General features: G+C 33.9%; 5 protein-coding genes and 2 long non-coding RNA genes across 9 annotated transcripts; 2 read left to right on the top strand and 5 right to left on the bottom strand.

The window, feature by feature from the left end:
• Positions 1–4,783: 4,783 nt before the first annotated feature.
• WCRKC2 (WCRKC thioredoxin 2) lies at positions 4,784–7,871 on the bottom strand. Its single transcript, XM_016321617.3, has 5 exons — positions 7,373–7,871; positions 6,655–6,729; positions 6,456–6,522; positions 5,252–5,269; positions 4,784–5,165 (listed from the first exon to the last, which is right to left on the bottom strand). Exons 1-5 carry the CDS (start codon positions 7,747–7,749, stop codon positions 5,061–5,063), a joined length of 642 nt encoding a protein of 213 aa, XP_016177103.1. The 5' UTR covers positions 7,750–7,871; the 3' UTR covers positions 4,784–5,060.
• A 14,884-nt stretch (positions 7,872–22,755) lies between these two features.
• On the bottom strand, positions 22,756–23,211 carry LOC148546690 (uncharacterized). The gene has a single exon (XM_088499306.1). It carries the CDS (start codon positions 23,209–23,211, stop codon positions 22,756–22,758), a length of 456 nt encoding a protein of 151 aa, XP_088355432.1.
• A 19,106-nt stretch (positions 23,212–42,317) lies between these two features.
• Positions 42,318–47,743, bottom strand: LOC107618392 (amino acid transporter AVT1B). 2 transcript variants are annotated; one of them, XM_016320446.3, is made up of 13 exons: positions 47,602–47,743; positions 46,922–47,163; positions 46,163–46,473; positions 45,018–45,232; positions 44,747–44,770; positions 44,480–44,660; positions 44,138–44,354; positions 43,732–43,867; positions 43,596–43,615; positions 43,313–43,458; positions 43,003–43,046; positions 42,854–42,916; positions 42,318–42,642 (listed from the first exon to the last, which is right to left on the bottom strand). In XM_016320446.3, exons 2-13 carry the CDS (start codon positions 47,116–47,118, stop codon positions 42,544–42,546), a joined length of 1,653 nt encoding a protein of 550 aa, XP_016175932.1. In that variant the 5' UTR covers positions 47,119–47,163; positions 47,602–47,743; the 3' UTR covers positions 42,318–42,543. The 2 variants fall into 2 exon arrangements, with proteins under 2 accessions (XP_016175932.1, XP_016175931.1); XM_016320445.3 differs by having other exon boundaries at positions 46,922–47,158; positions 47,602–47,742.
• Positions 47,744–66,391: 18,648 nt separating this feature from the next.
• Positions 66,392–69,583, bottom strand: LOC107619540 (DHHC-type zinc finger family protein). Its single transcript, XM_016321829.3, has 7 exons — positions 69,108–69,583; positions 68,563–68,655; positions 68,349–68,450; positions 68,212–68,271; positions 67,223–67,321; positions 67,041–67,136; positions 66,392–66,942 (listed from the first exon to the last, which is right to left on the bottom strand). Exons 1-7 carry the CDS (start codon positions 69,363–69,365, stop codon positions 66,847–66,849), a joined length of 804 nt encoding a protein of 267 aa, XP_016177315.1. The 5' UTR covers positions 69,366–69,583; the 3' UTR covers positions 66,392–66,846.
• A 49,438-nt stretch (positions 69,584–119,021) lies between these two features.
• Positions 119,022–120,687, bottom strand: LOC107618542 (uncharacterized). Its single transcript, XR_001615291.3, has 2 exons — positions 120,413–120,687; positions 119,022–119,393 (listed from the first exon to the last, which is right to left on the bottom strand). It is a non-coding gene; the product is annotated as an uncharacterized LOC107618542 (long non-coding RNA).
• Positions 120,688–122,414: 1,727 nt separating this feature from the next.
• LOC148546689 (uncharacterized) lies at positions 122,415–124,930 on the top strand. Of its 2 annotated transcripts, none has more exons than XR_015900036.1 (3): positions 122,415–122,770; positions 124,069–124,159; positions 124,659–124,930. It is a non-coding gene; the product is annotated as an uncharacterized LOC148546689 (long non-coding RNA). The 2 variants fall into 2 exon arrangements; XR_015900037.1 differs by having other exon boundaries at positions 124,066–124,159.
• Positions 124,931–126,453: 1,523 nt separating this feature from the next.
• On the top strand, positions 126,454–128,163 carry LOC148546688 (uncharacterized). The gene is made up of 2 exons (XM_088499305.1): positions 126,454–127,354; positions 127,442–128,163. The coding sequence occupies exons 1-2, from the start codon at positions 126,454–126,456 to the stop codon at positions 128,161–128,163; spliced, it is 1,623 nt and encodes a 540-aa protein (XP_088355431.1).
• Positions 128,164–144,179: the final 16,016 nt, after the last annotated feature.

The following is a 144,179-nucleotide window of genomic DNA, read 5'->3' as shown; positions in this document are numbered from 1 at the left end:
GCATTGATGTTTTCTATTATTAATAGTGTTGTTTGAGTTGTTTTCCATTGATAATTGTTAGTGGGTACTTGTAGTTTCCAATTAATTTGCAATTTGAATATGTCTTCTATTAATGCATACCATGTGTTTGATGAAATGTTTTCTTTGATTATGGAGTAGTTTTCTTTACTCTTGGCCTAGGCTAAGGGAATTGGGTAAACTTGAGTCATTGAGTCTAATTGATTTGGTGATTTGAGAGTCCTAGTGGTCAAGTTGATACCCATTGACACCAATCTACTACTAAGCCAATTAATAGTTGGATTGGGACTTATGAGTTGAGATTGATCAAGCCATTTGATGTACTTCAAGCTTGGAAGTAGACATTATACGTACTTCAAGTATAGAGGTAGACTTAATGAGCTTGGTTCCTCATAATTGTCAAGATATGGTTATTAGACAAGGATAGTGACCCCAATTTCTATGCCTAGCCAAGAGTTCTTTTCATTATTCATATTTGAAACCCAAAAATTCCAATTGCTTGATTCTTGTTATAGTTAGTTAGTTGTTTACTTAGCTCTAGAATAGAAGTAGATTTTTATATTCCCTTATTAGATTAAAAATTGCTCATACTTGGCTTTAGTTGCTTCGATTTAGTTTCTTTCACTTTAAGATTTCTTGCATGTTAAGTTTAGTAGTTTAAATTCTTATTTATGACTCCCAACCTTGGAATTTTAACCAATATTAATGCACATGTTTGCCCATTCTCTTGAGGATGACCCGAGACCAATACTCTCGGTTACTTTATATTGGGGTTGACTTTGTGACAACCAAATTCTAAATTTGAACGATAGGGTTATAAGTTGGTCTAGGACTATACTATGACGTGATCTTTGTTGATAAAATTTAGACCGACCATAATCTTATCCATCACCCATACCTGAGGAAGGCTGGGTTTGGCGACGAATTGCCACTCAGAAATTTTGTGTTCGACAACTCCCTGATCACGAAATTTGTGGGGTGAGTGCACGATCACCCTATGGGACGTCGCATACCACCTCGGGCTGCGTGCTAATGGGGAGCCCGTGGTTGTTACTCTCGTGATTTCCATACATAGTCCAGGACCGAGGCCTGAGAGTTGGTTGAGCGGCTACTCGGTGCCAAGCCTCCAGTAGACTTGAAACGAGACATAAAGTTTGTTGTCTTGTGTCGGACACAGTAGGCATGAAATGCTCTAGGAGGATGCCAGCCACTATCCTCATCTCTCAATGCAGTCTTGATCACTTGAGATCTATCAAAAATAATCAGCAGACCTTTCTGTGTGGTGACGTGTCGCCTTAGATTGGTAAGGAAGAAAGATAATGATTCCGTCGTCTCAGACTCAACAATTACAAAGGCTATAGGAAGGATATTGTTGTTAGGATGTTACCATCTTGTGTCACTACAATAAGCAAAACACCACCATATTTGCCATATAGATGCGTGCCATCGACAGAGACGAACCACTTGCAATGCTTGAAAGCCTCCACGTAGGCAGGAAAAGCCCAAAATACCTTGTCAAATATGCTGCAATCACGCACCATGAGATGTCCATCATAGTACAGTACAACACTAATCTCACACATCATTATGGGACAAGAACTCTGCAGGGCTTATAGCAACCTCGGTACCTTATTGTAACTCCTCCCAATCACTGTATATCTGCACAATCGCATTTTGCTTCGCCATCTAGACCTTTTTATACGAGAGTTTGAATTGATAGTTTTTCCTAGCTGCATCTTGTAGGACAGATATGCTGACGGACGGGTTGGATTGTATCAACGGGAGGATGACACGACAGATGAAACTGTTGTCCAACTGTCGGTGGTCCCGCGACATGGTGGGTGCTAAACACGTGTGCGCTCCTCCCACCCTATACACCTCCCTAACAAAATAGAACAACCATTGACAGGTACAACAACCATAACAATGACAATTGAAAATATAGAACACAATGAAACTTCAACTTACCAATATCCGAGATTATGTCGGAGAGAAACACGGAGACTCCAAGGGCAGTCTGCTTCATCTTGTCGGCAACGCACATAGTACTTTAATCGATTCGACTCCACTACTCGATATTCAACACTTATACGAATGCTGTAATTCTTCATACCCTGCATTACTGTATCTTTGCTTTTGATTCTGTGGCCAACCCAAAACTCCACACCTCCATCTAAGTTGTAATCGTCTTCACCCGTGTTGGAAAATGGATTCTTCTCTTGCATCGCATCTAGATCCAACGTAGCGTAATGACTAGGTACAGATGACAAGGCCGAAATTGGGTGTGGGGCAGGCAGAAGATATCGACGTGATGCCTCAACCGGAGTCTCTAGTACAAACTTCTCCTCATCATCATCCTCAGAGGAACCACTCTCGTTGCTATCCACAATATACTCCTTGTCGGAGTCCTCACCGTCAACGTCCAAGTCTTCCACTGGACTAGCAACGTGCAGCGATTTAGGTGTGAGAGATGGGTCATCCTGGACGAAGTCTAACGAGCCAGATCCACCGCCACCAACATCATCAACCTCCGTAAAAATCTCTATCACTTGTTTCGCCGTGATTCTCCTATGGATGTCAAATATCAAGCGCACATGCTCGTCACCATGGAGCCAAAATAGATGAAACCAAAAAACTCCATTTGCCATTAGTGCAAACAACTTATACCCCACCCATCTGGTCTCTTTTATCCCGCTACTACCGACGCTACTCACTATCAGACTCTTTAACTCAGACAAAAAAGCTTACTCGCCGGATATGCAACAGAATGGGATTCTTACACTCAAATATCACCCATTATCACTATTTTTCATACAGCAATTCGGGTATACACCTACAACCAAATATCCACTATTATTAAACATTTTGGCTTATTTTCAAAAGAAATCGGTAGAGAAGAAGTATTGAAATATTTGTGAAGAATACAAAGGATTGTACATCCTTTTATAGCTACTGAAAATTTATCTCTATGTATCTTGTTTATAGTGTAGAAGATTATACGTATCACGTTTATACTGTAAATAATATATATATTTCATTTCTGTGACTTTATCTCATTTACAGTGTAAACAAAATATTTATTTTATTTATTTAAAAAAATCCTAAATGCATTGGTTAATAGTTAGTTTTTCTTGTTGCGGCTACTAATAAATCGCATTAGCTCTATCTGATTGCATAAATTTGTATTTAAATCATATGGCTATTTGATATTTAGTATAACATCTATAAATTGTGTATTTTATGGTTTAGCTAAAAAGAATAAAAATTTATTTTATTTAATTTTTATTAATTGTTGCTATAATTAATAAATACTAAATAAAATAAGTTTGAGCTGTTTTTTATCTTTTTAGCAATACCCTGCTAAAAAATACAATATTCCACTGCGATTTACTAATAAGAAAAACAAGATATATAGGTGTTCCAAATGGTATCTGAAACGTTGATTTGGGTTTGAACGTGAGGTCTAGGTCCCTTCTGATGGCAGCGTCCGACTTCTTTGGTGTCGAGGGGCTGCTTGTCCGAGTTCCTCGTAAGAAGGTAGGGGGTGGTACCTGCAAGAGACTCCGATACTTAAGTTAGCAAAGGATTTAAACAAGTTTTTAGTAGATTAGAACGTGTCTTATACTTGGAGGTTATAATATATTTATAGTAGAGCTGCTAACCACCTTTGTTGGAGTAGTTCTATCTTTTTTGATTGATAACTATTCCTTTTATCTTGGGAATTTGTTAAGATCTTCCTTCTAGACGTAACGGAGAAATATTCGGAGGCATTTACTCATTTAAACCAAGTAGAGCTGGATCTCTTTGTTGATGTCTGACCTCTTTAAAGAGATTGGATACGCTTGCAGAGACCACCTTTCTAGGTGGACTTTCATGTTTATTGGGCTCGGCTTTCGTTTGCTTGGGTCAGGGTATGAATAATAGGTAAATAACATAAAAAAAAATTTTTAATTCGTTTTGTTTTAAATAAGTAAAAAAATCCTATTAAGAAACAAAATGAACAAAAAAAATTATCTAGGTTGGATTTTGACCTTTTTTTTTTGAAAGATAATGGTGAGAAAGTAAATGATTAAATGAATCATTCATGAGTAAAGGTATTGCTTACTATTTGCTTTCTGTCCCTTCGGGGACATCCGATACTATTTGCTTTCTACTTTTTTTTCTTCTTTTTTTTATATGTTCTGTTTTCCTTCCTACAATTCCAAAAAATCAATCAACATAGTAAATTCAGGCATATGATATTATTCTTTAATTTCTTAATTTCTTTTTGTTTAATAGTTTTGTTTGTTCAACAACAAAGTACTTTTGGAAGCATAAAAACTCTGATTTTGGAGTGTGATAATAAGTAGTGTCAATAGTTGTGTTATTTCTAATATTTAAAAATAAGTATTTATTTAACCATCAATTTAATTTAATTATAACCAAAAAATCGAATATCATAGTAAATTTAAGAATAATGAGTGCAGGAAACATAGATGTTCAAGGATTTGCCTCAATAGTAGCTAACGATAGTTGTCAAATGTTTGAAGTTGGTGGGTCCTCATTTTGATGGGTACAAATGTTGTTGTGTTGAAGCTTTCTTATATTTCATCACTATTTTCAATGCAACCAGGATTTTCTGAGCAGCAATGATTCATGGAAACTAAGAAAACCAGTGTACGGAATTCCTCTGCCTGCAACATGGCACCATTCTTCTAATATTTTATTTTTATATGTGACATTCTGAATAAAATATTTCAGAGGATCAATCATATCATATATGTATAGAGACAAATTAACTTATAATTGAGGCAATCATAGACTGTACAGAAAGAAAATCAATGTTGGTCACATAAAGTTTGTAGAAAATTAAAAACTCCAATACTTCTAGAGAAAGAACAGAACAGCAATATCAAAAATCCCCTTTTGGTATTTTTGAAGGGAAGAAAATAATTTCCTCAAAACCATTCAAGTTAGACTAAGATATTGGTGGGAAAAATGAAAATAAAAGAAAGAAGAGAAAAGAAAAAGAAAATTGTCTGGTGCATGTTATGATCTTCATGTCAAGTGTTACACTCATTTTCAATCATTTCCTGAACATCACCTATTACCCAATATGCATTATGGCCACCTATTACTTCAGCTTGTTTCTTCCCATCTTTCCATAGCTGCACAAATTATATAACATGTTGTCAAACCATTACTTGCTGCAGAAGAAAGAAAATTTCATATAATCATATACAATGACACTTACTTGTATTGTTGGCATTTTCTGTGTTGAGGCCACAGCATAAAGGTACATAAAAAGAAAGCAAATTAGATAAATAACAAGTATCAAGACAAAAAGTCAAAGTGGCAATTGGTTAAGCAAACACAACAATATAAATGATTAGAAAGATCATAAAAATGGAAAAAAAAAAAAACCCTTAAATACAAAAAGCAATTAAGCACACACAATAAACCTTAAATCCTTGGTGTATGATTCAATTGTGATGTGTTAACAGATTATATTTGTTGAGCTGTTTATGATAGGCTCAGCAAGTAGGAAGCCTTGCGGTTATTTAGGATTTAATTTATATGCATAGTTAGTTTACACGAATATCTAATCCTATATTGCCACACTAACAAAAGTGTTTGACTCAACTATATCTCAAAATCATACAAACACAAGTATTCGATTAAATAATAGTGTACAACCATTTCACGCTGTTCATGCATGGCAATTAAACTTTAACTATATAGCCTCGTCCTGAATTTAAACAATCCAAGAATATAGCAAAACGACCCAGCAAGAGCAGAATCATAACCACAGAATACCGGCTACCGATGCATCGTTTGAAACAGAAAAGGATGCATATTTCAATGTGTAGTCCTCTTTAAACTAAGTTTTCAATCATGCATGTCGGAGATACAGATACATTACCGCAGTCTAAGTTAGAAATTTGTGAGAAATATTCATGAATTTGCTCTACATGCTCAATTCAAAAAATTCTGTTCCCTCAGGATATATAACTAGTAGCAATGCTCTGACTATTTGTACCACAATCATCAGAAATTCATACAGTGATTTTCTACAACAGTTGGAGATAAAATGTCAAGCACTCATTATAAGATACTAGAGCATCTTTAACAAATACAAGCCACAAAAGATTAAAAAATGAAACATATATCATATAAACTATAACACAGAATATCAATACAGGTTTCTAACTTATTCCTTCATTTACAACTTGTTCACACAAAGTTTTGAAATTTGAATTATCTTTTCTGTCCTCAAATCATTATTTATGACAAATATGTGGCGAGATTCCTTCAGGCAAAGGAAAGTGCCTTGCACAGATAAAGTTAGGAGAACATGGACATAGCATACATTCTAAAGTTTTAAGACAGCACAAACAAAGATAGCAAATTGAACAGAATGGATATAATTCTATAAGTGGATTACAGAAAGAACTTACAGTGACACCAGCCCGAGCAACAAGTTTATGCGAAACTGTATTGACATCGACAGTGTAGAAACATAATCTACACAAAATCACAGTAAGTATATCCTTGATTAAAGAGTTGACCAGCAAATATATTAGACCAAATAAGAATCCAAATATCATCAAAAGTTCAAAACCATCACAAAATTTCAAGTATCAAAAGGAATCTCACCTTGGATAATATTCTGCTGCCAACTTTTCCAATTTTGGTTTTAAGTATATGCATTTTCTACACCAATTTGCCACCCTACAAACCACATTTATAACCCTATCTCAAAACCCAGAATGTGCTAAAAGGAGTTATTCAGTAATCAGAAACATTAAAGGAAATGTAATGCCCATTATAAAGTGTAGGAACATAATGCTTAAGCAAACCACAAAACTTGTACAGATTATAAAACCTAAGTAGAAAGTATAACTAATATTCATAAATTACCATAAAACAGAAACCAGAACAGTTGATCTGATCATGTCATATCAGGTGGACCATTCCATAGGGCTAATTATAAGGTTACTCTGTGATGATACCAATGACAAGAGAATCAAAACCAATAATTCTTTGTCACTAATGATAAGTTTGACAATCTAAGCTAAATAAAATTAAACTCCTAAGAAAGCATAATACGCAAATGAAGCCAATTGATTATACTATGAAATAACAGATTCCACTTAAAACAAACATAAGTCATCAATGGCCAACATAATTGATAATAGAAAATTTTAATTTTGGTTGAGTTCGTCCCTGAAACCGATAAAGACAAGAAATTTGAAAAGAAGGGACTTTGTTAAGTCAACCTAGCTAGCTTTATGAATTAATATCCCAAATCAGAATCCGAAATCATGAAGATAAAAAATCAAAACTTTGTAATATAAGAAAAGAGAAAACTAACCAAACAATGATGAGAGGATGTTGATTGTGGTGAAGGAGGTGATCAAATTGGTCATCGGTAGATATTGGCGTGAGCTGAATGGAAAGGGGCGAGTCACCGAGTTGGTGGTGGTGTTGGCGTTGGGGTAAGGCGTTTAGGGGAGAAGGAAGAAGATGAAGAAGAAGAAAAAGCGGTCTTTGTGGTTTGAAGGAGATGGAAATGGGAGAGGAATGAGAAGCAGTAGTTGAAGCTGAAGCGAAGAGAGAAGAGAAGAAGAAGGAATAAGGAGGATTGTAGTGAAGAATAGGAAGAGGGTGTGACATGATTGATTCTGATGATTGTTGAGTGCAGAAATTAATCAAGTATAGAAGAAGATGATTGTTCCCTTTTTGGAGCATCTATCGTCTACCTACCATTTCCATTTCCAATGCCCATTTTTGTACAACTCAAACTGCTGTGAATAGTAGCAGTACCAGAATTAATTTGGTCGAACAGTCAACTTGTTTGTTTTTTACATATGGATTGTGAGGTTAATTTTTTTGTATATTAAAAAAAGGTCGCACTAGTGTACAAATATTGTTTTGTACAGATATACAGATGTACAATTTTATTATTTTAGGATTTGACACGTGTTGCTCCTATGATGCAGGATGCAGCTGGCTCTGAAGACGTTGAGGGTGCTGATAGGATGGGCAACTGAGCCGGTTTCATTGGGTGAGATCGAATGGGGTTGTGAAAATCCCACGTTCCGTTGGTTGCTCACAACCTAGGCCATGTTGGGGGGTGCCGGAAAAAAAAAATGCACGAAAGGTAGCACTTGGATCTTCGCTTCACTAGCCTGATATCATTAAAGGAAACCCTAAGTCTTGGCTGGACCACCGGCGTCACAGGACTTGCAGGTGCCTCTGGAGGTTGCAAGTAGGGGTGGCAAGCGGGGAAGCCCGCCCCGCCCCGCCTAGTGAGGCGGTCTCAAAATCCCAACCCGCCCCGCCTAACGGCGGGCTGGCGGGCCGGCGGGCTAAACCCGCTAAATATCCTCTTTTTTTTTTTTACTTTTAACTATTAAATAATATATATAAAGATATAAAAAAATCTCTTCTATTTTTTACTTTTAACTATTATAATTTCTAAAGGCATAAAAAATTATATTTTTTATATGTATAAATAATAAAATCTTTATAATTATAAATATCTAATAAACATAATTATAAACCAAGTTTTCATCCAAAACATAAGTATAAATATTCTCTCCAAAGCAAAATAAACATAATTTAAAACATAATTATAAATATTGTCTTCAAAGTAACATAAACATAATCCAAACCACTCAATTTTTATCTTCATACTCTTGTAAGTTAGGTTGGGGGAAGTTAGGTTTTGGCCAAAAATTTGTAAAAATACCCCCTCACTAAAAAAATACCAAGCCCGGCGGGGAAGCCCGCCCCGCCCCGCCAAAGCCCGCAGTTTAAGCGGTGCGGGTTAGGCGGGTTTTTGCTATTTGGCGGTCCCAATTTTTCAGCCCGGCCCGCCTTTTTTGGCGGGTTACGCGGGAACGGCCCGGCGGATTTAGGCCCGTTTGCCACCCCTAGGTGCAAGTGGGATCCGCTTGTTGCGGTGGTGGTCTCACGTGGTGAAGCTGCTGGCCGACTACCTTAATCCCCCATTTGTCGTGGCTGGGTGGGAGTGGGGTGTCTTTCTTTCTCATCCTGGTAAGCACCGATCTACCCGGAGCCTCTTGTCATTGATGTCTGATATGTGTCCTTTAATGATGGGTTCAGGCTATTGCATAAATTCCAAACGAAATATGGTTCGATCTCTCCTTCATAACATGTATAGGATTATGCAGTACGTGATATGTGTCCTTTAATGAGTATTTTTTACAAAAAAAGAATATCTAAAATACATGACGCGAATACCGAAATATGACTACGTAACTCATTATTAATATAATAACATAAATGTTAAATATGTTACTATAAAAAAAATAAATGATTTTTTTTGAATAAATATAGATATTATTATATAAAACCTAATTTAAAAGGTATAAAGCCTTTAAGAGTATGATATTACATTCGTTAAGTCAAATATATTAGTGAATAAAACAATTAAGACGTAAATTCATCATAAAATAAAAAATAATACATATAAAACTACTAAATTACATACTAAATTTTAATTCTTTTAAGCACATATCTCATATATAAATGTAGTTTCTCTAAATTCTGGGAGGAGGACCGAGGCCACTGCTCGTCCCCATCTAGATCCGTCCCTGCTTATATATATATATATATATATATTTTCTTATTCAGCTAAATTCCTTGCGAATTATTTTTTTACCCCCCTCTAATAAATAAACACAATAGTAACGGTCACTTCAATAAGAGTATACCAATACCCTATATCCTATATGCATTTAACTTCAATCACATTTTCTGAAGGTGTCTAGACCTCAGCTTAATACGGATATCATGTAACAATGTTCATTTCCGCCAACTGAAATGAAAAAAACAAGAAGGGGCTTGAAATTATATAAACTTGACCGACCGCTCTATCTTTGTTATACCAGTTTAGAGGTAAAAACTAATCGATTTATGAAAGATTTTGGTGCTGATATAGTAGTTTCCGACGTTTGCATTTAACCACATAGTCCGTAAAATTATTTTAAAATTTGACAAATGTATCCCTAACCTCATTGCACCAAAATTCCGACGACGACAATGCTAACATGGCCACTGAAAAGTTGAAGATGGAATTTTTATTTACTTATTCAACCCGTCCAACCTAGAACCCTAATCCTCTGCATTCCCCATCTGAACCCTAAACCGCCAACTCGTCCGACGCACACTCACTCATGAGTTGCTCTAACCCAGTAAATCCTCCTGAACCCTGATCCGGCAAAAGATCATCTCTTCCCATCACACTCTCACTTTATTGTTCCGGATTGTGATATTACTTTACAAGACACTACATATTATTAACAACAATGCCCACAAACTTACAAATAGATTCACATACAATAATCACGACACAATAAATTAAAATAAAACACCACCCCACAACAACAAGAGACAGACGAGATACGACACGGCAGAACCCACAAAGAACACTGATAGAGGGTGTAGGGCAGCGACTGGCAACGGGCAGCGAGCAGCTACGAGCGACAACTGGTGGTGGGACCGCGATTGGATGGGACAAAAACGATAAGCGAGCTACCGCTTTTATGTGTGCCTATCCTCATGCTTCACCAATCGGAGGGAAGGGAGAAACCGCGAAACACGTACCTACAGCGTGACATTCCGAAGACAACAGTGAAGGTGCAGAGAAGACAGAAAGTGGCGGTTAGGGACGGCAAAATTGTTTTGGGCGCATGGACGATGCGGACCCGTCGGAAAAGACAGACGATACAGGATTTGGTAGACGCAATAGAACTTATATTACGACATGGCGACCATGCGGTATCGGTGGCATCAGCCGTGTCAGACTGAGGAGCTTTAGCTCTACTGTTCTTTTGGGGAGAGTGTGTTCAGATGGTGACAGAGTGCATTGGGGAAGGGGGATTAGCTATCAAAGGGGGAACGGAGTGGGATTCGTGGGATTTGAGGCTTACATTCTAGATAATGAATTAATTACAAATTTCATTAACATTTTTGGGTGGGCACGTCAGCATCCTTCTCATCGGAAACGTGCTGTGGCAAGTCTAGGCCTATGCTTTTCAAGTTTTACAGTCATGTAAGGACTACTTTGTCAATTAAAACAGTCTGGTGTTATTTTATCTGTTGTAAAATCTTTCCGGTGCCGATTCAGTATTTACCTAAACCGACTTATATATACTTAAAAAGAGGTTTCATTATTTTGTTGGTTTCTATCTTTTCGCAAAATTCTAAATTTGGTCCTTATACTTTTTTTTCTTTTAATTGAGTTCTTGCACCAATTTCTTTTTTACTTCGGGTGCCTATACTTTGTTCTCCTTCTCATTGGGTCCGGTACCAATTTCTTTTGTTTTAATTAGATGCCTATACATTTAAGTCAACTACTGTTAACAGAGACTTTATTGATAAAATAAATGGATGCAGGGAGCCAGGGACCCGATTAAAAGAAAAAAAAAGTATACGGTCCTAATTGAAAATTTTTTCAAACTACATGGCTCAACAGAGTAATTAAACCCTAAAATATTCAGAACGTACATTGCCATGTCTTATTCTCTATTTTCATATTTTGATTGCATTCTTTAATAAAAGGTTTAATTTCTCTGTTGATCCCATAGTTTTGTAAAATTTATAATTAACTCCCTGTACTTTTTCTTTAAATTGAGTCTTTGCACCAATTTTTTTTGAAACTGGATCCCTACATTTTTGTCCTTTTATTTGGGACCTTGTCCCAATTTTTTTTTGTTTGGTCTCTAAAATATTAAGACACTTACTGCTAAGAAGGACCTATTTAAAAAAAAAATTTGTTGCAGGTCCCAATTAAAAGAAAAAAAGTATACGGATCTAATTAAAAATTTTGCAATACTATACATACCAACAGAATCATTAAACCTTAATAGAATGCAGAATCATTAAACCTTAATAGAATGCTTACATATTGCTAACATTTTCACTACCATAAAAAAAATGGCCACGTTGACATGGAAGTGTTGAATTTATCCTCCCATTTTCTCTTTTTTTTTTTTTTTTTTTTGGTTTGGGTCCCCTAGTACCAAATTCTCCTAGACAGTCAGCCTAACCCACGACCCACTCACAGTATTTCAAGATACAGGGCCCAAAAAATGCAAGTCCATTCATCATATCCGTTCAACAGAATTTTTCTGCTAACCCGGAATCACCATCCCCCCATCAGCTTAGCTATAATGTGGACCAATTTAAACCGGCCCTGTGGCCTCTGCAAGCCGTTCAGTTACGTCAGCGAGACCCCAACCACCGGCAGATATCCACGCGTCACCTTTGCAATGAACCAAAGAGCATATCTTTATCTTTAAATCTGTACGCTATAATTATCCATTGAAAAAATTTTAGTGTAATACTCAATCATTGGATTTTATGGTGTTTTTTAAAATTGTGGGAACAGGACAATACGTCCCCTTGTATTGACAATACGCCTCCCTTGTATCGTATATTTAAGGGACGTATTGTCCTATTCCCACAATTTTAAAAAATACCATAAAATCCAATGATTGAGTATTAAACTAAAATTATACCAATATCTAAAAAAATAAACAAGATTGTGAATACAACAATTTATTGTTATTGATTAGTAACAGGCTCTTAAATAAAGCTCAAATCATCAATTAAATAGTCATTGACTTACAAAAATAAAAGATATGGCAGAATACCCTAAAAAAGTAAAAATATAGTAGTACAAGATTAGGAATTATTCTTTTGGTTTTGGCTAATAAATAAATATTTATAAATTAAAAAAATTAATTATTATATTAATTATTATATATTTATTATTTATTTTATTTTTAATATATATTTTATATAAATAATTAATTTTACAGGTAATTATTAGTATACATTGAATGATAGAAAATAGAATCAAATTATGAGTTCTTGGATGAATGGTACTATGGTAGCATGATTTTAAATAAAGTAGATGTTTTGTGGAAAGTAATAACTTCACAATAATAAATTTATGGTATTGCGTATTGGTATGTAATAAATTTGTACTGTTGATGAAAAAGAATGAAAATGTTGTTTTCTTTAAAATATGAATAAAATATTATTTTTGTTTTTAACATTAATATTTGGGGTAAGTCTTATTTATGGTTCTAATTTTTAAATCATCATATTTGTATCTCTAACATTTGTAAGAGTGATTTAATGTTATCCTGCCATCAATTACACATCATAAATTTTAATTGAAGTTTTGAAAATCTCTTTTTAAAGTTAGAATACAAATATTTGGGACATAATCGATGATTCACTCTGAAAAATAGCTCAAAGTTAAAACTAATTCCTGCAACATTTACATAATTCACTTTTCTAGAGACATAATTGAACCTAAACACAAATAGTGAATTTTTTTATTGAAATCGAATACATTCAAGTGAGACATAATTAAAAATGAATACATCTAAGTGAGAATAATTAAAAAATACAATATGATCTGTTAGTATAATTGATGGCAGGATAACATTGAGTCACTTTTACAAACGTTAGAAATACAAATAAGATTATTTAAACGTTAGGGACACAAATAAAACTTACTCCAAATATTGGGACAAAAACGATACTTTACTTTTAAAATATTAATATTTGTATTATAAAATATATCATGTTATTGTATTTTTACGGATTTTGTTCATGTGTATTCAATTCTCAAAAGTTGAGACCATTGTTAAAGATATAAAACAAGAAACTTTTAGCATTTAAATAACACTATTTTTTCCAACTAAAAAAAATATTTTTAGCAAATCTTAGTTAGGGGTGTCCTTGGTGACAAGTGGTATTTGAACATAGCTATTACAAGCCTTATTTATTATTTAATGCAGTGTTAGATATTTTTTATATGATATGTTTTCATGTGTCTATTCATCATTCGTGTGAACATTTCAATTTAGAAATGATAGAGATCTGTTCAATAGATCAGTTAGAGTAAACATCCAATTTGGTCTCTGTCCATTTTAAAATAGGACAAAGCGACTCATATCAATAAATTACACCTGATTTAGCCATTGTTCCTGACAAAAGTGAGCCAAGGCAGCTCCTCCGTTATAACTCCTCACCAAAATTGACGGAAAAGTCTTATGTGGCATTCGTCGACGCTGATGTGGAGGGTTACTCAGAGTTAAGTGCCACGTTGACTTAGAAAAAATAGACATGGTCGATTTGTCCTCCTCCATTCTCCAAAAATGACGCCGTTTCTGGTTCTTTATTGAAACAAAACGTTATAAGGTCACATAAAAGTAAAACCCCGAGCCCTAACCTTATTTACAAAAATATCAAACCCTTGTCCTCTTCTTCGCCCAAAACAAGAAACATTCGACGGAACACTTGGCAGTTGTACTGAGTGCATTGCTGACAAGGCCGCTGACAGGGTCCTAAACGACAACTGTAACTACACAATTGATAGTGTTATTGATGGCGTTGAGTGGAGGCAGCTGTTGTCACCATCCAGGTTGGTGTAAGGTTTTATGGTTTCAAAGTTTAGTAGTATTCACTCTTCTTTCCCAATTGCATGTTGATGTTGGAGTGTTCACTGAATGTGCTTTTTTTCCTTTTTTTTTTTTTTTTGCGTGAATGGTGTTCTAAAGCTGACTAATTAATTTGTTACCTAAATAGCAGCCCAAGCTCAAAGTGAAGAAATTTCATTGTTACAATCTGCACTCCAGATTGAGGAGGTAGTATATTCATTATTTTGGTTATTAAAGAATGAATACTCTATGCAAATCAATTAGGTTGACACATTGTCTTGTCAATTTTCACCACTTGTAACAGGTTGCAATACATAACTCCAACAACCATCCTACAACATTTAGAGAAAAGCAACAAATTGTTTGACCTATAGCTCCTTGTTATGTACCCCCACTTATACCATCTCCAAGACCAATTTTATGGTTCAAATCTTAGCCCTCACAAGCTTAACAACATATGCCTCACAACTCACAGAATCAATGCACTGGGCCAGTAGTTGGTACAACTTGGGCTGTTCATGGGCAGGGTGAAACCGGATTTGTCTTGACACATACCCGACCCTAAATATACGCTGGGTCTATTTTTTAGACCATAACCCGACCGTAGACCCGATAAAACCTAAATATTTTTGGGTCACAACTATATCGGATCAAAACTGGGTGAAAACCAGATTTTTAAAGATTTAACAATAATTTATAAAGAAAAAACTTGTTACCGAAAAGTTGATATCCATATTTGAACTTGAATTTGTCCATAAATTCTAATTTGATGCTTCTTTAATCTATTTTCTAATTTAACAAGTGTAATTAAAAATAAAATAATAAGCTTATAATTAATATAACATAATATTAAAATTAATTTAAAACACATATACCTTTTTTAGTTCCCTTAGGGTGCACATGGGCCGGATGAAGCGAGTTTGTCTTGACCCGGACCCGGTCTGAAATAATGACATGATCTATTTTTGAGACCCTTATCCGACCCTAGACCCGGTGAAATCACACCAAATTAGCCCCTAAAATGTTTGGGGTCGGGTCGGGTCTTCAGGTCGGACCGGGCCATGCACACCCCTAGGTGCAACAACTCTAAGAACCACAGGGAGCACAATATCTGCCGAGATGATGGTTGCTGCAAGTTCAACAATTGCAACAAGGCTTTTGAAATTTGTGCCAGCAACAGGCTTTAGGCCTCCAGGACTCAGACCTCCGAAAAAGCTGTGATAATGATATAGGAATTAAAGAAGTGTGTTTTGTTCTTTTGGTATTTTGGATACTTATTTTAGTTTTTTGGCGGCTTATTTAGCTTCTTTAAGACTACATTTAAGTCTTTTGATTTAGGAACAAATGTTTAAGTCTTTTAGTTTAGGGACAAATGTTTTAGTCTTTTGATTTAGGGTCATGTTGCTACTTATGTAATGCTGTCTAAACTATAAACCTATGGATTGCTTGTGCAATATTAGCATGAGTATAATAAATGAACTTCTGTGCTTTATTTGATATTGGTGAACCTTTGGATTGCTGCACAACCAACAGATTGTATTTACAAATATTTCATGCATAATTTTTTTTGCACATTTAACTCATGGAATAAACTATTAAAAAAATATCACAAAAATTCATTTTCATTTATCTCAATAGTGTTCAAATACATGGTTACAAACAACTCCAGTAACTAAAGTTAGGACATTAATTTTCCTACAAAGTTAACCTGAACAAACAGGCAATCACAACCTCACCAAGAAATGCAAAAAAACTACATCCAAAACCCAAACATGTACTTCCACCTATTTTTAATCTACACTTCTCCAATTTGTTCTCTAATCCAATCAACCTATCCTCTAACTCTTTCACTTTGTTATCCACTGCATCACTCTGTCCTTCAAACAGATTATGCTTTTTGTAATAATACCTCCTTTGACATTGTTTTCCCAACATACTCATTAAATGAAGCAACATAATCATCTAGCCACGTAAAGAATGAGCAATGAACTTTTGCAATCTACAATATGAATTAAGTTTGTGAAACTAACAGTGAGTACACAATTAAACGTGGATATTATTAACCCTATCTGGAATCAACACATTATTAAACCTAACATACCTTGAAATAAGGACAACGAAAGAATAATCTATCTGGATTATTTTCAGTCTCAAACATGAATAGAATAGCATGAGACCCGCAATAGCACTTTGGGAAGAACCATCTCTTCTTCCTCCAAACCCTAACGCTCTCACTTGAGTTCATGTTAATTGCAACTCGAATTATCACCTCCAATTCGCAAGTTCATCTTATCCTAGGGTTTGTCTCCAATTTTACAGACCAGAGAGTAGGGAGAGGCATAGGGTGTAATCACCCACCAAAACTAGGTTTTGTTTTTGGGCAAATCCAGAAACGATATCATTTTTGGAGAATGGAGGGGGACAAATCGACCCCTGTCCATTCTTCCTAAGACAACGTGACACTTAATTCTGAGTAATCCTCCACATTAGCACCGGTGAATGCTACGTAAGACTTTTTCGTTAACTTTAGTGAGGCGTTATAACGGAGGGGCCGATTTGGCTCATTTTTGTCAGAGACAAGGGCTAGTCAAATGTAATTTATTGACAGGGATCGTCTTGTCCGATTTTAAAATGGAAAAAGACCGTGTAATACCCTACCACACAGAGCCTTACACCTAGGATGTAAAACAGAGGTGGCGAGGCGCTACGACCTCGAAAATAAAAATTTAATATATCTAATATAGTGAAAAATGTTTATAACTAGGAGCCTTTAAAGAAAGGGACAAAATAGAAGTCGTTAAGTCGAAAAGCGTAACACTCCGTGTACGGTAACGTAAGCAGGATAGAGCAAGCTAACGAATTTATATACTAAGAGTTCCAAAACACATGTAACAAAACTCAAGACTCGGCTCGCGAAGATAAACCGGTCCGAGTACATGGTTATACATATATAGATATATATAGGAAAACCCAAAAATACAGAGTTATAAAACCTGTGTCTCCAAAATCACCTCTAAGAGGAATTAATACAGCATATATATATAATAGGTGGAGACAAATAAGTATCTAAATAAATACAAATAACCAAATTAAGCCCAAGAGATGAAGATCTTCTCATCATGGTAACAGTGCCCACATATCTAACATGTAATGTCCTAGGAAAGCCAAAGGCAATCCTAGAACTTCCAGATTATAATCAAAGCGTATAAACAAGTCTAGACCATAAGAATCAAACACAGGTAACTAACTAAGGGTCTCCATTCTAACTACAAATCCCCATTCCAAGTTCTGCAAACCTCCCAAACGCCAACAGTAATTGAGATGCAAACACAAGTATATCAAATAAAGAAATGCACAAGTAGGAAACAGATAAGACAATTAGGCAATTAGAAAATAATGATGCAGTTAATTTAGGCAATCCAGACAAAAAAATGTATAATGCATATGATGCATGCCTGTCTTAGTGGCTGATGAGTCTCATCTGTCGGTTATCAAGCCAACCCGACGCGTCCGATAGCTAATCCGGACGCCGTCTCTCTGTTTCGAGTTAATACCGTTAGAGGGATTACGTGCCCTGTCACTGTTAGAGGGTTTCTATGCCCTGTCACCAATTTACCATTAGAGGGTATCTGCGCCCTATCGCCATTAGAGGGTATCTGTGTCCTGTCGCCATTAAAGGGTATATGTGCCCTGTCGCCCATTTACCATTAGAGGGTATCTGCGCCCTTACAACCAGAGAGAAGCATTTCAAATGTACTCACACCCAACCTTTCCATTCATTTTTCATCTATTATATCCCATCATGAATTTACATATACATTTATCCGCAGCCATAACTCAACATTCATCTCAGCCATCCGGCTTAAATTCATAATTCATTCATATTCATAAACCGTCATCACACACAGGCATTCGACTCACATCATACTCAGCCTTTCAGCTCATACCACACTCAGCCATTCGGCGCACATCATATACAGCACTCCACCATCCTCCCCAACAACTCATATCATCATAATCCATCATACTCAACATAACATCCCCTTTCTTCCTCCACAAGTTACCCTCTTCCCTAGTCCACTCTCATTCACTAGGCACTTTACATCAATTTAAGATTTAGAAGATGGAATTGGGGGTTTATAAGTGTGAAACAACATCTCGGAAGGTTACAAGCTTGTTGCGAATGTGAATAGCTTGAAAACAAAAGCTTTAGAAGAGAACTGGGTCGCGTGCGTACGCACAGGAGTGTGCGTGCGCACGCCCAGAAGTATTTTTAAACGTGTGCGTATGCACCAGTCTGTGCGTACACACAGAAAGCAAAATTTCCATGGTGGAGCGCGCGCACAACGTGTGCTAGCGCCACCACCAGTGCGCCATTCCCAACATGTGCGTACGCACAAGGCTATGCATACGCACAGCTCGCAAAACTCCCTTAGCCATGTGCGTGCACAGAGCGTGCTGGCGCTCCCAGCAGCAGCCCCATTTCCACTTGTGCGGACGCACGGGGCTGTGCATGCGCACAAGCCTCAAGATTCCACGGGTTGTGCACGCGCACAGGGATGTGCATGCACACACAACCCAAAACTCACAAATTCTGCAGAATTTGCATAATTCAAAAACTTGACCCGACTTCCAATGATCATATCTCCTTCCACAAAATTCAAATTTTCACCAAATTTGAACCATTTTAAAGCTTATGAAATCATCTTTTTTTCTGATATAAAAGTCATCAAATTCCGAAAAATAATAGCTCAATATATAATCCGTTGAAGTTCGTCAAAATTTCATTTTTACCAAAACTCATAAACTCCCAATTTTCAAACCATATACTTCCAGTCCCATTCAAAATCAACCAAAAACTCAGTTATCCAACATCAAATACTTCTATCCACCCATTCAAACACCAACCCACCAAATCTCCCTTATTTAGCCCAATCTCACATCAACATCAACATTTCATATCTCAATCTCCAAACAAATATTCAATTTATCCATCACCATATACATATACACATATATATTCACAAATCAAATTCATATTCATATACCAAATCATGTTCATTAACAAGAGTCTCAACTCTATCATCCATCCAACACATTAATCCATATCACATGCAACATTACATGATTTAACAACCAACACAACCTCTCACAAACATTTCACCATCATTCATACATATTTAACTCAATCCAATTTATCCAACAACCACATCAACATTCCAAAGCCTTATCCTAGGGTCACTAGCCTACGTTTTCACAAAACATTACATTTTAGATACAGGAAACCGAAACCATATCTTGGCCGATTCCCCGCTCAACCCAGAACACTTTTAATTTCACTTTCTTCAAGCCCATGGGGCTCCAACACCACCAAGCTCAGATTTCCAGCCTCACAACCCCACTTCCAAGCTTCCAAAATCACCAACAAGCTTCAACAAGCATCAACATCACATACACACTACCTAAACCACAATTACCACATCCAAACACAACAACTCAATACCCAAATGCCTAAATTTAGAAATTCCATTAGGGTTTGAGATCTCTTACCTTTACCCACTGATCCTTGAGTAATACCCACAAGGAATCAAGTCTAGTGGACCCCTAAAACATGAAAATCATCAAGGAATTGAGTTCCTCAAACCTTAAACCCAAAATTCATATACCAGCAGAAATGGAGCTAGGAAAACGCGATTTACTTACTATATTATTTGAATAGAATTTAAGAGCTTAACGAGCCCGATGTGTGACTGCAAACAGCTCGTCAATCGGAACTCCGGATCAAAAGTTATCAAGGTTTGAAGATGGAATGAGGGTTTGCTTCTTCTTCTCTTCCATGGCTGCCCAGCAGCGTGTTTTGCTTTTGTGGGGAGAAGGAGAGGGCTGAGCCCTCTTGTTTAATGAGGCTTGGTTGGGCCTTGGGCCCAACATGGGTCTGGTCGGCCCAGTTTGGCCCGTTCGGCCCGTTCGGCCCAATTTTGGGCCGATTTCTTTAAATTTGGTGCCAAAATTCTCGTTTTAAATTTATCTATCACGTTAAACCATAAAAATCTCATTTCTCATTTTCTAGAACATATTTTAATTTACGGGTTAATTAGTCATTAATTAATCGGGTTTTACATTCTACCCACCTAAATAGAAATTTTGCCCACAAAATTCGAATTCAGTTTCCTGTAAATAGGTGAGGGTAGTCTGTCCCCATTTCTAATTCTAGTTCTCCGGTGTGTTCCTCCATTCTAACTTGAATTCCAAGTCACTCTCTAATAAGACTTCTTTTCCACAGAGTTCCTTAATGTTTACATTATCAATTCTAATTGGGGCCACTTGAAATTTCATATCCTCTTTTAATTGAACTAGTTCAAATTGTTCTAACACCTCAAACGGCCCATCGTGCCTTGAAATAGTCTCCTTTAGGTCGATCACTCTTTTGTTACTGTCGTCAAACTAGTCTCCAAGAATACACAGCTTTCTCCTTTAAACTCCCTAGGTTCACTCTGTTAGTCTGCATAACTCTTATGCCGGCTTGCGCCGTTAGAACCTTAACTCGATTTTTCACTTAATCTTTCATCATTGTTTTCGGCTATTAGTTCAGAACCTAAGACGCTTGATTCCCTTGCTTAGATCGCTTTAACATTCTTAGTAGCTCTTCATTCTCTTACTGCACATCTCAAACTCTTGACCTTACAACTCCTTTAAAAATTTGCAACCGATTCAGTCTGGTACCTCTAGCTACTGCCTCGACATTCAGCTTTAGACTACAACCTTACCTAACGTTTCCTTCTCCTTAATCATCCTCCAACTACTCTCAGGGTCTTCTTACTGTGGGCGCTTGTCACCATCTTACGATGTTGCCTCCACGTGCATCCGAAACCTCTTCGATGTTGCATGGCAGCAGTTTCAAATGGTTTATTAGGTTCAAAAGTCGTGAGTACTGGTATCGAGATTAGCCTTTCTCTCAAGGTTTGAAAGCCTTCGTCGTATCTAGGTGTCCAACAAAAGGTACATCCTAAGGTATTAACTTAACCGCAGGTAATATGGTTGTCAAGAATTCAGGATCCAAAATTCTGCGTAGTGCCACGGTGTTCCAAAGTCTTGCTCTAGGGAATTAACATTTTAATGGTTTCATCTATGAGTTGTGCGCGACGGAAATTTCAGTACGAGATAATTTTTAATAAAAATATTACGTTCTGATCGACGAACGAGCAACACGAAGGATATTCACAAGAAACCAAAAGGTTTTATATACGACCAAACAGAGTTATACCGAAATAATGAAATGCACAAGAAGAAGAATCAAGGCGCATCTCAAGAAAAGAGCTCAAATCAAGAACCTTTGGTAGAAAGAGTAGAGCGTATAGAGTCAAAGAAGTCTCAGCTGATTTTGAAAAATAGGATTTGCAAAATGAGAGAAACTATACTCACATCAAGTTCCTAAAATTCAAGGATTACGTAGTTATACCAAGACAAGCTCAAGCTTATCTTCGAAGAAACAAGATTTATGTGCGTAAATAGTAAAACCAGAAAGATGCTCAAGTCATTTAAGAAAGAGTCCAAGTAGATTTCCAATGCAGGTCTTAAAAGAAGATTAGATCGGTTCGCGCAGATTCCGTTGGCACACTTCCCCTCGCATAAAGCATCCTGCTGTTCTCTTCCTTCTTCACTGGCATAACTGGCGCTCCTCACAGGAAAACACTTAGTTGGGCATTTTCTCTTCTAATACTCCTTTCAACTCGATCCTAGGTTCTACCAATTATAATGGTGTCCTCGGTTGCGGTACAATCAAAACTGATCCGGATTCCTGCACTAAGCCTATCGCAAAGCTCGCTTTCTCTCCGAGATGGGGGTTCTCGTATACTTTCAGGATTGTCTCGGAAACTCTCTCGCAATAGCAATTTGGTCTCATCCTCACTCGCCTCTCACAGGATCAACAACTAAAGGTTGAATCCATTCCATTCCTCTTCCTCGTAGTTCACCGTCACTGAGTTTTAAACAATAACCCCGCACAGTTCTCATTACTTCCGATCCCTTATATATATTCCAACCGCTCCCGCTACGTCACTCTAATTTGTTTGTCTTCAAGAATTCGGCATTTAGTGTCACTACCTCACGCAGCACCCTCACGTTGGTTCTAAGTTAATTACCTTGGATCCTAATTTGTCTCTTCTATCTTAAGTACAATTAAACACAATGTCACAATATTCCATAGCATAATTGAAATTACATTAGCAGTTTCGCGATTACTTCCACCTCGTGGTGACCGACCGGCACCCTACGATCTCCCTAGTGGACAGTTCCAGGACATATGCCCAGGACGACCGCACTTATAGCATAAGCCCGAACCAAAACGACACGGCCTATTCGGGTGATAGCTTCTGCATTTTTGACAACTTGAATCATCTGAAGCAGCCGCTGACTGTTTTCCTTTTCTCTTAAATTCTTGGCCCCTTGGTGCAAAATTCTGATTATGTTCCCTTCGGTGAAATTTCCAGCCCTCATTTCTTTCCAAAGCAGTCTTCCTTAAACACTCTTCTGCAACCCTACTCTTGTTTACCAAGTCTGAGAAAACTCTGATCTCCGTCGAACCCACTGAACTCAGTATATCACTCCAGAGTTCCCCTTCATATTTGATGCATTTCCATTCCTCAAAGCCTTCCGGAGCACCCTGACAAATCTTGGAAAATCGACATAATTCCTCAAACTTGTTTGTGCATTCGGCTACCGACATTTGACCCTGCTTCAGTTGCAATAATTCAAGCTCCTTAGCTATCCTGGCCGAGTTGGGGAAGTACTTTTTGTAGAACTCCAATTGAAAGGCATTCCAAGGTATTGCAACATCGTCTTGCTGCAGTAGGCATCGCGTACCCTACCACCAATGCTGGGCTTCACCTGTTAACTGATAAGTTGCAAATTCCACACGTTGATTTTCAGGAACTTGTTGTGCTTGTAAAGCCCGTTCCATCGCCTGAAACCAGTTATCTGCTTCTGTGGGGTCCGTTGTCTCTCTAAAGATGGGCGGGTTTACCTTCAGGAAGGTTGCTAAGGTCATTGGCCCCTTCTCTCCTTCACCGCCATTCCCATTACCAGCTTGATTCCCCAATGCCGCAGCCGTAGCCTTTATAGCAGCAGCCATGTTCTCTAGCGTAGTCATAAGGTTCGCGGGATTATTCTCAGGTTCCGTATTACTAGCCCTGTCTCTCCCTCGACTGTGATCGCGTCCACGAGTTGCCATTTGGTTCCTGTTCACACCAAACAAGTGATATCAAGGTGATCAGTCTCAATATCGCAAGTCTAGTGCTTTAAGGTTCTAAATGCATGCTCATGAACTTTATGCTATGTATATCAGGCAGATATCCTAAATAGCACATAGACACGACTCAGAGTATGCTCAGAAGCATAGTCAGCCCGTCCCTCAGGCTCTACAAGAATGAACGGCTCTGATACCATAATGTAACACCCTACCACACAGAGCCTTACACCTAGGATGTAAAACAGAGGTGGCGAGGCGCTACGACCTCGTAAATAAAAATTTAATATATCTAATATAGTGAAAAAGGTTTATAACTAGGAGCCTTTAAAGAAAGGGACAAAATAGAAGTCGTTAAGTCAAAAAGCGTAACACTTCGTGTACGGTAACATAAGCAGGATAGAGCAAGCTAACGAATTTATATACTAAGAGTTCCAAAACACATGTAACAAAACTCAAGACTCGGCTCGCGAAGCTAAACCGGTCTGAGTACATAGTTATACATATATAGATATATATAAGAAAACCCAAAAATATAGAGTTATAAAACCTGAGTCTCCAAAATCACCTCTAAGAGGAATTAATACAGCATATATATATAATAGGTGGAGACAAATAAGTATCTAAATAAATACAAATATCCAAATTAAGCCCAAGAGATGAAGATCTTTGCAATATCAGAAGTTTCCAGCATGCCTCAGCGAGGTGCCGCCTGACCTGCATCTGAAAAACCACAAAACCCGCATGGGTGAGAACCGGAGGTTCTCAGCATGGTAACAGTGCCCACATATCTAACATGTAATGTCCTGGGAAAAAGTCGAAGGCAATCCTAGAACTTCCAGATTATAATCAAAGCGTATAAACAAGTCTAGACCATAAGAATCAAACACAGGTAACTAACTAAGGGTCTCCATTCTAACTACAAATTCCCATTCCAAGTTCTGCAAACCTCCCAACCGCCAACAGTAATTAAGATGCAAACACAAGTATATCAAACAAAGAAATGCACAAGTAGAAAGCAGATAAGACAATTAGGCAATTAGCAAATAATGATGCAGTTAATTTGGGCAATCCAGACAAATCACGCATAATGCATATGATGCAAGCCTGTCCTAGTGGCTGATGAGTCTCATCTGTCGGTTATCAAGCCAACCCAACGCGTTCGGTAGCTAACCCGGACACCGTCTCTCTGTTGCGCGTTAATAACATTAGAGGGATTACGTGCCCTGTCACCGTTAGAGGGTATCTGTACCCTGTCACCAATTTACCATTAGAGGGTATCTGCGCCTCGTCGCCATTAGAGGGTATCTGCGCCCTGTCGCCCATTTACCATTAGAGGATATCGGTGCCCTGTCACCCTTACAACCAGAGCGAAGCATTTCAAACGTACTCACACCCAACCTTTCCATTCATTTTTCATCTATTATATCCCATCATGAATTTACATATACATTTATCCTCAGCCATAACTCAACATTCATCTCAGCAATCCGGCTTAAATTCATAATTCATTCATATTCATAAACCGTCATCACACACAGCCGTTCGGCTCACATCATACTCAGCCTTTCAGCTCATATCACACTCAGTCATTCGGCCCACATCATATACAGCACTCCACCATCCTTCCCAACAACTCATATCATCATAATCCATCATACTCAACATAACATCCCCTTTCTTCCTCCACAACTTACCCTCTTCCCTAGCTCACTCTCATTCACTAGGTATTTTACATCAATTTAAGATTTATGAGATAGAATTGGGGGTTTATAAGTGTGAAACAACATCTCGGAAGGTTACACACTTGTTGGGAAGGTGAATAGCTTGAAAACAAAAGCTTTAGAAGAGAACTGGGTCGCGTGCGTACGCACAGGGGTGTGCGTGCGCACGCCTAGAAGTATTTTTAAACGTGTGCGTACGCACCGGTCTGTGCGTACGCACCGGTCTGTGCGTACGCACAGAAAGCGAAATCTCCATGGTAGAGCGCACGCACAATGTGTGCTAGCGCCACCACCAGAGCGCCATTCCCAACATGTGCGTATGCACAAGGCTGTGCGTACGCACAACTTGCAAAACTCCCTTAGCCATGTGCGCGGACAGAGCTTGCTGGCGCTCCCAGCAGCAGCCCCATTTCCACTTGTGCAGATGCACGGGGCTGTGCATGCGCACAGGCCTCAAGATTACACGGGTTGTGCGCGCGAACAGGGCTGTGCGTGCGCACACAACCCAAAACTCATAAATTCTGCAGAATTTACAGAATTCAGAATCTTGTATCGAACTTCCAATGATCATATCTCCTTCCATAAAATTCAGATTTTCATCAAATTTTAACCATTTTAAAGCTTATGAAATCATCTTTCTTTTGATATAAAAATCATCAAATTCCGAAAATAATAGCTCAAGATATGATCCATTGAAGTTCGTCAAAATTTCATTTTTACCAAAACACATAAACTCCCAATTTTCAAAACATATACTTCCAGTCCCATTCAAAATCAACCAAAAACTCTGTTATCCAACATCAAACACTTTTATCTACCCATTCAAACACCAACCCACCAAATCTCCCTTATTTAGCCCAATCTCACATCAACATCAACATTTCATATCTCAACCTCCAAACAAATATTCAATTTATCCATCACCATATATATATACACATATATATTCACAAATCAAATTCATATTCATATACCAAATCATGTTCATCAACAAGAGTCTCAACTCTATCATCCATCCAACACATTAATCCATATCACATGCAACATTACATGATTTAACAACCAACACAACCTCTCACAAACATTTCACCATCATTCATACATATTTAACTCAATCCAATTTATCCAACAACCACATCAACATTCCAAAGCCTTATCCTAGGGTCACTAGCCTACGTTTTCACACAACATTACATTTTAGATACAGGAAACCGAAACCATACCTTGGCCGATTCCCTGCTCAACCCAGAACACTTTTAATTTCACTTTTCTTCAAGCCCTTGGGGCTCCAACACCACCAAGCTCAGATTTCCATCCTCACAACTCCACTTCCAAGCTTCCAAAATCACCAACAAGCTTCAACAAGCATCAACATTCACATACACACTACCTAAACCACAATTACCACATCCAAACATAACAACTTAATACCCAAATGCCTAAATTCAGAAATTCCATTAGGTTTTGAGATCTCTTACCTTTACCCACTGATCCTAGAGAAATACTGGTGCGGAATTTATGACCACAAACTAATCGGCAAGTACACCGGGTCGTACCAAGTAGTACCTCAGGTGAATAAGGGTCGATCTCACGAGGATTGATGGATCAAGCAACAATGATTGAGTGATTTGCTTAGTCAGACAAACAGAAAGTAGTGTTTGGGTCTCAATTGCATTAAACAGTAATTCAAAAATTCAGAAAAACAAGCAATAAACAAGTTGTGAATAATATATGGAGAAACAGTTAAGGCTTCAGAGTTATCTATTTTTCGAATTGACTTTTCTTACTAACTATTTTAATCATGCAAGATTTAATTCATGGCAAACTATATGTGACTAAACCCTAATTCTTTAGACCTTTTTAGTCTCCTCTAACCTTCATCAACCGCCAATTCCTTGGTCACTTAATTCCAATTAGAGGGTGAAGTTCAATTCTAGTTCTATGCCACAGAAATCCTAATTACCCAAATATAAGAGGATTATATGTCACGTATCCCGTTAAGTCCAGATAACTAGAAATTTAGGAGAATATGTTTTCAAACTGTTGTTCAAGTAAAGAGCTTTTCCAAGTTATACAAGAACTCAATTAGAACAAGGGTCATACTTTCGTTCCACCCAAATTCATAAGATAAAGAACAAAAACAATTCTTGAATTATAAAGCAGTACATGAATTAAAATAGAATAGTAATATTATCAATCCATACAATAGACAAAGCTCTTAACCTTAACAGTAGAGATTTAGTTTGTCATGGCCCGAACCAAGCCATGACTGGCGCTTAAGGGACAAGTCCCTCAGCAAGCCAAACGACCAAATTTTCAGAAAAACGGACAGAACCTCCTCTGTTTCTAGGACCTTAACAATATAAATATTAACTCCCTGTATCAATAATAAACATCCATTTCCAAAGATATTACAAATATAATAGGGTGAGTTTTGCAACTCAGTGAGCAAACATTACATCTATAACCCAGACGAGACAATACAAATTTTACCATGAAAATTATATTTCCTTCCAAAGATGAGGAATTCATATAAATTAATTATGCAAATAAATAGATAAATAATTAAGCAGAATGAACTGAAATGGGAGTTCTCATTCCAGAAGTCAAATCAAATCGAATATTACACACTTAGGGCGGCTCCACCTCTAAGGGTAGCCCTTTCCTCTAGTGTGTCCGTACGGTATAACAGATCCAACGTGTGGTCTACACATTAGGCTAGCAACGCCCCTGCTAGCTGAGGTCTGAGCCAGATGCATCTAGGTTAACGTCATAACCGCCGTTAACTACGGTTTTCTAGCCAGAGTCTCCCAAACCAATCCAAACTAACTTGCTTATAAAAATCTCTAATGCTTTAACATATTACTAAATTCCATAGTAAATCAAATATATATAAGAATGCATACTAAAATTTAATTAAAATTCAATAAAGTCAAATAAGAAAACAGATATGCTTTACAATATATATAAATATCATCTCTTGTGTATTTTTATAAAATTATAGGTTTCACAAATCAATACTTATTTCAAAAATTTAAAAATCACAATAATCGAATATTTCCAAGGTCCAAAAATAATGATCCAATTTAAATATTGATAATAATACACTTAAAAATAATTATAGACATAATATCCACTCACAACTTGATTTCAAAGAACCGGAAGCAACTCTGAGCGCGTCAACGAGCTACCAAATGATGTCCAATAACTCTACAACTCTAAAAATATGACAATAATAATATTTGTGAGCTAATAATGTTGTCAATTAAAAAAATCTTACTCAATATGATAGAAGCCCCAAATTTCCTAACCCTAATAACTCTAATTCGGATTTATACCTACCCATAAATATAGGGATGACAAAAATTGGAGATATGGCTAATTATTGAGTCAAAGAGTTACCTTGAAACCTCAATAATAATCAGAACTCAAAAGTTGAATACTTCCTTCACTCATTAAGTTGAAATCACATGATTTGGAGGTTTTGAGAAAATGAGATTTTGAATAAATAGAGGTAGAGTAGAGAAGAAAAGAAAGCAAGATGATAAAGGTGAGTTTGATGATACTGGGTGGTTGGTTGCAAGGAGAAGAGATGAAGAAATCTAGTTGGTAAGAGAAGAGAAATGAGGGTTTTACATTTTGATTTTTGAAAGGAAAAGAAAGAGAAAGAAGAACTGAAGGGGATGGGGGAGTGTCGAAGAAGAGGAGAAGAGAGAAATAAAATTTTAAGTGGGGGCATGTGCCCCCCACGTGTTCTCCCATCTCTCTTTTTTTTTCTCACACTCTCTCGGTTATTACATTCTCTCCCCTTTAAGAAATTCGGTCCCCGAATTTCAAACTCATAAACTGTGATAAGTGTGATAGTTACCTTCAGACTCAAACAAATACGGATATTTGTCGCGCATAGCGTCTTCCACTTCCCAAGTTGCTTCTTCTACCGAATGATTCTTCCAAACAAATTTCACCAATGCTATCTCTTTAGAATGTAGTTTCTTTACTTGGCGATCAACTATAGCCACTGGTTCCTCTTCAAATGATAAATCCTCCTTTAGCTCTATGGCTTGTGGTGCAAGCACATGAGATGGGTCGGAAAGGTATTTGTGCAACATTGATACGTGAAAACTGGATGAATCATAGACAACTCAGACGGTAGTGCCAAGCGATAAGCGACTGCACCTATTCTATCTAATATCTCAAATGGACCAATATAACGAGGACTAAGCATCCCTCTTTTTCCAAACCTCATCACTCCCTTCATAGGCAACACCTTAAGAAACACTTGATCACCAACTGAAAACTCTAAGTTATGCCTTCTGTTATCAACATAAGCCTTTTGCCTACTCTGAGCTGCTAATAAACGTTCTCTTATTATGCGAACCTTCTCAACTGCATCTTGTACCAAATTTGGCCCCAAAAGCTTAACCTCACCAATCTCAAACCACCCAATAGGTAACCTACATCTTCTCCCATAAAGAGCCTCAAATGGTGCCATTTGAATGCTGGCTTGATAACTATTATTATAAGAGAACTCGATCAAAGGTAGATAGCTATCCCAATTCCCACCAAAATCTAGAACACAACACCTTAACATGTCTTCCAAAGTTTGGATCGTTCTCTCCGATTGCACATCGGTTTGAGGGTGAAAAGTTGTGCTGAGATCCAGACGAGTTCCTAATGCTTTTTGAAAAGATTTCCAAAAATGAGAGGTAAACTGAGGTCCGCGATCTAAAATAATGGACACTGGAATTCCATGTAGTTTAACTATCTCATCAACATAGAGTTGAGCATACCGAGCTGCACTGAAAGTTGTTTTCACCGGAAGAAAGTAAGCTGACTTCATCACTCTATCCATAATTACCCAAATTGAATCAAAACCTTTAAAACTACGAGGTAAACCTGTTACAAAATCCATCGTAACCCTTTCCCATTTCCATTCAGGCATCTCAATCTGTTGCAATAACCCAGCAGGTCTTTGATGTTCAGCTTTAACCTGTTGGCAAGTTAAGCAATGAGAAACAAAAACTCCTATGTCTTTCTTCATGCCTTCCCACCAAAATAATTGTTTCAAATCTTGATACATCTTATTGGAACCCGGATGAACTGTGTACTTAGAATTGTGAGCCTCCTCCAAAATAGCTTTCTTCAAGTCAGGGTTATCTGGCACACATAAGCATTGACCGCAACGCAATACATCTTGATCAAGAGAAAAGTCTGAGTTCCTCCTATTGTGAACATCTTCCATAAGCTTTCTTAGTTTCGGATCATCACTTTGTGTAACCTTGATTTGTTCTATCAGGGAAGATTGGGCTCGAACATGTGCTAAGAAAACTCCTGATTTTCCAAGATCAAATTGAATCCCACTGGCCTCCAATTGATGGACTTCTTCAATAATTGGTCTCCTTCCAAGAGTGATATGGGCCAAGCTATCCATAGATTTTCTACTGAGGGCATCTGCTACAACGTTTGCCTTTCCAGGATGATACAAAATGGTACAATCATAATCTTTTAGCAACTCCATCCATCTCCGTTGCCTTAAGTTTAAATCCTTTTGTTGGAATATATACTTCAAACTCTTGTGATTTGTATAGATCTCACAGGTCTCACCATAAAGGTAGTGTCTCCAAATCTTTAAAGCAAAGATGACCGCTGCCATTTCCAGGTCATGAGTTGGATAATTCTGCTCATGCTTCTTGAGTTGTTGCGAGGCATAGGCAATAACGCGGCCATGCTGCATTAATACACAACCAAGTCCTATCCGAGATGCATCGCAAAAGACTGAGAATCCTCCAGATCCAGAAGGTAAAACAAGAACTGGTACTGAGGTTAGACGAGCCTTAAGTGTCTGAAAACTTTCCTCACAAGCTTCTGACCATTGAAACATCACATTCTTCTGAGTTAACTTGGTTAATGGTGCCGAAATTCTCGAGAAGTTCTTGATGAATCGCCGATAGTAGCCGGCCAACCCTAGAAAGCTACGAATTTCTGTCACTGAAGTAGGCCTTGGCCACTTCTGAACGGCTTCAACCTTCTTTGGATCCACCATGATTCCATCTTTTGATACCACATGCCCCAAGAATGCCACTTGATCAAGCCAAAACTCACATTTAGAAAACTTAGCATAAAGCTTGTGATCCCTTAAGGTTTGTAACACAATCCTCAAATGATACTCATACTCCGTAGCACTTTTCGAATACACAAGATATCATCGATGAAGACGATAACAAAGCGATCTAAGAAAGGTTTGAAGATTCGATTCATTAAGTCCATGAAAGCTGCAGGCGCATTCGTCAGACCAAAGGACATTACTAAGAACTCATAGTGCCCATAGCGAGTACGAAAAGCAGTTTTTGGAATGTCTTCCTCTTTTATCTTCAATTGATGGTACCCTGAACGCAGGTCGATTTTTGAGAAACAGGTAGCTCCTTGAAGTTGATCAAACAAATCATCAATCCTTGGCAATGGATACTTATTACGAACAGTTATCTTATTGAGTTGACGATAATCCACACATAGTCGCATCGTTCCATCTTTCTTCTTTACGAATAGAACAGGAGCTCTCCATGGAGAAGTGCTAGGACAAATGAAGCCTTTCTCTAGCATATCTTCCAATTGAACTTTTAATTCTCGTAACTCAGTTGGAGCTATACGATAGGGAGGAATGGACACAGGTTGGACTCCCGGAGCCAATTCTATGGAAAACTCAACTTCACGATCAGGCGGCATCCCCGGTAGCTCATCAGGGAACACGTCAGGGAATTCTCTAACAATAGGAACCTGATCAAGACTAGGCACTTCGGCATCAACATCTCTAACAACTGCCAGAAGTCCTTGGTTTTCCTTATTCATCAATTGCATAGCACTCATAGATGAGATGATGCTAGCTAAAGTGGGACAGTCATCACCCTTAAAAACAAAAGGTGAGGTACCCGGTATGTCAAACTTCACAGTTTTGGAGTAACAGCCCACATCAGCATGACAAGCTGCTAACCAATCCATGCCTAAGATGACATCAATATCTTCCATTGGTTCTAAAAGGATCAAATCAGCTAAGGTTTCAATCGCATTAATTCTAACAACACAAGACCGAAACACGACTTGAACCTCCGTGGAGACTCCAAGTGGAGTGCCAACATAAAATGAGTGGGATAACAGTTCAGGTTATTTATCGAAACGAGATGCAAGATGTGGAGATACATATGAATAATGAGAACCCGTATCAAATAACACTCGCACATCTAAAGAACAAACTTGTAAAGTACCTGCCACCACAGCATTAGAAGCTTGAGCATCTTGACGTGTTAAAGCATACACACGTGCCTGACCTCTTCCTCTTTGGCTCCCTCCTCTGTTATAAGTCTGACCCCTGCCACCTGCTCCTCTGCCACTAGGACCAGAAAAATTTCCAATAGACATAGCTGAAGATGATGGCATTGGTGTTGTAGGACGTGCAACACCTGGAGCAAAGCCTCCTCTTGGATTTGGACAATCCCTCCTAAGATGACCAGATTGACCACAACCAAAACATGCACCAGTAGCCTTGAAACATATACCAGAATGGTAACTCCCACACTGAAGACAATAGGGCTAAGCTGGCCTTGTTTGATTTGAACCATGTGCACTAGATTGAGAGGTGCTCTTAACAAAAGGTCTGGAATTCGAAACACTCATGGGAGCAGATCCAGAAGAAGCGACCCCACCAAAAGATGCTTGAGGACGAGCTCGATATCCCGAATAACCTTGCTGATTAGTCTGACCATGATGAGACTGAAATCCTCCTGAACTAGCTCCACCAGAAAATGGTCCCTTCATCTTAGGCTTCTTACCAACATCCTTAAAAGCATTTCTCTCCACTATCCCAGCTTCAATTCCATAAGCAGAGTTTAGGACATCCTTAAAAGACATGCGTCCGACTTCAGGCATAAGAGTAGTGAACATAGGTTCTGCCAACCCACGAACGAACCGACGTACTTTCATCTCTTCTGAATTTACCAAGTATGGAGCACTCTTAGAAAGTCTAGTAAACTCCTTAGCATACTCAGTCACTGTCATATTCTCTTGCCTTAATCTTTCAAAGGCAATTGCATCTTCTGCTTGCTTGTTAGCTGGATAAAATCGAGCGAGGAACTCTTCAGTGAAATCTTCCCAAGAAGGAGGAGGAAGTCCAGCTGCTTCTTTGTTCTCAAGAAGAGACTCATACCAATATCTTACTGAACCACGCAAGTTGTAGGATACTAACTCAACAGCCCATTCTTTGGTGCACTTGAGAGCTCGAATAGCTTTTTTTGCATCCTCTAGATATTGTTGTGGATCTTCATCCAATGAATCTCCATTGAAAAGTGGATGAATTCAATTTCAAATACTTTTCAATTGGCGGCTCTTGATCCCCAAACAATTGATGAACTCTATGAGGCTGAGGATTTGGTATATTAGGAATTCCTGCCCCACCTCTATTTTGATTTGTTAGGACCTGTAATACCACATTAAGGGTTTGATTCATTCCCCTCAACTCAGCTGTCAAGTCTGCTTGAGCCACTCCTACTGCGGGATTTTCTTGAACTCCCTCACGGGGTATCCTTTCTCCGTGCCTATCAGCTATTCTTTGGCTCCTTGGTCTTTGTCGAAGGGCTCCAAGTGGCGGAGAAACTGTCCTATTGGATTCAGCAGTATCAGGAGCATTAACAGCTCCACCACGTCTCTTCTTAGGTGGCATCTTCCACCTATTGAGTAAATAGAGCGATTGGATCACCAACGACATATGTATATGCAGTTCAAAGACAATAGGACAGACAGAAAGAATTATGAGATCAAAAGATTGAGGATGACTTCCTATAGGCCTCTAGTAACATCACACTTTGTGAAAATGGGCCGACTTCTATTTGCACAATTGTGATCTTACTAAAGGACACTTGCTCCATATTACACAGGAAAACCTAAGGCTCTGATACCACTTTGTCATGGCCCGAACCAAGCCATGACTGGCGCTTAAGGGACAAGTCCCTCAGCAAGCCAAACGACCAAATTTTCAGAAAAACGGACAGAACCTCCTCTATTTCTAGGATCTTACCAATATAAATATTAACTCCCTGTATCAATAATAAACATCCATTTCCAAAGACAATAACAACAACATATTCCAACCATATCCACAACCAAATATATCCAGAATACACATCATATATATATCAAGTTGATAACTAGAGTATATAGTTAAATCCATAAGTCTTACATAACCAACTTATAATTACTATCTAAACAGTTCAAGATTCAAAATAACATAACCCACATGAGGATCCTGCCTGTGACATATGGAGCATTGACATAATCTAAATTTTTGAGCAGAGGTTCCATTACATAATTACTTAGCCCTTGGAAAGAAGAAGGGCTCACCAAAATGACTAAAATCTACTGAGGGGCAGATGGAATGGAACCTGGATTGACTCCTGTATCTGAAAAATATGAGAATATAATAGGGTGAGTTTTGCAACTCAGTGAGCAAACATTACATCTATAACCCAGACGAGACAATACAAATTTTACCATGAAAATTATATTTCCTTCCAAAGATGAGGTATTCATATAAATTAATTATGCAAATAAATAGATAAATAATTAAGCAGAATGAATTGAAATGGGAGTTCTCATTCCAGAAGTCAAATAAAATCGAATATTACACACTTAGGGCGGCTCCACCTCTAAGGGTAGCCCTTTCCTCTAGTGTGTCCGTACGGTATAACAGATCCAACGTGTGGTCTACACATTAGGCTAGCAACGCCCCTGCTAGCTGAGGTCTGAGCCAGATGCATCTAGGTTAACGTCATAACCGCCGTTAACTACGGTTTTCTAGCCAGAGTCTCCCAAACCAATCCAAACTAACTTGCTTATAAAAATCTCTAATGCTTTAACATATTACTAAATTCCATAGTAAATCAAATATATATAAGAATGCATACTAAAATTTAATTAAAATTCAATAAAGTCAAATAAGAAAACAGATATGCTTTACAATATATATAAATATCATCTCTTGTGTATTTTTATAAAATTATAGGTTTCACAAATCAATACTTATTTCAAAAATTTAAAAATCACAATAATCGAATATTTCCAAGGTCCAAAAATAATGATCCAATTTAAATATTGATAATAATACACTTAAAAATAATTATAGACATAATATCCACTCACAACTTGATTTCAAAGAACCGGAAGCAACTCTGAGCGCGTCAACGAGCTACCAAATGATGTCCAATAACTCTACAACTCTAAAAATATGACAATAATAATATTTGTGAGCTAATAATGTTGTCAATTAAAAAAATCTTACTCAATATGATAGAAGCCCCAAATTTCCTAACCCTAATAACTCTAATTCGGATTTATACCTACCCATAAATATAGGGATGACAAAAATTGGAGATATGGCTAATTATTGAGTCAAAGAGTTACCTTGAAACCTTAATAATAATCAGAACTCAAAAGTTGAATACTTCCTTCACTCATTAAGTTGAAATCACATGATTTGGAGGTTTTGAGAAAATGAGATTTTGAATAAATAGAGGTAGAGTAGAGAAGAAAAGAAAGCAAGATGATAAAGGTGAGTTTGATGATACTGGGTGGTTGGTTGCAAGGAGAAGAGATGAAGAAATCTAGTTGGTAAGAGAAGAGAAATGAGGGTTTTACATTTTGATTTTTGAAAGGAAAAGAAAGAGAAAGAAGAACTGAAGGGGAGGGGGGAGTGTCGAAGAAGAGGAGAAGAGAGAAATAAAATTTTAAGTGGGGGCATGTGCCCCCCATGTGTTCTCCCCTCTCTCTTTTTTTTCTCACACTCTCTCGGTTATTACATAGTTGCTCATGGTTCAGAGAGAAAACTAGGATTCTGAAAAACTGTAAAGTGCAGAATGAGGTTCAAGAGAAGAGAAGTCCCTAAAGAGCTGATTCTTTTTCCTTTTATATCTAATCCTAATTAATGTAAATTATAATTTCTAAAACTAAATAATATCTTTTTCTAATTATAAATAAAATAAAAGTTTAAATCAAAATTAAAGGAATGATTTGCGCGAGCCTTTAGACGAGGTTGGGGACCACTGGCTGCATTAAGGTCCATGCTGAACTTGGAATTTCTCAAGTTCAGTGTGGATGAGGCAGTGCTTCCTTTGTTTCTCCTTTGAATCCATGCTGAACTTGGATTAACCCAAGTTCAGCGTGGTGATATGCGTGATGTTTGAGAGGTGCGTTGGACTCCACGCTGAACTTGAAAATTCCCAAATTCAGCATGGAGAAGGTAGTGGCGCTCCCTTTTTGATTCTTCAAGCCCACGCTGAACTTGGAAAAAGCCAAGTTCAGCGTGGAGGAGGCAGTACAAAATGGAAGAAAATGGTATACTATTATATATCGTTGGAAAGCTCTGGAAGTTAGCTTTCCAATGCCGCTAGAATCACATCAATTAGATCTTTGTAACTCAAGTTATTTCTGTTTGAGTGCAAGGAGGAGGTCGGGGTTGACAGCATCATTCGCTTTCTTCCCTTTCTGCTACAAAACTCTGTCAAATCCATCCGAATGCTACTTGAAATAAATAGAAATTTCAAACAACTCAAAGTAGCATTCATAGTTGCTAAAGGTAATTAAATCTTGATTAAACTCAACAATTTGAATGCAAATTCACTAGGAAAAGACAGAGAATATGATCACGCATCAAATACTCACAAGGAATCAAGTCTAGTGGACCCCTAAAACATGAAAATCATCAAGGAATTGAGTTCCTCAAACCTTAAACCCAAAATTCATATACCAGCAGAAATAGAGCTAGAAAAACGCGATTTACTTACTATATTGTTTGAATAGAATTTAAGAGCTTAACGAGCCCGACGCGTGGCTGCAAACGGCTCGTCAATCGGAACTCCGAATCAAAAGTTATCAATGTTTGAAGATAGAATGAGGGTTTGTTTCTTCTTCTCTTCCATGGCTGCCCAGCAGCGTGTTTTGCTTTTGTGGGGAGAAGGAGGGGCCTGAGCCCTCTTGTTTAATGAGGCTTGGCTGGGCCTTGGGCCCAACATGGGTCCGGTCGACCTGGTTTGGCCCGTTCGATACGGTTTGACTCGTTCGACCCAATTTTGGACCGATTTCTTTAAAATTGGTGCTAAAATTTTTGTTTTAAATTTCTCTATCACATTAAACCATAAAAACCTCATTTCTCATTTTTTAGGACATATTTTAATTTACGAGTTAATTAATCATTAATTAACCAAATTTTACAGACCGAATTAGATGTTTACTCTTAAAAAGAATAATAGAAACCCCTTAACGCTACAACCTTCTCATGTCCAAAGGGAACAAAGTTTGTAATGTTAATTAAGAGTCTTATGAAATTTTCATTTTTTTTAATGATTAAAAAGAAACAAATTTGATCACTCTTGATATCTGATTTGCATTCGCAATTTTGTATTCTAAGATCATGTGAAAAGATATCAGATTTTAAACTACAAAAGATATATATATATAATTTTAATGCAACGATAATAAAAATAATTCTGCACGATTTTGTAATCAAATTCATATGTTAAAATGATTTTTTAAGTAGTTAATTTAAAAATTAGTTAGTTTCGATGATATGACCATACTCAATTAGATATTTGTGTAATGTATGAAAATTAAACCTATAATATATACAATAAAATTAGGCGTCTAAACGTTATTTAAATAAAGTCTTCAACAAAAAAATTTTTTTTTGTTGTTTTTTTTTTTTCCTATTCTGCGCACTTCTTTCTTTTAGTGTCGTCGTCATCACTGCTACCATTGTTTCCTTCATCTTCTTCTTCTTTTTCCTCCTTATCCTCTTTCATTATCATCATCGTCATAGTCTTCTTCTCATATATATGTTTAGAAAATTAGAACAGAAATTTTCGAAAGACCACGTGCTCAAAACATTGACAATCAACTAATAAAATATACACAGCACAAAAATTTTGGTGTGCAGCACAAATATTTGTAGAGGACGACATATTCAGAACATTGACTCACTTACTAACAAAATATATTCGCAGCAAAAATTTATATGCTAAGGATAATTAGTGGCTAAGAGGAGGGGGGTTGAATCTTAGCCTCCCTTTTTGTTGCTTTGTAACTTTGCTTTCTTAAGATAGATACAAGAGAGATTTTGAGTTTTGTCTCCTGATACAAGATAGCAACAATAACTTGTTGGAACAAATATAGTAAGATGCAATTAAGTTAAGCAATCAGAAGATATTTTGATTTTGTCGCCTAATACACAGAATCAAAAGCAGAAAAGATGGTAGAGAGTAACACACAGATATATCTTGGTTTGGTTACTCAGTGCAATATAACCTACATACAGTCTCCATCACAAGAATGATGGAATTTCACTATCTTTTCCACAATTTACATACACCAATTCTCCCTAGGATCTATCCCAATCGTATCTGGGACAAGTCTAGATTCTAACCCAAATTGAACTTGACTAGGATTCACCCTGGCTTTCAACAACAAAGTGCTAACCAACTTGCAAGAGAATCCTCTCAAGATCATGACACAAAACAGAAAAAATTTACAAAGAATTTCTGAGATAACTATGGCTTTTTTTCCAAGTCTAGCTAGCTCATTGTCTTTTTTCACTCATTGGCTTTTTCTTACAAATCTCACCATGTTTGCCTTTTTTTTCAATGAAACTCAGACTCATTAAACTGAGAAAAAGAATTACAAAATAAAAACCATGAAGGAGAAGAACAAGAACGGCTCAGGGAGCTATGAAAACCGAAACAAGTGCTCTTTCTCTCTTACTCAATCCTTGGCCGTTCACCCTTATTATAGAGGAGTGAAGCTTCCAAGGTTTGAACCAAGTTGTTTTCTTCTCCATCATCAAAACTAGCAGCGGCGTGGTCAGAGGTGAGAGAGAGCAGAAGTAATGACATGCAACTTTACCTTTCTCTCTCAACCTTTTTCTTCAAGAATCTTGAATCTAAGGCGTTGAGTTTTGCTTTGGCCCCAAGTTTGTTTCTTGACCATGGATTCCCAACAGAGTACCATTGACTTCATCTTTTTCATAGTTTTTAGAAAGGTACTTGTACAGAGTTGATTTTTTCACGGTTTCTTGGTGATTCATAAATGAAAAAATCAGCTTTTGGGATACTCTTATTCGGATAGGATTTACCCCTTTGTTGTAGCCCTTCTTCTTTTTCTTTTTGCTTGAAATTGGAAACAACTTTTTTGTTTTTTTTTTTTTTTTTTGCTTTAACTTCTGATCTTTCCACTTTCTTCTTTCTTAGTTCAGGGATTTCACGTGAGAATAGTGGAATAGAGAGAAGAAAGAGAGATAGGTTTAAGTGTGGTCACCGAATTGAACTTAGATTGGGCCAACTTATCTTTGTTTCTTTCACTTGGTTCAGTCATCCAGCCTTCTTGGATCAAGATTGGAGTGAATGTAGTGGTACAGTTGAATTGGTATAGGATCAAAGTGTGTATATGTGTGTATTGGTATAGGATCAAAGTGTGTATATGTGTATGTGGGTTTTGATCATTTGCTTTTTAGGCCTGTTTTATTTTCTGCACACTAAATCAAATAAATCATATAAACCATTGATAATTAACCTAATAATGTTTAATCATCATTGATGGTTTCAGTGGCTAAGAGAAGGGGGGTTGAATCTTAGGCCTTTTTTTCTTGCTAACACTTGTTGGATTTAGAGGAGACTTTTCTGTTTTTAGCTCGTCCCTAGCCACGAGACTTTTTCGTTTTGTCTCGTCACTTGGCACGAGACATTTTTGGTTTTTTCTCCTGTGCAGTAGAAAACAGAAATAGAGTAGGAGAGAAGAGAGATTACACCCAGATATATCCTGGTTCAGCTGCTAAGTGCAGTGCAGCCTACATCCAGTCTCCATCACAAACATGATGGAATTTCACTATAACTTTCCAGATTACAAACTGTAAAGTGCTAACCCAACTTACAAGGGGATTCCCACAGAATCATGAAACACAACATAGATGAACAAAGGAACTCTAAGACATCTATGGCTTTTTTCTTTTAATTTTGCACTCTCTGTCTTTTTCCGCTCTATGGCTTTTTTCATACAAACCTCACTGTTTTCCTTTTTCCATGAGACTCAAGACATGACAAAATTAAACAGAAAAATACAAAACAGAATACATTGAAGGAGAAGAAAATCTGTAAGCTTTAGGTAGCTCTGAGAATCCTGTGCCTTGCACTCTCACTGCTTACTTCTAACTCCTTGCTCCAACCAGTGGATGTTCTCCCTTTTTATAGAAGAGAGAAGCCTCCACACTTGAAGCCAAAAATCCAAGCCAACTTCTTCTTCCTTCAAGAAACCGGTTCGGCCACATAGAGAGAGAAGAGATAACCATGCAAAACCCAACATGCAATTACCTCTAGATCTTTCTTGATCATCACCCTTCATCAATTCGAGCTCTCCATCCTTGGCTTGCTCTCCAAGATGGATTTCTGGCCTTTGATGCTTCATGATGATAATGACTTCATCTGCTTTAATCTCTGCCTCAACCATCACTTTGCCACTCTAGCTACTTCCTGTGGTGGTTGAGCAGAATCAAAGACAAGCCATGCTTCAAGAATCTCCCTGGCTGGCCGTGATCTTCTTCTTCCTTTTTGAGCATGGAGAAGCCAAGATTACCTCACCAAATCTTATCCAAAATTGGTGACAATCTCAGCCACAGCTCATTTTTATTTTAGTATGTTTTCTTGCCATCATTGTGATGGTCTTTAGACTTGCTTTCTCTTCCTTTCGGTAGCTCATTTTTGCTTCCATGGCTGCCAATATTTCCTGTGTAATAACCGAAGAGAGAAAGAGATGAGAGAGAAGAAAGAATCTGAAGAAAAAGTAATTCAAAGTGGTTAAACTAATTAATTGAAAATAGCTTGCTTTTGCTTCCCTTAGTTGGCGTGTAGTAATGATGCCTTTAGTCAAATCAATCTTCTCTCACTTGCTTATATTCCCAATGCTTAAATTAGCTTTGAAATCCTTCCAAGAGGTGTAATGGAATCCGTTGGAAGCATTGAGGCTTTTTCTTTGCTTCATGGATTCGGACAAAGCATGAGGAAATCTCATCTTCAAATGGAATTGGGCTTGGTTGCTATAATTATTAAATTTCTGGCCCAATTGCAACATTTGCTTTCCTGATGAGTTTTGGAACGGATCAAGCATAGGAAAACATTCATCAAAATTAAATATGGGCTTGGTTGCAATAACATTTAGCTTGGCCCATTAATATAATAATTAGCCACATAATAGAAAACATGTAGCAAGGCTGATTGTTGGTTTTAATTTGGGCTAGCAACATTTTTATTTTCCGGCCCAATTAAAAACCTGCATCACAAAATTATTAATTAACATATGTTATGTGAAAGTCAAATTAATAATTTTGTAATTTAAATATTTTAATAATGTTTGTTCATCATCAAAATTAAATTAGAGTTTTCCAAACTCATCAATCATCTTTAACACAGTTTAGTTTACTAAACTCAACATATGCAATGTGTGAAAATTTCTATGTTATGTGCAAATATTTATGTATTATTTGCAAAATTTTGTGTTATATCAATAAATTTTTGTGTTTTCTAACAAAAATTTTTGTACTACAAAAGCGCAGAAAAAAAAAAAAAAAGTGACATATACGCGTATTTTTTTGTTGAATTTATGCCAACTCAATTGAACTTGAACTTGATTACAAAAACGCTTATACATATAGCATCACCATAATATATATGTATTATGGTTAGAAGTGAGATAAAAGATTAATGGCAAGCTTATCCCAATGTGTGAGAATCTAGTTCATTCATTTAAACTAAAATTCATTCATCCCTCCTTAACTGGTTCCTCTTTCCACAATCTTTTAGTTACCATTATTGCCTTCACTTCAAACAATCAAACATGACCAAAACTTTCTTGTGATGGAGTAACAAGTAGCCACAATAATCACAAACAATACTAAATAATTGAAATTTCACAAACAAAAAAAAAACTCAAAATTGGGTGTGACAAATAAAAAAATAGATAGAACAAATGACAATAGCAGACATATTTAAATCTTATGTTCCAGAAAACTTCATCCGCTTAAACTCTTAACAATCTCCGCGAGCGCAGAATATGTACCGAAAACAGCACAAACAACACCAATTGAGATAATTGTAATGCAGAGTACTGACTGCAGAAAAACACAAAAAAAAAGAAAGTTGAGTTGATGAGTGAATTTGTGGTGTAACAAAAATATCTGATGATGTTTCTTGTAAGATTGTTAACAAAGTATGATTCTATCAAATTCCATTTAATCAATATAGTATGTTTATGCTAGCATTTTGTAGAGGATCCTATAGTGTTATCAATCCAATAGTTTATCATCATCATCATCATCATACCTGAAATCGCGTGACTTTGCCGCGCAAGATTCGTAGGAAACAAGCACAGGGAAGTATCAAAGTCTGTCACCAATGTTAATTCCAGTTAGTTTAATGCTTCAAGCTATTAGTACAAAGAAAAGGAACAGATTAAACTGAAGAAAACTTACAACAAGCATTGTGAGTGAAGATCCAATCAATGACATTACAAGACCTGCAAGATAATCATAATCATGATAATACAATTTTTTTGTAACAGCAGAGTGATTTGTTGATCTGAGAAGTTAATGCCGTTCATCCTAATCACATTTTCCCTTTATTTGTTAGTTACGCATATTAGTTGGCTTGCTTAGATTCTGTTACGAAAATTTTCTTTACAAAATCTTGAAAACAGAAGACAGAGAAAGCGAAATTGAAAAGCAAATAGGCCTGGTTTTGTAAGCAAATTCTCTTGGTAGTAAAGGAAGCATAAAGACTCACCGAAAAAAGGAACAGAAAGGCCAATAATGAGGGTTGAAACTACTAGCCCTGTTCTGATGAAGATGGAATATAGGAAAGACTTGGCATGGCTTGATGGTATCAACTCTTCTAGACTCATTGCTACTGGAGATATAGTCAATGCATACGTGATGCGAGTTAAGCGAAAACATCCTTCTTCGCCAAGAAAATGCAATAGAAGTGAAGTATCATAAATCCGAAATTTAAAGGGCTTCCTAAGAAGCATAAATGTTGAAATATTCATATGGAAAATGTGAAAGGATATTTGGTAAATGGATTAACCACCTGCAAAAGTACAAGTAACAGATAAGATAGTTAGCACATAGCAGTTGATATGCGATGAAATCGACTTAGTTAATGGCGCTCGAACGAGAACAGAGTAGAATGTAGAGTGTGCATACCGTAGTCCAGACAGCAATCTTGGTAGCAACCATTTCTTTGGGCATGTTAAGAGTGAACTGAGACAGAATAGCTTCTCCAAACATTGTGTATCCCATGACAGCCGCTCCGGCATACAGTGCGGTACAGATACCAAAACTATTAAGAAAATAATGATCACAGATTGAGACTTTTATTCCTTTAACAGATATATAACATACCTTGATTTTACTGCTTTCTGCTTCATAGAACAGATTATTCTAGTTTCTTAACACGCTTGTGAATTGTGATTCGTATGTTAAAGACATTAGTATGTTAGTTAGGAATGAATTCATTTTTCCCAGCTAACCAACTTATATCTAACAAACACTATAATATCTCAAGAATCATAAATTATATAACTTGCTAAAGAAAATCCTTGGTTTTTACCATGTTAAGAGCACTGCAGGGAACTGATTTGGATTTGCCATGGATGTATAAATGTTTGGAAACACTGCATGTCCTGAGTAGCAGTATCCATAGAGACCAACAGCAACAGGAAAAGTTGCAAGATTGAGTGTTGTCCCTTTGCTTTGAAAGCCGACATCCTCAATGCCGATCCAGAACAAGCAGATAACCACCAAAACCGACGCAACAACTCCACCGGCTATAACAAACAAGGTAATCATAGGTTACAATATGATTTTTCAAATGATCATAATACCTTTCGAGTATGAATGACTGTTGACAAATGGATCACTGTAATTAGATTCCTTGGAAAGCAAGTCTCACCTGAGATGTAACTGAGAATGCTTAGGTCCCGGAGCATAACAGTTGGTAGAACGGCCAAGGTTGTAATGAGCGCAAACAAAGTATGTGAATCCAATTCGATTCCTCCCAAACTCAAGTGAGCACTTGGAAATAAGGAAGACAAATTGTCACCCTCCAAAATTATATACTCAATGCAACATGCCTGTATGAAGGAAGGAATATTAAAGTAGGCAAAGTAATTTCTATCTGAAAAGAATTGAAGGTAGCTTCTATCTGCTATGAACTTACATACAATTCCACATACAGTACTATCTGCATTCAAGGAAAAAAAATAATAGTTAGCATCAGATTAGAGGTAGCAGATCTTAAACTAGACTATTATCTTTTGTAATAATACTTTGCAGATATTATTTTGAATCTAAGATTCTGTTATCTTACTAGTGAATCTAAAAATTTTGAATCCATAATTGGTTATCTTAACCAAAGTCACAAGCAGGATAATGAAATTCTCAAATATTAACATATGATTCTCCATCTATCAAGGTGTCAAAAGACTTACTGAAATGGCGATACGCCCGGTAGTTCCAAAAGCGGCTTGGCCAATGTCCGGATATGTCTCAATTCCAGGTTCACTATCCAAGCAGGAACGCAAGAGCATCCCGGTATAAAAGGAAATAATTGCAAAAAGGAACAAGATTGAAAGGCCAATCCATCCACCTTCTTTGGCAGCATAAGGTGTAGAAAGGATTCCTACACCACAAAGGACATTTATGCCTGCAAAATCCAAAACAAGATTTGAGTCCATGGTTTATATAGCTTTATGCATTGCATATATATGCATGTTCTGATACCAACATGTCTCAATTTTACACACATCTTATTCTGTTTCAAGTAACTCAAACTTTGGAATTAACTCTTAAATTCTTACTAGTTTATGAGTTAAGTTTTACTATTCAAATTTTTCAGATCAATGTTTCAGAAATGTTAGGAGAAAATGATGTTGACAAGGTGGAATGATTATGAACCATGCTGAGAAGTGATAAATATCACTGGCTAATGTGGTCCCTGCAATCATTCGGAGGGGTTGGTTGAGTTTTGTGGTTGTTGAACTTCTTGAATTACAAATTGCAGCAAAAAGATACACTCCATAATTCATCCAATAAGAAGAGAAAAAAGATACCACTAGTATATTCCATAATTATCCATCCACATCTGCAATTGTGGACACTGTTCTTTGCATATTATCCAGGCTGTTACCTCTTTTTTATGCATGTTTCCTACATTATCTCGATCTTCAACAATGAACAATCATCAATTCTTTAGAACTGAGTTCAATTAGGCCGAGTTTGGAACAAGAGATAGGGCGAGATGTGACACTGAGACGGAGATACTAGTGTGATTCCTTTCAGTCCTACCGAAGAGACTGAAAGCAATCATACTAGTATTTTAAAATATTAACCAAACCGCGCGAAAAGTAACCTAAGTATAGAAACATTTTACTTTTACTTTTTTAAACCAAATTTTAGTTGGATCTAGAAAAAATCTTTCAATCCCATAATAGAAAAAAATCGCAAATCTCTTTTTGTACCTTATCAAATCAATAAAATTGTATCTAGACACATTGATCTGATAATATACCAAAAGGTGATGCTAACATATATATATAAGGAAACTGATGGAATAAACAACAATTCAACCACTTACCATTAAGCACAGCTTGTCCAAAAGAACAATGTCTTGAAATTGGAATTTCATGAGAGACCTTTGATTCCTTCTTAAGGGAAGAAGAAGACCTCCTTGGAGGAATCAAGGCATGAGAGCTACGCCGACGCACGGCCTCATCCTCGGCGGCCACCGGCTGAATCAATGGCTTTGTAACTGATGGAAGTACCTCAGGAGTGTGTCTCCTTGTTAGAGATGTTGAAAGAAAAGAACTGCTTAGTCTTGACAATGAAGGTGTCCCTAGAAATCCAATGTTTGGTGATGGAACACTGCTGTATAGATCAATTGACTGCCTGAAACATTCATCACAATAGAATAAATTAGCATTCAATCGAAAAAACAAAAAACAAAAAACAAATGCCAAGGTTGTTTAATAAATTTTCAACTCTTTTGGCTTAATTACTTGAATAAGATTCTCTCTTTTTCCTTATAGCTGAAACTAGTTAGAAAAGTTAAACACATGAACTGAAAAAAATAAAAAAAGGCACACCAACAAAAAGACTCATGGAATAAAAGGATAGTCCGGTGCATAAGCATCTTGCATTAATACAGGGTCCGGACTCTAAGAAGGGCCGGACCCGAAAGTATAATGTACACAGTCTAACCTGATAATTACATCTGTGGCGGCTGCCTGTTTCCACGGCTTAAACCATGAACTTGAGGTGACACGGAGACAAAGAAGAAAAAAAAAAAGCAGAAATCCAAAGAAAACTGAGAAGAAGGGAGAAGAAAAGAGTTGACCTGTAACTCTGAGGCCATGAGATGTTGTAGGAGCTTGGTTTTCTCTGTGGAAGGTTTTCATTATTTGTGTAACTTGAAGAATCTGAATCATTACCATCACCACCACCACCTTCTACTTTGTTCAAATTCTTATTCTCCTCATCTTCTTCATCACTGTCAATGTAGAAACTGTTCTCTGAAACTGAATTGTTGTTCATCTTTTCCTCCTCAAAACCACCACACAATCAAAACCTGACCCTGAACTATATGTAAAACAGAAAGGAATCTAGAATTAACTAAGTTTCCAACTTGGTATATGTCCAAAATCTTTAACTCTGACTAAATCTTTAACTCTTCATTATGAACCAAATTGGAAAACTACATATATGGTAGGAAATAAATAACATTAAATGAGTTTAATAATTTAATTAACTTTGAAACCTCTCTATAGGATAATCTCAAAGGCCTAATAATTTGTTCGTTACATAAAATTTGCCAGATTTTAAGGGAGGGAAGTTGCTACTTCGTACTTCCTAGTATATATATATATACATCACTGTTTTCAACAACTATGTGTTTTGGGATAAATACAAAACTAAACTGAAAGAAAAGAAAAGAAAACAGAAAAAGGAAGCTGAAAAGGTGTGTTATTCTTCTGAAACCAGAAATTATATGACATGAGTGAATCAGTAATTAAGCACCTTTTAAAGTGTTCTTCTGTCAAGCAGAGAAAAGAAAAGAAAGAAACAAGTTTCTACTTTGCTTTCTCTCTATATGATCATTCACTAATGCTTATTATATTACTTCTTATTAATACTACTATATATATATATGAACAAAGAACAGTTATTTACATTGACACAGAACAGAAGGAACTTTCTCTGCTATTTATTGTGTATCATTGTTGTTTTGTTGAGAGGTACCTTTTTTTTCTACTGTGAAAATTAAACAGCCAAATAAAATCATGACCGTCCATTGTTTTGGAAGAGTAGTTGATCACCATTGATTTTTGTCATAGGACCCATTTTTGTTTTTTCGTTTGTTTGTGTATAAATATATATACATGTTGAAGGTGGTGATTATTATAATTACATGTTGGCCTCAAACTGTGAAACATACTTATCAGATCAGAATATCATTATTGTGAGTTATTCTAATTGTGTAACAAATTATTATACAAATAATACTCAGCAATTCCATTAGCTAACTAACTAAAATATCAGTCAACTTAAACAATTTTTTAAAATTATTAAAAAATAAAACTTTAAATTTTTTAAAATATAATTTAAAACTTGTAACCGCTTTTAAAAAATAAAATTTTGAATTTTTAAAAATAAAATTTTAAATTTATAAGTAAAGTCCCATCTCTTTACATCGCTGGTATTTTGTCTTTAACTGTTCGTAGCGCTATTTATCTTAACTCCTTTGTAAAAAAATTATCTAAAATTTAACAAAAGAAACATCCCAACTTAATAGTAAAAATATTTTAAATTTTAAAAGAAATTAAAAATATTATCTCTTATATTATAAAAATATACAAAAGTAATATATACAAAAAGTAATACAAATATTATTTTTTTAATTAAAAAAATGAACCCTCCTGAGATTAACTCATGAAATTAAGAATGGTTCCATCTTTTAAATTTAATAGAATTAACTAGAAAGTTAGATAAACAATAATTAAGTCACATTATTCGACGGTTAAATAGAAAATATAAATCTGTAAATGGTTTGAATGAATAAAATCAAAAATTTAATTTAATAGACCGTAAAAATTATAAATAATCATTTAAATAAATTCATGTGTTTAAATAACTTTTTAAAGAGTATGTTTGAAAATTAGTTATTTTGATGATGCAGTAATCTACGATTAATTATATCTATAAAACTCTTTTACAACGTCAATAATACATGAAAATTAAATTGTAAAAATAATTTCAAAAAATATTTATCATATACTAAACAAGAACATAATATGTGAAAACACTTGCTTATAGATATTTATACACGAAAAATATTGATAATAAAAAACGTTATTAATATATCAAAATTATTATTATGTATTTGTGTATAAATATTAAGATTTTGAAAATTAGACTTGTCATCAAATTGCTTTAATCATTGGTTTATTAGTTTATTGGTTCAATCGATCCAACTGTAGTTCAACCAAAAAAATTATTTTAGAATAAAATAATAAATAAATTATAAATAAACATATTAAAATATATTTATAGTCTAGTATAAATTTTAAAATATCTTTTAAATTTAAAACACTAAATAAAATATCATCAACCAAAACTATATATATGATCTTATCAAAATACAAATTCAAAAATTAAATAGTAAATAAAACAAGAAAATGTCCTGAAATTAAAAAGTTATAATAACTTTAATAAGAAGATAATTGAAAACCTTAGATGGTAAACAAATTCATATGAATGGTGGTCACTTTATAATAATAAACTAAAGACATTGTACATCATTCTAGCAAGAAAATTCTGATTCCAACAAGACATACCGAATCATGTATGTATAGTTCAGCACAAAATTTATTTATTTATAAAAACTAACTAAAAACACTATTAGCAGAGAGCAACAGCATGATCAAGCGATAAAAGGGGCAGAGTCTTTGACAATCGTTACAGGACAAGTTGCATTTGTAGTTACATAACTTGTAACACTCCCCTAGGGGTGCACAGATCCGGCCCGGCCCGAAGGTCCGACCCGGTCCCAAACACTTTTGGGACTAATTTGGTGTGATTTTATCGGGTTTAGGGCCGGGTAAGGGTCTCAAAAATAGACCCGGTCATTATTTCGGGTCGGGTCCGGGCCATAGTTTGGGTCACCCGAAGTCAGCCCGGTGGCCCGGTTATCATACACAATTAATATTTTGTGTTATTAGTGATGGATCATGACTATTCTTATGTGGAATTTAAGTATTGTAAATCTTAATATTTTGTGTTATTAGTCATTATAAGACTATAAGTTAATGTTTTATGTTTAGAATGCATAAGACTTTAGACTAATGCATAATATTGTGTTATTTGTATTGATTTAAATATTTGGTATTATTAGACAATATTAGTATTGATTGTGGTTATACTTTAATTTTGAAGAAGGGTTGGTTCTTGTTATATTTTTCTAAGTGAATTTTACCATGTTAAATAATGGTTGGAGTTTTGAAAATTTGGATATTTTTACATGCTAGCTTACAAGAAGGTATCAACATAATGTAATGTTAACGGCCCGATTTTCACCTGGTATAATTGTGGCCCGAAAATGTATTGGTTTCATCGGGTCTAGGGCCGGATTCGGGTCTAATAAATAGACCCGGTGTATATTTCGGGCCGGATCTGGATCACATCAAACCCGGTTTCACCCGACCCATGTGCACCCCTACACTCCCCGACAATACCCTACAATCAACATGTTTATCAGTAATTTGTTCTCGTTGAAAACAAAAGTGTTAAGCATGAAGGTTTTCAATAAATAGTAAAGTTAGTACCTCTGAATGGCACCCAAGCCTCGGCTACCCATTACCACAGAGTCAAGCTTCAAGTCCTCAATAGTTTCACAAATTTTAATCTCAAGAATAATCAGCAACAAAAATTAAAAAATAGCAACAAATAATCACCCTAAAAAAATAGTAGCAGCAGAATAACAATAGAAATTAATAATTTCACATTCAGAAATCAAGAACAATCAACAACAAAAAAAAATAACAGTAACAACATAATAATATAATATCAATGATTTCATATTCACAAATTACTCAAATCCAACATTCAGAAGTCAGAACAGAGCATAAAAGGAAAAAGAAACCCTGTAAACAGTGCCACTAACTTTAGATAGGGCTGACAATCTATACCCTACCCGCAAGTACCCAACTCGAACCAACCCGTTCGGATAGAGTTTTCTACCCTACCCACAGCGGGTAGGGTAGGGTGCGCTACGAGTTCACCTGCAGGTAGGGTAAGATACGGGTTTAGGGTATATCCTACCCTACCCTACCCGCAACCCTAATATATTATATAATATCTATGTAAAAGTCATGTATGTAGTGAAGAAAGTGAGTGTTGAACCCATAATCTTTCTCTTATAAAAATTTGAAATAATCACTAAACTAATTGATGATCATATTATTTGTAATTTTATTTTAGATTTCTTTAAGATTATATTATTTTTATTTTTAATTTGAATTTAGTTTTTTATTTTCTATTTTATTCATATGTATGAAATTTGGAATGGTTGAATTTTATATTTACTTGAATTTTTTTTATTTTTCTGCGGGTAAGGTAGGGTAGGGTAGGGTTTAGAACTTTAGGGTGCGGGTAAGATTAGGGTTGAGAAATTCTCAACCCACGGGTAGGGTTAGAGTAGAGTCCAAACCCTACCCTACCCTACCCATTGTGAGCCCTAACCTTAGACGAGGGAGAGAGCGACGAAGAGTAGGACGACGATGATGAGACGACAGCAAGTGGCAACACGACGACGAGCAGCTCAAACAGAGAAGCCACAAGAAGATGGACGACGTGCCGAGATAGAACAGACAACCACGGAGGGAAGAAGAAAGTCGCGGAGGCGCCGACAAACACGGATGACGGGGGTGGAACCTTTGAAGAAGCTAGAATTTTGGTTTTGGGTGCTTTGAACTTTGAAGAAGGGTTTTGGTTTTGGATTCCCTTTCTTTGCTAAAAGCCTTAAACGCACGAAGGAGGGGTCGGGGGAAGGAGGTGTGACTCACGCGTGGGGTCTGGGTTTTTTTCTTGCAAGCAAAACGGCGCCGTTTAGTAAGAATCAGCCGATTCCTCGCACGTTCCAACTGGTTGGTTTTTCAGTCAGTTTAATAATTTTTGGACAGTTCTCTAACTGACGGTTTTAGATATGGACCGAAATGTTTTCATCGTCAATTCTCGATTTGACCGGTCAGTTCGGTCTAATTTTTAAAATCATAATAAATATATGTATTATTTAATTTATTTTTTTATATATATTTTATATTTTAACATATATTTTATACTAATTACTGATTTTTGTGAAACATTCTATGCAAGTTGCTCTATTTATTATATGTATATTCCATATGTTTCTGAAAGATACTTGCGGATATTCCAATTGTTCCTAAGTAGGTTAGACTAGACATATATAAGAATAAATAAATAAAAATCATACCTCTCAAATAAACATGTTATCTTAAAATACAACCAAATTAAGTATATTTCAATTCAAATCTAATGGATAGGGTACTCCATTAAATAAATAAATTAAAAAAAAAAAAAAAAAGGAGGAGCTAGCTAGGGGGCCTTGAGACATTTGATTGAGTAGTGCTATTGAATTGTTGGATCCAATGCAAGAAAGAACAAAGCAATAATTCCTCCATAACCATGAGGGACAAGGAACATGTGATTTTCCTGAAAGCATGTTTCAACCTTCCTATATATATAGAGAGAGAGAGCACTGCACATAATTTATTGCAGACAAGATCAATGTTGGAATCAATCAGCATCACTGTAAAAACTCGCATGTAATTTTCATATATAAGATAGATATATATTTTGACACTGCAGAATCAATGACTTGAGAGAGTTGAGAGTATAAGTAAAACGAATACAGTAAATCAACAACTTTATTATAGTCAATTTTTTGTTTTTCTAATAATATATGATTGAATATTTATATATAAAAAGTTATGCAATATATAACACATTGGAAAAGATAAATAATATTTTTACCCAGAGTTGTCTTATTATCATAACTTTTGATTAGATGTTTATGAAGTAACTAAGATAAAAAAATTTCGAAATTCTTAAAATTAGAAAAAAATAAATTAAATATATGAAGTATGAAATTATAATAGAATTTAAATTATAAAATTATTGATCTAATAAAAATTTAATAAAATTAAAATTATAATATTAAATCGAGATAATAATTACTATGTTTACTGCAAAGTTGGAGAGTTGGAGTTTTTAAATTATTTATTCATTATTATTTATGAAGGAAAAAAAAACTATATTTATTGATTAGAGATTAGAGATTAGGTGTGACAGCTAATTTAATGGAGTAATAAGGATTGTAACATGAATGATTAATGTGAATAATAGGGCGTGGTCGATTCTCCACTTCCTGTACTTGCCAAGTGTCTGTCAATGAATGCATGGTGGGATCAATCTCTATGTATTGTACATCTCTGCAAATCACATCCTCACATGCAAATCAGATTTGCCTTTCATTCTTTTTTTTTTTCCCCTTATTTATTTAATTTTTTCCAACCATACTTTATTGTATTTCTTTTGAGGGTTTGCAAGTCTTTATGATTTGACCTAATTTCTAACCACATTTCTATAATTTAATTTTTTACTCACATTATATTCTTATATATGTTGAATAATTTATAACTTAATATTACAATTTTTATACTTTTAAATAATTTGTAGTGCGTTGTTATTATTGATATCGGATTTCGTAAAATCAAAACATAAAAAAATATTCAATTTGATAAATATTGGAGATTTGATTAAAACTTTTAAATTATGATGAAGTATATAATAACTAAAAAGGAAGTTAAACTACACAAATACCCAAGTATATATATAAATTAAACATTTATTCATTTTATTTTTTCTTGTGCACCTCGTCCATTACTTTAAATTTATACCAAAATTTCTAATTATATATATATTTTTAAAAGTGTGCCAATAACTTAAAAAGTGTGACGAGAAATTATCGCTATGTTTTTTTTTCCGACATATTTTAAAAACGTGGCAATATATATAATATTTTTTGGTAGTACATTATTTTTCATATAGCACTACATTAATAAATTGATATATCTATTATAATCATTCTTCATTTAAGAATAACAAAATAAATTATTCTAAAGGACTATATTCTTCTCTTCACTATATATTACATATATCAGTCCGATTAGATAATAACGAGAAATTTCTGGAAACACCTTTTCAAACAAAAGTACATAACACAGCTACTACAAATCAGTTACAACTAATTTGGTTTTTTTTTTTTTTTTTTAGTTTCATACTATATCTTATTTTTCAGTCTAGCATATTAAAGATAAATTCATCAAAAATTCGAATCTCATTTAAAATTTATCGTTAGTTAATGCATATACAAAGTATAATTTAATCTCCTAACACTTATTTAAGTAAACGAATAAACTAACCGCTCGATCAACCTAACTTAATTTTAATTTGGCCATCTCTTCATCACATTTTGATTTATATTAATTCGCCAAGTGTCATGATTTCAAATTACTCATAATTAATTAACATCAATCATCCATATATATAATGGATTTTTATTTTTACATCATTATTATTATTGTATAATTAATATTGTATGGCAGTTGGTTCAGTGCCACAATATTCATTGAACTTGGACATCCCATGTACATATACTTCAAAAGAAAACCCATCTAACAAACGCAAATGGTATAGTAGTAATAAAAATTTCTTTCCTTTATTGTGTAAATTAAATGAACCATGGCATGCTAATTAATTTCCTTTTTAATACATCTACCAGCAGGTTAGTTGTGCAATTCAAAAAAAAAAATTGAAAACTAGTAGTTGAAGCACTAATTTTAGGCTCATCTATAATTTTTTATGAAAATATTTGATAACCAAAATAAATTAGTAAAAAACAGTTAGAATTTATTTTATTTAATATTAATTAATTATTATAATAATTAATAAATGTTAAATAAAACATATTTTGATTTTTCTTTTTTAATTTCTCTAGTATTATCGAATTCTTTATATGTTATAGAAATAAAATATCTCTTCAAAATAAAAATAATAAATTATGCTGGCTTTATAACATTATTCTAGATTTAATTAACAGTGTAACTCAGCGAGCTTCAAGTTTTTAATTGCAAAAAAAAAAAAAAAACTATAAATCTATAGAGACAGAAAGACTGAAACTGAGAGACAGAGACTAAGAGATAGGGATTAAAATAAATCTCAATATTCTGTTTGGTGTAAAATGGGAGACAGAAATTGAAACAAGAATGAAACTCTAATTTAATTTGCACAAAGGGTAAAATTGAAATTAATTAATTGAAATGAAAGTATTTTATGTATAAAATGTTATTAAAGTTTCAGTCTCCATCTCTAAAAATTTCAGTCCCCTGTGTCCCTACTTTTTTGAGGTACTGAAATACTGAAATTTTAGAAACAGAGACAGAAATTTTAGTACCAATATCTGAATTAACAAACACAATACTGAGTCTCAATCTCTCAATCTCTGTCTCAGTACCTCAAAACAAACGCTACCTAATAGATTACTTGTGATTCATTTATATATATTTGCACATTAAAACTGAGGGACGACATACAATATTAAGATATGAAAGATCTTTTAATTTAAACTTATATCCAGTAGCTATTGATGTTAGTTGTTAAATAAAGCCAAATGTAAGTTAGATATACATGTGAATGGTAAAACATCTAGTTTTGACCACAGAATATATACACATGGCATATTTTTATATGAGGCTTAACATTATTATTTACGAAAAAATCTAGATCCCAAATTATTCTTATATATATATATATATATAATTTTTGTATTAATAATATAAAAAGTTATATACAGTTATTTAATTAAATTTATATATTTAGACACTCTTTAAGTATATATTTAAAAACTAGTGTTTTTCTAATGTAATAATATATTATCAAATTATTTGTATAAATTTTTTTATATTAAAAATTATGAAAATTATATATATAACCCACCACCAGCTTTAGGAGCCACATCACTAATGTGTGGCTTGGCAAGATTTGTCTTCTGGCCTTATGAATGTTGACTGCATATTATGTTATAAGACAAAAAAATTGTCCCCCAATCAAACAAGTTGCATAATTAGAATTCATTATTAATCATGATGCTATAGGAACACATTTATAAAGAAAGTCTAGAGAACAGTATTTTTATTAAAATTTGATCAGTATTTAACTATTAAAAGAAAAATGAATAATTTTATATTATTAGATATAATTTTACATCATTAAAAATATTGATAATAACTAATTAATGACTAAAATATTGATGATAACTAATTAATAACTATAAATCATAAAATTTGTTGACATTTTAACACTCCTCTTATTATATATTTGTAGAATTAAGATATATATATATATACATACTAATACTTATCTCGTCTTGTGAGGAATAATAGTTATCAATTAATTTATAATAGACCTCATCATCATGAATAATCAACACCAACTTTGCATATAAAGACATGCACTTCCCGCTTAGTGTAACTTGGCAGATCAGCGTAATTTTTATGCATTGTTTCATAAGAAACCCTCATATCACTGTAGGTCCCATTTTGTCAACCTATCCAATAATACTCTTCTTTTTCCTTGCCATGTAGTACAAGGTTCATTATTATTAATTGAATTGTATTTGTGTAATAATAATTTTTTTTTGTTTGTATATATATATATACTTTCTCCATCAAATACATTAATTAATACTCCTATGATACTCTAATTTCATATTGATATAAATACACACACAGAGTGACGCGCGCACACAGACATAATATATATGCTCTATTATTTCTTTTAGAGTAAATAAATAAAAATACATATAAAAGAGTTTATTATGAACAAAAATACACATTAAAATTTATAAATATTAAAAATATACTCCAAAAATTGATTTTGATGGATAAAAATATTAGGTGAATGCTACCCAACCCCCTCTAAAATAACATGTAAGTTACCATTTATTATGTGTCACATTGTAATTGGTCCTTATCTTAACCATAGTTGGGACAAAAAGCGCCAACGTCATCACCATCTACTGCCCTCCCACACAACCTCTCTTCCCAGTATAGCTAGCGCCTCTCTTTGCCATGGATCACTTATTACCCACATAATTAATGGTTAATTTGGTTATTAAATTTTTTTATTAAAAAAAATATCTTTATTTAATTACGTAATGAAACATATATTTATATGTAAAATATAATATAATAAAATAAATATATTCAAAGTATTTAAAAGTATAATTAAAATCATGAACATATAAATATAATAATAAAATTTGTACTCCAAACAAATAAACATATTTTTTTATCATACATATATTATTAAAATTAATAACAGAAATTTAAAATGATAAAATTCAACTTTTTTACCGTATTTTTTTATAGTATTTTTATTTTTTAAATTTTTAATTTATTAGTACTTTATTATTTAATTAATAATTAAATAAATTATTTTTATAAAAATTTATTTTTTGTATTATATTAGAGAAGAGACTAATATAACAGTTTAAAAAATAAATTGTATAAATATTTAAGGGATATGAAATACATACCTAAGTAATGTTTAGTTTGGTTATTAAATTTTTTTATTAAAATAAATCTTTATTTAATTACACGATAGAACATATATTCATATGTAAAATATAATATAATAACTCTATTTAGAGTATTTAAAAGCATAATTAAAATCAGAAAAAATATATTTTTTATCGTACATAAATTATTTTTTTAAAAAATAAATTGTTAAAATTAATAACACAAGTTTAAAATGATAAAATCTAACTTTCTTACAAGTATTTTTTATAGTATTTTTATTCTTTTAATTTTTAATTTATTCGTACTTTATTATTTAATTAATGATTAAATAAATTATTTTCATGAGAAATTATTTTTTGTATTATCTTAAAGAAGAAACCAATATAACAGTTTAAAAAATAATGTAAAAATAATTTTTAAATGAAAACTAGATAATATTAAAATTTTTAAAATAAAAGTAAATTATATAGATAGATATTTAAGAGATAAATATGAAATACATACTTAAAATAAATAAAACAGACAACAATAATTCTCTATTTTTCAAGAGTACTCCTGTTTTATCTGTTTTATTTATTTTAGGTATGTATTTCATATATATCTCTTAAATATTTATATAATTTATTTTTTAAACTGCTATATTAGTCTCTTCTCTAATATAATACAAAAAATAATTTTTCATAAAAATAATTTGTTTAATTATTAATTAAATAATAAAGTACTAATAAATAAAAAATAAAAATACTATAAAAAATACGATAAGAAATTTGAATTTTATCATTTTAAATTTCTGTTATTAATTTTAATAATATATTTATTTTTTAAATAATATATATATGATAAAAAATATGTTTATTTGTTTGGAGTACAAATTTTTTTATTATATTTATATGTTCATGATTTTAATTATACTTTTAAATACTTTGAATAGATTTATTTTATTATATTATATTATATTTTACATATAAATATATGTTCCATCACGTAATTAAATAAAGATATATTTTTTTAATAAAAAAATTTAATAACCAAAATTAACCATTAATTATGTGGATAAGCAGTGATCCATGGCAAAAAGAGACGTTGGCTATAATGGGAAGGACGACGAAGTTATTGGCGATGGAATTCAACGACGTGACTAAGGGATGATGCACTAAAGAAAGAGAGTTTGTGTGAGAAGGCAGTAGATGGCGATGACGTTGGCGCTTCTTGTCACCAACGCGACGGTGCTTGGAATGAGTGGAATGTGCTTCAATTAACGGGAGTAGAGCTTTGATAAATCTGAAATAATAAATTATAAAATAACCCAACTATAGTTAAGATAAGAACCAATTACAATGTGAAACATAATGAAGGGTAACTTACATGTTATTTTAGAGAGGGTTGGGTAGCATTCACCAAAATATTATACTGATAGCGGATGTGCAACAAAATAATCTTTAAAATGTAATGTGATATTTATAATTTTTTGTATATATTTTTATTCATCTCAAATTTTTTTATTATTAAAATTAAATATAAAGAGTGTCCAACAATATCCTTTTTGTTTAAATATTAAAATTAAATATCACTTGATGAACGTTGGGATTTGTTTTAATTTGTCACAATCCAACCCATCACATGACATCGCATTATTATTAATACGTATTTTTTTATATTCATAGCTAGCACAAGGTATATCAAAATGTTGTCACCAACTAGGAATTTGGTAGGCTGAGCAGGGATAGCGAGTACGATCAAATTCGAATCAAATTAATTAAATTGGTTTTAGTATTAATGAGTAATCGAGTTTAATTGGAACTAAATCAATAATTTTTTTAGCAGTTGATTCGAATAACAATTTTAAAGGTATAAAATTTGAATTAATTTGTAGACTCAGATTATATATTAATTAAAAAATTATTTTTTTTAAAATATTATTTTTATTGTACTTTTGTATTTAGTATTTAATATGTTTGATGTTTAACATGATTGAGTTTTAATGTATTTAGTATTTAATATGTTTAGATTTTAATGTTTTTAGTGTTAATTATGTTTAAATTTGAATGTATTTAATTTTTAATGTATTTAGTATTTAACATATTTTGATTATTTCTATTGATGTTATATATTTATTATACTTACAGAAATTTTAAGATAAAAATTTCGTTTTTTTTTTATGAATTTTTATTTCATCGAATACCTAATTACCCAAACCAAACCAATCTATTCTTAATCAGTTTGGTTTATTAGTTCGGATACATATACAAAAAAAATATAAATTCAAACCAAACAAAACCAATTACAATTTAATTGGTTCAATTATAATTTCACTTAAAATCCGACCCAACTCCACCGCTGCTCACCCTAGAATTTGGACTCGCCGATACAATACTTTTCCTTAGAAGAAATACTCAAAAGAAAAATGTCAGACATTGTTTTTTAAATATACGAAAAATTAATTTTTTATTATAATTTTTTTTATTTTTATAAAAAATTTAAAATTTAAGATAGTCAACCCTCAACAGCATTGTTTCTTTAGTTAGATCTATATTTTTTCTAAAAAGTTCTCGAGTATTGTTTCTTCTGTAATAACGGCAACTAAGCTATCTTGTATAATGATATTTTAAAAATTTTATATATATATATACTCCATTATTATTTGATCAGCTGAGTCAGCTCAAATTCTGTGGTACTACTTCTCTTCATATTTTTTGCATGTGTGAGATACATTATCTAAAAAAAATAATATAATAAAGTGACATTATTTTTCTTGACTTTGGTTCTTTTAATTTGTTTCCAGTATATGTACGTATCTAAAGTATTCAGATAAATGATCTAAATTAAAAAATATCTAAATGTATTGAATTCAGATAAGATCTATCATTTCGAACAGAAAATGAGATGAGAGCTTCCTGTTGACCTGCACCCACCCGCCACATCTCCTCACAATTATTTGATGCTGAAATCACATGACCACGTTCCTTTCTTTTTTTTTTTTCTTTTTTCTTTTTTTTTTAAAAATTCGATATTTTTATGAATCAAAACAATTAACTTGTCAAATTCGTCTTCTATATATGTATATATTATATTGAAGAGTGCTAGGAGTCAATAATTTTTGTAATTTATAGTCATTAAGTAGTCATTAATATTTTTAATGGTGTGAAATTTTATCCAATAATATGAGATTACTCATTTTTCTTTTACTAGTTACATGCTAGCCAAAATTTAATAAAGTTGCTGCCCTAGACTTTTCTATAATTTATATGTTCCACAAAGAAATTATGTATTTTATAATTTGATCTTATATGTGTGTATTGTAGACTATATACAAAAACCATATATATAGCAATTATTTGAATTCTCTTTTCTACTAAACTTGAAAGTAATAGTATAATAAGAAATTAAATAGGTTAGGTCTAATTCAATTCCGTTTGGAAAAAATTTTCTACTACTTACAAAGACTATTAAGCTCTTATTTTTTTTGGCAAAGTAAAACTTTATATATAGGAATGAGTTATTAAATTTAGGGTGAATACCCCATTCGGTCCTGACAATTATCTCGAAAGGACAACGAGATTTTCAATCCAATTTGGCCTCTCATCTTTTTTTTGGACAGATTAGTCCCTATGCAAAAAAAATAACATTAACTTTTTTTTGGCACATAAACTTCGTTATCCTTTCGAAATAATTGTCAAGGATGGAGTTGTATTTTTTTTTATCGGGGCTGTTTTGGATTTTTTTTTTTTATATTTTACTCTTTTTATTTTCCTAATTAGACCATGCATAATGGAGCTGCAATCTCAACGTCATCTAGGTCAAATGTGTATGGAAGGAGAAAACTGTTAAAAAAAAAGATCTTACTACTATTTATTGGAAGGTGGGAGGAAAGTGGAAGAGATGCATGACGCATGTGATGTGTCGTTTATACTTGTGTTCCGATAAAAGTATAAACCCTAACAGTGACGGAACTTAGTTCAGGCAAGGGGGTTATAGGCTCCAAACTTTTTATAAAAAATTTAGTAGTACTTTTTTAAAAGATAAAAAATAGTTCAATTGACTTAAATACTTTACTATGACTTAAAGTATCTAATAAGTTCAATAAACAACAATCTCTCTATCTTTAAGTTCAAATATAAAAAATTAGATATTTTTTATTTATTTAATTTAATATTATTTTATATTTTACTATTTATTTAATTTAATTTTTTATATGATAAAAGATAATAAAATATTCAATAAATATTATAAATTTTAATTTTTGTCCTTCTAACTTCTTCTTTACATATTTTACAGGATATATATTTAAATTTTTATATAAAATAATAATGAAAAATCAAAGAATTGATACATTTTTTAAGAGGAATGCTAATATTTAAGAAGGAGAACATATAACTTTTACAATATCAACACCTGTAGATAGTTCTTCTACTTTAATGAATCACGAAGAAAGTGAGATATAACCTTCAAAAGTTCAAAAAGTTACATCTGATGACTTTAATCTTAACTTTTTGGAACGAGATCTTGAAAAACGGCTTTAAATTTGACAATATCACCCAAACCAGAGAGATGAGATTAGACGAGCTTATCTTAAATGGGGTATATTAAAAATATTTTGACAATTATTTTTTATTTGCCCCCCAAAATTTTATTTCAAGTTCCGACCCTAACACTTTTGGGTTGCCAACTAAGTAAACCGTCGGTATCAACATGGATTTCAGGTATTCTATCATTTCTATGTCACATTAAAACATATGGTAAAGATTTAAAATGTATTTGATTTTGTTTTTAGAATTTGTTTGAAATATTAGGAATTAAAATTCATTCAAAAATTAAATTTTTTTTTGTTTTGAAATAACTAAAAATAAATAATTTAAATTCTTTTGAGAATTTTAATTCTCATTTTCTTTTGATTTGTAAATTAAACCAAAAGAGTTATACTAATTCCAGAATGTTCGTTATCATTTTGAAGTATACTAATAATCAGCGAGTTCAGCTCTTCACTTTTTGTTGACACCAATATTAATTAATTGTTTATTTTACAAACATGATTGCGGTATCCACAATAATCGATTGCTTTAATTTATTAGCAAAGTATGATAATTACATAAACTTATTTTTCACTTATCATGGAGTATGATGTATTGATCCACTAAATAATCCATAGTATCATCAAACAGATTAAACTTTTTCCACTACGTACTGTGAGCACATGATTCATTCAATTATGCAAGCTCCTATATACTGTTTATTATATTTGCATTGATAAGCAATTATTTATATAAATTGTCAATGAATTATAATTCAAATAATATAGTCTTTTTATATTTATTTAGATGTTGTGAATTTAAATCCCAATTCTAATTTTAAAAAAATTATTCACATAGACTATATTACTCTATCTTTTTTTTTTTTTTTTTTTTGCATGATTCATGACTAAATCTATGTAGAGGCAGATTTAGGGAGGACCTACATGGGCCATGGCCCTCCTAAAGTTTTAAAATTTAAAATATATTTAATATAATATGTACAATTTTTAATAACATACCTTTTAGATTAATAGTTAAAGAGAAGCATTTTATATTCCAATTCCAATACATGAGTTCAAATCTCATTTCCTGCATTTTAAATTTACTTTTTTTTATTCTTTCAATTTTTTTTTTATTTTTTGTAGTTTTTCTATCTATTATTATATAAAAATATTTTAATTTTTATAATAATTCTTAATTGAATGTAATAAAAAAATATATACATAAAAATAAATTAGATTAAATTTTATTTTTTATAATATTAAAATCAAAATATATTAAGTGAATTATTTATTAATATGAATATATCTTATATATTATATTCATTAATTTATTTTAAATATATATATTAAAAGTATTAAAGAAACAAATTTATATGATTTATGTTATATCTTTAATAATATGGATAAAAATTAGAATTTTATGAAAAAAAAAACTTTGATATAAATGATTTTTTTAAAATTAATTTTAGTTTAAAATAATATTAAAATATATAATTATTTTTTTATTAAAGCTTTTAATTCTAATATGGTACTTTTAATTTTTTGTTTTCGACCACCTCTTTATAATATTTCTGAATCTGCCACTAAATTTATGTCACTTATTTAGCTCAAATTTTCGAAAAAAGAAAATAAATGTCTTCATTTTGGATTATCTAAGTATAATTTATATAGAAGTATATATATAAAATATATGAAAATAGATCTTTTGTAAATTCTGATTATTTTAATTTAAATGTTTACACTAAATATATAGAACATATATATGTGTGTACCTTCACCTATAAATTATGCGTTTTTGCCAAATGATTATGACATCGCATTAACAAGCGTTTTTCTTGTGTAACTCATTGAATACTACTGATGGCAACTACTTTTAGAAACAACCTAAACAAGAGAATGAAAGAACTACTTAATTAATTATACACACAATGCTCCAGCACCATCATCTTTATCCTTATCTCATTTATTTAGAAAACTAGAATCACATACATCTGTCAGATTTGAAAGCAAAGTTCCTAATATATATTCCGTGAATATATAGCTTGTAATCAATTTTTGATGAATTGGTACTTCTAGAAAATTGCTTAATTTACATCTTTGAAGGATTTGAAAATAAGTTGATTGAGCTTTCATGGACCCTTTTTCTTAACAAGGAGTTCTTAATCCCTTTTTTTCTTTTCCTTTTTTGATAATGATATTTAAATTTATAATTCTACATTAAAAATGTTTCAAACAATTATTTAATTATATTAGCTATTTTGAATGATCATTTATACCATATATATATATATTAAAAAAATTCATGTGTAAAATTTCGTTATGTTTACCATTTTAAAAACAATTAATTAAAAGGATACTGAAAATGGATAAATAATAGTTTTGTGAGACAAAATTAGGATATTGAAATTTCCATGGCTGAACATTTAATCCCTTAAATATATTTATAAATTATAATAAACAAAATTAGGCTAAAGAATTTGAGACAACTTTTGAAAAAGAAAAAAAAAGGACTATAATCGAATAATAATAATAATATTTCTATTATGTAATCATTATGTCTCCCATTATTAATTTCACTTCTAAATCCATGACCTACCTGTTTTAATTTCAAGCCAGGAAAAATAATACCTGACTCCACTTCACTTTTTTTCAAGACTAATTTTATGGTATTTTTTGTTTGGTATTTAATTTTTGTTTAAATTATTTTTTATAACAATTTTAAAATATTTAAAATTTTTTAATTTTTATACTTTTAAATTTAAAAGTAATTATTTAATCTATTTTAATATATAATTAAACAATATCTATTAGGTATCATAACAAAGACCTTTCTTTTAAATAAGTTATCATATTTCTCTAACATTCTATGAGAATCATTACATTTTTTTCTAAGACAATAATAATTATTGACTATAGTCACATGATTTTCATATGCTTAATAAGGATTTCTATTGGTTTGGTTTGGGTAAAACTACAATGTACTAGTGAAATTGAAAGATAAAAAATAGAGTAAAAACTAAGATACAGTTATTTTATATAAAGATATTAATCAAAAACAGTTAGATTATTTGATATATTTAATTAAATTATTATTTAATAATTTTTAATTATTAATTTTACATAAAGATTCGTGCATGTAAATCTCTACCATAAAATAAATACTACAACAGCGACTTATCCCGCCATATGCATTGATCATAATTATGTTTTGCACATTTGTATATACTCTACCATTAACATCTTCAAACGACGCCATTGACCCCATGTATCTTGTTTACAGATACATTGATCCATTTCAATTTGATATCTGCATTAACATCTTCCAAGAAGAGGTTAGTATCATAATTATGTTTTGCACATTTGTATACTCTGCCATTGACAAGATTAAGTACTAAATTTAAAATTTAATCTATGTTAGTCTCTATAATTTTATCAAATTTATAATTAAATTTTTATATTTTTTATTTTAATTAGTCCCAGAAAGACATAAACCATTTGGAATAATAGAATATTCTATTTTCAAACTAAAGATACCATAAATAATTACTAAATGTGTAAATGTGACTCCGCCTCTTTTTTCATAATGACAAAATAGTCCTTTATACCTGCAAAATAAATCATGCTATTTTGTTACCTCTCTCTCTCTCAACAGAGTAATTTAACCCCTTTTTAACTGCCCCAATTGTTCTAATGAGCCTACAATCGCAACAACTATTTTTGCAACAGCAATTTGAAACCTTAAATTTCAAACCCAAGAGGAATTGTGGCAAGGATCAGAATGAAGGCTTTTAATCAATGCTGGAAGTTACATTGGAAGCATTAGACAGTGTATTGAAAACAAAAAGACAATCAACAACAGTGTTGGGAGAAATCTAGGGTGTCAATCCATACTAGAATGCAACCCACGCCTTTTTCTTACAACCCTCTTTTGAGTTTTGATTTAGAAGAAGTTGCGCAGTGTCACAGTGCAATAGCTTTGCAAGGAACAGGGGTCTTCTTCAGTTTCATAGCTTAATTCATTCATTGACCTAATTGCCCTTTTGCTTCAAAACCATTGCCGTTACCATCCAATGTTTCTTCTTCCAGCTCAAACCTTTTACTATAACCATCATTTCCATGCCAATTTTTTTTTCTTTTTCTGATACCCAATTGAAAAAAGATTTGAACTTTGTAATCAAATATGTCAAAATTTGATGTTCCCAAAACTCCAAACAAAGAACCCTAAATTAAAAACTGAAAAAATAAGAAAAAATTCAGTTCTTTGAACTAAAGGAATAAAAATTGAAACATTGAATTTAACAGTTGTTGAGGTAGACGACGACAAATACAGCGCCATCATAGAACTGAGGGTGTAACCATGGAACTATGGAAGTGTGAATGTGTGATGAAGTAGAAGTGGAGTGCACATGTTGAGGCTCCTTGAATTCGAGATTCTTGACGAAAGTTGGCTTGGATCCATGCAAATTAACAACATTTCAGAAGCAAATAGAAGAAGAGAAGAGGAGAAAGGTTAAGGGGATTAGGTTCAGACAAGTACGAGGGTTATCTAAAGTGAATGGGATGGGTATAATTGTAAATTCACAACTTGTCAATGTTTGTTACGTCTACTGTCAATAGGGACCTAATTGACCTAATTAAAAAATATTAAAATGTTTGGGGACTCAATTGAAGAGGAAAAAGTTATACATACCTAATTGTAAATTTAGTGAAACTATATGTACTTACAGAATAATTTAACTTAAATTTAATCACTTCTAAAAAACTAGCTAACAATTTTACAGGGTCTAAAATTAAAATGTAACATATTTATAGAGACAAATACACATTTCTGCATTATAGTTCAATCTAACAAAGGAATACACTCTTTCTTCTATCCTTATCTTTGTTTTAACAATCTATTATGGAGCCTAAATGGTAAAATGACTAGCATTCAATCATTTTTGCTAAGGATATCTATTTAATGTATCGTGTAAGCTTACTTTTGAAAGCTTGCTTAAAGAATCATTTTTGTATGTGTATCATCAGATTTTGGGGAAGGTCTTTGTTCCTCATGTCAATTGTGATTCGGACAAGGCCGAATGGTCACATCAGAAAGGTTTAAGAACTATCCCGCAATGTGGGGAAGCTAACTCCCTCTTTCAGATGGCTTACCGCGGTGGGACATAACCACTTCAGAATGTTTGGACCTAAAACCTGATCAAGGGAAAAAATGTTCAGTAAGTATCGCCGAACCATCGATGCATACATGCAAATCAATTATGATGCAAATAGTTAAGGGTTGCGAAAGAGACCGAAGTGATGTTTTTGTATGGGCTGATGTTGAATGGATGCCGGTAGCTCTGCCCAGATTTCATAGCTAGCCATTTTGCACGTTTTCCTTCGTAATACTGGCAAATGCGCCAAACCAGATAAATTGAGAGAGATTAAAAAGAGAATGGAATTATTCTTAATTGAATATCTTCTAAAAACCTACCTCTATTGTTGTCATATTATGAAGGGTGAGGTACACATGCCATCCAAAAAGAGTCAACAGGGTTGTGGTCAACCCGATTGCCATTGTCCCGTACATAACCTAAACACCATTCACAAGTCTTAATGTTAATTCACAATATAATTAAAAGAAATATAGTATTAAAGAAAATAATAAAGAGTCAGTCAACTTTTTGGAATGTTTTCGCAAGAAAACCATGTTAATATTCTAAGAAATAAAACCCCTATTATTCTCTTTAACTCTAAATATAAACATAAATAAAATTAAAAGAGAAAACCAATGGCTGGGTTATGTGGGATGAAACTGTGTAGACAGAGCAAAAAGTAGTAGCAGACCAATGCCAAAGATAGCCAAAGCATATTCTCTTTGAGGGATTACAAAACAATCAGTTACAGATACATAAAGCAACCAAAATCCCTTATGAGACTGTTTCGACATGTTGAAATTGATAGTTTTCTGCTCATGACAATGGTGATGGCAATGAAAAACAACCTAATGAACAGGTATCTTGAGTCTTGATCTTGGAGGAGCATTAACAGAGTAGGAAATGGTTTACCTCACTACAAACACCACAGTTTCTACTGAAAAAAACATAAAGAGTGACACAAGCGACACAAGCAACAGATATCCAGACTGGCTGCCAGTAACAAACACAAGCGATTATCATGAGTCATGACCAACTTTGATTGCATAAACCCAATACTATACTAGTTTGGTGTGTAAGTAACAGTATGTAAAGGTTCCTAGCTTGTTATAAAGTAGGCCCAGAGGATTGAGAATATTTCAAATTATTCGGAAAATAATGTCCATACCCCAAAAAAAAAAAAGGGAAACTAATTATACAAACCGGAATAAAGCCCAAGAATTCACATCTCTTAGTTTGAAATACTCTCAACAACAACCAAAGCGATAAAGGGGAAAAAAAGGGATATATATATCGGAATATCTGCAAACTATTGCATTCAACTTACATAAAACATTTTAGAAGAGCTCCCTATATCCATCAGAAATACAGAGCATATAAACAGGATCTGCACATTGCAAAAGCCTATGTCAACCGATATCCCGTCTGTTGCAAAAACAAGTAGATGCCAAGGCAAAAACATACCATGGAATGAATACTCGCCAAGGTAGCATATGATGTAAAAACAAAGAAAGCCTTGTAATTCCAATAACCAACACAGTTATTTATCCACAAGCAGTGATGATCCTACATCGAATTTGGCAACAAAACTAAGGTAAGAGTTAAACTTAATTTCATTCCTGCAAATGCAAAACGGAAGATCAAATTTACGTCTATTACCAATAATCAACCAACCTACCATTTTCAGAACACATTTTTTGCAGACTCGACAATGATGAGTCCTTGGAGGCTTGTATCCGTAGCACTTGTCACATTTTTTCCGCTCTGCATTCTGCAGCATTTGTTAAGGGACTCGGTAACAGATAATAAGAAACCAATACACTTAAGAGCTAAGCTAACAATATCAACAACTTGCTCTATACAAATGAACCAGCAACTTCTGATAATGCATTGATCAATGGAATGGGGAAAATACCACAGAATCTAATCACATAAATCTAGATATGACTGAAAACAGCTGTAATTTAAGCACTGAAACTGTTTGCTAATCATAATGGCTAATTTGAAACACTAGTAGCATTGATCAATTCGCAATATAAGAATTAACTGAGTCCTACTTGATTTACATAAAGGATATGCAATTAAGAACAAAATCCATGCAGCTATAAGCACATTACAGAAAAGGGCAGAAACCAAACAGAGAGAAAAGCAATTAAGTGAAACCCCAATTGGAAATTGAGCAAATTGGGAAAATGGGTATTACAAAAAACTGAAAAAGCTTACATCTTTGGCGGAACCCTGGCCTTCAACATCGGGTACATAGGAGGAAGGGACGTGACCAGGGTCTGAGAGAACGCATACAAAGAAAGAGAAGACGGAGAATGAGGCTAAAATAGTGAATATGGCGGCATTGAAGGTTCCATTGGAGCTCTGAAGATCAAAGGAGCCATCAATGAAGACGAAGATTGTTGTGTAATACACAAACATCATCAACAACAATACTGCCAACACTGGCAGAGATAGGAACCTTTTGGGTCTCATAATAATATAATCAAATGGCAAGAAGATGAAGAAGAAGAAGAATGTCTCCTTTTGGGGAAACTCAGTTCCGGGATTTTAATTTTTGGATGCACAAGATGTGAGGTTTTTAGGTTGATTTTCTTTTCTGTACTTGATTTTGGATTGGATTTGGCGATTGAGTGCTGTGTTCTTCCCTAATTTTGTTCTTTTAATTTTTTAATGTTTTATGAAATTTGAATGTTTTTGTTTTCAATTAAAAAATTTAAAATGATAGTTCGCTGCAAATTGAATTCAACCATTGTTATTATTAATTTTATTATTCCATTTTATCTTGGTGTTTTCCAATAGAACATTCATATAAAATTAAATAAGTCAACTTCATATTAAATATTTTGCCATCATGATAGTAAATATATATTTTGCAGTTTCTGGAGTAATAATAGATTAATGGTCAACTATGAAGACCCATTTAATTATTTTTATTTTTATGTAAATTCTAATCTAACATTAATTTTTAGAATTTAGTTAAGTTTTTTTTTTCACTTCTTATAGTATTTCTTAAATTCTAATACTTACTTAATTATATTAGTAAACTAATTATTGAAATGATGTCTGGTTTAAGCATTAACTTTGAGAAGTCTAACTTGATACCAGTGAATTGTAGACAGGAGTGAGTTACCCGAATGTGTCACCTGTTGGGTTGTCAGGAGGCGGCCTTACTAGTGAGGTATCAAGGAGCAACATGAAGTTGATTGATGGACTTGCAATAGAAGTAGGGTAGCGTTTGTTTTTGGAGACACGACACGGAGACATGGACAGCACATTCTTAAAAAGCGTTTGGAAGCAAAGACATGGACACTGAACATATTGTCTCCGGGACAGTTTTTAATCCTTTTGTGTCCACTCTTTTACGGAGGACAATGATGGACACGGATTTGGAAGAGAGACACGGACGTTTTTATGAATTTTTTTTCTTTTTTGTCCATGGTGCTATTTTTTATTATTCCACTGTTACCCCTTCTTATTTTTTCTATTTTGCGTTGTTCTTAGAAAGTACTTTTTTTTTACTCCATGCTCTTTTTCTATCTCTACGTTCTTTTTCTTTCTCTTTTTTTCTCAGGTACTCTCTCTTTTTTATAAAAATTTTTATTGGACTGAATAATTTCTTTTTTCTTATCATTCTTACTTCAACATCATTTTAACTTTATATTATATTATTTGATTTGTAATAAAAATAATAACAAAAATAATTAGTCTGGAGACTTTTAAAAGATAAATATTATAAAAGTAAAATTGATATTTTAAAATGTTAAAAAATAATTTATAAATTATAATTGATTTTATATAATTTAAAAAAAATAATTTTTTGAAAGAAAAATAAAATTTTAGATAAAAAAAATAATTTTCTAAATAAAAATAGATTTTTATGTGCAAAAATTAATTTTTTTCCATTTAAAAATGGATTCTTTTTTTAAAACTGATTTTGTATTTAAAATTAATTTGGCTTATTAACCTAAATGAAATTTTTTATTAATCAAACTCAGATTTTTTTTGTTAATATTAACTATATGTATTCCTACATATTAATAATAAATTTAAAAAAAATAATTATATTTATAAATTTTATTTTAATATAAATATTATTATATAATTTTTTATTAAAATTTTTGACTGCTTCAAATATTTTTTTCAAGTTCCCACTGTCTGTACTCCTACGTACTCTTATTATTTATTAAATTAGTTTATACTCAAAAATTTGGAATCACATGACTATTTTAGTCATTTTATATAATATTTTAGTCCTGTCCATGTGTATCCAAACATAATACTGGACATTACATTAATGTCCTATCCATCGTATTCAAACACGATACACAAAACATAATTTTTAATGTCTCTGTCCTATTGTCTTTGTCTCAGTGTCCTGTTCTGTCGTGTCTCTACAAACAAACGCTACCTAGGGGATGGTAGATCCACCAGATTTTGGGAGGATACGTGGCTTCAGGTGGAAAAGTTGAAAAACTCCTTTCCGAGACTCTTCTTGATTTCAAACCAAAAAGGATCAGTGATTGGGGACTGTGGGTTCTGGGATGGGATAGAGTGGGTTTGACACTTTCAATGGAGAAGGGAACTACGTGTATGGGAAACAAAAACCTTAGACCAGCTGCTTCAAGTCTTGCAATCTGTTAGATTGATAGCAGAAGTGCAAGATAGAGTGGTGTGAAAATTCAATAAGGAAGGCGTTTATTCTACTAACTCATTTGTGCAGGTTATGCAGGAAGAGACTTTAGACGAGGAGCTTCTAAGCTATAAATTTGCAAAGAAAATTTGGAAAGGACTAGTCCCACCTCGAGTAGAGCTGTTTACTTGGTTTGTTTTGGTAGGCCGTGTCAATACAAAGGATGGGTTATGTAGGCTGGAAATTCTACAACTGAATGATAATCTGTGCGTCTTGTGTAACAAAGAAGCAGAAAACTTACAACACTTATTTGTTACTTGCGAGTTCTCTTGGAATGTATGGTGTGCATGGATCTCAGAATTTGGACAGAAGTGGGCTGCACCTGGTACATTGAAAGACCACTTTGAGAGTTGGAGATTGACGCCGTTGTGAAAAGACTTGCGCAGGAGTTGGATGGTTGGGTTTTTTTCAGTTATATGGAACATCTGGCTATGAAGGAATGATGACATTTTTCAGAATAAGACAACAGGAGTTGGAGATTGTGTGACTCAAACATTTTTATATGCTAGGGAATGGTGTGGTCAGTAACTCAGGTTGTTGATGGCTATGTCGGAGATGACTTAGGAGTTACTTATTTGTTAGCTTTCCTTGTCTTGTTTGCTCCATTTCGATGTTGAGCTTTCTCTTTCAAAAAAAAAAATTATTAAATTAACCTAACTTAATTTAGTCAAAGAATATTTAAATACATTAATTGAAAAAATATAAATATAAATATTTAATACTTTTATTTAATATATAAAAAAATTACATTTAATTTATATTTTTTATTCAAACATCTTAGTTGTAATATAATTTAATTTTAATATACTATAAAATAATTATCGATATTTAATTACATAACATCACATCAACAAAAATAATTCACATGAATGTGATGAACTGATTCTGATAATTAGATTGTGCATGAGCATGCAATTTAGTATGACAAAAAAAATGGATTTGGATCCTCTAAAGTTTGAATTTTACTTTAGAGAGTAAATTGTAATCTTCTCCCTTTGAATAGTTTCTCTTTCATATTTAGGGTTAACCACTAAAAATGCTCTCGAATTATTCAAATCCTGACAAAAATACACCCGAATTTTATTATCGACAAAAATGCCCTTAAATAATTTAAAAACGCAACAAAAATGCCTAACGGTAAATATATATTTTCAAAAAATATCTTAGAGATTGAATTTTGATATAATTTTTTGTAAGAATTATTAAAAAAATGATATATTATTATTCTTAAAATTTGGTAATTTTTTACTAAGTATATATTTTTTTGTGATTTTTTAAAAGTATTATGGGTTGTTAACAAAAAAAAAATTATAAAAAATTATATACTTAACAAAAAATCTCCAAAATTTAAGGATAATAATATCTCATTTTTATAATCATTCTTGAAAAAAATTATATCAAAATTCAATCTCTAATGTATTTTTTGAGAAATACATATTTAATGTTAGATAATCTTGCAAAAAAACTAACATTAAATATGTATTTCTCAAAAAATATATTAGAGATTGAATTTTAATGCAATTTTTTACAAACATGATTAGAAAAATGAGATATTATTATTCTTAAAATTTGGTGATTTTTTGTTAAGTATATATTTTTTTTGTGATTTTTTAAGAGTATTATTGGTTGTCAACAAAAAAATAATAAAAAAAATATATACTTAACAAAAAATTACCAAATTTTAAGAATAATAATATCTCATTTTTATAATCATGCTTGCAAAATATTACATGAAAATTAAATCTCTAAGGCATTTTTTGAAAATATATATTTACTGTTGGGTATTTTTGTTGTGTTTTTAAATTATTTGAAAGCATTTTTGTCGATAATAAAATTTGGGGGTATTTTTTTCAGCGTCTGAATAATTTGGGAGCATTTTTAGTGGTTAACCCTTCATATTTATTATTGGTCCCACCTATGAAATCAATAGTGAGAGATCATACTTTACTCTCTAAAGTGAAATTCAAACTTTAGAGGATCCAAATCCCAAAAAAATAGGGGTGAATACGGATATCGGGTACTCGATTACCCGTTCGAATTCGAACCGAATTAATTAAATTGTTCTGAAATTAACCGGTAATCGAGTCTAATTCGAACCAAAGCAATGACACTCTCTAATAATTGGTTTGAATAACGATTCTGGAGGTATAGAACCTGAATCAACCCGTAGATCCGACCATGTAATAATTAAATAAAAAAATAAAAATTTAAAATATTATATCTTTTAATATATTTTAATTTTAATGTGTTTAGTTTTTAATGTGTTTGGTTTTTAACATGTTTGGATTATTTCTATTGATTTTACATGTTTATTGTATTTACCAAGGTTTTGAAAACTGGACCGATCATCGAACCGCTCTACTCACTGATTCATTAATTTATTGGTCCAACCGTAGTTCAACCAAAAAAACCATTTTAAAATAAAATAATAAATAAATTATAAAACAACTCTCATCAATACAATAAAAAACAATCAATAAATCATCAACACAATAAAAATTATAGAACATGTTTATTGCTATAATATAAAATTACAGAATATGTTTGTTAATAGTTAATACATTGATAGTATTAAATGTTTTCCAAGCTTCCAATCAAATATGTTTTCAGATGATGGTGAAAATTCATAAATTGAGACTGTGTAAACTATCTTTAGAAAGATACCTGAAATAGGATCAATCCTTTGGGTTCTAAAACATAAAATCCAAGAGACTTGTTAAGAAACCTCTGTTTTATCACCATACTTTCTGAAGCACTTGGTGTTGTCTACTGGCATGTTATTTATTATTATGACTGCCTCCATTACCAGTTCATTGTGCTGATGGTTTTCAATGCTGCAAGCTACTCCACTCCCAACTTTGAGCTGCTCCCTAATAAAGTTTCAAGTAGATAATTCAAAACATATTAATACTATCGCTCAAAACATATTAAAGTTTGAGGTGTATGCAAGTATTCAGTAAAATCAAAGCAAAATTAACCGAGAGAAAAACAATTTATTATTTGAATTTAAAAGAGTCTCCACTGCAAACATAACATTTGTGTGTCTAGGATGTGAAGAAATCAAAAATCAATTTTGATTTGTCTACACATTGAAAAGATGACAATGCAAGTTGATAAATATAAACTAGAAGGTGTATTAGTTATAAACTTGATACAATATGGCATGTCTAGGCTAATAGGGTACAAAATCAAGAGTCAGGGGTCAAGCATTCATTCCTACTACACAGCAAGAATCTTCGGTCTCAAAAGATGAGACTTTCCTATGAGATGAGTATGTCTTAACTGCTCAATTATGTTTGGTTTGGTCATAACTACTCACTGGAACTCTAGTTAGCAACACAAAAATCAAATAATTTCACATTTAGAAATCAAGAACAATTAGCAACAAAAATAAAAAAATAGCAGCAGCAGCATAACAACACAAAATCAATGTGCACACCAAGATTAGTTCTTAAACAAGCAATGAAGCACCACAAACTCCTCCTTCAATCTAACGAGATGGAAAGCACAAACTATGAACTTAATGCTCTTATTAAAGTTCTTGAAATTTGAATGTGATAACAGTAAAACAAGTTAATGCTCTTATTAAAGTTGTTGACAAAAATTTCTGACTAAATCCAGCAATTACAAAACAGTAAAACATTGAATCAAACTAACAGAGCCAGCCACCCGTAAATTTGAAAAAAAAAAAATTACAGCCATCACCAACCAGCAAATACAAGATAGATCCATCAGCAACAGGCAATTACAAAAGATTACAAGAAAAATGGAACAACCATGATTGAACAACAATTTCAGAACTTCAAACGAAGAAGAAGACTGAATATTCAGAAATTAAAAGGAAGAAGCGGAAGCCACTAACCTTCGATGGACGGCAACCGGCGAGACGAGGCGATAGGCGAGACGACGGCAACCGGCGACCCGACGGCGAGCTCCTCCAAGCGACGAACAGAGAAGCCAACGAAGATGAAGACGACGTGCCGAGCTACCTGGGTTCTGCAAAACGGGAAAGAGGAAGAAGCGGCGGCGCTGAGGACTTGGGGACGGCGACGGCGCTGAAGGGCTAGGGTTTTGCACTTTTGCTTTGCTTCAGAGGTCTTAGGGAGTGCACGTATTGGGGGAAGAAGGGGAGGGGGGTTGGTTTGGTTCGCGAAGGTTCTGTATTTTAATTTTAGAGAAAAACTCAAAATAGCCCCTGACAATTACCTCGAAAGACAACGAGGCCCTTGACAAAAAAAAATCCAACCCGACCCCTGACAATTACCTCGAAAGGACAACGAGGCCCCTGTGCAAAAAAAAATCAATGTTGTTTTTTTTGGCACAGGGGCTAATCAGTCCCCAAAAATAATATCAGGGGCCGGATGGGGTGTTTTTTTTCTTGGGGGCCTCGTTGTCCTTTCGAGGTAATTGTTAGGGGCCGGATAGGGTATTCACTCTTAATTTTATATACAAATAAACAAAACAACGTGGTTTTATTCGAACCGGCCGGTTACTGGTCCGGTCCAATTGGCCGGTTCGACAATTTTTAAGCAGTTCTTTTCAACGGTTGGGCTGCGTTTGTTTACAGAGACAGGACACTGAGACATGGACACTGAGACACAAAATTATGTTTGACAGAGGAGACATGGACAGAGACACTGAATTAGTGTATTTTGTGTCCACAGGAACACTAACAAGGGACACAACTTATTTTTCATTCTTTTTTTTATTATTTTTGTTAATTTTTCATAATTATATTTTTTATTATTATATTTTCATTTCAAATTTTTTGAATGAAAAAAATGAGAATAAATTAGATTTTCATAATTTGTTCTAGTTTATCACTAAACAGAATACAAGAACACAAAATTTTGTGTCTCTATCCATCAGTGTCTTGTCATGTTCTTTCTCAGTTTAAATTTTAAATTGGTTCGATCAACCGGTCCATTCCAGTTTTCAGAACCATGATTATTATTCAAAAAAAGTTGGTAGAAGAGATTAAAAATAGATATGTTTGATCAATTAATATTAAAAAATACATAAAATATTTTAGATTAAATTATAGATTGAATTGGACAAAGTATTAATATTTATATACATGGATCCTTTTTGGATAAAATAAATAAATAATTGATTATACATAATAATAATAATAATAATATTATTATTATTATTATTGACTCCCAAAAAAATGATTGAGAGTACTTACAAAAAATACTAAAATATATTATTTTATATGTTATTTTTAATTTAATAAATAAATATTAATTTTTATTATAAAAATAATATTTAAAAAGTTGTTAAATTTTTATATGTTCTTTTTAATTTAATAAATAGGAGTACATTTTTATACGTCATTTTTAATTCTATTTATTATGGTACAAACCTATATAAATAGGAGTTGAAATTAATTTATATTTGACAATTTTATAGTAAAATTAATTTTAATAAAATAAATATTATTTGGATAATATTAGTTAAAATCACTCTTAGATAAATTATTACTAATAAAATATGATATTAAATTATAATATTATCTTTTTAAATTTATTATAATATTTTTTATACTTTTTTAGTGTATTTTTTATATTATATAATATTTTTTTAATATTTTATTTTAGTATGTTATAATTTTTTATTATTATAATAAAAATTAATATTTATTTATTTATTAACTTAAAAATAATATATAAAAATTAATAACTTTTAAGTTTTTTTTATTATAAAAATTAATATTTATATAGGTTGGTTTCTAACTAAATCTAATTTCTTAAATTCGATTTATACATATAGTTATTGTGAACGTGTGAAACAAAAATTTTTGTAACGTAAATCGAACAATTTTTATTGGATTTAGTGGGAGTAATCATAAATTAAAGTGGTTCAATTTGAATGCTTAGAACTCATTTTTCTGGAAAATCGACAGTTTTTTTTTTTTTTTGTGACTGAACATAACACAAAGAAAAAAGACATAAGAAAAAGAGTAGTACTCTTCTCTAATAATAATGTCTAAATTATTAGGAGGCAGTAACCACTCTAGATACACCTGCTTGTTTAAACAGTAGTCTTAGCTGAGTTTGCTTGGTGTATTGGAGATTTGAACCAGAATTTTTGGTTTTCTAGCTGGAGGAAAGAAGGACGGTTATCTAATGAGATCGATTATGTTCACATTTCTGATTCGAATCTCCGGATACAGGATATTTGGTCGGTTGGTAGGTGGCATTTGAATACTCTTTATTCTCCTTTATCTCAAAATCTGAAAGATAATATTCTTTCTTACAATCCAGATGAACAAGCAGGTCTGGAAGTGGATTGGTATTGGAGTGGGTCTGCTGCCAAAGTCTATAACTCTCGCAATGGTTACTTGTGGTTGTGTAAGCAGCTGTTTGGTTGGGAGGAGCGGGAGAATTGGCTTTGGCTTTGGCGCCAGCTTGTTCCGGAAAAGCATAAATTTTTGGCTTGGTTGTGTCTTAAGGAGGCTCTTCATACTGCAAGTTTTCGCTTTAGAAGAGGGATGTCGTCGTCGGATAAGTGTCCAAGATGTCTTTCTAGCCAGGAATCGGTTTTACATTGTATTCGGGATTGTCCCAAAGCTCAGCTTGTCTGGCATAGGTTGGATATTTCTTGTCATCCTTTGGATTTGAAGAACTGGTTCTTGTATCATAGCAAAGAGCATCCGTTCAAGTTCTTTTTGGGACTTTGGTGGATATGGCGAGCAAGGAATAATGACATCTTTAATCCCGATGAAACTTGGCATCCGAAAAAAGTGATTTGTCTGGTATTAACTTCAGAAAAGGAGCTTAGGAATATCTTTGAATTACAACGTATGTCCCTTCCCTCTACTCTAAATGGTTTTTGGAATCCCCCATCCATTGGTACTTTTAAGATTAATTGTGATGCTAGTTATTTTGGTTCGGGTGATAGTGTTGGTTTTGCTTGTGTTATTAGAGATTGTAATGGGAGCTGGCAAAGGGGGTGTTTGGGAATGATTGAGAGTAATAGTATTCTTCAAGGAGAATTGTTTGCTATTTGGAGAGGATATCTCTTAGCTTGGGATGTGGGTCAACGAGATGTTATTTGTGAGACGGATTGTGTGGAAGCATTTAATCTTGTTACTCAAGATGGTTTTGGGTTTATTGATCCACTGGTGCTCAAAATAAGAGATATCATGCATTGGAATTGGCGAGTTGACTTTCGTTTGATTATGAGAGATGCAAACACGGTGGCAGATACTATGGCAAAGATGGCGATGAAGTTACAACTTTCGCATGTGGAACTTCTTTCACCTTGGGAGGAGTTTAAGAGTAGTCTTAAACGGGACTGTCCCTCTATTTAGGTAGTTCCTTGTTTTGTTTGTTTTGTTTTTCTTTGTTTAATTTATTTCAGTTACAAAAAAAAAACAGCAGTCTTTGCCATTAAATCAGCCGCTCTGTTTGCTGTTCGCTGGATGAGCACTAAAATAGTTGTCTAATTGCGCTGGAGCATCTCTTTGATTTTGTTAAGCAAATCAGAGTCATTCCTAATCATGCTGGAAAATCGACAGTTTAATTCGATGACCCATTTTCTTAATAAATTGACACAATTTAATTCGATTTATATAGTTATATACATAGGATGATTCCCGTTATACTTTTTGCTTTAGATGATTTGGATAAAATTAAATGGATGTTGGTTTATTACCGTGAATAACCTTAAAGTTTTACAAAATATCCCTAAACCCTAATACACTCACGCCGTTTCTGCTTGCTCTCTTGTCGCTCACACACAAACTGCTCTTTTTCACTTTCACTCACTGTCTCTCACTCACGCACACTCCTCTCTCAGTCACAGTCCTCTACTCCTGTCTGTCGTCGCTGTCCAGCCGTCCAGCAACCGCCGTTTCCGTCTCGTCGTCCGTCGATGCCTCACGCCGTCCAGAAGCCGCGTCTCACGCCGTTCCCGAGAGTTGTGCGGGTATTGTGCTGGTTTTGTGCGTGGGGCACAAACCGCACCCACGCATACGCGTGGCTGACGCGCAGGCGTCACTTTACTTATATTATATATCTATGTACTATCATTCTCTTACTCTCCTTCGTACCTTTATCTGTATGTCGTTTTCGACTTCATGCTTTATCTTGTAGTTGTCGTTAAGTGAATGATACGACTTCGCGATTTTATTATTACTCTTTTCAGCCTTCTCGATTAATACTCCTTTCAAATATACTTATAATTATATATTAACAATCCACCTGAGAGTCATACCACCGTAATATCATTGACTTATGACTCGAGTATAAGGATTTGAATATTAGGGTGTTACATGTTCAGCCGCTTTTCTATTGTTTTGACGAAACTAATTTTATTTTTAAAATATGTTATTTGTTTTTCAAATTTATTAGATTACTTTTTTTAAATTTTAATATTGACGTGATCTTATTTATATCATATTTTAGTGTTGGTGTTAATATATCATTTACCCTTTAAATTTGTCAGATAAGTATTTTTTTTCATCATTTTAAAATTAACGTAGCCTTATTTATATGATATTTTGTTGAGAGTAAAATTACTATAAAAAACCTTTAAAATGCTAAATTATAAAAGCACACAATACATATATATATATATATATATCAGAAAAAGGTATAGTTCAAGAAATAACGACAAAAATATTATCCTAATTTAAAAAGAGTATATCTATAAACCCAAATGCATGTTAGTTATTTACAAAAGATTAATTTTGCCTAAATATCATGGATATTCATGTTTGTCTTTCTTTTTTAAGTGGTAGGCCAAAATATGATTCTGAATTTGAAGAGGATTCATTTTCCTACAAATAGTGGAAGGATAGAAGAAATGAATATGCTTATTTTCTTTTGTTTTAAAATATCAAACTATAAGAGAATTAATGAAAAAATTAGGAAAATACAAAGATTGTGTACTTGGAAAAAATCCTTCGTAATTCATCATACATCTCCTTGTCAATAACTTCTTACATCTTGAAAAACTGTCAGATTTTGTTTACCATAAAAATAACCATATAAACGCTTCAGGTTTATTCAATTAAATTGATTGCTTATTATAGAGAAAAATTCAATTAAAATCTGTAGAATTGTAACCACGAATGTGTTTCCTGAAATGGTTCCCTTCTGCAGAAGGGTCTAAGAAGATTTCAAGTAATTCCTGAGGAGCATTTACTTGGGGCAAAGAAACTTTTCCTCCATTGCAACACATGTCAAATGTTTCATGGTGAAACAGACGTGCATTACAGTGTGTACGTGTCCTTGTAGTAGGTAGTGTAGTTTGAAACACTGTTGTATTCTCTTGAAAATTTTGAGCACAATTGTGGGATGTTCAGACATGATGTCTAATTTCTGCACTCGCATAGGAATATTAAAATATTATGTTATAGATTTCTTTTCCTACATGTGCCAATAATTGTATGGTTAGGTACTCGGGTAGAATTTATTAATTATTTCATATTATTTTAGATAGTGAAATCAATAGTGAACAAAGAATATGTATACAACTTCTCGATTGAGGTTTATTTTTTGAAAAATAAAAGTAATTTTTAAAGATGTAGTGTCTTTTTCTAAATTTTTCTGTTGCCTAAACTCATATAAGATTGTTAAAGTTTGAAGTTTTAGGTAATATATGAGGTTAAATATATATTTAATAGAGCAAATTTTTATTCTGAGTTATACTGAAATATACAAAGAATATTTTTAAAATGATATGATTCTATTGTGTTTTTATTTGCTATTCAATTTTATGAAAGTTTTGATTGTCGCCCAGTAATTTGTAATAACTTTAATTATATTTTTTAAAATTATTATGATAAATTAACGATACAATAAAAATTTTGTCCATTAAAATTGTATAAATATTTTTTATGGTTAACATGCATAGTGTACTTTTATTTTGTTATTTTTGTTGGTGTTTATGTTAATAATATTTCCTACATTATTAAATTTTAATTTAATCTTTGTATCATCAAGGGTTTATTCCCTAGTTACTGTAGCGACGTTAAAATTTATTTTCCATCACTAAATGATATTATGTGTCTCATGGTTTTTGCTATTGAATAATAGTTGTAGTAGCATTTTTTTTAGTTAGTACTTAAATTAGTGATTCATTAAAATTTTTTTCTTGTAACTCATAAGAATGTATACACTGTTATCTATGTTTTTAATTTGAGGTCTACATTATTAGTTACCGATTGACTTGTAACTTTTAATATAATATTTAGTTTTTTTTTTATTTTAAGAAATTAGAACACATTGTGCCATTAGTAATAAATTTCACCATTTATTAAATTCTTAATTTGTTAATGACCTTATAATAAAAAGAACCCATATAATTTGTACAGTTTATTTTTAATTACATGAGATAGGACATGTATCGGTTAATTGTTGTTTTTGTGTTTAAATTATATTTTTTTTGTTCAGTTTTTCTCTTTAATTTTAAAAGATATATGTTGTTACGAAAATTTTATTATAAAGTTATTCTTATTATTATTAGTTTCATGAATGTATTAACTATTTTAAATGTTTTATTTGTTAAATATTTATTTTCAATTTTTTTATTAAATTCAGAATTTTGTTTACAATATATAGTAAGCATAATTTAAAGAGCAATACAGATAATAAACATAATAAAATTTATTTGTTATTATGATAACTAATAAGCATAATAATACAATAAGTTTAACTAAACACATTTTATATAGTAATATATATTAATAAAATTTTATATTTATTCAATATAATAAATATTTTAAATGATTATTATATGATGATAAAATATTAGAAATATAAATAGAGTACGCACCATTCATATTTGCATGCTTCTAGTATTATTTGTTGTTGGTTCATAAGAAGCAATTGGTTGAGGAATTGAATTAATAGTAGCAATGGTGTCTCAACGTATACCTATATCTAAAAAAAATGCAAATTTTATATGTTATATACTTTTTTGAAAAAATAAAAAATTAGCGCTTAGCAATAAAATAAAGCGTGTTAATTAAGCTGGTTAATTTTTTTAATATTCTACGTTAAGAAGATTTAATGTGCAGACAAAATAACTTATATCGATATGTTTACATGTTTAAAGCATATAAAAATACTAACCAGGGGATCTATTACTTGGATCAATTTCATTACCATGTATTTCCAATTTCCATACCTATATTTTTAAAGAGCAATATAGAAAATAAACGTAAGTTAAACTAATAAGAGAAGAATTAATTATCATAACATTAGTTAACTTTGATTGCGTGAAACAAAATATCGTAACTTTAATTATTTTAGAATTAATAAAAAATTAGTGCTTAGCAATAAAATAAAGCGTGTTAATTAAGTTGGTTAATTTTGTTAATATTATACGTTAAGAAGATTTAATGTGCAGACAAAATAACTTATATCGATGTATTTATATGTTTAAAGCGTATAAAGATACTAATAAGGGGGTCTATTATTTGGACCAGTTCCGTTATCATGTATTTCCGTACCTATATTTTTAAAGAGCAATATAGAAAATAAGCATAAATTAAACTCATAAGAGAAGAATTAGTTATCATAATATTAGTTAACTTTGATTGCGTGAAACAAAATATCGGTAACTTTAATTATTTTAGAATTGATCTATATTTCTTTATTATAATACAAATAATTTTTTCTATGCTTCTATTATATTTTTTTATAGTATTTTTTTTAAAGGTTTGAATCTCGTCCATTAATGTTTGAGAAATTTTAATTTTTTTTAATTTGTTACCGTAAATTGATGATATGATGAATATTTCATCAATTAAGACAATTAAGAATACAAAAATATCTTTAAAAAATAATTTATTTGTTATACTGTAATGTATTCTTGTTTTTTTTGTGTTTACGTTGATAACAAAAGGAATTAATCTTTATTTATGTAGTACGTTTTTAATCACATGAGATAAAAAATAATAACTCTTATAATTTTTTTAACCATTATATTTGTATGTAAGTGAGATATATCCTAATTTTATTTTTAATTTTTTAGAAATATATATCATTACCAAAGTTCTAAAATATGAGAACATAAATAATTTAAAAAAATTAAATTAAAGTATTGTTAAAAAATTTAATGTTACATTGATTTATTACTTTAATATATAAATTTTATTTTTGATTATAAAATCATTATGATAAACTTTAATATAAGAGTACTTTTTGTCCTTGGTCTTACATGACATTATTTTTTTATTTTTTTAATATAAATATATAAATATTATATATTACGTTATATATTATATTGTACGATGAAAATGAAATATTAAAAAAATATTATTATTATTTTAATCATTAAATTTTTTTTAATTATTTTTATGGATGAATGATATCTGAAAAAAGTTGGATACCAAATTTTTAATGTTAACTTTATAACTTCATATATGATTGATGTGTTGTTTGATTAAGAAAGACACTGCCGTGTATGTATAATTTCATGATATATATAAAATAAACCATGTATAGTAATATTAATTTGATTAATTTTGTTATAGAATATCAATGATAGAATAGCAACCAATTATATTATTTTGATTTCTTTTACTTGTGGTAGTTCTATTGTCATGCGCTTCCATTGCTGTATTTTTGAAAAGTAAAATATAATTATTAAGAACTAATTCAATTCATAACAAAGAAATTTAAATTTAGTTATCGTGTTACCTGTAACAAATTGATGATAGGTGATAGTTCTGGCCATTTGTCTAATTGTAGTCAATCTGCCTACCCCTATGTTTGTAGTTAATCGGGTACCTCCACCTGTGTTTAGCATTGGAGTTGGAATTGGAGTTGTATCAGTTATATGGCAATTTATTTTTCTTGTCGAATCATCTCCCGATAACTTGCACGTCTTCTATCTAGGTTTTGTTGTCTTTGTTCTTCGGTCATGTTCTGTCTTCTTCGCCTAGCATAATCTGTCAAAGTGGGTTGACGTTGTCGTGACGGTTGATTTCGTGAAGTTTCCATTTCTATTTGTTAAAAAGATAGCAAAAACGATTGCGAGACCAAGAATGAAGGGGAAAGAGTAATTTAATTTTCTTGAGAGTTAAGTATCACTGAAGGTGGAACAGTTTTTTATTGAAAGTGAGTTAGTTTTTAAATTGAGTACGTAGTAGTAGCAGTTTTTTTTCAGTTTTAAAATATGTCGTGAGTTGATAGTGAATCAGTTTGATATTCTGTCGTGGGCAAATTCTTTCTTTGATAAACAAAAATAAAAAACATGGAGAACCTAGTAACAATTTGTTATATTGAATCCAGTGTTTAACAGAAAAATAAATAGCGGTAAAATAATAAGAAAAAATTGGATACCAAATTTTTTTATTCCCATTATACATTAGTATAGTCCATTATATATTGGTATAGTCCATTATATATTGTATTGTTATAGATTTGATTAATGAGTACACTTTTATATGTAATTTTTTTTTAAAATAAATATTGGACATAAAAAATATGTAAACCATGTGTTGTAGATTTAATTATTCCAATGACTTTAGTTAATAATAATAATGATTTATTTTTCTTTATAATTTAAATACTATTGTCCCATTGAAATAACTATTAATAAAATAATTATATTTTTTATACTATTAATTATTGTACTATAATGATATATTGATCACTTATATACTATTGCATTATGGGCTATTATGTATGAAAAATACTAATAAAAAATAATAAATAATTAATATTTTGTTGACGTAATTTTATTTATATCACTATTATCATTATAGTATAACGTTATTTATATTTTAATAATTTTTAAAAAATATCATGAAAAATTAAAGATAAAAATATAATTAATAAATTTAATTTTAAAATATCATGTATCCTGAGTACGTAGTGTCAATTTTCTTTATTAGAAGTTGTTCAGTTTTTAAATTCTATCGTGGGTAAACCCATTTTTTAATAAAAAAAAAAAATAAAGACAAAAGATGAAGAAAGAATTGGATACTAAACTTGTGTATTCCCATTATATATTGATATAAATTAGTTTCTCTTTTGTTTTTAATCAAATTTCAAATATACGTATTGAACAAATAAATTTTTTACAACTTTTGTTATAAGATATTTAAGTCTTTAAAAATTATTGCTATAAGATAAATTAATTCTCTTTACAATGATAGAGATTAATATGTCCTATGATAATTAATTTTCAAGGACTAAATAATAAAAATTTATAAGAGATTAATATCTCATCTAAAATTTTTTAGATTTACTCAAATTATTTAACCGGTACTTTTCGAAATAGAACTAATGTCTATTTATAATATAAAGCTGACAAGGGATACTCACATAAAGACAATTTGTTCAACAACATAAAATTTGAGCTGCTGGCAATTTGAAATTATTGGATCATTTATGTCCATCAGGCTTTAGTTCACAAGCGGTGAAACCGAGAGGCTTCAACTTGTAGTGGCACTCTGCTTTGCTTGGATTTCTTTCATGAATTTTACATTTTTAGAAATTAAGTGCCTATTAAAATCTCCTTCCAATAACCTAACAATTAAGCATAAATATATAACTTTTGGAATTCACGTATTCACCTCTAAGAACGTTTTATTGAACCGATTTAGGTAGTTTCGGATACTCTTACCCACCCTTTATTTTTCTTCTAATAGAAAGATTGGGTGTTTTGTTTAGGTCCTCCGGATTGTGAAGTGAGCTAGAAATTTGACTTTGATATCGATAAAGGAAGAGATCGACCCAGAAGGTAGTGTATTAAACCACCCCATGGCTGGTCCTGACAATGTTATCGAAAACGCTATGCATCGAATCGCATCTTCAACTCCTTTTAAATTCATTCTAGCTTCAAAGGCATCAATATGCTCCTGAGGATCCATCTTGTCGTCATATTTCAAGTCCGTAGACTTGTCAAAATGCTTTGGCAATCGTACTTGAAGAACGTGGGAGGCAAACGGGGTTTGCCCCCATTATGACGTCCTCTCGGAATTCTCTATGCCTTTTAGGAGTAGGACTCTTCTGTGGGGTCTGCCTCCTTTTAGACTGGGCAGATCATGACTCTTCGTGTGCCCGAGAATCTCCGTGACGTCGTTGCGACCTTCTTTCATCTCTACGACGTGGGGGTAAAGGTGAAGTCTGCCGGTGGTCCCTCCTTTGTTCAGGGTTTTCGGGTTGGGCTCTTCTTGTTCCCTGGCTAGACGACTTTGGGAACGAGACTGCCTAGATAATGAACGCTCAACCAACTGTCGTTCAAGCTCTAGTTGGTAGTGCTCTAACTCTTGCACTCTGTGTTGCATTTCTTGCATGGCATGGTGATAGTCATCTCCAAGGCCAGGAAAATGGCGGGTTTCAGGTTTAACGAGTTCTCGATTTTCGTAACCGGGAGGGACTTCCTCTCAACTCGATGTAACGTCAGTCTCATGACCATCTTTCCATTGTTGGCTTTTCAACAGGGTTTCTAAATTGACTGTAGAGTGAATCCGTCGTTCGGGCATGATTCCTGCCAAAGTGGAAACCCACAGATGGTACCAAATGTTCGCGCTCGAAGCAAGTTCATGAACTGGAAAGGTGGAGATTGGAGATCTCAACTTCGTCACGCGCTGAACTAGAGCGGGAGGGCAACCTGCAAGATACTCTGATGCTAAAGTCAGTAGAGTGTAGGTGGTGAGAGCCTTTTTCGTGTGCTTACCTGTTAGTTACTTTTCTCTTTTAACTTTGTCCTATGAGGCTATCATTTTTCGTCATTTAGTGCTTATTGCAGCTGTTGTGGTATCTTGTCGTTTTTTCGTAAAGTGAATCAAAGCCTAATCGCTTTGTCGGTTACGTTCTCTTTTGTCCATAACAGTGCCATAGACAATGAATATGAGAGGACTGTTCACTCTCGTACCAATAAATAATAGTGCATGCATGACAATATATCGTTTCTTTTGGAGCATTTAGCTAACTAATTTTTCTTGTATTCTAAGTGGAACCGATCAAGGTCTCTATATCATATATAATGCATGCAAGTTGTAAAATATCTCATCAGGTTGCTAACTTGAAGAACATATTATCGTGAATGCTGTGACACAGTGATTATCATTATTGTCGGACGAAAATATCTTTGACAAAATATTCTCCAAGTTCCCGATAATTTGCACGCTTAGTAATTTTGCATAATATGGTATGAATTACTCTTCTTGTTGGAGATAATAAAAAGTTTAAACAAGAAATGTATTAAGATATGTGAGGTTGTTTTATGTAAAGCTAATAGTTGAAATTTGTTAATGATAATTTAATTAAATATATTAAATTATTTAACATTAAATTATCAATTTTATATAAAGATAACTGTATATAAATTTTTATAAAATTAATTTTATAGATCGTGGATTCGTGGTTCGGTCTCTACTCTTTCATATTGTAACACCCTACCATACAGAGTCTTATGCTTAAGTCATAATTCAGAGATGGCAAGGTATTACGACCTCTAAAACAAAAATTTAGTACGTATAGTAGTATGAATGATTGATTATAACTAGGAGCCTTTGTAGAAAAAAGGGTAAACAAAAACCGTAACTCGAAAGCGCAACACTCCGATCGATAACGTAACGAGCAAAGGATAAGCTAACGTGAGACTATATATATACAAAGAGTGTCAAGCACGGGAATATCAAGACTCAAAATCCGGGCGCGAAGATAACCGGCTTGAGCATAGCAATATATACATATGATAAAATAAGGGAAACCCCAAAGGAAACCCAAAGGGATACAAATACAGAAAACCTATTCTCCAAAAATCCCCTCTAGAAGGAGTCATCACAGTTTGTATTATTTAATGGAGATAAAAGTATCTAAACAAGATATATAAACCAAAACAGAGCCCCGAGAACAAAGATCTTCGCTAATCCGGAAGTCTCCAGCATGTCTCAGCGAGAAACCTCACGTCCTGCATCTGAAAACCACAAAATCCGCATGGGTGAGAACCAGAGGTCCCCAGTACGGTAACAGCTTCCACATATATAATACATAATAATAGAGGAAAGCCGAAGGCAATCCTAGAACTTCCTCCAGATAATATCAAAGCTTATAAACAAGCTAAACTGTAAGTGGCAACTGACTAAAGATTCTTCAGTCTAACTAATACTTCCCTTTCCAATTCCTTCAGACCTCCCAACCACCAGCAGGAGTATAATATAGCAAACACAGTTATATCAGACAAGAGATTTACAAATAGGAACAGATAAGGCATTTAGGCAATTAGCAAGTAATATGCAGTCAAACAGGCAATCTCAAACAATTCATGTAGTATGCTTATGATGCATGCCTGTCCCTAGTGGCTGATGATATCATCTGTCGGTTATAGAGCCAACCCGACAAGTCCTGGTAGCTAACCATTGGACTGTCCCTCTGTCGTGCATCCCCAACTCGAGTTATACTCATCATAAACTTGATCATAATCATGATCCATTTCCATCACCCTCACTGGTGAATATTTATCCATCACCATCACTGGTGAATATTTATGGGGGCGAGCTCGTCCGGGCCTTTCACAGTGCCCGACCACACTTACGACATTGGGTTAACAGAGCTTCGAGTCTCAACCTGGAGCACATGGTGGCTAGCCATTGCTACTACCCAGGGAAACCCTCATCTCCAATGGTGGAAGGGCAAACATTCACAATTCAATCAACAGCATATATGCATTTATACTTGGCCATAAACATGGCCCCGCCGTAACACGGCAATAATCTAGCCATCTGGCTCACGGTTAAATCCATAACCAGCCAATTCATTAACAATTATGGCCCTTCAGCCCATGGCATAACAAGCACTTCCACCGCCATTCTCCGCATCTCACATAATCATCTTTGATCCTCAATGATCATTCATTTTTCCCTTGCTTCACTCGCAAGTTACCACATTCACTAGCCTTTTTTCTCATGCTAGGCATATCATAATGATTTAAGACATAAGTGGTGAGATCGGAGGCTTAGAAGTATGAAATTTGGCTTTTAAAACTCAAAAATCAACTTTGGGATGAAAACAGGGCCACGCGTACGCGCACTCCACGCGCACGCGCGGATGGCCACAAAACTCATCGACGCGCAAGCGTCATACGCGCGGATGCACGGGTTGAAAAATAGCCAAACGACGCGCACGCGTCAGCCACGCGTACGCGTGGGTGCTCATGCGCCCCAGGCACAACTCTGGCACAACTCTCGGGAAAATGGATGGGCATTGGGTGCAGCACATTCGGCGCGCCCGCACAGATCACGCGCACGCGTGGATGGCACTTCCTGGAAGAACGGCACGTACGCGCCAAGTGCGCCTACGCACGGGGGGGTCATTCTGCTAAAAATTTTCTAAGTTAAAAAACTGCAGAATTCACAGATTCAACCCCCAATCTTCCGACGGTCATAACTCTCTCATTTTAAATCATTTTTCACCCGTTCTTCAAACGGCATGGACATCCCGGATCCAATTTCATTTCTAAACAGATTTGGCACAAATTAGAGATCCGTAGTCCAAGTTATGTCCCGTCAAAGTATGCCCAAAAACCATATTTTCATTCAAAACCACAAAGTGCCATCTTCAAAACAAGCCACTTTCAACTCTTTTCAAAATCAATCAAAACATGCCAATTTCAACCCTTCTCTTTGAAATCATTCAAAATGTACCAAAATCAACAACAAGCCATCCTCAACTCACACATTGACATTTTACCAAAATTCCCAAAACTACCTCCAACCATTTTAACACTTCTCAATCAATGGCTAAAGGACAAACACAATCTCATGTCATACATCCTTCTCATCCCAATTTCCAATAATATCAATTTCCAAATCAACCATCATTATACATTATCAACATCATACTCACCATCAACATGGTACCGCCCATCAATTCAACCTCAATCATCCATCAAGCATATATCACAACATGCATTTCTCATATATCACACAATCAAGGTATCAATATTCATAATCACATATATGAACACATCATATATCTCAACCATTCAACAACATCAACAATTCAATGCCTATCTTAGGGCCTCTAGCCTAAGTATTTCCTACCACATTACATATTAGATACGGGAAACCGAAACCATACCTTAGCCGATTGCCCAAGCTCAACCGGAGCACTTCCAAACCACTTGTCCACAAGCTCTCAAGGTATCAACACCTCCAAGAACATATTTTGTCACACAAAACCCTCTTCCAAGCTTTCCAAAATCACCAATCAAGCTCCAATATTCACATATACACAACCTAAGCCACAATCATCATACCCATACACAACATCTCAATGCCCAAACCTCATAGAACAACAAATTACACTAGGGTTGAGAATCTTACCACACCCAAGGTCCAAGGATACAAGATTAATCTTCTCCTTCAAGAGAGTTGGGTCCTATAACATCAAAGAACCCAAAATCTCAACATTTTTGCTCATGAAACTCGAAATCAAGGGCTGGAATTTCGAACAGTAAAACGTGGCTTACCTCAAGATTAATTGTATGGGTTTTGTAGAGCTCTTCGTGGTGAACGCGTGGCCGCAAATAGAGCGGCAATCGGAGCTTTAGATCAAAAGTTATGGTGGTTTGAAGATCAAGTGAGAGAAAGAACTTGAGAGAGTGTTCTTCGGTTCTTCCCCCCTCCATACCAATTTCAGCGTGTTTGAGTGCTAAGTGAGGAGAGAGAGTGCTGAAAATTAGGGTTTTGGTTTAGTTTAGTTGGGCCAAGGGCCCACTTTGGGTCCGGTTGGCCCGGTTTGGCCCGTTCTGTCCAATCTTGGTCCGATTTCTATAAAATTGGTACCGAAATTCTCGTCTCAATCTCCTCTATCACATTAAGACATAAAAATAACATTTTTGGCTTTCTAGAATAAATTCTCATTTATGGGTTAATTAGCCGTTAATTAACCGGGTCTTACATTCTACCCACCTAATTGGGAATTTTGCCCACAAAATTCAAATTCAATTACCTGAGAATAAGTGCGGATAATCCGTTCGCATCTCCGACTCGAGTTCCCAAGTGTGTTCCTCAACACCGCCTCGACTCCAAGCCACTTTGACTAATGAAACCTCTTTTCCACGCAATCGTTTAATACTAGTATCATCAATTTAACTGGAGCCACCGGAAGCGTCAAATCTTCCCTTAACTGAACCGATTCAGGTTCTAACACATGGCTAGCATCAGGAGTGTACTTCCGAAGCTGTGACACGTGAAACACATCGTGCAGGTTCGAAAGATGAGGTGGTAGAGCCATCCGATATGCCACCGGTCCAATCCTCTCCAGGATCTGAAATGGACCAATGTATCGAGGATTCAACTTCTTTGCTTTAATCGCTCTACCTACTCCTGTGGTCGGAGTAACCTTCAGGAAAACATGATCTCTTTCCTCAAATTCCAAGGGCTTCCGCCTTTGATCGGCGTAACTCTTTTAGCGACTCTGCGCCGTAAGCATCCTATCTCGGATTTTCTTGACTTGTTCAGTGGTCTCAGCTATCATTTCCGGCCCCAACAAGTCTTTCTCTCCAGCTTCATACCAACATAGCGGAGATTGACATTTCCTCCCATACAATGCCTCATACGGAGCCATTCCGATGCTCGCATGGTAACTGTTATTGTATGCAAACTCCACTAACGGCATATACCGATCCCAACTCGCCGGTTGGTCCAAAACACAAGCTCTCAACATATCCTCTAGTGTTTGGATCGTCCTCTCGGATTGACCATCTGTTTGAGGATGGTACGCTGTACTCAAGCTTAATCGGGTTCCAAAAGCTTTCTGAAATGCACCCCAGAATCTCGAAGTGAAACGAGGATCTCTATCAGAGATTATAGTAGCAGGTACACCATGAAGTCTCACAATTTCCTTTATGTATAACCGTGCTAGATCCTCAAGGGTGTAAGTCATCCGAATGGGCAAAAAGTGAGCTGACTTCGTCAGTCGGTCCACAATCACCCAGATAGCATCAAAACCAGTCCTAGTCCTTGACAATCCCGACACAAAGTCCATTGCAATACTTTCCCACTTCCATTGCGGAACCTCTAAGGGTTGCAACATCCCAGAAGGTCTTTGATGTTCAATCTTTACCTTTTGACAAGTTAAGCACTTTGAAACATATTCCGCCACATCATTCTTCATACCCGGCCACCAAAACATCGCCTTTAAATCATGGTACATCTTAGTACTTCCCGGGTGAATGGAGAATCCGCTTTTGTGTGCCTCCTTCAAGATATCTTGCCTCAAAGTGCCAACATCCGGCACAATGATCCTACCCTTGAATCTCCATAACCCGTCTTTTTCTTCCGACACTCTCCACTGTTTTCCTTGCTCGATAGCCGGTAACACCTTCCATAACGCTTCATCGTTTTCATGAGCCTTTAGGAGTTCAGACTTAAAGTCACTTGAGATTTCTAATCGGCTCAAACACAAGGTTCCAGATACTTCTCGAGCACCAATTTTTAGACTCTCGAATCCCTTGAGCAACTTCTCCTCTTGAAGCATCATCCAAGACGCATATAACGACTTCCGACTTAACGCATCCGCCACTATATTCGCCTTTCCCGGATGGTAATTTAACTCAAAGTCATAGTCTTTCAACAATTCCATCCACCTCCTTTGCCTCATATTAAGCTCTTTCTGATCAAAGAGGTATTTCAAGCTCTTGTGATCGGAGAAGACTTGGAACTTAACCCCATAGAGATAATGCCTCCACACCTTCAAGGCAAACACGACTGCAGCGAGTTCCAGATCGTGCGTAGGGTAACTAACTTCATGAGGTCTTAACTGTCGTGAGGCATACGCCACCACATTATGATGCTGCATCAGCACGCACCCTAGGCCCTTTAACGATGCATCACAGTACACCTCAAAAGGCTCGTTCGGCTCAGGTAACACTAACATAGGTGCAGTGGTCAACTTTTTCTTCAATGCTTGAAAGCTCTCCTCGCACTCAGGAGTCCAAACAAACGGAGTGTCTTTGCGGGTTAATTTTGTCAACGGCAAGGCTAATTGCGAAAAGCCTTTGATGAACCTTCGGTAATAGCCAGCTAATCCCAGAAAACTCCTTATCTCAGTTACTGTGGTTGGTTGCTTCCAATCCATCACAGCTTCTACCTTGGTTGGATCTACGGCTATTCCCTTCTTACTCACCACGTGACCCAAAAACTTCACCTCATCCTTCCAAAACTCACACTTAGACAATTTTGCATAGAGTTTCTTCTCCTTTAAAATCTGCAACACGGTCCTCAAGTGTTCCGCATGCTCTTCTTCAGTCTTGGAGTAAATCAGTATGTCATCAATGAAGACAACAACGAATTTATCCAGAAACGGGCGGAATACTCTATTCATGTAATCCATAAACACTGCAGGAGCGTTCGTCAACCCAAAAGACATTACAGTATACTCGTAATGACCATAACGAGTCCTGAAAGCGGTCTTAGGGATATCCTCACCCCTCACTCTTATCTGGTGATAACCGGATCGCAAATCGATCTTAGAGAAAACCCCAGCTCCTTGTAACTGATCCATGAGATCATCAATTCTCGGCAATGGGTATTTATTCTTTATGGTGACCTTGTTCAGCTGCCTGTAATCCACACAGAGCCGCATACTTCCATCTTTCTTCTTTACCAGTAACACTGGAGCACCCCACGGGGAAACACTTGGTCGGATAAAGTTCTTACCTAACAATTCCTCTAACTGAGACTTTAGCTCGGCCATCTCTAACGGTGACATCCTATAAGGAGCACTTGAGATTGGTCCCGCCCCAGGCACCAACTCAATAGCAAACTCGACCTCTCGGTTAGGTGGAAATTCCTCAATATCATTGGGAAACACTTCCGGAAACTCACACACTACCGAAATCTGATCCAACCTTTGATCATCACCCGAAACACCAGCGGTTAACAACAGGATACCCTGACATTCGATTCCAGAGCAGTTCACCATTATCGAATTCAAGTAATAATTATTCACCACAACCGGCCCTTCTGTATCCTCCGGCATAAAGTACACCGACTTTTAGAACAATCAAGCAGGACATGGTTCTCAGATAACCAGTCCAATCCCAAGATAAGATCAAGACCGATCATCAGTAAGCAGATTAAATTATGGACAAAATCACGCTGCTTGAACCTAAACGAAACTTTCGGGCATCCTAGCCTAGTTACCATGGCCTCATGGGTAGCATTATACACTTTTAAGTCATAACCTAAGGTTACGATCTTCAATCCTAACTCATGGGCTTTCTCAAATGCAATAAATGAATGCGATGCTCCCGAATCAAATAAAGCATTTAAAGTTTGACCAGCCATTTCACAGTTACCTCGAATGAGTGTCTCAGATCCTTCTGTACCCACAGCTGAGGTGGTGAACACCCGACCAGTCTGTTGTGCTTTCCCAGCATCTTGCTTCTGCTTCTCCAGACAACTTGTGGCTTTATGCCCCGCCTTTCCACAATTGTAGCACAAACCCCATCCGGCCTTGCATGGTACACCCGGATGATGACTTCCACACCTAGTACAAGCTTGATCATTTTGAGGCTGCTTCCCAAACCTTTTCCCTTGGGAGTTGTTGTTGTTGGGCCTCCTAAAAGAACCTCCCCTCTTGAAGGGTGGACCTCTAGGTGCAAAGCTCTTCCCTCAGTTCTGTGGAAATGATCCTTTGTGACTTCCTTTCTCAGCGGCTGCCCTCTTCACACACTCTTCAGCAACCCTACACTTGTTCACCAACTCGGAGAAAGTTCTAATCTCCATTAGCCCCACCGAACCGAAAATATCGCTCCGGAGTCCTCCTTCGTACTTAACACATTTCCATTCCTCATATTCCACCGGAGTCCCTTGACACATACGAGAGAATCTGAACAGCTCCTCAAACTTGTCAGTATACTCAGATACGGACATAGTACCTTGCTTCAGCTGCAACAATTCAAGCTCCTTGGCCGTCCTAGCAGAAGTCAGAAAGTACTTCTTATAGAACTCCTCTTGGAAGACATCCCAAGTGATATAATCATCACCCTGCTGCAGGAGGCGTCGGATTCCTTGCCACCAATGCGAAGCTTCACCCGTGAGCAAATAGGTAGCAAACTCCACACGCTGCCCTTCAGGTACCACCTGCGTTTGCAGTGCTCGTTCCATAGCCTGAAACCATGTATCGGCTTCAGTTGGACTAGTAGTTTCCTTGAACTTCGGTGGATTAACCTTCAAAAAGTTTGCCAGTGTCATCGGGCCCTGAACTCCACCTCCATCATTACCATGGTTGTTCATCTGTTGACCAAGAGCCTTAGCAGTGGCTTGCATAGCAGCAGCCATGTTCTCCAACGCAGTCATAAAGTTCACCGGATCATTAGGGTTAGTCTCCGGCGCCCGAGCATTTGTATGTCCTCTCCCACGACCTCTACCGCGTCCACAAGGCGCCATCTGGTTCCTATACACACCAAACAATCGATATTAAGTTGATCAGTCTCAATATCGGAAGTTTAGTGCTTCAAGGTCCCAAATGCATGCTCATGAACATTTATGCTAACTATATCAAGTAGATATACTAACAGCACATAACACACATACAGAGAATGCACAGAAGCATAGTCAGTCCATTCCTCAGGCTCTACAGGAACGAACTGCTCTGATACCATAATGTAACACCCTACCATACAGAGTCTTATGCTTAAGTCATAATTCAGAGATGGCAAGGTATTACGACCTCTAAAACAAAAATTTAGTACGTATAGTAGTATGAATGATTGATTATAACTAGGAGCCTTTGTAGAAAAAAGGGTAAACAAAAACCGTAACTCGAAAGCGCAACACTCCGATCGATAACGTAACGAGCAAAGGATAAGCTAACGTGAGACTATATATATACAAAGAGTGTCAAGCACGGGAATATCAAGACTCAAAATCCGGGCGCGAAGATAACCGGCCTGAGCATAGCAATATATACATATGATAAAATAAGGGAAACCCCAAAGGAAACCTAAAGGGATACAAATACAGAAAACCTATTCTCCAAAAATCCCCTCTAGAAGGAGTCATCACAGTTTGTATTATTTAATGGAGATAAAAGTATCTAAACAAGATATATAAACCAAAACAGAGCCCCGAGAACAAAGATCTTCGCTAATCCGGAAGTCTCCAGCATGTCTCAGCGAGAAACCTCACGTCCTGCATCTGAAAACCACAAAATCCGCATGGGTGAGAACCAGAGGTCCCCAGTACGGTAACAGCTTCCACATATATAATACATAATAATAGAGGAAAGCCGAAGGCAATCCTAGAACTTCCTCCAGATAATATCAAAGCTTATAAACAAGCTAAACTGTAAGTGGCAACTGACTAAAGATTCTTCAGTCTAACTAATACTTCCCTTTCCAATTCCTTCAGACCTCCCAACCACCAGCAGGAGTATAATATAGCAAACACAGTTATATCAGACAAGAGATTTACAAATAGGAACAGATAAGGCATTTAGGCAATTAGCAAGTAATATGCAGTCAAACAGGCAATCTCAAACAATTCATGTAGTATGCTTATGATGCATGCCTGTCCCTAGTGGCTGATGATATCATCTGTCGGTTATAGAGCCAACCCGACAAGTCCTGGTAGCTAACCATTGGACTGTCCCTCTGTCGTGCATCCCCAACTCGAGTTATACTCATCATAAACTTGATCATAATCATGATCCATTTCCATCACCCTCACTGGTGAATATTTATCCATCACCATCACTGGTGAATATTTATGGGGGCGAGCTCGTCCGGGCCTTTCACAGTGCCCGGCCACACTTACGACATTGGGTTAACAGAGTTTCGAGTCTCAACCTAGAGCACATGGTGGCTAGCCATTGCTACTACCCAGGGAAACCCTCATCTCCAATGGTGGAAGTGCAAACATTCACAATTCAATCAACAGCATATATGCATTTATACTTGGCCATAAACATGGCTCCGCCGTAACACGGCAATAATCTAGCCATCCGGCTCACAGTTAAATCCATAACTAGCCAATTCATTAACAATTATGGCCCTTCAGCCCATGGCATAACAAGCACTTCCACCGCCATTCTCCGCATCTCACATAATCATCTTTGATCCTCAATGATCATTCATTTTTCCCTTGCTTCACTCACAAGTTACCACATTCACTAGCCTTTTTTCTCATGCTAGGCATATCATAATGATTTAAGACATAAGTGGTGAGATCGGAGGCTTAGAAGTATGAAATTTGGCTTTTAAAACTCAAAAATCAACTTTGGGATGAAAACAGGGCCACGCGTACGTGCACTCCACGCGCACGCGCGGATGGCCACAAAACTCATCGACGCGCAAGCGTCATACGCGCGGATGCACGGGTTGAAAAATAGCCAAACGACGCGCACGCGTCAGCCACGCATACGCGTGGGTGCTCATGCGCCCCAGGCACAACTCTGGCACAACTCTCGGGAAAATGGATGGACATTGGGTGCAGCACATTCGGCGCGCCCGCACACATCACGCGCACGCGTGGATGGCTCTTCCTGGAAGAACGGCACGTACGCGCCAAGTGCGCCTACGCACGGAGGGGTCATTCTGCTAAAAATTTTCTAAGTTAAAAAACTGCAGAATTCACAGATTCAACCCCCAATCTTCCGACGGTCATAACTCTCTCATTTTAAATCATTTTTCACCCGTTCTTCGAACGGCATGGACATGCCGGATCCAATTTCATTTCTAAACAGATTTGGCACAAATCAGAGATTCTTAGTCCAAGTTATGTCCCGTCAAAGTATGCCCAAAACCATATTTTCATTCAAAACCACAAAGTGCCATCTTCAAAACAAGCCACTTTCAACTCTTTTCAAAATCAATCAAAACATGCCAATTTCAACCCTTCTCTTTGAAATCATTCAAAATGTACCAAAATCAACAACAACCCATCCTCAACTCACACATTGACATTTTACCAAAATTCCCAAAACTACCTCCAACCATTTTAACACTTCTCAATCAATGGCTAAAGGACAAACACAATCTCATGTCATACATCCTTCTCATCCCAATTTCCAATAATATCAATTTCCAAATCAACCATCATTATACATGATCAACATCATACTCACCATCAACATGGTACCGCCCATCAATTCAACCTCAATCATCCATCAAGCATATATCACAACATGCATTTCTCATATATCACACAATCAAGGTATCAATATTCATAATCACATATATGAACACATCATATATCTCAACCATTCAACAACATCAACAATTCAATGCCTATCTTAGGGCCTCTAGCCTAAGTATTTCCTACCACATTACATATTAGATACGGGAAACCGAAACCATACCTTAGCCGATTTCCCAAGCTCAACCGAAGCACTTCCAAACCACTTGTCCACAAGCTCTCAAGGTATCAACACCTCCAAGAACAGATTTTGTCACACAAAACCCTCTTCCAAGCTTTCCAAAATCACCAATCAAGCTCCAATATTCACATATACACAACCTAAGCCACAATCATCATACCCATACACAACATCTCAATGCCCAAACCTCATAGAACAACAAATTACACTAGGGTTGAGAATCTTACCACACCCAAGGTCCAAGGATACAAGATTAATCTTCTCCTTCAAGAGAGTTGGGTCCTATAACATCAAAGAACCCAAAATCTCAACATTTTTGCTCATGAAACTCGAAATCAAGGGCTGGAATTTCGAACAGTAAAATGTGGTTTACCTCAAGATTAATTGTATGGGTTTTGTAGAGCTCTCCGCGGTGAACGCGTGGCCGCAAACAGTGCGGCAATCGGAGCTTTAGATCAAAAGTTATGGTGGTTTGAAGATCAAGTGAGAGAAAGAACTTGAGAGAGTGTTCTTCCCCCCTCCATACCAATTTCAGCGTGTTTGAGTGCTAAGTGAGGAGAGAGAGTGCTGAAAACTAGGGTTTTGGTTTAGTTTAGTTGGGCCAAGGGCCCACTTTGGGTCCGGTTGGCCCGTTCTGTCCAATCTTGGTCCGATTTCTATAAAATTGGTACCGAAATTCTCGTCTCAATCTCCTCTATCACATTAAGCCATAAAAATAACATTTTTGGCTTTCTAGAATAAATTCTCATTTATGGGTTAATTAGCCGTTAATTAACCGGGTCTTACACATATGGGCTTCGCTAACAGAATGATTTTTCATTTTAAATTGGACCTTGTTTTATTCATTTGCCCAAAAAGGTAGCGTTTGTTTGTGAGACAGAGACTGAGAGACAGTGACTGAGAGACAGGAACTAAAAAAAGTCTCAATATTGTGTTTGTCGTAGAAGTATACAAGACTGAATTATGTCTTAGTATCCTGTTTGGTTTGAATTAAAACTAGAGACTGATATTGTTAAATTTACAAAAATACCCTTAACTTCTGTATGAAACCCTAATCCCAAACCCAAATTCAAATTTTCAGAAATGTCGCCCTAACCCACTCCAGACCCCTTCTCGTCTCCTCTCCCCAGATCCTCCGGTCTTTCCCGTCGCCGGCAGAAACACCGAGGAATACCGAGCGACGACAGCGCGTTGGTCTCTAGCGGTTCACAATCGCGTCTTGAAGCCTTCGACGGTCCTGTCGTTGCTGCGGTTTGCGTGCTTCTGGGTTTGCGCTACCACCATCGCCACCGTCTCGAAGTTGTGTCTCTTGTCTCGGGTGTTTGTCTCTCAACGGACTTGGTAAGTTCGTGAAGTTCAATGTTTATATTTGGTTTGGCATCTATTGAAAACTTAATCTGATTTGGTATATTGAGTCTTGATTCTGAATATGCATTGTACTATTTTCAACTTAAACTTCTACTGGGTTGGTTGAATATCAAGTCCTCAAATCTTGGAGTATTTATATGCATCTAATATTCTGGCATACATAGAAGCCTAGGAGTCCATATATCGAAGGTATGATTCTTATGTGCTTATTTGCATAATGAAGGAACGAAGCCTAGTGTGTTTGAACCTACCGTATTTGAGTGTTCGAATCTCTTTTTCTTTTTTCCCAAGTTCAAAATTACTTATAATTTTAAAATTATTTTAGAAAAATAAAATGGTTATTTTCTTAAAACTACCTCTACTACTAGCATGCCTTTAGACTACCCTCCTGTGAGAAATGAAAAATCTGTGATAAATAAGATTATGTTTTCTTGAAAAGGAAAAGTTAATGTGAGTGTTTAAAAGTTTTTGAATAATTTTTCTAATCAAGATCAGTAATTCATCACACATAGTTAAGCTGTTATAGTTATTTGGAAATAGTATAGTGTTTCTAAACATGATTCGAGTTGTATTTTCTTAAATAGAAATTCTTGCACATGATTTAATTTTCATATAAGTTCTATCGCAGAAACTAGATGACTGGATAGACGAACAAGTTGATGTATAATTATATAGACTCTAACCTTCTTCAATTACCTGGTGTATATCTATGAAGTAGATATAATTCTGTTGCGCTCCCTTTAATTCTTGGGCTGAAATTGAGAAGTAAACCAAGAAATGGCATCACAAACAATTCCACTTATATATATGAGTTTCAAAAAATGTGAAATGAAAATCACATCCTTATTATTAATCACATTTATGTATTAAATATCAAAGCATGTACGGAAGAAATTACACGGTAACAGGGTGCATTTGAAATTTTGTGCTACTTTTTCATGTATTAAAAATTTAGGGTCTGTCTAAAATCAGCTCAAGTCTTTTGAGCTGATCTAATGCACCATACAATTTAAACCATTGGATTAGATTGATAAACAATCTAATGGTTTATATTTAATTTATTTATAATTTATTATGAATTACAATAAGAGATACAAATTTTTTGATATTTTAAAATTGCCCCATATAAAATTTCAGAACCAAACCCTCATTTCAACTACTTGCTGCCTTCTTCCCCTTCGCGATGACCCTCCGCTTCTTCCCCTACCCTTGAGGCTTTGCTCTCAAAAAGCGCTGCCGTCACTGATGACGACATCACCGCTGTTGCTCCTCTTCATAATCATCATCCTGTTCCTCATCAGTTCCCGCAGGTGTCTGCCGTTGAAGGCTCATCCTCCTCCGCGGCTGAGCCTTTTGCCAATGGGATTCATGCTGCGGTGGCAAGTGGAGTCTTGATGAGCGGATAATTTATACGCTTTTTGGCATTGTTTTTAGTATGTTTTTAGTAGGATCTAGTTACTTTTAGGGATGTTTTCATTAGTTTTTATGTTAAATTCACATTTCTGGACTTTACTATGAGTTTGTGTATTTTTCTGTGATTTCAGGTATTTTCTGGCTGAAATTGAGGGACTTGAGCAGAAATCAGATTCAGAGGTTGAAAAAGGACTGCTGATGCTGTTGGATTCTGACCTCCCGGCACTCAAAGTGGATTTTCTGGAGCTACAGAACTCGAAATGGCGCGCTTTCAATTGCGTTGGAAAGTAGACATCCAGGGCTTTCCAGCAATATATAATAGTCCATACTTTGGCCAAGAATTGACGACGTAAACTGGCGTTCAACGCCAGCCTTCTGCCCAAATCTGGCGTCCAGCGCCAGAAAAGGATCCAAAACCAGAGTTGAACGCCCAAACTGGCACAGAAACTGGCGTTCAACTCCACAAATGGCCTCTGCACGTGCTACACTTAAGCTCAGCTCAAACACACACCAAGTGGGCCCCGGAAGTGGATTTATGCATCAATTACTTACTCATGTAAACCCTAGTGACTAGTTTATTATAAATAGGACCTTTTACTATTGTATTAGGTGTCTTTTTGACCATCTTTGATCAGTTGTATGCTATCTTAGATCACAATAGGGGGCTGGCCATCTCGGCCATGCCTGGACTTCTCACTTATGTATTTTCAACGGTAGAGTTTCTACACTCCATAGATTAAGGTGTGGAGCTCTGCTGTTCCTCAAAGATTAATGCAAAGTACTTCTATTTTCTATTCAATTCTTCTTATTTCGCTTCTAAGATATCCATTCGAACCCAAGAACGTGATGAAGGTGATGATTATGTGTGACGCTCATCACCATCTCCCCTATGAACGCGTGCCTGACAAACACTTCCGTTCTACATGAATCAAGCTAGAATGAGTATCCCTTAGATTTCTTAAACGGAATCTTCGTGGCGTAAGCTAGAATGATGGCGGCATTCAAGAGAATCCGGAAAGTCTAAACCTTGTCTGTGGTATTCCGAGTAGGATTCAATGATTGAATGACTGTGACGAGCTCCTAACTCGCGATTGCAGGGCGTTAGTGACAGACGCAAAAGGATAGTAAATCTTATTCCAGCATGATCGAGAACCGACAGATGAATAGCCGTGCCGTGACAGGGTGCGTGAGCAAATTATTCACTGAGAGGATAAGATGAAGCCATTGGCAAGGGTGATGCCTCCAGACGATTAGCCGTGCCGTGACAGGGCATTGGATCATTTTTCCGAGAGATGACCGAAAGTAGCCATTGACAGTGGTGATGTATCACATAAAGCCAGCCATGGAAAGGAGTAAGACTGATTGGATGAAGATAGCAGGAAAGCAGAGGTTTAGAGGAACGAAAAGCATCTCCATTCGTTTATCTGAAATTCCTACCAATGATTTACATAAGTATCTCTATCCCTATTCTATTATTTAATTTCGAAAACTCCATTATCACTTTATATCTGCCTGACTGAGATTTGCAAGGTGACCATAGCTTGCTTCATACCAACAATCTCCGTGGGATTCGACCCTTACTCACGTAAGGTATTACTTGGACGACCCAGTGCACTTGCTGGTTAGTTGTATCGAAGTTGTGACAATTATGAATTAAGATCAAAGCACCAAGCTTTGGAGCCATTACCAGGGATTGTTTGAGCCTGGACATCACAATTTCGTGCACCAAGTTTTTGGCGCCGTTGCCGGGGATTGTTTGAGTTTGGACAACTGACGGTTCATCTTGTTGCTCAGATTAGGTAATTTTCTTTTCGTTTTCTTTTCAAAAATTTTTTCAAAAATATTTTCAAAATTTTCTCATCTGTTTTCGAAAAAAATAAAAATGTTTTCAAAAATTTTATTCAAGATTTTTAAGAATGAATTCTAGTGTTTCATGAAGCATGTTGAAGCCTGGCTGGCTGTAAAGCCATGTCTAAATTTATTTGGACTGAGGTAGCAATTTGTTATCAAGATCAATATACTCTCGTGTTAAAGACTAAAGCTTGGCTGGCCATTGGCCATGTCTAGTGTTTTGGACTGGAGCTTTCTTTGAAAGCTTGGCTGGCTAGTGAGCCATGTCTAATTCCTGGACTGAAGCTTTAGACTAACATGGCAAGATTCCTGGAATTCATATTAAAAATTTTGGAATCCTTATTTTTTCTTTCAATTTTCGAAAATATAAAATAAAAATCCAAAAAAAATAGAAAATCATAAAAATCAAAAATATTTTGTATTTCTTGTTTGAGTCTTGAGTCACATTATAAGTTTGGTGTCACTTGCATATGCATCTTGCATTTTTTCAAAAATATCATGCATCCATAGTGTTCTTCATGATCTTCAAGTTGTTCTTGGTAAGTCTTCTTGTTTGATCTTGATGATTTTTTGTTTTGTGTCTTTTCATGTTTATCATATGCATTCTTGAATTCTTGGTGCGTAAGCGTTAAAGAATTCTAAGTTTGGTGTCTTGCATGTTTTCTTTGCATTAAAAATTTTTCAAAATTGTGTCTATGATGTTCATCTTGGCATTCAAAGTGTTCTTGGTGTTCATCTTGACATTCATAGCATTCTTGCATGCATTCATTATTTTGATCTAAAAATTTCATGCATTGCATAATTTTCATGTTTTTCATAAAAATTTCAAAAAATCAAAAAAATATCTTTCTCTTTTTCTCTCATCAAATTCGAAAATTTGGATTGACTTTTTCAAAAAATTTTAAAATCAAATTGTTTCTCATGAGTCAAATCAAATTTTCAATTTGAAAATCTTATCTTTTTCAAAATCTTTTTCAAAAATCAAATCTTTTTCAAAATTCTTAGTTATTTTCGAAAATTCCAAAAATATTTTTCAAAAATCTTTTTCTTATTTTATATCATAATTTTCGAAAATAACATAATCAATTAATGTTTTGATTCAAAAATTTGAAGTTTGTTACTTGCTTGTTAAGAAAGATTCAAACTTTAAGTTCTAGAATCATATCTTGTGATTTCTTGTGAATCAAGTCATTAATTGTGATTTTAAAAATCAAATCTTTTTCAAAACTAATTTTATCATATCTTTTCAAAAATATCTTCTTATCTTATCTTTTTCAAAAATATCTTTTCAAAATATCTTTTCTAACTTCCTAACTTCTTATCTTTTCAAAATTGATTTTCAAAATTTGTTTCAACTAACTAACTAACTTTTTGTTTGTTTCTTAACTTTTTCAAAACCACCTAACTAATTCTCTCTTTCTAATTTTCGAAAATACCTCCCCCTTTTTCAAAAATTTCTTTTTAATTAACTAATTATTTTCTATTTTTTATTTCAAAAATTTTCGAAAAATAATACTAACAATTTTCAAAAACCATTTTTCAAAAATCACTAACTCCTTTTCAAAATTAATTTTCGAAAATTCCCTCCTTCTCTCCCATCCTATTCTATTTATTCATTCATATCATAACATCTCATCTCACATCTCTTCCATTCGTACAGTTGCATTTCTTCCTTTACATCACATTCTTTGTCTCCCCCTTCTCTTCCAATCACAAAGGGATCCCTATACTGTGGTATAAAGGATCTCTATTATTATTATCATTTTTCTGTCCATTCTTCCTTGTCATATGAGCAGGAGCAAGGATAAGAACATTCTTGTGGAAGCAGATCCAGAACCTAAAAGGACTCTGAAAAGAAAATTAAGAGAAGCTAAAATACAACAATCCAGAGATAACCTTTCAGAAATTTTCGAACAGGCAGAGGAGATGGCAGCCGAAAATGATAATAATGCAAGGAGGATGCTTGGTGACTTTACTGCACCTAATTCCAATTTACATGGAAGAAGCATCTCCATTCCTGCCATTGGAGCAAACAACTTTGAGCTGAAACCTCAATTAGTTTCTCTGATGCAGCAGAACTGCAAGTTTCATGGACTTCCATCTGAAGATCCTTTTCAGTTCTTAACTGAATTCTTGCAGATATGTGATACTGTTAAGACTAATGGAGTAGATCCTGAAGTCTACAGGCTCATGCTTTTCCCTTTTGCTGTAAGAGACAGAGCTAGATTATGGTTGGATTCTCAACCCAAAGACAGCCTGAACTCTTGGGATAAGCTGGTCACGGCTTTCTTAGCCAAGTACTTTCCTCCTCAAAAGCTGAGCAAGCTTAGAGCTGATGTTCAAACCTTCAGACAGAAAGAAGGTGAATCTCTCTATGAAGCTTGGGAAAGATACTAACAGTTGACCAAAAAGTGTCCTTCTGACATGCTTTCAGAATGGACCATCCTGGATATATTCTATGATGGTTTATCTGAGTTATCAAAGATGTCATTGGACACTTCTGCAGGTGGATCCATTCACCTAAAGAAAACGCCTGCAGAAGCTCAAGAACTCATTGATATGGTTGCTAATAACCAGTTCATGTACACTTCTGAAAGGAATCCTGTGAGTAATGGGACGCCTATGAAGAAGGGAGTTCTTGAGGTTGATACTCTGAATGCCATATTGGCTCAGAATAAAATATTGACTCAGCAAGTCAATATGATCTCTCAGAGTCTGCATGGAATGCAAGCTGCATCCAACAGTACTCAAGAGGCATCTTCTGAAAAAGAAGCCTATGATCCTGAGAACCCTGCAATAGCAGAGGTAAATTACTTAGGTGAACCTTATGGAAACACCTATAACTCAACATGGAGAAATCATCCAAATTTCTCATGGAAGGATCAAAAGCCCCAACAAGGCTTTAATAATGGTGGAAGAAACAGGTTTAACAATAATAAACCTTTTCCATCATCAACTCAGCAACAGACAGAGAACTCTGAACAAAATGCTTCTAATTTAGCAAATCTAGTCTCTGATCTATCTAAGGCCACTGTAAGTTTCATGAATAAAACAAGATCTTCCATTAGAAATCTGGAAGCACAAGTGGGCCAGCTGAGTAAAAGGATCACTAAAATCCCTCCTAGTACTCTCCCAAGCAATACAGAAGAGAATCCAAAAGGAGAGTGCAAGGCCATTGACATAAGCGCCATGGCCGAGCCTGTGAGGAGAGGAGAGGACGTGAATCCCAAGGAGGAAGACCTCCTGGGACGTCCAGTGGTCAATAAGGAGCTTCCCTCTGAGGAACCAAAGGACTCTGAGGCTCATCTAGAGACCATACAGATCCCATTGAACCTCCTTATGCCCTTCATGAGCTCTGATGAGTATTCCTCTTCTGAAGAGAATGAGGATGTTACTGAAGAGCAAACTGCCAAGTTTCTTGGTGCAATCATGAAGCTGAATGCCAAATTGTTTGGCATTGATGCTTGGGAAGTTGAACCTCCCTTGTTCATCAATGAACTAAGTGATCTGGATCAACTGACATTGCCTCAGAAGAGACAGGATCCTGGAAAGTTCATAATACCCTGCACCATAGGCACCATGGTCTTTAAGGCTCTGTGTGACCTTGGTTCAGGAATAAACCTCATGCCCCTCTCTGTAATAGAGAAACTGGGAATCTATGGGGTGCAGGCTGCTAAAATCTCATTAGAGATGGCAGACAGCTCTAGAAAACAGGCTTATGGACAAGTAGAGGACGTGTTAGTAAAGGTTGAAGGCCTTTACACCCCTGCTGATTTCACAGTCCTGGATACTGGAAAGGAAGAGGATGAATCCATCATCCTAGGAAGACCTTTCCTGGCCACAGCAAGAGCTGTGATTGATGTTGACAGAGGTGAAATATTCCTTCAATGGAATGAGAACTCCCTTGTATTCAAAACTCAAGGATCTCCCTCTGCAACCATGGAGAGGAAGCAGAAAAAGCTTCTCTCCAAGCAGAGTCAACCAGAGCCCCCACAGTCAAACTCTAAGTTTGGTGTTGGGAGGCCACAACCAAACTCTAAGTTTGGTGTTGAACTCCCATATCCAAACTCTAAGTTTGGTGTTGGAGAGTCTCAACAAAGCTCTGCACATCTGTGAGGCTCCATGAGAGCCTACTGTCAAGCTATTGACATTAAAGAAGCGCTTGTTGGAAGGCAACCCAACGTTTATCTAATTCTTATTTTCATGTTTTCTTAGGTTCATGATCATGTGGAGTCACAAAATAAATATAAAAATTGAAAACGGAATCAAAAACAGCAGAAGAAAAATCACACCCTGGAGGAGCATCTGTCTGGCGTTCAGCGCCAGAACAGAGCATGATTCTGGCGCTGAACGCCCAAAATGGGCAGCTTCTGGGCGCTGAACGCCAGAACAGGCATGGTTCTGGCGTTCAACGCCAGAAATGGCACACAGATGGGCGTTGAACGCCCAAAAAGGCCACCAACCTGGCGCTGAACGCCCAGAGTTGGGTACAAAGGCATTTTTACATGCCTAATGGGTGCAGGGATGTAAATGCCTTGACACCTCAGGATCTGTGGACCCCACAGGATCCACTCAGGATCTGTGGACCCCACAGGATCCACTCAGGATCTGTGGACCCCACAGGATCATCTCAGGATCTGTGGACCCCACAGGATCCCCACCTACCTCCCATCACCTCTTCACCACTCACATCCATCCACTCTTCCCCATAAACCTACCTCATAAACTCCACCTACCTTCAAAATTCAAAACCAATTTCCCACCCAAACCCACCCATATGGCCGAACCAATACCCCCCTCCCTTCCCTATATAAAGCCCTCCATTCTTCATCAAATTCACACAACACACCCCTCTACACCCTTCTTGGCCGAAACCACATTTCCCTCTCCCTCTCCATATTTCTTCTTCTTCTTCTTCTATTCTTTTGTTTATTGCTCGAGGGCGAGCAATATTCTAAGTTTGGTGTGGTAAAAGCATAGCTTTTTTGTTTTTCCATTACCATTGATGGCACCTAAGACCGGAGAATCCTCTAGAAGAGGGAAAGGGAAGATAAAAGCTTCCACATCCGAGTCATGGGAGATGGAAAGGTTCATCTCCAAAGCCCATCAAGACCACTTCTATGATGTTGTGGCCAAGAAGAAGGTGATCCCTGAGGTCCCTTTCAAACTCAAAAGAAATGAGTATCCGGAGATCCGACATGAAATTCAAAGAAGAGGTTGGGAAGTTCTAACAAATCCCATCCAACAAGTCGGCATCTTAATGGTTCAAGAGTTCTATGCCAATGCATGGATCACCAAGAACCATGATCAAAGTAAGAACCCAGATCCAAAGAACTATGTTACAATGGTTCAGGGGAAATACTTGGATTTTAGTCCGAAAAATGTGAGGTTGGCGTTCAACTTGCCATACATGGAAGAAAACGCACGCCCCTACACAAGGAGAGTCAACTTTGATCAAAGGTTGGACCAAGTCCTTATGGACATATGTGTAGAAGGAGCTCAATGGAAGATTGACTCCAAAGGCAAGCCGGTTCAACTAAGAAGATTGGACCTCAAGCCTATAGCTAGAGGATGGTTGGAGTTTATTCAATGCTCAATCATTCCCACTAGCAACCGGTCTGAAGTTACTATAGACCGGGCCATCATGATCCATAGCATCATAATTGGAGAAGAGGTGGAAGTTCATGAGATTATACCTCAAGAACTCTACAAGGTGGCTGACAAGTCCTCCACTATGGCAAGGTTAGCCTTTCCTCACCTCATTTGCCACCTATGCAATTCAGCTGGGATTGACATAGAGGGAGATATCCTCATCAAAGAGGACAAGCCCATCACTAAGAAGAAGATGGAGCAAGCAAGAGAGCCCAGTCATGGAGCTCAAGAGGCGCAAGAAGCTCATTTCCATGAGATTCCAGAAATGCCTCAAATGCACTTTCCTCCACAAAACTATTGGGAGCACATCAACACCTCCCTAGAAGAATTGAGTTCCAATATGGGACAACTAAGGGTGGAACATCAAGAGCACTCCATCATGCTTCATGAAATAAGAGAAGATCAAAAAGCAATGAGGGAGGAGCAACAAAGACAAGGAAGAGACATAGAAGAGCTCAAGGACATCATTGGTTCCTCAAGAAGGAAACGCCACCATCACTAAGGTGGATTCATTCCTTGTTCTTACTTCTTCTGTTTTTCGTCTTCTATGTTATGTGCTTATTTATGTTTGTGTCTTCATTACATGATCATTAGTAGTTAGTAACTGTGTCTTAAAGTTATAAATGTCCTATGAATCCATCACCTCTCTTAAATAAAAATTGTTTTAATTCAAAAGAACAAGAAGTACATGAGTTTCGAATTTATCCTTGAACTTAGTTTAATTATATTGATGTGGTGACAATGCTTCTTGTTTCCTGAATGTATGCTTGAACAGTGCATATGTCTTTTGAAGTTGTTGTTTAAGAATGTTAAATATGTTGGCTCTTGAAAGAATGATGACTAGGAGACATGTTATTTGATAATCTGAAAAATCATAAAAATGATTCTTGAAGCAAGAAAAAGCAGCAAAGAACAAAGCTTGCAGAAAAAAATAGAAAAAAAAATAGGCAAAAAAAAAATAGAAAGAAAAAGAAAAAGCAAGCAGAAAAAGCCAAAAGCTCTTAAAACCAAGAGGCAAGAGCAAAAAGCCAATAACCCTTAAAACCAAAAGGCAAGGGCAAATAAAAAGGATCCCAAGGCTTTGAGCATCAGTGGATAGGAGGGCCTAAAGGAACAAAATCCTGGTCTAAGCGGCTAAACCAAGCTGTCCCTAACCATGTGCTTATGGCGTGTAGGTGTCAAGTGAAAACTTGAGACTGAGCGGTTAAAGTCAAGGTCCAAAGCAAAAACAAAGAGTGTGCTTAAGAACCCTGGACACCTCTAATTGGGGACTTTAGCAAAGCTGAGTCACAATCTGAAAAGGTTCACCCAATTATGTGTCTGTGGCATTTATGTATCCGGTGGTAATACTGGAAAACAAAGTGCTTAAGGCCACGGCCAAGACTCATAAAGAAGCTGTGTTCAAGAATCATCATACTGAACTAGGAGAGTCAACAACACTATTCGAAATCTGAAGTTCCTATAGATGCCAATCATTCTAAACTTCAATGGATAAAGTGAGATGCCAAAACTATTCAAGAGGCAAAAAGCTATAAGTCCCGCTCATATGATTGAAGCTCTGTTTCATTGATAGTTTGGAATTTATAGTATATTCTCTTCTTTTTATCCTATTTGATTTCCAGTTGCTTGGGGACAAGCAACAATTTAAGTTTGGTGTTGTGATGAGCGGATAATTTATACGCTTTTTGGCATTGTTTTTAGTATGTTTTTAGTAGGATCTAGTTACTTTTATGGATGTTTTCATTAGTTTTTATGTTAAATTCACATTTCTGGACTTTACTATGAGTTTGTGTGTTTTTCTGTGATTTCAGGTATTTTCTGGCTGAAATTGAGGGACTTGAGCAGAAATCAGATTCAGAGGTTGAAAAAGGACTGCTGATGCTGTTGGATTCTGACCTCCCTGCACTCAAAGTGGATTTTCTGGAGCTACAGAACTCGAAATGGCGCGCTTCCAATTGCGTTGGAAAGTAGACATCCAGGGCTTTCCAGAAATATATAATAGTCCATACTTTGGCTAAGAATTGACGACGTAAACTGGCGTTCAACACCAGCCTTCTGCCCAAATCTGGCGTCCAGCGCCAGAAAAGGATCCAAAACCAGAGTTGAACGCCCAAACTGGCACAGAAACTGGCGTTCAACTCCACAAATGGCCTCTGCACGTGCTACACTTAAGCTCAGCTCAAACACACACCAAGTGGGCCCCGGAAGTGGATTTATGCATCAATTACTTACTCATGTAAACCCTAGTGACTAGTTTATTATAAATAGGACCTTTTACTATTGTATTAGGTGTCTTTTTGACCATCTTTGATCAGTTGTATGCTATCTTAGATCACAATAGGGGGCTGGCCATCTCGGCCATGCCTGGACTTCTCACTTATGTATTTTCAACGGTAGAGTTTCTACACTCCATAGATTAAGGTGTGGAGCTCTGCTGTTCCTCAAAGATTAATGCAAAGTACTTCTATTTTCTATTCAATTCTTCTTATTTCGCTTCTAAGATATCCATTCGAACCCAAGAACGTGATGAAGGTGATGATTATGTGTGACGCTCATCACCATCTCCCCTATGAACGCGTGCCTGACAAACACTTCCGTTCTACATGAATCAAGCTAGAATGAGTATCCCTTAGATTTCTTAAACGGAATCTTCGTGGCGTAAGCTAGAATGATGGCAGCATTCAAGAGAATCCGGAAAGTCTAAACCTTGTCTGTGGTATTCCGAGTAGGATTCAATGATTGAATGACTGTGACGAGCTCCTAACTCGCGATTGCAGGGCGTTAGTGACAGACGCAAAAGGATAGTAAATCCTATTCCAGCATGATCGAGAACCGACAGATGAATAGCCGTGCCGTGACAGGGTGCGTGAGCAAATTATTCACTGAGAGGATAAGATGAAGCCATTGGCAAGGGTGATGCCTCCAGACGATTAGCCGTGCCGTGACAGGGCATTGGATCATTTTCCCGAGAGATGACCGAAAGTAGCCATTGACAGTGGTGATGTATCACATAAAGCCAGCCATGGAAAGGAGTAAGACTGATTGGATGAAGATAGCAGGAAAGCAGAGGTTTAGAGGAACGAAAAGCATCTCCATTCGTTTATCTGAAATTCCTACCAATGATTTACATAAGTATCTCTATCCCTATTCTATTATTTAATTTCGAAAACTCCATTATCACTTTATATCTGCCTGACTGAGATTTGCAAGGTGACCATAGCTTGCTTCATACCAACAATCTCCGTGGGATTCGACCCTTACTCACGTAAGGTATTACTTGGACGACCCAGTGCACTTGCTGGTTAGTTGTATCGAAGTTGTGACAATTATGAATTAAGATCAAAGCACCAAGCTTTGGAGCCATTACCAGGGATTGTTTGAGCCTGGACATCACAATTTCGTGCACCAAGTCTCAGCACCCTCGTTATCATCAAGAGGCGGTGGTGGTGAAGGAGAAGGGGCAGTTGCGGTGGCAAAGGGGAAGAGAAGGGCGGTGGAGGAACCAGTGGACAAGGCCAACCTTCAGAAGCAGAGACGCATGATCAAGAATCGTGAGTCTGCTGCTAGGTCTAGGAACGCAAATAGGTACTTACCCCGTTTTTCAATTTTTTTTTAATAAAGTTTCATTTTTTATATATTTTTATTTGATGTTTGGAAAATGGAGATTCTTATGTGGTAAGTGAGGTTCACTATTCTTGAAAATTTCACTATTGGGGAGCTTTACTGAATTAAAGTTGAGATTTTTCTTCTCTTTTATTGATTAAGTTGGTTGACTGTAGGCTGAAAAGAAAGAGGCTGAAGGATGTATGTAATGTATCTCACTTTCTGTTAACTCAATATTGCTTTAGTATAGATAGTAGAGAGATATTTAAATTAGTTTTATTATTAACGCTATGATTGTTGTATAGTAGGGTTTAAATGGTTTGATATGGATATGGCTGATAAGATGATATAATGGCGTAGTCTTATACATGTAGTCAATGCAATCTAGCTGGGAAAAGCTCTTTTTTTCTGTGTATGATGTGTTTGATAATAATCACTCCCAAGTTGAATAGTTAGTGCTATATTGGTTTGGTTAGGAACTTAGGATATAGATACTTCAAATATTTATTGATAATATTGATTTTATTTTTAATTTTGGTGGGGTACAGAAGAAGGAGGTGCTTGATGAGAATGAGTGGTGGGACAAGATAGGGAAGATGAAGATGCTTGGGAAAAGAAAGCCATGCTTATAATAAAGGGAAAACTCTAGTTGTAAGCAAAGTTCCTTTGCCTGATTACCGTGCAGATCTTGATGAGCGTCATGGATCAACACAGAAGGAGATAGAGTATATATTCTCTTTTTCAATGTCTGATTTCTGTTTTTATGTGGAAGGATTTAGAAATGTACTTAACTTTGTTAAGTGTTCTGCAAATTAGAATGTCTACAGACATTGAACAAAGAGTAGGAAATCTTTTGAATAACTCACAATTAGTGGGGGAAGCGTCTGCTAGTTTTCCTTTTGTAGCCACTGACTTGGGACAGAAACAATCATTAACTGCTACGAAATCTGTCTCTTCACAACAGAGTGATTCTTCAAAGGATAAACTTAATTTTGCTCTAAAGGAAAGGCAGGAACAACACAGCTTCCACAATTCATTCTGGAAGAGGAAATAGGATCTTTGCGCTGGGGCTGATTGCAAACTAATTTGTACTCAACTTTTTACTCAACCTTGTTGTAATTTATGTTATTTGATACTAGTTTTTTTTTGCCTATTTCATCGAGTTGTTTAACAATATTTGGATCTTATGCAACAATGTTATTTGATTTTTTCCTTAAGAGTTTACAAATTAGCTTATATCAGATATCACCGATCCAAAGACAACCAAAATGTTAAAATTTTTGGTTTTCAAGATCAAGATGCCTATTTAGCCCCTTATAGGTTTAACACTTTAATGGATTATTAATTCCCAGTTCCCTTAGGACAGCTTCTATCTTAGTAATTAGTCAAAAGAAACAACACACTTTGTTTTATCAGTTCACAAATTGTTTTATCAAGTTATGAATAAAAGAGTTCGAGAGGATCAATCTTCACTAAATATTATTCCTGTTCACTTATTTAGTTTTATAATATTTACGAAACATTATGACAATTCATCAAATGACATGATTCCAGTATGAAATTGATATTAGTGACCATTAACAACAATCTGGGCATGCGTCTGTTTTATACAATTGGTGGTTTTGCAATGGTTTAAGAGGTCTGTGTAATACAAAGATTCCTTTATGTGAGGTTTTGGGACCAAAAATTGTTGCACTCTACGAGACACGCCATGCATTTCTTTGCTATGTCATCAAAAAGGAATAATGTATATATGCTACAACATTTGGTAAAAGTAAGAGTTTCCAAAAGTGACCGTTAATGAAACTTTCCAACAAGATCAAGCCATGAAAATAGGAATTTTAGTATTAGAATAGAAATGGAATATTTAAATAAAGATTGAGATTGGCCATAATTATTTTCAATTGATATTTTAAAAAAATATTAATTAACTATGTTGATAACTAGATTTTTTCAATTTTTTTTTCTATTTAAAAGTTAAGACACCCTTTGATCTGATGTGCAGCAAGTGCTATTGAGTAACCACAAGTGATGAACCTTGTGAAAATTTCTGTTCACATGATGAGCACTGCAGAATATATAATGTTCATAGACATGGCATTCTCTTAAAATCACATAGAAATGCTCTTATATTTAAAGGAGCAACATTACATCTTTTTTAATTCCAGAGAGAAAAAAATTACATTTAAATTAGTGTATTATGATAGTTTGTGCCAACAAATTATCCTACAAAAGTTAACTTGATGGATTGTTGAGATGGTTGACCTGAAACTGATTTAGAAGCAGCAGTGACAGATGATAAAGATTAAGATTTTATTTGAAACTGTGCCATCAAGCTATACCTCTAACCAAACTAAGCTTCTAATTGTACCTGCAAAATTTGAGAAAGCAATATCTATTATGACATTCAACAAAGCACAAATTCATGTTTAGATCAACTTACTATAACAAAAATACCCCTGAGAAACTACAAATTGTAGCACATATTAACAGAGAAAACAACTTCATTTCAATTTTCAAGATAAACAAGAAAAATAATCTATTAAATATAAAAAAAAATATCACAGCTTCTTTCCACCATTTTTTTTAATTGCTTTATGTTCTTAATTGAAAAATCCTATGCAATTGACAAATCCAGGAACTCATTGATCTCATTGATCAAACCCTAAATCAACCCAAACACAAATCCATTGAAACTCTTGAAGTGTAGAGATGAAGGGGGGACGGCGCTGAGGACGACGGAAAGATGCGGTGCACGATGAAGGCAGAAAGAACGACGGCACTCTGAAACTGAAAAGGGAATTCTCAAATAAATTGACAGTAGACGTGGGTTCTGTGAAAAGGGAAGAGAAAGAGAGGTTGATGGCAGTGGGTAGGGATTATTGTTGATGGCAGTGGGTTCTATGAAAAGGGAAGAGAAAGGCAATGGATAGGGATTATTGTTGAGGTTGATGGCAGTGGGTAGGGATTGTTGTTGACGACAGTGGTTTCTGTGAAAAGGGAAGAGAACGAGAGCAAAGAGTGTGTTAGTGGGTTTAGTCACTGAATGAAGATAACAAATTTAGGATTATCTAAATGAATTTTAAAAATATTTATGGTAAAAATAAAAATTTAATAATTATTATTAAACACCCATTTGGGGCCTATTTATAAATTATTTATTTTGCTTATCACAAAAGCTCAAAACACTTGAGCTTACTTGAGCTTATTAAAGACAGACCCAAAATTTTATGCTACTTTTTTGTACCAAACATGATATCTCTTTTTTTCTTGCACATATTTTAGTTTAACTATTTGAATATAGTTCTTTTTGTCTTTATTTGGAGTTAAATCTTACTCTTTAAGAATTGAGTTATATTAATTAGCTATATACTCTTTATTTTATTGGCCCTCTGTTATGAAACCATGGGATACTTCACTACTGCAAAAAGATAAATGTCTTATATCAGATGCCGATCTCTCCCATTTACTGAGGACATAAACAAATTTCATCTCTCAGTTACACATTCTTAAAATATTGGTACAGATTTTATTCTTTTTTTGTTCGATATCTTGACTTTCCAGATTCGGGGACTGTCACCTCTATATAAGTGTCATCTAATGCTCCCAAGCAACTCTATAATCCATAAAAAGGTATGATACTCAGATCTATAATCCTTTAGGCTGAAAAACAAATCATACACATAATCGAATAAGCTATACCTTGAACCTTTTTCATGTGGGGTCAAGATAATCCTCTTCAATTGGTGTGGCCTTAGCAAACAAAATACTTTGAATACATATAACAGCCTTTAAAACCTTATTGAAATACTTACTAACTATTTCTTTGGATCTACAAAATCTAACTTGCAGACTACAAATTTTTTTTGTGATGCGCTAAGATAATTAAGAAAGTTGCAATTTGCTCCGACAAGCTTACATGACCATCCTCTATAAGTCCTCTAAAGCCTCACGTCTAATTATACTATTCATTCTTCCGCCTAACGACAATTGCCCACTACTTTTATCCCTAAAGTAAACAAATAACGTAAGAATAAAGAACAATATTAAGTCTTCATGCTTGGATCTCATCTCTTCATAAAAAGACACGCATCGCTTAATAATTTTCGACCGCTCCATTTCTTCCTAGCAAAGTCATTACATTAAAAAACGCATAAACATTCAACTTAATCTAATACTTCTTTATGCAAACTCTTCTTTATCTTCTTAAAACCAAAAAGAAGAATAAGAAACTTGAAATGCACAAAAAGATACACCTAACCAAATGATATATCTGTGTATATTCTTCATGCAGCATAACTAAGAAGAATGATTTAACAACATGAAGATATAATCTAAAGTAATATACTAACTTAGTTAACTAGGACAAATCTGACAAAAGTTTGTTTCAATCAAGGAGCAACATGTGAGGCAGAATTTGATTGATGGACTTGCTATAGAAGTAGGGGATGGTAGATCCACCAGATTTTGGGAGGATACGTGGCTTCAGGTGGGAAAGTTAAAAAACTCCTTTCCGAGACTCTTCTTGATTTCAAACCAAAAAGGATCAGTGATTGGGGACTGTGGGTTCTGGGATGGGATAGAGTGGGTTTGGCACTTTCAATGGAGAAGGGAACTACGTGTATGGGAAACAGAGACCTTAGACCAGCTGCTTCAAGTCTTGCAGTCTGTTAGATTGATAGCAGAAGTGCAAGATAGAGTGGTGTGGAAATTCGATAAGGAAGGCGTTTATTCTACTAACTCATTTGTGCAGGTTATGCAGGAAGAGACTTTGGACGAGGAGCTTCTGAGCTATAAATTTGCAAAGAAAATTTGGAAAGAACTAGTCCCACCTCGAATTTTATTATCGACAAAATGACCTTAAATAATGTAAAAACGCAACAAAAATGCCTAACAGTAAATATATATTTTCAAAAAATATCTTAGAGATTAAATTTTGATGTAATTTTTGTAAGCATTATTAAAAAAATGATATATTATTATTTTTAAAATTTGGTAATTTTTTACTAAGTATATATTTTTTGTGATTTTTTAAAAGTATTATGGGTTGTTAACAAAAAAAATTATAAAAAATTATATACTTAACGAAAAATCACCAAAATTTAAGAATAATAATATCTCATTTTTATAATTATTCTTGAAAAAAATTATATCAAAATTCAATCTCTAATGTATTTTTTGAGAAATACATATTTAATGTTAGATAATCTTGCAAAAAAACTAACATTAAATATGTATTTCTCAAAAAATAATTAGAGATTGAATTTTGATGCAATTTTTTGCAAACATGATTAGAAAAATGAGATATTATTATTCTTAAAATTTGGTAATTTTTTTTAAGTATATATTTTTTTGTAATTTTTTAAAAGTATTATTGGTTGTCAACAAAAAAATTATAAAAAAATATATACTAAGCAAAAAATTACCAAATTTTAAGAATAATAATATCTCATTTTTATAATCATGCTTGAAAAATATTACATGAAAATTCAATCTCTAAGGTATTTTTTGAAAATATATATTTACTGTTGGATATTTTTGTTGTGTTTTTAAATTATTTGAAGGCATTTTTGTCGATAATAAAATTCGGGGGTTTTTTTGCCAGTGTCTGAATAATTTGGGAGCATTTTTAGTGGTTAACCCTTCATATTTATTATTGGTCCCACCTATGAAATCAATGGTGAGAGATCACACTTTACTCTCTAAAGTGAAATTCAAACTTTAGAGGATCCAAATCCCAAAAAATAGGGGTGAATACGGATATCGGGTACTCGATTACCCGTTCGAATTTAAACCGAATTAATTAAATTGTTCTGAAATTAACCAGTAATCGAGTCTAATTCGAACCAAAGCAATGACACTCTCTAATAATTGGTTTGAATAACGATTCTGGAGGTATAGAACCTGAATCAACCCGTAGATCCGACCATGTAATAATTAAATAAAAAAAATTAAAATATTATGTCTTTTAATATATTTTAATTTTAATGTGTTTAGTTTTTAATGTGTTTGATTTTTAACATATTTGGATTATTTCTATTGATTTTACATGTTTATTGTATTTACCAAGGTTCTGAAAACTGGACCGGTCATCGAACCGCTCTATTCACTGATTCATTAATTTATTGGTCCAACCGGTCCAACCGTAGTCCAACCAAAAAAATCATTTTAAAATAAAATAATAAATAAATTATAAAATAACTCTCATCAATACAATAAAAAACAATCAATAAATCATCAACACAATAAAAATTATAGAACATGTTTATTGCTATAATATAAAATTACAGAATATGTTTGTTAATAGTTAATACATTGATAGTATTAAGTGTTTTCCAAGCTTCCAATCAAACATGTTTTCAGATGATGGTGAAAATTCATAAATTGAGACTGTGTAAACTATCTTTAGAAAGATACCTAAAATAGGATCAATCCTTTGGCTTATAAAACATAAAATCCAAGAGACTTTGTTAAGAAACCTCTGTTTTATCACCATACTTCCTGAAGCACTTGGTGTTGTCTACTGGCATGTTATTTATTATTATGACTGCCTCCATTACCAGTTCATTGTGCTGATGGTTTTCAATGCTGCAAGCTACTCCACTCCCAACTTTGTGCTGCTCCCTAATAAAGTTTCAAGTAGATAATTCAAAATATATTAATACTATCGCTCAAAACATATTAAAACTTGAGGTGTATGCAAGTATTAAGTGAAATCAAAGCAAAACTAACCGAGAGAAGAACAATTTATTCTTTGAATTTTAAAAAGTCTCCACTGCAAACATAACATTTGTGTGTCTAGGATGTGAAGAAATCAAAAATCAATTTTGATTTGTCTACACATTGAAAAGATGAAAATGCAGGTTGATAAATATAAACTAGAAGGTGTATTAGTTACAAACTTGATACAATATGGCATGTCTAGGCTAATAGGGTACAAAATCAAGAGTCGGGGGTCAAGCATTCATTCCTACTGCACAGCACTTCGGTCTCAAAAGATGAGACTTTCCTATGAGATGAGTATGTCTTAACTGCTCAATTATGTTTGGTTTGGTCATAACTACTCACTAGAACTCTAGTTAGCAACACAAAAATCAAATAATTTCACATTTAGAAATCAAGAACAATTAGCAACAGAAATAAAAAAATAGCAGCAACAGCATAACAACACAAAATCAATGTGCACACCAAGATTAGTTCTTAAACAAGCAATGAAGCACCACAAACTCCTCCTTCAGTCTAACGAGATGGAAAGCACAAACTGATGAACTTAATACTCTTATTAAATTTCTTGAAATTTGAATAATGCTCTTATTAAAGTTCTTGAAATTTGAATGTGATAACAGTAAAACAAGTTAATGCTCTTATTAAAGTTTTTGACAAAAATTTCAGACTAAATCCAGCAATTGCAAAATAGTAAAACACTGAATCAGACTAACAGAGCCAGCCACCTGTAAATTTGAAAAAAAAAATTTACAGCCATCACCAACCAGCAAATACAAGATATATCCATCAGCAACAGGCAATTACAAAAGATTACAAGAAAAATGGAACAACCATGATTGAACAACAATTTCAGAACTTCAAACGAAGAAGAAGACCGAACATTTAGAAATTAAAAGGAAGAAGTGGAGGCCACTAACCTTCGACAGACGGCAACTGGCGAGACGAGGCGATAGGCGAGACGACAGCAACCGACGACCCGACGGCGAGCTCCTCCAAGCGACGAACAGAGAAGCCAACGAAGATAAAGACGACGTGCCGAGCTACCTGGGTTCTGCAAAATAGGGAAGAGGAAGAAGCGGCGGCGCTGAGGACCTGGGGACGGCAGCGGCGCTGAAGGGCTAGGGTTTTGCACTTTTGCTTTGCTTCAGAGGTCTCATGGAGTGCACGTATTGGGGGAAGAAGGGGAGGGGGTTGGTTTGGTTCGCGAAGGTTCTGTATTTTAATTTTATATACAAATAAACAAAACAGCGTGGTTTTATTCGAACCGGCCGGTTACTGGTCCGGTCCAACCAGCCGGTTCGATAGTTTTTAAGCGGTTCTTTTCAACGGTTAGGCTGCGTTTGTTTACAGAGACATGACACTGAGACATGGACTCTGAGACACAAAATCATGTTTGACAAAGGAGACATAGACAGAGACAATGTGTCCAGAGACACTGAATTAATGTATTTTGTGTCCACGGGAACACTAACAAGGGACACAACTTATTTTTCATTCTTTTTTTTCATTATTTTTGTTAATTTTTCATAATTATATTTTTTATTATTATATTTTCATTTCAAATTTTTTGAATGAAAAAAATGAGAATAAATTAGATTTTCATAATTTGTTCTAGTTTATCACCAAATAGAATACAAGAACACAAAATTTTGTGTCTCTATCCATCAGTGTCTTGTCCTGTTCTTTCTCAGTTTAAATTTTAAATTGGTTCGATCAACCGGTCCATTCCAGTTTTCAGAACCATGATTATTATTCATAAAAAGTTGGTAGAAGAGATTAAAATAGATATGTTTGATCAATTAATATAAAAAATTACATAAAATATTTTAGATTAAATTATAGATTGAATTGGACAAAGTAATAATATTTATATACATGGATTCTTTTTGGATAAAATAAATAAATAATTGAGTATACATAATAATAATAATAATAATAATAATAATAATAATAATAATAATAATAATAATAATAATAATAATTTTATTATTATTATTATTATTATTATTATTATTGACTCCCAAAAAAAATGATTGAGAATATATAAAAAAATACTAAAATATATTATTTATATGTTATTTTTAATTTAATAAATAAATATTAATTTTTATTATAAAAATAATATTTAAAAAGTTGTTAAATTTTTATATGTTCTTTTTAATTTAATAAATAGGAGTACATTTTTATACGTCATTTTTAATTCGATTTATTATGGTGCAAACGTATATAAATAGGAGTTAAAATTAATTTATATTTGACAATTTTATAGTAAAATTAATTTTAATAAAATAAATATTGTTTGGATAATATTAGTTAAAATCACTCTTAGATAAATTATTACTAAAAAAATATGATATTAAATTATAATATTATCTTTTTAAATTTATTATAATATTTTTTATACTTTTTTTAGTGTATTTTTTATATTATATAATATTATTTTAATATTTTATTTTAGTATGTTATAATTTTTTATTATTATAATAAAAATTAATATTTATTTATTTATTAACTTAAAAATAATATATAAAAATTAATAACTTTTAAGTATTTTTTTATTATAAAAATTAATATTTATATAGGTTAGTTTCTAACTAAATCTAATTTCTTAAATTCGATTTATACATATAGTTATTGTAGACATGTGAAACAAAAATTTTTGTAACGTAAATCGAACAATTTTTATTGGATTTAGTGGAAGTAATCATAAATTAAAGTGGTTTAATTTAAATGCTTAGGACTCATTTCTTTGGAAAATCGAGAGTTTATTTCGATGACCCATTTTCTTAATAAATTGACACAGTTTAATTCGATTTATATAGTTATATACATAGGATGATTCCCGTTATACTTTTTGCTTTAGATGATTTGGATAAAATTGAATGGATGTTGGTTTATTACCGTGAATAACCTTAAAGTTTTACAAAATATCCCTAAACCCTAATACACTCACGCCGCTTCTGCTTGCTCTCTTGTCGCTCACACACAAACTGCTCTTTTTCACTTTCACTCACTGTCTCTCACTCACGCACACTCCTCTCTCAGTCACAGTCCTCTACTCCTGTCTGTCGTCGCTGTCCAGCCGTCCAGCAACCGCCGTTTCCGTCTCGTCGTCCGTCGATGCCTCACGCCGTCCAGAAGCCGCGTCTCTCAGCGTCGTCGTCTCAGCACCGTCGATCTCAGCAGCCGCATCATCCTTAGTGTCGTGGTTCTCCACTTCTCCATCATTCTCAGTTGTGCTCCATCGTTCTCAATCTCTCAGCCTCAGCCCTCAGGTATGATTTGTTCCATTTTTGTTTTGATTTCTTATTTAATCTGATTTTTCTGAACCTTTTTTCTATTCTGACTTCTAATTTTTTTTTATGTTGTGATATGATGATTTTTCTATTCGTTATGATTATTGGTTCTTGGTTCTTGGGTTTTGATTTTCTGATTGTTGTTATGATAATTTTCAATTTGTTATGATTATTGGTAATAACATTTATTTGGGGATTTTTTGTTTATGATTATGTTTTATGGCTCTGTTCTTGTATTATTAATTTATTTTGATTTTGTTCTATTTTGATTAGATTTTAAGGTTTAATTTTTAAAGCTTTTGGGGCAAATTTAAAATTTTAATAATTAATTTGATATATGTAGAAAGTCATAATTTAATTATTATTTTGAGTGTATCTGAAACTCTCAAAAAACACTTATGCAGTTAAGCTCACCAAAGACCGACCCTTAAACGTTAATTTCATCATATCATATGAATATGAATTGTATGTACAAGATAATTTAGTAAATCAGTTTTAGAATAAAATGAATTTAAATTCTAGGCAAAAGATTTTATCTTTCTAGTTTAATTTGTTATGACTAACTTATCATATCTTTATCTATATCTTTTGTTGCATGAACGACAAAATTAAATTTAAAGAACTTATATATATATATACACACACCATAAGAAAATTTATAATTTACAAGTGCTTGACTTCTTTTCTTTTTCTGCCTCTTTCTCAAACAATACATCTAAGTGACTCATAATTTGCTATATTTTATTCTTAACAATGGAATGCATGGGGAATCAAGAAAATAGTGAGAATGATTTGCCACTACTTCCTAAGTCATACGAAGAATTTTGTGAGATGTTTCCATTAGAACAAGTTGAGTTAAATATCCCATGTGAAATCATTCCATTAGAACAAGCTGAGTCAAAGATCCCACCTGTTGGTGAAGAATTATTTGAAGATAATCAATATCCATCACTAGATGATAGTGACTTCCTTATTCCACAGAGTATTACTGAATTTTTTCATTTATATCCACTGTATGCGGCACTTCTTCTACCTGATGATATGTTTAGAGAGCTATTTTCTGAAAGAATTTTATTAAAAGAGTTGAGTGATAACTTCACCCTTGAAGCTGCTAATGATTCATCAACCAATAATGTTACTCCTAATGATAAGGTTTACACGTTGCGTATTTTATTTCATTGTTTATTTTATTTTATTTTAATTTAAATCTCTCCAATTTCTTCCTCACAATGCAAATTTTGTTTTACCAATAATTGAAATGTTTATGTTGACAGCAGTTGCTAGAAGAAGAGATAATAAACAAGTTAAAAGATATCAAGTTGGCTTAATAGAACAGCATTCAAGTTGCCTTAGTAGAACAGCATTCAGGTTTGAATTGTATACTTTTTTGTTTTTTTAATTTAAGAATTATTTTTCTATTAATGATAAATATGGTTTTCTTAATTTCTTTCAAGCAAAAAATAAAAAAGAAAGAAGTAAATTAATCCCGTGTACGGTGACTTGTTTTTGGTACATACAATTAAAGTTATACAAATAAATTTTATTAATTTATGTATTCAAATTTTAAAAAATATAAGTGTAAATTATATTGATATATGTGTGTAAAATTCTAGTAAATATAAGTTTAAATTATATGTTTTTTGTGGGCAAACATTCTATAAATATGAATACAAATTATTGATAGCCAAATATTGATAAAAAAATAATAATATTATCTAATAATGTAACATTACTTTTAAAAAAAAGTATTATTTGAATTGAAATTTGAATTTTAGACGTTCTATTCTATGCATTCATGTTTTCAATGCATTTATTCATATCTTAATTTCTTATAAATTAACGTTCTTTTTGTTCGATTCGTTTGCAGCCCTACATATATGAAGACGAACAAAGTTATGTCAACGCTAGCTTATCTGATAACAAAAGGAAATTGAATGTGATGTTTTTTAACAATTTTGCCTTTCACTTGTCTCATTCTTTAGTGAGAATTTTTTTAGTGGAAGGTTAATGTGTATGGTATAGGAGTTTGCCATTTGTGCTTTAATATTTTCATTATTTTGTGTTTGATAAATGACAAAAATAAAAACTCGATGTGGTTATGTTTTTAACTTTTATAAGCCATCCAGCGGTATTGCGAGATATTGTTATTTAGAATTTATATTTTAAAAACACGGAAAGTTACTCAGGTGAAGTTGATACTTGAGAGTTGTTAGATGATTTGATTTATTTGACTAAATTTTTATCCAACGATTTTCAGGTATCAACTTCACGTGAAATCGACTTCACCTGAGTTTTTACCCTAATATAATTTTTTAACTTACAAGTTAAGAAAATGAAAATTATATTTTATTATCATATTTATGTTTCTTATAATCATTTTAATTTTTAGAAGCAACATTACAAAGAATTATACTTATCTATTATCAAAAACAATTTTTATTTTATGGAATAATTTTTCATATAAATAAATTAAATATTTTATTTATCAATACATATAATTTAAAAGGTATTTATCAATTTTTATGTAATATTAGTTATACAAACAAGATACGTTTGATATTTCTTGCTTTATCTTGATTGAAATGAGATATGTAAAATTAAAAAATAGCTAATTTACATGTGTATATTTATAAAAAATTGGAATTTTTGTAAATAAATAATTTAATTATGTTATTTATCGAAATATGTAATTTATAGCGTATTTATTAATTTATATAATTTGGCTTATTTCGTTTACATTGTAAATGAAATATATGTATTATTATAAAAAAATTACAATTAAAATAATTAATAATTTTAATTTTAGCTTGCAATTAGTACTAAAAAAATGGGTAAAAGAGATTAAAATAGATATGTTTGATCAATTAATATTTAAAAAGAGTACGGAAAAATTTTTAGATTAAATTATAAATCAAATTGGATTGATTTAAATTTGAAAAATAAAAAATTCTTACATGTTCAAGTTCCATGATAAAAATAAATACGTAATTATGTCAACTCTTAAAAAGTGAAAGATAGAAAACGTAAAGTTGATATAGAGATAAATAAGAGGTAATGACCAAATCAGTACCTGAAAGATTGAAACGCTGACATTGCGGTACCAGACTATTGTAATCGACAAAATGGTACCTGGTTAATTTTAAAAAGTGACAAACGTGTCCATAAGCTTGCCGGACCAAAACTCCGGTGAGGACAATGCTTACCTGGACACCAGATTTTGCTGATAAAACATGTTTTATTTGAGTTGTTATTTTTAATTAATTAATGTGTTAGCCTAGGTGAAAATTACATCAATTGAATTTGATTTTGCCCCAAATCAGTGGTCTTTGCCCTAATCCCAAATTAACAAGTGCTGTTACTGCTTGGTGACTTACTGTGACTTAGTGTTTCACTAGGAGTAAAACTGAAAGGTCACGTAAAGAGGGAGAGACGTTGCTCTGGACTCTTGGCGGGAAGAAGAACGAAGACAAGGTGAGAGACATTGTCGAAGTCGTAGCGTCAAGAGTGAGGGTATCATCGCGACCCCATTCTTTGCTAGGAAGAAACCTATGAAGAGGTAAGTTCGCCTTCATTCCATCCTCTCATTTACATGGCTTTTGTCGACAACATTATGATCATTTTGATTGTTTTATTCATTGTATCTTCCGTCTACGATTTTTTAGATGGATCGTCTAGTTACGTTTGTTTATCATCACATGGGGGCCTTGAAAAGGGGTGTTGACAGTAATGTGATTTACGATGAGGGTTTAGTAACTGAGATACACAGGGTGAATGTGGAGACATGTAATTTATTTTTTGTTGAGGGGTTATTTCTAGACTTGGGTTACCCTGGATACAATGAGGTGTACTGGCTAGAACCTGGTTTAGACTTAGGTAAGGGTCTTAGGGTGCTTAGGACAGATGCTGAAGTCATGAGAATGTGTGAGAGTGCGATGAAGAATGACAACACTGTCCACCTATATTTTGATCACCCCATTGATGCCAACCCTGAAATCATTGATGAAGAAGTCGTGTCTGATGGTAGCAGTGATAGTGTGGTTGAAGTCAATCCAGGTGGTGATAATGTGAACGAGGTTGAACAAACTAATAAGGTAGACGGTGAGTCTAATGAGAAGGAGAATGAAGGTGTGAATGAGACTAGTGGTGAGATTAATGAATTGAATATGGCGTTGAGTGTTGTTGTGAAGGAGAATGTGAATGAGGTTGTAAATGAGGCGACTGTTGATGTTAACGAGTCCAACAAAGGTGACAGTGGTGCAGGCGAAGAAGCTGCAAATAACGGGAATGGGGAGAAAGACACTGATGGAGCATCAGCTCCGGAGAAAAGTGTTAAGAAGGTTAAAAAGAGACATCCAAGACCACCACCTAGTGGTTTACCCCGAGAAAGAAGAGCTGCCGAGAATGAGGTTCCTGAGAGTAATCCTCGAAAAGCTGAAGCTGTAAATGAACCGACAGAGGAGACCTATGCTGATGATGTTAATGATCTGAATGAAGGTTTTGATTTTGGAGAACCTTCTGTGGATGAGCAATCGCCAGAGGAACCTGTTACAGAAAATTCAACAGGTAAATTTGTTGCTTTTTTTTTTTGTTAGAAGCTATGTGAATAAAAATTGAATCAATTCTCATGTATCTCAAATGACTCTACAACAGAAAATGTAACACAAACAAGTGAGAGGACCAATGCAAGGAGAAATCATCCACGGCCTCAACCGTCTGGGCAAAGAATTGTACCTGGAAAGGAGGATGAAGCACCAAGGGTAGAGGTGCCTAACCCGAATAGAGAAGATAGCGAGAGTGAACCTAATATATACCAATATGAATCTGAAGAACTCTGTAGCCCTCCTGTATCTGACGATGAAGAGGAACCTGTATTTTCTCAACATAATCCCAACACGCCATATGGGAAAATAACTCTGGAGTTGAATATGGAGTTCGAGACCATGGACCAGTTCAAAGCAGCAGTGCAGAAGTACAACATACAGATTGGGAGACAGGTATTCTATCTTAGGAATGAGAAGAAGAGGTGTAGGGTGATTTGCTATGACCCAGACTGTCCTTGGTTGTGCTACTGTGCCAGGACCAATTACCCAGCATCCTTTCAGATAAAGACATTTGTGGACGAACATACGTGCCCCAGAAGCAACAAGAGTAAGTCAGTTTCATGTGCTTGGGTTGCTGAGGAACTGGTCCCAAAGCTCAGGATCCATCCCAACATGCTGCAGAGGGAGGCACAGGAGTGGTTTAAAGTGGAGTATGACATTTCAGTCAATGAGAGGATGGTGTATAGGGCTATGGAGAAGGCCAAAGAAGTTATTGAGGGAACAGAGAAAGATCAAAGAGGAGAGGCAGAAGATATGTATCTTATAAAATAAAATGAAATGTATGTACAAGATAATTTAATAAATCAATTTTAAAATAAAATGAATTTAAATTCTAACCAAAAGATTTTTATCTTTCTAGTTTAATTCGTTATGACTATCTTATCATATCTTTATCTTTATCTTTTGTTGCATGATTGACAAAATTAAATTTAAAGAACTTATATATATATATATATACACACACCATAAGAAAATTTATAATTTACAATTGCTTGACTTCTTTTCTATTTCTGCCCCTTTCTTTAACAATACATCAAGTGACTCATAGTTTGCTATATTTTTTTCTTAATAATGGAATATATGGGGAATCAAGAAGATAGTGAAAATGATTTGCCACTGCTTCCTAAGTCATACGAAGAATTTTGTGAAATGTTTCCATTAGAAGAAGTTGAGTTAAATATCCCACCTATTAGTGAAGAATTATTTAAAGATAATAAATATCTGGATGGTAGTGACTTTCATATTCCACAGAGTATTACTGAATTTTTTTATTTATATCCACCGTATGCAACACTTCTTCTACCTGATGATATGTTTGGAGAGCTATTTTCTGAAAGAATAATTTTATTAAAAGAGCTTGGTGTTAACGTTACTTTTAGAGCTGCTAATGATTCATCAATCAATAATGTTACTCCATATGATAAGGTTTACACATTACCTATTTTATTTTATTTTAATTTAAAGCTCCCCAATTTCTTCTTCACAATGCAAATTTTGTTTTATCAATAATTAAAATGTTCGTGTTGACTGCAGGTGCTAGAAGAAGAGATGATGAAGAGGTTAAAAGATATGAAATTGGCTTAGCGGAACAGGTTTGAATTGCATACTTTTTTTTTTTAGTTTAAGAATTATTTTTTTTATCAATGATAAATATGATTTTCTTAATTTCTTTCAAGCAAAAAATAAAAAAGAAAGAAGTAAATTAATACCCGGATGTATTACTCGTTTTTGTTACATGCAATTAAAGTTATATTAAAAGAAGAAAAATTCTTAGGGTTAGTAATTTTTAGTGCTCTTGGCTATCTTTTGGTAAGCATAAACGTTAAATTATTTTTAACAAATAAATTTATTAATTTATGTGTATAAATTTTGAAAAATATAAGTGTAAATTGTATTGATTTATGTGTGTAAAATTTTAGTAAATATAAGTATAATTTATATATTTTTTGTGTGCAAAATATTTATAAATATGAGTATAAATTATTAATAGCTAAATATTGATAAAAAAATATTTACTAATAAAGTAACATTGCTTTTTAAAAAAATGTTACTTGTAAATCAGAATGGAAATTTGAATTTTAGACATTCTATTATGTTCATTCATGTTTTCAATGCATTTATTCATCTCTTAATTTTTTATAACTTAACGTTCTTCTTGTTGATCCGTTTGCAGCCCTTTTAAATTATTGAAGAAGAAGACGAACAAAGTCATATCAAGGCTAGCTTATATGATAACAAAAGGAAATTGAATGTGATGCTTTCTAACAATTTTGCCTTTCACTAGTCTCATTTTTTAGTGAGAAAATTTTTAGTGGAAGGTTAATGTGTATCGTATAGGTGTTTGCTATTTGTGCTTTAATATTTATTTGGAACCTCTCTAAAATATTTTTATTTATTAAAAGTTCTCAAAAATTATTCTTATTAAATATACTAGCGGCTCAACTAGTGCCTGTTATGTAAAACTCGGTCAAACCGTAATTAATTAAATAATAAATTATATAGGAACGAATATGGTTAGAAAATCTAGCAATCAAAATTTGATAATTTAAATATGATATTTGGATTCAGTGAATTTTTCTGAGTCGGAAAACATGATTTTTCGCGTAAAAACGCGCACTAGAATTTTGACCGGCAGTACTGACTGAGATCTGTCTGGTATTGCAACTGAGAAAATTAATTATAAGTGAATAAGCCTAAGAAATTAGGATTTATAATTAGGACAGGTGGAAATATTTAAAATGCAATTTAAAACTATAATCTTAAAGGTTTTGGCCTAAAATTAGACCAATGAACTAAAATAAGTGAACCGGGTCAAAGTAGGCCCAAGATCCAACATATGTAAACATTAGTTATGAGCATTTCAGCTCATTTTACCCTAAAGAAAGGGTGTGGGGCGCGGAAATGGGAGAGAGGTGAGAGGTGAGGGTTCCAACTTCAATTTCAATATTCAAATCACCATAACTTTCTCTCCGAAACTCCGATTGACGAGCGGTTTGCGGCCAAGTGTCGCTCTTCTCATCCTCTACAATTCTGTCTAAATTTTGTGGTGAGTATTCTATTTATCTTTATCCAGTTTTCGAAATTCCTCATTGTTACGCGTTTTTGGGTAGTTAGTGTTAAAATCTTAGTGATTTTAGTTGTTTAGGGATACTCTAACATGGATTCTAAGTGGGTTCTATCCCTATTTCATATGGGCTGAGGTAAGAAGTACTCAAACCCTTGTGATTTATCAATTTCATGAACTCTAGGTTGATTATAAGTATGAAAATTGATTATGTTAGAGTATTGGGTGATTTTGGTGCACAATTGGAAGATTGATATTGCTTGTGGGGCCTTGGTGAGGCTTGGAGCTAAGGGTTGGTAGAGACTCTCAAGAAGAAGCTCAATTATTTTGGCTACAAGAGGTACGGTTTAAGTTTCATTTAAGTACCGTGTGGTGTGATGAGAATTCCTAAGCTAGATGCCCCTAGGATTAATTTTGGATTGTATGAATGGTTGGCACTAATATGCATAGTTGATGTGTAATGTAAATTAATGATTGAGTTGAGAATTGTGTGAATTTATATGTTTGGTGTGTTGAGGATTTGATGAATTGGATAATGAATATTGGTTTGTGGAATATGCATTTAAATTGTGAATTTGGGTCGGAGGCCGGAAAGAGGTAAGGAAGATAAGTTGATGTGTGTATTGTGTAATGATATAAGAGATTGGATGGATCTTTCATATTGAATATGTGAATAATTGGTTTGATTATTGAATAATAAGGTTTGAGGAATTGAGGTGTGGAATTTGATAGTTTTGGGTAAAATTGTGTATATGAGGTAGGTTTGGTTTTAGTTGAGTGTAATTATGTGAATGTGTTTGGGTTGTGGTCATTTGGATGAGTGGACATGAATTTGGCTTGTGAACATTGGAAAAATTGGTGATTTCTATTTTTGGTTAGAAATTGATTTTTGACCAACTTTGGCGGTCCATAACTCGGTCCACGAAGTTTGAAATTCTTTAAAATTGGATTTTTATGAAAGTTTATTCAACGATCTTTCCAACGGTTCATAAATGGTTGAAAAAGAAATTTTTTAGGAGAAGTTATGTGTGTTGGAATTTGGAGTTTGAAAATGTAATTCTGCAGCTTTTTAACTTAGTAAAATTTTTGGCAGATCGTACTCCCACGCGTACGCGTGGCCGACGCGCACGCGTCACTTTCAAATTTTTACTCCCCATGCGTGCGCCTGGCTGACGTGTATGCGTCGATGTACTGATTCAAGTGCCCAGCCAAAGTTCCCGAGAGTTGTGCGGGTATTGTGCTGGTTTTGTGCGTGGGGCACAAACCGCACCCACGCGTACGCGTGGCTGACGCGCAGGCATCACTTTACTTTTCTCCCATCCACGCGTGCGCGTGGGCGACGCGTACACGTCACTATAACTTTCCTGCTTTCCATGCGTGCGCATGGGCGACGCGCATGCGTGACCCCATTTTCACCCCAAAGCTGATTTTGAGTTTTCAAGCCAAATTCCAAACTCCTAAGTCTCTAATCTCACTCTTTATGTCCTCGATACTTATAGTATGCCTAGCGATGGAAAGAGGCTAGGATATGTGGTAACTTGTGTACGAAGTAAGGAGAGAATTAATGATGAGTTATGATTAATGATGAATGTATGAGTTGCCGAGGGTGATGATGGGAGTGCGGTGTATGCCGTGAGCCAATGGGCTGTATTTGATAATGATTATTGGCTGGTTATGAGTTATGTTATGAGCCGGATGGCTTTGTTAAATATTGATTTATGACTGGAAATGAAAATATGACTTTGAATGATTGCTTTATCTTGAGCTCTCTTTCTCGGAAGTGCGACCCCAGAGAGATGAAGGAAGGTGAGGATCCCCTTTATTGTTTCTCCTGGTATTGTAAAATTGCCCCCAGCAAGATGGTGGGAGGTTAGGATCCCCTCCTTGGTTCCTCCTAGGCATATGAGAACGTACCTCCTGGGTGGATGCAAGGGTTGGGTTGCGCCCCACTTGCTCTAGATTGGTTAGTATAAAGGCTCCCCGGGTGGACGCAAGGGTTGTGGTTTCGGCCCACTTGCCCCGGGTTATGATGAGTGATGTATAAAATGTGCAATCATGTGATGTATAAATGACGATATGGTCATGATGAATGATTATGGAATGTTATGAATGAATGTGAAATGATTATCTGAGATACGAGTTTTCCTGGATGAAAGCAGTGACTAGCCACCACGTGCTCCAAGTTGAGACTCGATACTCTGCTGACCCTATGTCGTAAGTGTGGTCGGACATTGTGAAAGTTCCGGATGAGCTCGCCCCCGTAGATGAACACCAGTGTGGGTGTTATATGGATAAACACCAGTGTGGGTGGTGTATGATTATGATTATGATCATGTTTATGATTGAAAATAACTCGAGTTGGGGATGCACGACAGAGGGACAGTCCAATGGTTAGCTACCAAGACTTGTCGGGTTGGCTTTATAACCGACAGATGAGATTCATCAGCCATAGGGCAGGCATACATCATTTGCATATGTTTGAATTGTTTGGGTTTGCCTATTTTTTTTGGATTGCTATATCATATATGCTATGTTACCTGACTATGTGCTACTTGTTCTACTTGTACTTTAATTGTGTATTACTTGTCTGTATTGCTTGTGTTTGTACAACTGAGAGGCCCCTCATGCTGGTGTCGGTGGACGCTGAGGGCTGTTCTGGATGAGATGAGTTGATGATGTAATTGATTAATGATGATGATTATTGAATGAGATAATTTGAGTTCCCTAGGTTGATGCAATGAAGTGATTTCACTTGCTCCAGGTGAGAATATGAGATAACGATATAGAATTGCGGAGGCAGAATAACTGGTGATGGTTTTGTTTATGACTCTGACTCTGATTCGTTGGAGAGTTAGAGAGAGTTGAGAAGCATGAAAGATATGATTTAGATTTAGCATTCCCTTATGACAGTTGCCTAATTATGGATTAGCGAGAACATAGGATGAATATTTGGTGAAAGGAAGTTTAGGATGCTTAGTAAGTTTTTATTACAATGCTTTGTATTTATTTGGCACTTTTACCGTACTGGGAACCCATGGGTCGGGGGTTCTCATTCTGTATATATCTCTTGTTTTTCAGATATAGGTCCAGGTGCTCAGAAGTGAGCTGTGATTCATCTGAGAGATGGCGAAGATCTTTATGTTTTCTACTTTATATTTTGCTAAGAATCTCTCCACCTTTATTTGAAAAGCTTTATTATGTATTGAACTCTTCTGGACTTGCCTATAGAGGCTCTTATGTTTCTTTTGGGAGAGATTAAGAGATACTGTTGTCAACTACTTTCATACTGTACCCTAGCCGGCCTAAACATCGCGGGTCGCGGCTAGTGGCTATTTACTTATGTTATATATCTATATACTATCATTCTCTTACTCTCCTTCATACCTTTATCTGTATGTCGTTTTTGACTTCACGCTTTATCTTGTAGTTGTCGTTAAGTGACTGATACGACTTCGCGATTTTATTATTACTCTTTTCAAGCTTCTCGATTAATACTCCTTTCAAATATACTTATAATTATATATTAACAATCCACCTGAGAGTCATACCACTGTAATATTATTGACTTATGACTCGAGTATAAGGATTTGAATATTAGGGTGTTACATGTTCAGCCGCTTTTCTATTGTTTTGAAGAAATTAATTTTATTTTTAAAATATGTTATTTGTTTTTCAAATTTATTAGATTACTTTTTTTTAATTTTAATATTGATGTGCTCTTATTTATATCATATTTTAGTATTGGTGTTAATATATCATTTACCCTTTAAATTTGTCAGATAAGTATTTTTTTCATCATTTTAAAATTAACGTAGCCTTATTTATATGATATTTTGTTGAGAGTAAAATTACTATAAAAAAACCTTTAAAATGCTAAATTATAAAGCACACAATAAAGATATATATATATATATATATATTATCAGAAAAAGGTATAGTTCAAGAAATAACGATAAAAATATTATCCTAATTTAAAAAGAGTATATCTATAAATCCAAATGCATGTTAGTTATTTACAAAAGATTAATTTTGCCTAAATATCATGGATATTCATGTTTGTCTTTCTTTTTTAAGTGGTAGGCCAAAATATGATTCTGAATTTGAAGAGGATTCATTTTCCTACAAATAGTGGAAGGATAGAAGAAATAAATATGCTTATTTTTTTTCGTTTTAAAATATCAAACTATAAGAGAATTAATGAAAAAATTAGGAAAATACAAAGATTGTGTACTTGGAAAAAATCCTTCGTAATTTATCATACATCTCCTTGTCAATAACTTCTTACATCTTGAAAAACTGTCAGATTTTTGTTTACCATAAAAATAACCATATAAACGCTTCAGGTTTATTCAATTAAATTGATTACTTATTATAGAGAAGAATTCAATTAAAACCTGTAGAATTGTAACCACGAATGTGTTTTCTGAAATGGTTCCCTTCTGCAGAAGGGTCTAAGAAGATTTCAAGTAATTCCTGAGGAGCATTTACTTAGGGCAAAGAAACTTTTCCTCCATTGCAACACATGTCAAATGTTTCATGGTGAAACAGACGTGCATTACAGTGTGTACGTGTCCTTGTAGTAGGTAGTGTAGTTTGAAACACTGTTGTATTCTCTTGAAAATTTTGAGCACAATTGTGGGATGTTCAGACATGGTGTCTAATTTCTGTACTCGCATAGGAATATTAAAATATTATGTTATAGATTTCTTTTCCTACATGTGCCAATAATTGTATGGTTAGGTACTCGGGTAGAATTCATTAATTATTTCATATTATTTTAGATAGTGAAATCAATAGTGAACAAAGAATATGTATACAACTTCTCGATTGAGGTTTATTTTTTGAAAAATAAACGTAATTTTTAAAGATGTAGTGTCTTTTTCTAAATTTTTCTGTTGCCTAAACTCATATAAGATTGTTAAAGTTTGAAGTTTTAGGTAATATATGAGGTTAAATATATATTTAATAGAGCAAATTTTTATTCTGAGTTATACTGAAATATACAAAGAATATTTTTAAAATGATATGATTCTATTGTGTTTTTATTTGCTATTCAATTTTATGAAAGTTTTGATTGTCGCCCAGTAATTTGTAATAACTTTAATTATATTTTTTAAAATTATTATGATAAATTAACGATACAATAAAAATTGTGTCCATTAAAATTGTATAAATATTTTTTATGGTTAACATGCATAGTGTACTTTTATTTTGTTATTTTTGTTGGTGTTTATGTTAATAATATTTCCTACATTATTAAATTTTAATTTAATCTTTTTATCATCAAGGGTTTATTCCCCAATTACTGTAACGACGTTAAAATTTATTTTCCATCACTAAATGATATTATGTGTCTCATGGTTTTTGCTATTGAATAACAGTTGTAGTAGCATTTTTTTAGTTAGTACTTAAATTAGTGATTCATTAAAAAATTTTCTTGTAACTCATAAGAATGTATACACCGTTATCTATGTTTTTAAGTTGAGGTCTACATTATTAGTTACCGATTGACTTGTAACTTTTAATATAATATTTAGTTTTTTTTATTTTAAGAAATTAGAACACATTGTGCCATTAGTAATAAATTTCACCATTTATTAAATTCTTAATTTGTTAATGACCTTATAATAAAAAGAACCCATATAATTTGTACAGTTTATTTTTAAATACATGAGATATGACATCTATCGGTTAATTGTTGTTTTTGTGTTTAAATTATATTTTTTTTTGTTCAATTTTTCTCTTTGATTTTAAAAGATATATGTTGTTACGAAAATTTTATTATAAAGTTATTCTTATTATTATTAGTTTCATGAATGTATCAACTATTTTAAATGTTTTATTTGTTAAATATTTATTTTCAATTTTTTTATTAAATTCAGAATTTTGTTTACAATATATAGTAAGCATAATTTAAAGAGCAATACAGATAATAAACATAATAAAAATTCATTTGTTATTATGATAACTAATAAGCATAATAATACAATAAGTTTAACTAAACACATTTTATATAGTAATATATATTAATAAAATTTTATATTTATTCAATATAATAAATATTTTAAATGATTATTATATGATGATAAAATATTAGAAATATAAATAGAGTACTCATCATTCATATTTGCATAGCTTCTAATATTATTTGTAGTTGGTTCATAAGAAGCAATTGGTTGAGGAATTGAATTAGTAGTAGCAATGGTGTCTCGACGTATACCTATATCTAAAAAAAATGCAAATTTTATATGTTATATACTTTTTTGAAAAAATAAAAAATTAGCGTTTAGCAATAAAATAAAGCGTGTTAATTAAGTTGGTTAATTTTGTTAATATTCTACGTTAAGAAGATTTAATGTGCAGACAAAATAACTTATATCGATGTGTTTACATGTTTAAAGCATATAAAGATACTAACCAGGGGATCTATTATTTGGATCAACTTCGTTACCATGTATTTTCGTACCTATATTTTTAAAGAGCAATATAGAAAATAAACGTAAGTTAAACTAATAAGAGAAGAATTAGTTATCATAACATTAGTTAACTTTGATTGCGTGAAACAAAATATCGTAACTTTAATTATTTTAGAATTAATAAAAAATTAGTGCTTAGCAATAAAATAAAGCGTGTTAATTAAGTTGGTTAATTTTGTTAATATTATACGTTAAGAAGATTTAATGTGCAGACAAAATAACTTATATCGATGTATTTATATATTTAAAGCATATAAAGATACTAATCAGGGGATCTATTACTTGGACCAATTTTGTTATCATGTATTTCCGTACCTATATTTTTAAAGAGCAATATAGAAAATAAGCATAAATTAAACTCATAAGAGAAGAACTAGTTATCATAATATTAGTTAACTTTAATTGCGTGAAACAAAATATCGGTAACTTTAATTATTTTAGAATTGATCTGTAAGACCCCGAATTTTGAAAAGTAATTAATAAACTATTTATGATCCATTATATTTATTTAAGATCTTATTTTCGGAGATTTTTATAATATATAAGTTGAGTAAATTTCTATTTATTATTTAGAGTTCTTATAATTGAAAAATAATGAGTATTTTATATACTTTAATTTTAATATATAGATTTTTAACCTTATTTTATAAATGAAGGAGAATTACTCTAATTATCATTAATTTTCGTTGAATTAGTATTTATTCGGAAATAGATTTTCAAGTTGATAATAAAATGGTATTTCAAAGATGGTTATTATATATTTAATTTGAATTTAGATTATTACTCTATACTTATGTTTTTATCAGATTTTAAATTACTATCTTGTCTTAATCCCTAAAATTCCCAATTTCACTACACATCACAAACCCTAATTTACCTTCACTAACCTAAACCCTACCCACACTAACACACACACACACACACGGTACCTAACCCACCCCTCACTCAAGTCACGCACTCAGACACAACAAGCACACACACACGCTGAAACAAAATGAGAGAAGAAAAGAAAAAGAAAGGAAAAAGGGGGAAGAGGGAGGTCTGAGAGGGAGAGAGCGTCGGGGATGGGTGAGCCGCAACGGGGGGAGAAGGGAAGAGAGAAAAGAGGGGACCCGAGAGAGAGGGAAGGCGCTGGGGAAGGAGAAGCTCGCCGCCGCCGTGGAGTACTGCTGCTCGCGCCGCCGTTCGTCCTTGCCACCGCCGCGCCGTGCTACACACCGTCGCCGCCACTGTTTCGTCACGAGTGAAGAACGCGCGAGGGAGGAAACAGAACTGCGAGGGAGCTCAGCCATGGAGAGAGGAGATGCGCGTCGGATCTGTTGCCGCCGGTCCGCCCAGCTGACCCGTCGCCAAACCACGTCGCCATCCGTGAATCTGCCTCTGTCGCCGCTGCCAGAGGTCGCCGTTGGAGCCGCCGCTCCACTTCTGTCATTCTTCTTCTTACAGTGAGTTGCCCGCACCTTGAAGCTCTTTCTGTAATCATTCTAGCTATCTGTGGTTAAGGACTCTGATGTATAGATGTTGTAGGGTTAATTTTATGGGTTTGCATGTCAAAAATTAAGGTTGTTGCTGAGCAAATGAAGCTCCTGGCCACTGTCAGAGCTGCTGCCGGTTAAGTTTAGGGTGGCTGGCGCGTCGTTCTTTTATTTCAGTAAGTGTCTATCTCGGAATCTTTGCCTTCGGTTTTCTGTTATGTGCCTTGAGGTTTCCACGATATTGATGTTTTAGGAATTAATAACCGGGGTTGCATGTTGGGACTTAAAGATGTATATGGTGTGGCGAAAGTGTGCGGGCTATGAATTAAAGCTGTTGTTGACTTCGGGTCGAGAGGAAAGGAATTTCTTAAGTCATTTGGATTGTGGTTTGAACGTGTCAAGGTAGGGGTCTTTTCAAAGAACTTAATTTTATGATTTGGAGTTGTTATAAATGGATATTAATGTGATAAATGTACTTTTGGTGATTGTATAAGCCTTATGTATTGCTGGGCTGTTTTGTGATGAACGTATTTGTGGTTGGATTGGATTGTTGTTTGATTTGGTGATATGGTTGGTTGCTGAAATATTTCATTACAATTTTGAAAAACGAGTTGGTTCATTGAAAATGGATTGAGTTTGGATTTGATTTCTTGAATTATAAGAAGGATATGAATTTTCGAAATTAGTCTGATTTTAAACTAATTTGGTTTTGAACCCGTGAAAGGGATTGTATACTGGTTTGGTTGGGACCCGAAACGGGTGGCAAAGTCCAAGTTTTAGGGGAGATGCTGCCGAAATTTTATGAAATTTAAGATTTTGTTTTCAAATATGATTTAGAAAAGGATTGGATTCGAGAGGTTCTATTGTTTGGTTCTTGATTTATTAAGAAACAGGTGATTCAAGTTTAATCTTTTAAAGAAAGCTTATGTTTTAAGTTTGATTTAAACATGAGGGGACCTATGTTTTGCGGTTTGGTCAAAGAAGTACCCTTGGAGGATTTTTAGCGGATTTTAAAGAAAATTGAACTTTAGTTATTTAATTTCGCATTGCTTTTAAAGTATTCTCTGAATTTTAACTAAACAAATCTGAGCCTTTGGGAAAGTTTCCAATTTAAGAATAAGAAGAAATTGGGTTTTTGGACTTAAATAATGTTGGTTTTGAAACTGGTTCGGAACTTTTGGCCTACATGCCTTGGTTTTGGTTTTAAGTCTCCATTTTAAATGATTTCAGTTTGAGTAACTATGATTCCGAGGATTTCTAAAGAGCTTAAGAAGTGAGGCAGGTTATTCTTCCCTAGAGTCTTGTGTCTTCTCAAAGAAAGTTCTATTTTAAGGTGATCATTGAAAGTCTCTTGGAAGTTTTGTAAAATTTTATATTAAGTGACTAAGATTTGAAAGAGAATTGATTTTGAGGAAAAGTTGAAATAAGATTTTGAGTCTGATTGACTGTGGATATTACTGAGAACATAATGAGAATTTTTGGCCTGGCAAGGATGGTGGTATAATCCCGCTTGCTCAGTGCGTAAACCGTTGTGCAGGGATGGTGGTTTTGTCCCGCCTGCAGTGAGGATGGTGGTTTTATCCCGCTCACATATTGATAAATTATTTGGCAAGGACGGTGGTTTAATCCCGCTTGCGTGTTCCGGGCAAGGATGGTGGTTTAATCCCGCTTGCTTGTGGAACCTACAGATAAGGATGGTGGTTTAATCCCGCTTATCTGAGTCGGGTCTGGCAACATAACCGACGCATGAGCTCATGGCCAGTAGGACAGGCATGCATCATATGCATTTATATGACATTGTTTGGGTGTGCATATTATAATTGGTTTGCCTATGTGAATAGTTATGTTAATTGCTAATTGCTCTACTTGATATAACTGCTTGATTGTGTTTGAACCTTCTTACTTGTGTTTGTGGCTGAGACTTGGTTGGATTGTGATGAATTGGTTGTTGATTGAGCTGCTTGGGCCTAGGGCCGTGGTTGATTATGAGATGGGCTGAATGCTGTGTTTGGTTGTGTTTTCGGTTTAGAAAAGTATGAAAAACCAAACTGGTTCAGCATAGACTTAATGAACCTATGCTTGGAACAGTTTGGTCATTCATGCTGTCTAGGGAAAAACTTTAAAAAAAAAAGAGCTTTTGGATTTCTGAGCAAATTAACAGCTTTCCCTTTTAGAAAGGATTTCGGATTTTGAATATTAAATCTTTGGCTTTGAAAAGAAGCATAAGGCGGTTATTAATCACTATACATTAAAAACGGTTTTATTTTTGTATCTTATTATAGCAATTCTGTAACCCTATAGTGAGAACCCTTTCGAGGACGATGTTCTCACTCCCCTACAGTTTTTTTCCCTTTTCAGGATATGGGCGATGGAGTTTCAGGAGAGTTATATTTATTTTCTGTTTATTCGACATTATTTTGTATTATCTTAGTTTTATGTTTCCCTCGCCTTTAATTTTGTAAGTCTCCACAAGAGGGATAGGATTTTGATTATGCAATGCTTGTAATATTAATAATATGTAGATATATGTATATGTATCTTTTGTAAGTATTGTGGTTTGTTTTGCAAATGTGGTTATATGTTGTCAGATAAGAAGTCTCTTGAGCGGTTATACGGTTTAAACTTTTAAACAGGCTTATATTTTAGTATTAAATATTTTAAAAGTCATCGTAATACCTGAGCTATCAGAGTGGCGCAGCCGGAAGCGTGACATTTTGATAGTTAGGATGTTACATGATCTATATTTCTTTATTATAATACAAATAGTTTTTTCTATGCTTCTATTATATTTTTTTATAGTATTTTTTTAAAGGTTTGAATCTCGTCCATTAATGTTTGAGATATTTTAATTTTTTTTAATTTGTTACCGTAAATTGATGATATGATGAGTATTTCATCAATTAAGACAATTAAGAATACAAAAATATCTTTAAAAAATAATTTATTTGTTATACTGTAACGTATTCTTGTTTTTTTTGTGTTTACGTTGATAACAAAAGGAATTAATCTTTATTTATGCAATGCTTTTTTAATCACATGAGATAAAAAATAATAACTCTTGTAACTTTTTTAACCGTATATTTGTATGTAAGTGAGATATATCCTAATTTTATTTTTAATTTTTTAAAAATATATATATCATTACCAAAGTTCTAAAATATGAGAACATAAAGAATTTAAAAAAATTAAATTAAAGTGTTGTTAAAAAATTTAATGTTACATTGATTTATTACTTTAATATATAAATTTTATTTTTGATTATAAAATCATTATGATAAACTTTAATATAAGAGTACTTTTTGTCCTTGGTCTTACATGACATTATTTTTTTTATTCTTTTTTAATATAAATATATAAATATTATATATTACGTTATATATTATACTGTACGATGAAAATGAAATATTAAAAAAATATTATTATTATTTTGACCATTAAATTTTTTTAAAATTATTTTTATGGATGAATGATATCTGAAAAAAGTTGGATACCAAATTTTTAATGTTAACTTTATAACTTCATATATGATTGATGTGTTGTTTGATTAAGAAAGACACTGCCGTGTATGTATAATTTCGTGATATATATAAAATAAACCATGTATAGTAATATTAATTTGATTAATTTTGTTATAGAATATCAATGATAGAATAGCAACCAATTATATTATTTTGATTTCTGTTACTTGTGGTAGTTCTATTGTCATGCGCTTCCATTGCTGTATTTTTGAAAAGTAAAATATAATTATTAAGAACTAATTCAATTCATAACAAAGAAATTTAAATTTAGTTATCGTGTTACCTGTAACAAATTGATGATAGGTGGTAGTTCTGGCCATTTGTCTAATTGTAGTCAATCTGCCTACCCCTATGTTTGTAGTTAATCGGGTACCTCCACCTGTGTTTAGCATTGGAGTTGGAATTGGAGTTGTATCAGTTGATATGGCAATTTATTTTTCTTGTCGAATCATCTCCCAATAACTTGCACGTCTTCTATCTAGGTTTTGTTGTCTTTGTTCTTCGGTCATGTTCTGTCTTCTTCGCCTAGCATAATCTGTCAAAGTGGGTCGACGTTGTCGTGACGGTTGATTTCGTGAAATTTCCATTTCTATTTGTCAAAAAGATAGCAAAAACGTTTGCGCGACCAAGAATGAAGGGGAAAGAGTAATTTAATTTTCTTGAGAGTTACGTATGACTGAAGGTGGAACAGTTTTTTATTGAAAGTGAGTTAGTTTTTAAATTGAGTACCTAGTAGTAGCAGTTTTTTTCAATTTTAAAATATGTCGTGAGTTGATAGTGAATCAGTTTGATATTCTGTCGTGGGGCAAATTCTTTCTTTGATAAACAAAAATAAAAAATATGGAGAACCTAGTAACAGTTTGTTATATTGAATCCAGTGTTTAACAAAAAAATAAATAGGGGTAAAATAGTAAGAAAAAATTGGATACCAAATTTTCTTATTCCCATTATACATTAGTATAGTCCATTATATATTGGTATAGTCCATTATATATTGTATTGGTATAGATTTGATTAATGAGTACACTTTTATATGTAATTTTTAAAAAAAATAAATATTGGACATAAAAAATATGTAAACCATGTGTTGTAGATTTAATTATTCCAATGACTTTAGTTAATAATAATAATGATTTATTTTTCTTTATAATTTAAATACTATTGTCCCATTGAAATAACTATTAATAAAATAATTATATTTTTTTTATATTATTAATTATTGTACTATAATGATATATTGATCACTTATATACTATTGTATTATGGGCTATTATGTATGAAAAATACTAATAAAAAATAATAAATAATTAATATTTTGTTGATGTAATTTTATTTATATCACTATTATCATTATAGTATAACGTTATTTATATTTTAATAATTTTTAAAAAATATCATAAAAAATTAAAGATAAAAATATAATTAATAAATTTAATTTCAAAATATCATATATCCTGAGTACGTAGTGTCAATTTTCTTTATTAGAAGTGGTTCAGTTTTTAAATTCTGTCGTGGGTAAACCCATTTTTTAATAAAAAAATAAATAAGGACAAAAGATGAAGAAAGAATTGGATACTAAACCCGTATATCCCCATTATATATTGGTATAGATTAGTTTCTCTTTTGTTTTTAATCAAATTTCAAATATACGTATTGAACAAATAAATTTTTTACAACTTTTATTATAAGATATTTAAGTCTTTAAAAATTATTGCTATAAGATAAATTAATTCTCTTTACAATGATAGAGATTAATATGTCCTATGATAATTAATTTTCAAGGACTAAATAATAAAAATTTATAAGAGATTAATATCTCATCTAAAATTTTTTAGATTTACTCAAATTATTTAACCAGTACTTTTCGAAATAGAACTAATGTCTATTTATAATATAAAGCTGACAAGGGATATTCACATAAAGACAATTTGTTCAACAACATAAAATTTGAGCTGCTGGCAATTTGAAATTATTGGATCATTTATGTCCATCAGGCTTTAGTTCACAAGCGGTGAAACCGAGAGGCTTCAACTTGTAGTGGCACTCTGCTTTGCTTGGATTTCTTTCACGAATTTTACATTTTTAGAAATTAAGTGCCTATTAAAATCTCCTTCCAATAACCTAACAATTAAGCATAAATATATAACTTTTGGAATTCACGTATTCACCTCTAAGAACGTTTTATTGAACCGATTTAGGTAGTTTCGGATACTCTTACCCACCCTTTATTTTTCTTCTAATAGAAAGATTGGGT

The sequence above is a fragment of the Arachis ipaensis genome, chromosome B9 (genome assembly GCF_059453495.1).
Source record: "Arachis ipaensis isolate K30076 ecotype BB chromosome B9, ASM5945349v1, whole genome shotgun sequence".
Taxonomy (NCBI): Eukaryota; Viridiplantae; Streptophyta; class Magnoliopsida; order Fabales; family Fabaceae; genus Arachis; species Arachis ipaensis.
Note: the sequence above shows the minus strand (reverse complement) of the source record. Positions and strands in the feature narration are given on the sequence as shown.

What these genes read in the sequence shown, in the direction of transcription:
- LOC148546690 (XM_088499306.1), bottom strand. Translation starts at nt 23,211, where the DNA reads ATGTCGGTAGCCGAATGCACAAACAAGTTTGAGGAATTATGTCGATTT.
- LOC107619540 (XM_016321829.3), bottom strand. Translation starts at nt 69,365, where the DNA reads ATGAGACCCAAAAGGTTCCTATCTCTGCCAGTGTTGGCAGTATTGTTG. An exon ending in GCCAGGGTTCCGCCAAAGAT is followed by an intron (nt 68,656 to 69,107) that starts GTAAGCTTTTTC and finishes CAAATGCTGCAG; the next exon opens with AATGCAGAGCGGAAAAAATG. An exon ending in ATAATATGACAACAATAGAG is followed by an intron (nt 67,137 to 67,222) that starts GTAGGTTTTTAG and finishes CGCATTTGCCAG; the next exon opens with TATTACGAAGGAAAACGTGC.
- LOC148546688 (XM_088499305.1), top strand. Translation starts at nt 126,454, where the DNA reads ATGGATCGTCTAGTTACGTTTGTTTATCATCACATGGGGGCCTTGAAA. An exon ending in TGTTACAGAAAATTCAACAG is followed by an intron (nt 127,355 to 127,441) that starts GTAAATTTGTTG and finishes ACTCTACAACAG; the next exon opens with AAAATGTAACACAAACAAGT.
- WCRKC2 (XM_016321617.3), bottom strand. Translation starts at nt 7,749, where the DNA reads ATGCTCCAAAAAGGGAACAATCATCTTCTTCTATACTTGATTAATTTC. An exon ending in CATCCTCTCATCATTGTTTG is followed by an intron (nt 6,730 to 7,372) that starts GTTAGTTTTCTC and finishes TGTGGTTTGTAG; the next exon opens with GGTGGCAAATTGGTGTAGAA. An exon ending in GCAGCAGAATATTATCCAAG is followed by an intron (nt 6,523 to 6,654) that starts GTGAGATTCCTT and finishes GATTTTGTGTAG; the next exon opens with ATTATGTTTCTACACTGTCG.
- LOC107618392 (XM_016320446.3), bottom strand. Translation starts at nt 47,118, where the DNA reads ATGAACAACAATTCAGTTTCAGAGAACAGTTTCTACATTGACAGTGAT. An exon ending in TACTGTATGTGGAATTGTAT is followed by an intron (nt 44,661 to 44,746) that starts GTAAGTTCATAG and finishes TCCTTCATACAG; the next exon opens with GCATGTTGCATTGAGTATAT. An exon ending in GCAAAGTCACGCGATTTCAG is followed by an intron (nt 42,643 to 42,853) that starts GTATGATGATGA and finishes GTTTTTCTGCAG; the next exon opens with TCAGTACTCTGCATTACAAT.